Raw genomic sequence first — 144,179 nt, 5'->3', positions numbered from 1 at the left:
TCAGCCCGGGCATAGCCCCATAACGTGAAGGGTGGGTTCAGAGGGCACACACACACACTCAGAGGTATACCTGAGCGTGGCAATCATGGCTATCAGCAGGGAATATGCTACCATCAGGCCTTATAACATCAGAGCCCACCTTGGCGCTGACATCACATGACATGCATATGTGCAGAGGCAGCGTGAGGCGATGCTGGGCCGGGCAGCAGCAGGGGTTTGAAGGAGATTCCCACTGACAATGGTCCGGTGGGGGGAGAGGAGACCTCCGCTGCAAAGTGAAACAGCAGGCCTTCTTCACCACACACAGGGAGAGAAGCAGAGCCAAGAAGGAGAAAAAAAATTCAAGAATGAAAGAAAAGTCATGTTATGTTTGCTGACGTGTTTCATGTTCAGATGAGAACAGGAGTGTGGAATAGGAGTATGTGTACAATAAAGTATCACACATTAACTAACATTGTTATACAAAGACAGATACAGTATATGAATGCCCAGTTCTTATAATTTCTTAAAACATAGCACAGTATTAGATTGTGCTGGAGCTGCAAATTACTGTCTTCATTATCAATTAATCCACTATTAATCTACGGTGTATAAAAAGTCAGAAAATAGAGAAATATGATATATCACGTGTTCCCAAAACACCTCTCTTGAGATCATGTTTTTGTTGCTCAACAGTCCAAAACCCAAAGATATTTAACTCTTTCTGTCACCCATGACAAAGAAAAGCAGCAAATTCCAACCAATGAGAAGCTGAGAACAAAGGACAAAGCAGTTATTGCAGTTGGCGATTTACTTCTTTCCTCTCCAGAGCATCTTTATTTGAGAAATCTCAGCTCCGGGTGTCTTATCCAGTGTCATTTGTCTCTTACAAGGTTACATCTTCCTGTTTTGGCAGTATGATGCATGATCAGAGGTTTAAGGACAGTACAGTTGTCAGACAGCACTACCCCAATGAAAATGCACGTTAATAAATATTAGTTAATCTTATCAAAAAGCTTCTCTTCTCATTCAGCTCTCTCACCAAAACTAGTCAAAATTAATATGAGTCAAAGTGTGTTGTTCACACTTTGGAAGAGTTAGTTTTAAAATCTTAGATCTTAAAAGTAGAATTTCAGCCCAGTAACCTTTGACCACTTTGACTTCAAATTACATTCATAAGAGGTTGTAGAGCTTTGCTGTACGCACAGAGGTTTATAAAGTGCTCTGCACCGCTGGCGATGTAAAAACAAGAATTGTGATTTTTTTCTTCTTTTTTTTAAGTCTATAATTTGCAAAATAGGAAATGAGCCCTTTGGTCAGTTTTGCAGGTGTTACCTGTGCTAATAAAGATGCATGCCTTTGCTTACAGTGGTTTATTAAACTCTAAACCTCTGACAATGTATAGAAACTCTTCAATTTGCATTTCATTTAACTTAACTCCACATTTCAAAGGGGAAAGAAAGGGTAACAAAAAGTTTCTGGTCTGCCATCACAAGATGATAGAAGAGCAAACCTCCAACCATGTGACGCTCTGGAACAATTACATACAGTTGTTTAAATGCTACACTGGGAAACAATATCTCATTTAAAAACAATAGCAAAGCAGAAAGCAGTTGTTCTGGTATGGAGATTATAAAGAATAAATAATCCAGTTGTCTTCAGTGCCCAAACGCAAAGCAATTTAACGCATCAGTGGCAGCCACCTATTAATTTCCTGTAGAAGGAGAGAGGGGAGAGCCCGGGAGCGCTGATTGGAGGGACAACACAGCCGCATCATGTATCACTTTGTAGCCAAACAAAGACACACGCGAATAATTACATGAACGCGTGTGCACACCCACACACATCCACAAACACACGTTGGCGTCACAGAGCCGAGATCGTGCTCCGGTTTCCCACAAAGTCAGAGGCTGCACGGGAGAGATGCACAACTATATGCCTAATGATAGTGAATTAATAAGGAAACCCTACAGATAGAGGGGGCCCATATGTGACTCTTGTCCTTAGGGTGCGGCATCAATAATAGGTCCCTTAGGCAGACCGTCCTCACTTCTCCTATGCATTTGCTGGAAATCCCAGTCCTCTTTAATTAGGTACCCAGCTTCTGCAGCTCCTGACCCCCCCTTTCCTTCCCCTCCCTACTTCCCCAAATAAGTGACGAGGGCACAGAAACACCAACATTTCTGGCACTGATCCAAACGAGAACCGCTTTTGCCATGGGGTAGGAAAGGTGGGGGAGCTTATACACCACAGAGCTTATAAATCCAGGGGTATTTGGACATGGGTCACTGTCAGTCAGACAGCGGTGGCAATAAGCATGCAGGAGCAAAAAAGAAAAAGAAATCTGATCTTAAAACCATCACAACTCCTGAACTTCTTACAGCGTTTTAGCGTCAGAGTGTGAGAACGCGGCCTCTGTTCACATCCCACAAGTCGAATCGTTGCTTCCCTCTCAGTGACCAAGTGCCTTCAGCGTTATCTTTGATAAAAAAAAAAACGTCAAATATTTACCTACAAACAAATTCAGCCTACCAGTGACAGACCAATTCCCCTTGTCACGGACTCTCTGCCACTCTGCTGCAGCCATTCGTTTGACCTGTCTCCTGGAATCAGCGTGTTTTGTTTGATGCATGGTTTTTCATTATCGCTACGGCCCATCATTACTTTCCTCTTATTATAGTCTGGGGGACATTCGAGATAGTTCAGAGGAGCAGTGGATGAGGGACAACACACACACACACACACATATACACACACACACTCACATACATACACAGACTCTTCCTTTTTCCCCAAAAGAAATTTCTTTCTTTTGGGGAAAAAATGTGCCCCACAGACATAATGTCTGTGTTTTCCTACAATTAATTAATGGGTCCCCAGCTAGTTAGCAGTAGGCAGCACTTGTTTCACCGTGACGAGTGCGAGAGGGCGAAAGGGGTTGGAGCCAGGCTCGCCTCGGTAGCTGCAGGCTTGTAGTTGTGAGCCACTGGATTTGGACTATTTTTAACAAAATCTTTTTATGGATAGATAAATCTGATTTTATGCACGAAGAGTCTCCTGGGTTTCAATTAACTGGGGGTCATGCTGTAGATCTATCACAAAAAGAAAGAGGGAAGAAGAGAGAGGAAGAAAAAGAGAGGGGGAAAAGATAAAAAGACAGAGGAAGGGAAAAGGAAAGCCTTTAATTAATACAGTCTAATTAAACATTTGTGAAATGCATTATCTGCTGTGTTTTGTTTTGTTTTTTTGTTAGTTTTTTTTTCATGCTGAGGAGCAGAAGCCCACTTGTCTGTTGTTTATTTGTTTCTTTGGACAAATGGATGTTAATAATGGATTAAAAAAACAACGAGTTCTCTTTTAACTACAGTTTGTCTTTCCACAAATTGAGTCAAAGGAACTTCATAATTATGAGTTTTCTTGTACTTTTACTCCTCTAGACGCCTCTTGAAACATTTAAGTTCAAAGATTTGATGGTGGAGAAGGGAAGTAGACTTTTACAGGAGCCTCTGTAAACTAATTTGATTTCTAAAACATGTGAGATGACAGTTTACCTCTGCATGCAAGGAGGTAGATTTGGCTTTGAAAGCTGAAACAGTGTTTAATCACGAGCCACCAGGCAAGTTGTTACACCTGAGGAGACTCCCATAAAGAGTGTCAAGCATGCAGGGTGAGAGATAGACAGAGAGAGTGAGTGAGCGAGTGAGTGAGAAAGGGCAAGAAAATCCATAACAGATTAAACAGTGCTTGGTCAAAACGCACAGCATGATATGTGCGTCTATCACCTTCGCGCTCCCCCCCCGTCTCTCCGCGATGCATATTTCTTCCCAGCCAGCCTGCTCTCTCATCGTTAAACTACCCACAGGGCACTTCTTAATGTGAAGTTGATCTCAGGTTGTAGTCACTTACATTTGCACACACAGGCACACACACACACACACACACACCAGTTCCACCCTGCAAACTCCACCCCCCATTTCTGCCATGACATTTCTCTCTCCATTCAATTCCCAGCGTGTGCAGCAGTAGCAAAGTGTATTATATTCATCTGCTTTTTTTTTTCTCTCTTTCATGCAATGTAGAGGAATGATTCAGTTCATCAGAGCACAGATATATATATACGCCTGTATGCCTTTAGCTGAAACGCAAACACATGCTGGACCAGCACGGGTCCATTTAAGCCAAACACCTGAGCTAAGACATGGAGCTACAGTTATAATGATTTTATTCCTTTTACCATGTACATCTTATTGGTCAACATGTGCAACCTATCTATTTATTCACTCTATTCAACTATTGATCCTTGATGACACTGTATTCCTTAATTGGCATTCAATTTATTTACTCCACCTTATTCCCTATATGTATTTATTGTGTGTACTGTGTTTTTGTACTGTGCCAGTATGCAAGCTGCTGAAACCAATTGCCCCTGGTGGGATTAATGAAGTTGTCTGAGTCTGAGTCAATACAAATGCACAAGTTACACTGACTGAGCTTCCTGAATGGTGTCGTTACCTTTGATTATCTCGAGAACACAGTGCAATGAGTACTTATACAGCAGGATGCTACAGATATAAAGCACAATCTTTTTAGGTTCACAAGATTCTCAGTTAGCAGCTAAAGAGCAGGTACTGTTCTTCACCTACAATATCTTATTTAATTAGAATTGTCCCATTTCCAGTTTTATTTCGAAATGCTCACTTTTGTTAATCTTTTTGTTCCTGCAGGGACATCTCCTGCCTCGGCCTTCTGCACCCACACCAACTAACAGCCACTTACCTGCCCTTGGTTTTCCTGTCAGTCAACCCTGTGAGTACACTATTACGCTGTTTTCCCTGTTCTTTCTGCCTTGTTGTTTGTTGTTTGAATGTTTGCTTGAATTGGTCTGACTCTTTATAACAACCTGGTTTGTTCATCTTCATCTTCTGTAGAGTATAAATTCAGAAACATTTAACCTTCAGGAGGCAGATAAAAAAAAAAACTGTGTGGCTGTGTGACCAGAAACACATCCTCAAACGCTATTGTTTTAAACAGGCATCTGTTTCCTACCACATCTGCTGTGTTTTATTTAAATGGTGATAATATCAGTGTCGTGGTTGCAGCTTCTTTCCAACTGAAATTGGCCCAAAAAATGATTCAATAATTAGTGGTAGTAACAGTTGCAGACACTTCCGGTGATTAATGGTGGTTATTTGGGTCGTCTGTGGCTTCGCCCTGACCAATCGAAAGGTCAGCGATTCAATTCCCTGCTCCATGTAATCTGCATTTCAGAATGTCTTTGGGCAAGATACTGAACCAAAACCCAAACTGCCCCTGATGTATCATCTGTGTGTGAATAAGGTGCATGCAGAAGAGCTGCATTAATGTGAATGTGTGTGAGTGTGGCTTCCACTGAGCTGAACAAGTGCAGACTATTCAACAACGTATTCAGAGGTATTTTATTTATTATTTGGTTATGTACTAAACCACCAGACATCGTACATACTGTATATTACATTTGCAGCTTTTTATGGAAATATTTTGCATTGATATTTTTGAATTTCAGGTACAAAGATTACATTCTCTTAACAAAAACATCAAATCCTCTTTTTGCTTGTTAAGAAAACTGAATCTTCATCTTATTGTGATCTTTCCCTTGATGCTGATATTCCACCTCTCTCTCTCTTTTTTTTTTTTCTCTCCATCCGGTTCTTGCTCTCTACTCCTTCCGCCCCCCGTCTCTCTGCCGTGCTCTCCTCCTCCTCTACAGCGCTCTCTAATATTGAGCTTATCGTCTCTGGTTCCAAGGTGCTCTATGTGGCAGCGGTGCTCGCAGGGTCTGCACTGAGCATGCCCAGAGAGCCGACCTGACTAATTAGAGATCCAGCCTCGATGAGTGCTCTCTCTCTCTTTCTCTCTCCCTTTTGCTCTCCCTCATACACACACACACACACACATACACATACACACTCTCCCTCCATAAGCATGTGTATCTGGGCCCAGAAATTACTTAATATGATATATTAACATATTTCTGGCAGGAACGGCAGGAGGAGGGTGCTCGTTGGAGACAAATTATCCAAATTAATTTCTAATTTAAATCCTGTGGCTTTTATTATAAGCTGTGGGCGCCCTTGGTACCGGAGACACAGTGAAGAAGAGGGAATAAAGGCAGATAGAGGGAGAGGGAGAGAGAGAGGAGTGAAGTCAAGGATGGAAGGAGGAATAAGAGGATGCTTTAATAACCTAGGCTGGTTTATGCCCACAAACCAAATGAATAAACGGAGGGGGATATGAAGACACAGGAAGGATTTAACTGTACATGGCCGGCTGAACTCGGCCCAGCTTAATTCAGCCATGAGAGAGCATCCCCAGAGAGGAAGAAGAGAAAGAGGAAAATGAAAATGGGTCCAAAAGTTTGAGGCATACTTGTATCTCCCCTTTGCCCTAATTAGTGGCCTCGCATCCTCACTAAGCCTGAGAGGGAGGAGAAGCCGGCGGCGGCGACCATGGGTTAATCTTTGAGAAATTGTTGTGAATCTGCATGCAAGAGCCCCAGGTACTCATGGGAAATGTAGGCCCCGAAAGCGAGTCTGCGTGGAGCAGCACTGGAGATCTTCAGATGCTCAAAATGACCAATTAGGCCGCCTTAGTTTTTTGGTCAGGGATAATTCAGGGAGCGGACAACATCCTCTGTTGATTAATTCATGCCCGATTCTGAGGCTTATAGCTGCAAATCATCCTTTCAAGGGCTCAGAAGACAGACACAGGCATGAATTGTAATTTACGCATTTGTAAAGGAATTCTCTTTAACTCTGCTAAATGTGTATGTTGTGTTGTGCAACATGGGAAAACAGGCTGGTATTACACCTGTCTGGAAATCAAGTTAAAACTGACAACAGAGTGGCGTCGCCTCCACTGCAGGTTTTTATTAACCATATTGTTCCGAGTCTGCGTCCTTCACTTTCATATAAGTGCCACTATGAATTTGTTTAAGTGTGTTCATTCCTATTTTACATACAAACCTGAATCCTAAGTGAACAGTTACACAATATAAATCAAATTTAACAAACAAAATCGTGTTGTAGCATCATTTCAAGCTCATAAAACTCGTGTTTTCCGAAGACCAACTGTGAAAACACTTTCAACTTCAAAATGTTTCCTTTTTTTAAAGAAGAAATTAGACGACAGCTTTGTTTGCTACAGTACGGTACAAAACAGACACTTCTCCGGTGGTTACATCAGTATGTAAATAGCGAGTATATCAGTCATTATATTTCTTGTTAAGCTGTATTATCCACTGACGCACTGTGTGTCAGCCATGGTCTTGTAACTGCATGTTTAATCACCAATCTACCCAGCAGCCAACAACTTGTTTCATCTAATATCAAATAATAGCACAGCTCACCGTATAATGAACAAACACCCGCTTTCCCTTACACAATGACACACACACACACATACACACACCGCCTCAATGCTACACCCTGCAAACATGGCGCGGCGGAGCATCGGACATGGACACGCGGCTGCTGTTTTTCGGCTCTCGGGGACGAGGAGAGCCGTGGCGCTTGTGTTTCAGCCCCGGCTTTTTTCGCTGCAACTCTCAGCTCGGGGAGAGGCATGGCGCTGTAATTAAGGACAGAGGGAGGAGGATGTTCATTAGATGTAGTGTTCTCATTAGTGGAAGTTCCACCCGGAGGTGGTGCTGAGCAACGGACACCTAATGAGACGCATATTGTAATGAAAGCGGGGAACCAACAACTGCCCAAGTACAGACAAGGGCCCTTTAATTGGGATGTGAGGAAAAGACTTTTGGTACATAGGCTACTCTGCTCTTCTATAGGGTTTATAGTTGTATCAGTGCATGTATCTACTCATGGTGCATGCACAATGACAACTTCTCTGACTATCTTCACTTAGATTTGACAAAGTCTTGGGCCTGAACTGTGCAAAGGGGGATCCAGGTTGTGTTATTTGATGAGCTGTCAGAAATAAGTGTACACAAGAGACTACTCAATTCTACTTTGTCACGTTGTGTTTTGCTCTTCTCCGTAATCTATTCATTTAGTCCTCAGATGATAAGCCAGGCTACAAATCAGTGTTACATAGGCTACTGTAAGCGGCCAGCCATCCATACAGACACTGCAGGGCTCACCTGCCCTATGGCTAAAGACGACTACGGCTACTGTATCTCCCCCACTCCATCCCCACCCCCTCCGACACACACACACACACACATACATAGACAAACTGTCTCACAGCATGCTTCTCGCCACAAGTACTGTACAGGTAATCTCACTTAATCATCTCAGAGGTCACCGCGAAGCGAGGTGGGGTAATAATTGCTGTGCTGAGCAGCAAAAACTGAAGGAGGGGAGGGGAGAAGGAGAGGGAGGCAGAGATGAATAGAGGAAAGAAAAGAGAGGGAGGATAAGAGAACAGAGTGGAGATGGGGAGAGAGGGAGAGAAGTGTGTGTGCGTGCATGTATGTGAGCGTGTGTCTGTCTGTGTGTGTGTGTGTGTGTGTTTGCTAGAGGGCAGATTCAGAGACAAAGCATACCGGCGCTGCAAGGACAACTGTCAGCCCTGATGTTCAGACGGGGAATACACCACATGAAGTGAGTCCTCTCAGAAAGTCTTTCAGCGGAGAATATTATACACTTTAGAAAAATAAAGTTACAAAGTTGTCCTTTATCCAGCCGCCGCTCTGTTTACTCTGTGTGTTCCACAAGAAAGAGAGAAAAAAGAAAAGAAAAGAAAGAAAGATGGATGCAACAAGGGGGTAGAGTAATGTGGAGGAATAACAATAGAGGGGGGGAGAGTGACAGCCTCCCCTTCCCCCGGGGGCTGGAGGGGGCTCGCCTCCCTTGGCCTGTGACAGTCAACCAAACAGGTACGCACTGAGATGATTTAAGACGATAATATCCTCCAGTTTGGCAGATGGGTGATGTCTCTCCTGTGACTACTGATGCTTAATGAATGAAACATTAGTAAACATTACTAAAACCATGATTAGAGAACCCCCCCCCCCCTTTTTTTTTTTTTTCAAGCAGCAGGCGGAGAGAGGGGGGACAAAAAAAAAGGTGATCTTGCAAATGTGTCTTCAGCACCATCACCACACACACACACGCATGCAGACACACAGCCTCCCTCTTATCGCTCTGACTGGATTGTCCAATTCTTTTATTCCTGCTCAGCACTTGAATAAAAGATGAAAGGGAAAGGAGGGGACTCACGAGACAAATACGTTTCTGTGTTGTGATTTCTTTTGTCTTCTGGCTCTTTTTGCCAATAGATCAAATAGTATATGTACAGCAAGGTGTGCCGTGCCGCCCGCAGATATATGCACAATATCTATACAATGTGGTTATATACAGTACACAGAACATAGGCACTGAGATAAAGCTCTTCAGATGCCGGATGAAAAGAGGAACAGACTCAAAGAAATGCATGACACTGCCCTTTCTACTAGTCACATTTAAAGAGGACCTGTTATGTATTTATTTTTATTTTGTGTAATACACTGTACATATTATTAAAATGCCAGATACCTATGTCCAAGGTTTCACTGTTGAAAGTATATTCATCCATTCATCACAGCTTGCTCTCCAAAATGATATACTTGCCTAATACTATCAATTACTGAATTACAATCAGGCAATGGTGCAGGTTTACTTCACATCAGGCAGTGCTAGCGCAGTTAGAGCTAAAAATAGGCATCATTTAGGCAAAAAAGAAGTTCATTAGAACGAAGCAGTGCAGTGCAGTGAAAGCAATACCTCTCCTTATATCTCATGCAGCTTTTTGTCCCACACAATACTGCCTGTTTGCAGCCGTTATATAATTTACTGCCCTCTGGTGGTAGCAGTGCAACAGCAGTCCTTGACTCTTTAACCGCTCGTTTCTACAGTTCTCAGATCAGTTGTGATATTGCACTAATTATAAGCCATCTTCAGATGTGTGAGGAAACTAACTACCTAACTGTAAATTAGATAATTATATGCAAAGTCTTTCCTTACTAAGCGTTAAGACAAGAAAATCACATTATGATTTAGTCTGCAGTAAGTTTGGAAAGTTTGAGACACAGTGTTGTTACACAAGTAGCACAGCTCGTTTCAGGAATAGCTCAGTATGTAGGTTGTCTGTGCAGCAGGTGAAAGCAAGAGAGAGTTGTTCACCATAAAAATAACATAAAATAATGTATGTTTTTTTTTATATTATTATTATTTAACAGAATGACAGTGTGTTTTATGACGCTTTGCTGCATCTCTATTGGGCCGTCCCTCCATATTCGGTACATCATCTTCACTGTGCACAAAAACACAGCAGCCTCTGTGACTCCTCTATACACACACAGACACACAAACCACGGGAAAGCACATCCACAGAAGACCAGACTATAAACTGCAACCTGGCTGGGTGTGCAACAAGGTCGGCAGAAACAGCGGTTTACTGTCACCAAGGGGAAACGCCAGAGTGATGTTGTTGGCTAACAATAATAAATAGGACAAAAGCCAGTCAGAGGGGATACAACCAAAGGAAGTGCTCACTCACCTATTTCTAATCATGGACGTGTCTTTGGTGGAGACAGAGCGACACACAAGGACATGCAAACAGGCCAGTTTCTATCTTTGACTCTGGAGGGGTCGATAAAAACAAACAAGGGCAGAGAGAAGAGCTGAAAGTGAAAAACGTGTATCCTCATTTTAATATTAGAAGGTGTTCATGTTATATATTATATATTTTGATGAAACAAATGTCAGTGGTTTTGCAAAAGCCATCACTAATGAGTGACAAGTCTCAGCATACACCTAATATGTGACTATTTATGGATGTTCGGAGCTCACACTTCATGTCCAAAAATGTCAGGAGACACTTTTTTTTGTAATAAAGTCACTACACTAATATAAAAAGTCACAAGTAGAGATGAATTAGCATCAAATCCATTAATAACATCAAAGATTAAAGATAAATTTCAGCTGAACATTGATGGTTACCATAATGTTCACATGTATAACACAGTGTGACTTCAGAGTCATATTAAGTTCACTGGGCTAAATTATGCAAGGCTGAATTTACCCATTTATATGACTCTTTTTATGGCTGATTCAAAGCTGCCTAGCTAATCAACGCTCTATTACAAAGCTTCTCCATGGCGGCAGTTTGATTGGCTTCAATTTACATAATGGTGGAACGCTGAGAAAGTGAGGCCTCAACTGCTTTCCATTTCTCAGCCGAGCCGATTAGATAGGTTTATGGATTTGAAACATGTGCAGAGCGTCGATTTTATTTATTTCATTATTCATTCATTGGTCTATTGCACCCGGGAACAAGCAAGTTGTCGGTCTGTGACAATCATGAGGGGAACATTTCTGCCGTCCTGGACTACGCTCAGTGCCGGAATCCAATTTGTGTTGGAATGAGAAAATAGTTTAATCTGCAGGTGTAGACCTCTGGAAGTGACACAGATACACACACACATACACACACACATCTACAAAAGCAGGGACTTGTGCACACACAACATCAATATGGTAACTTATGTCACATATATTATTACTGTATTCAAATAACCATCCAAACACTATAACAAGTGAATGAACCCTCTACAATCCAGTAATGTTGCTTCCTACATTAAATCCATCAATCTTTATCCATCTACTCATCTTTCCATTATGGATTATACATAGTGATGTTATCATCTGCTACTGTGTCATTAATAAGAGTCCACAGCCATGCTAGCTGCTCCGTGAGGCTGCTAGCATGAGGTAAATGCTGATCTGAGCATGCTACATTAATAGGCTCATCATGACAATGCTACAATATTGATTTCAAGCAGCTGTGCTAACATTTGTAGTAGAGTTAATGGTGATGTCTCAGTTTTGTCAATAGTGCCAGACAAATTGAAGGCATTATATGAAATATTAAGAGATCTCCTAATTACTAAATTTCATCCTGGGGGGAATATAATTACTCTAAATTGAGTGCCATTTAGCACAGTAGATACTGATATATCTCACAGGGCAAGTGAAAAATGTGACCTGCTTGTGAGAATAGAGGAAAAGTCATATAAGTCATTAGGATGCATGCTCTGGGCACCACGTACGTACTGTATGTCTGTACCAGTCATCATGGCAATCCATCCAATAGCTGTCAAGATATTTCTGTCTGGACCAAACTAACTACCTTGGTGCTAGCGGCATGGCTAAATGACTATCTATCTATCTATCTATCTATCTATCTATCTATCTATCTATCTATCTATCTATCTATCTATCTATCTATCTATCTATCTATCTATCTATCTATCTATCTATCTATCTATCTATCTATCTATCTATCTATCTATCTATCTATCTATCTATACCTACCTACCTACCTACCTACCTACCTACCTACCTACCTACCTACCTACCTGTGGGGTCCTGTAATTTTGTGGGGACCAAAAATCCGGACCCCACAAATGTGAGCGACTTCTTCAGAACTGGTTTTAGGGTCATGATAACAGGCTGTGGAACGCATTATGTCAATGACAGGTCCCCACGAATACAGTATAATAAGTGTGTGTCTGTGTGTGTCTGCGTGTGTGTGTGTGTGACTAGCTGCCAGAGGCACCCCAGCAGGAATCTCTGCAGTCAAATGATTTCACATTCCCTTTTCTCCTTGGCAGTCTGTGCTGCCATTTACAAAGAGCTGCATCAGAGGACGGTCATACATGCCTAGAACACATGCACACACACACACACACACATTACATACACAAACCTAACTTGCACGCACATACAGTGTCATGGGCAGAAGATACACACACAGACACACACACAGACACACACACATTGGCACAGTTGTCTTTGATTGTTCTGTTCGAGGCCTTGTGGCAATTTCATGAATAAACAAATCAAATTAAGCAACGTCCAGACTCAGGTTTGAAACAAAATGACAGTAAATATGGAAACTTTGATCGTCTCTCAATAGTCATGGATGTCGATTTCCTCATTCAACGTGAGCATCCAATACGTGAGCCCATAAAGCTTTTTATCTCTTTGTAACACCTTTAGCTGTTTATTTAAATTGTTTAATCTCTGTCATTAGAATATCTGCAGTTCACCACAACATGCACACACATGCACATACAGGCGCACATGCACAGGCGGCATCAAAGAGCACCTCTCCTTTGGTCTCTGTCTCATGAGCAAGCCTGAAAGTCAAGTGGTGAAGGATATTAGAAGAGAAGAGGAAGAGCGAGAAGATCAAAATTACCAGAGCAGCAAAGCTGGGGGCGCAAAGCCTCAATGTGTTTCCCTCCTTCTCCCTCTCACTCTTCCTCTCTCATCTGATGCCACATGAAGCCTGGCCCAGGTAACTGCACTTTTTAATGATGCCATTAGCCTAATGCCTTCTTGTGGTTGTCAGTCTGTCTCACATTATCCCTCATCCTGCCTGTCTTACTGCATCACCCGCACCCCTTGACTCTAGCACACCAAAGAGCCTTGCCTGAAACGTCGCTGCAGCGGCCCATTAGGAGCATCCTCCAGACTCTAGATTGGTGGGAGACACCTCGTAAAAAAAAAAAAAAAGAAAGGGATGAAACAACAATGAGCAACAACAAAATCAGCGGAGAAGAGGACGGTGATGGGCATATCTTTTATCCTGCATGTTTCCCCATCCTCTCCTTTCTGCTGATCCAGGAGGTTCCACCAGGGCACAAATCGGGATGAGGGAGGAAGTCAAAGGGGAAACTCTGTTAAGCCCAAGTGTTGACAGCTCGTGTTCAAGCTCTTTCAGTTTTGCTTTCTCTGTCTCTTTTTCCTGTCAGTGGACTCTATCTGTCCTTGTCCATCCTCTCTTTCCCCTCACACTTTCTTTCCATCTATCTATTTTCTTAGGACTCAATTTGAATATGACTTCCTTTGTGCCAACTCTCAAACACCTTCTTTTCTGCCTCATCTCTTTTACTTGACGCAATGCTGAAACAGGTCAGATGAGGTAGCTTTCATCAAAAAAAGACAATGTTTGCTAATACATGGATTCTCTGCCTGCAAATGCGGTAATGTGACATCTTCATGTTCATGTTCTTTATTGCCACATTAACATCATATCGATCAAAACACCACCACCACCACAAAGGCCACAAAAGCTAATTGCGTCGTCCCTTAACAGGATAAATAGCGACACACCGACGTGCAAAATCATTTGTTTTCATCATAACCAAACAAACAACGGCAGCGTGCAACTGTGCAGACTTGGAAAACACGCACACTCGCTCATCTCTATACCACAAACACATACACACATACACACCTTTATCTGCACCACAAGCGCAAACACACACACACATCTGCAGCACACATATCCCAAAAGAGGCTTTTATGACAGGGCCGGGTGACATGAAGTCGGCTGGATGAATAGTTTGATAGCCTGAGGCGGGCAGGGGGATAGGATAGGCCATAAATAGGATTGAAGTTTAAATGGAATAATGCGGTCTGGAAAAGAGCTAGGGCCTGGAGTGGGGGCAAACCCAGAGGTAACATAGAGGTGACAAGTTCGCCTGGAGAGCAACTGAAGCAATAATAAGACTTATTTTTTTGGGCTGCATGAAAGAGAGAGGTGTTTGAGACAAAGTTAGAATATGATACAGTGGCTCGGGAAGGAGTGCAGATGAGGAGTGTTGTTTTAGTTCTGGCAAACAACAGAAACAAACACAGAGGCAGCTTTTCTGCTTAGTCAGTCACTTCAAGTTTACAGTGATGGGATCACTGTAAAACATGGAACTGAGAGAAGTGATGGATGGATAAGCTGGTGTGTATGTCCACAGTAAGAATACAGCACTGTCATTGGAGACTGGAGGGCCTCAAAACTGATGATATGAGTATGGAGAGGTGCAAATTTATAAAAGGATGCTTGTACATTATACTAAAATAAACACACAAGATCATACATGACTGTGCAAGGTCTAGTAAGTTATTCTTTGTTACATATTTTCTGTTATAGGCACAGACGATATTTGAAAAAGAGAAGAAAAATAAATGACTAATGACAGATGCAGTGTAGCTACATATGTCATAAAGACAGAATAGTGAGTAAATGTATTTATATGTAGCTGCTTCTCTAAAATCAGCATCTTTGCCTGATTATAACTTAATCTTCTTTGCATATGAGGTTAGCTGGCATTTAGCAATTCTTCTCTATTGTCTTTTCTATTCAGCAAAAAATGTATTTCCATTTTATTATGAGAAGAGCTGAGAATCAAAAAGAAAAATCCTGGACACTCTGACACAACATTTTGGTTCTTGACCTCTGTCATCATCACTTGTTCCTCTGCACCTGCTTCACTGAATAGTTTGAAACACCAACGAGAGGAACTCACATCTGACCTTCATATGGTGCAGCTTCACCATCACACTTCATATGGAGTTAGTTACTGTACCTCAATCATTCAATCAGAGGATAACAGTGATTGATTTGAATGATGATCACATTGAATTTACTCAAAGTGTCACTAGTCATTAAACAGCACTAAAAAAAGGATATAATAAATTCAATTTTCCCTGATTTATAGACAGGAACCTCTTTTTCATATAATCTCACTAATCTATCTTTTCCCTTTCTCTTCCCTTTGCTCTGTCGATAAATAACAAGCATAAAGACAATAATGGGTGCTCCCCCATCCACTGCTGCTTGGGATAAGCTTCACAGTAAATTAGTTGCAATTAGCACTGCAGCAGACATCGACAACACCCCCACCCCCACCCCCCCACCCCAAATGCTATTAAATGCCCACCCAGTCATATCTGAGTTAGTACGTTTCACTGTATCATTTCTCAAATCAATGATCTCAGTAAGTATTTGATAAAAAGGCCTCCTATGCCTGATCAGCTGGATGTGGACAATTAGATTGGAGTTAGGGGACAGCCTTGATTAGTACTTTGCTCCGGGGCGATGCAAGTCATTTATTATGCAGCGCTGCACCACAACCACCTCGGTACACAGTCAGTGACAGTAGCAACTTAAACGTCACGGCACGCAGAGAGGCGAATGTGTTTCATGTAAGCGATTACCTACCTTCAAAGACACTGCTGACATTTTTGGGGTTTTTTTTTCCCCCCATTAAGCTGCAATCATTTAGGATATACTGTATTTTCTTGTTTTCATCTTGTGGTGTTGTTGCGTTCATTGGTACACTTGGTTTTTTAACTTTAATGTGATTGTGACAGAGCTGTCGAAGGGATGCTCCAAAAACAAGCAAGAAAAAATGAAAGCTGAAATGTCTGGGTCATGCAACAGTTTCAGGCAATGTGGAGAGCAATGTAACATTTTCAATTTTGGCATCAATTATGACCAACTATGGCCTTTATTTTACCTTTGTTGTTGACACCCAGCCACATTTGTTTACCACTGACTCCCTGCTTTGTTAAAGCAATGTTGTCATGGCTGTTATTATTTGACTGTATCATCATCATCTCTTTAAGTTCACCATCAAAGTCGACAGAGCAGGATGCGCCGCTTTTTCACAGTAGTATGATTTCCTCGCTGTCGACATGTATTTAATTAATGCATTTATATGGTACATACACACATTAATAAACAGTTTTTATATCGCTCATTTTTAACGACGTCTCTACAGAATCATCACACTGTGCATTCAGGTTTCAACCTGCACTGTGCTCACTCACCCGTGTACCCAACGCCACCCACTGCTGCCAGGTAATAATTCTGGTGGCCAAGCAGCATCAGCGAGTCCTCACCTCCATGAAATTAAGCATAAAACATTAATAGGCAAATTAGGTTTTAAAACCAGACTAATGTAGCATGAAACGCTGCGGCCAAGCTCTAGCAGTCACAAAGCTCTGTGAACTGACCCACAGCCCGTTCAGAAAGTATTCAGACCCCCTCAGTTTTTCCACATTTTGCTATGTTACAGCCTTATGTTCACTTCATACTGTTCATGCACACTTACAGGGTGAAATATACACACACAATACAACATTACAACACTAGGTTTCTCTAATTTTGTGAATGTGACAGCAGATATTTCACACACACTCTCTCAGTTCTGTGTTAACACAGCAACTGGGATCAATTGGCCTACAACTAAAGATGCGGTGTCTCAATTCTAGTTTGTATTAGTGAAGCCTCAAGTCTCACAGCAGTCAGGTCTGTAAAAGGCTGATGACATGTACGTAGGCTGCAGAGGCAGATCCTGCAGTGCATTGTTTGGGTGAGGTAGAAACAGTTTAAATTGTCGAGGGGGTTATTCTGTAGGTGTCATGAAATCACAACCACAGATATTGAGAGACAGAGAGACAGGAGGTTGTGTTTTATCATGGAAAGTAATGCTGATTAATTAAATATAAGGATCTTTTTGGAGATTAAAGTTTCTAAAAACACAGTATATGACTCTAAACTGAAAGGACAAGAAGGTGTTGGACCACCAGGTGCCACCGCCACAGCTTTAATGCTCCTTGGCTGTGATTGGCTGATAGCGCCACCCACCATGTCAGTCTAAAATCGCCCATAGGTGTTGAAAATATGCTTGACATCATTTCCATACTCGTCAGATCTGTCACTGACCCCTGTGACCTAATGATGTCATCCTGTTTCTGCACATCTTCCATTAGAACAGAGCCAGTCTACATTATGGGATAAACTGCTTCATATGTTAGATACAGTATAGTACGTCTAAAAATATCAGAGTTATTGATTCTTGTGTCTTTATTTGTCAAGTGCATGTTTGCTATGTTTTCCTTCAGAGAGCGGAGTCTGTCTCATGGAGGGAAACTGAACAAACAGACAGTGAAGCGTGCAACAGCACCGTCGGATGTTGTAGTTTATGCTCCTCATCACACACACACACACACACATACACACACATACACTGCAAACACGCCAACTCAGACGTAAATTGAACGCACATCTTCTTGTGTGCGTTGACATAGATCCACACACACACCCTCAGCAGTAGTAGACAGCAGGGCCCTGTCTCCGTTCACAGTGGAGCATGAGTCTGCGGCGCAGTGAGAGCAAACGATTTGAGGCATATGACAAGTCCTTGTGGATTCAAAACAAAGCACTGTCAGGAACGCTCTGCCTTGGCCGAGCAGCCCTGCTCCCCGTTCTGCTGTGCTCGGCACGCGGCGGGCGATACAATCCTCGAAGTCCAAGACGAAACCCATCATCATCCTCGTTCTGTTCTCTTGCCTTGCCCCTACAGACTGCTGCTGCAGACTCTGCTGCTGTGTGTGTGCTTCTCCCATCTGAGTGGCTGCCGCAAATTTGCCTGCGAGGCTAGAGAGGGGGCCGCAACACCCAGGAGACTTGAGTCCATTCACATTACCCACTGTGGGAGAAGCTGTGTGGTGGTGGGCCAGGGACGCAGGAGAGGGAGGGAAGAGGAAGAAGATGAAGATGAAGAAGAAGAGGGGGAGGACAGGAGAAACAAAATAAAAAGAAAGTGTGTGCGTGTGCATATGTGTGAAAACAGACGTATAGAAGTTGCCTGGGGTGTTAAAGGTCTCTAGAAGAACTTAGGTCTGTAAAGAGAAAAGCTTTTCTGATGCATGTTCAATACACCACTGAGAGCTTTGATATTTTTTATCTTAATCAAACTGAACATTAACAAATATTTATTTTGAATTAGGCTGACACATTGAATAAGCCACCACTGGCAGATGTTTTATTGTTTAATCCATTCAGCGTAAAATCAACATAAACTGATATAAACTGGGTTTTCCTGTCATTGTTTTTAATGCCAAATTATGTTTCTTCAGTGTAAATGTAGGTTGTTTCGTATTTAGACATGACATTTTTTATCAATCTTCTCTAAATCTTAGCAATTTTTACTAAAAAATGTGAACAATTCCTTTACATATAACATAAATTCAAGTGTCAGGGTAAAAGGTGCCTCTTTTTCTGTTTTGCACCCCATCTTATGAATGCGATTTGTGGCCACTGAAAATAATAAGGATGAAGAGATCCAGGCTCCACTAATGGCATCCTCTCTCTGTTTGGATCCTAATGACAGTTGGCTGCTTAAATTAAAGAGCCCTCTGATAAAAGGGAATTAAATAATCTCTAATTGCGGTATCGTGATAGTCTTAAATATCTAATTCAATTATCAGCACAAGTGGTGTAAAAAAGTAGCGTAGAGGGGGTAAAGAAATGTTATTGAACATGCAGTGCCGTGCCAAATGAGTCTCTGCATTATTCAGTCAGAGAGTATGTATTACCAAACTGCCCCTGTGACAAAACCAAATGGCAAAAAAAGAGCTCCTCTTTGTCTCATTTGCTGCAGGGCAGTGTTAGACTCCGGAGTTTGGCTTGTATGCAGCTGCCTAACCTCAATAATTATAATCCAACATAAGCAAATAAGCAGCTTCTCGCAAAATATTAGTCCACATTATTTCCCTTAGAGTGTGTATTTGATCCTATTTGTCTTTCCATTTTCCACTGGTATGAACAGATAACAGAAAAATGTGGTTTCTGTCACAACTAGAAATAAGCTTAACATTCCTACTCTTTATTTTAAAGTATTCACATTACAGGACATTAAAAGTAACATTAGTATAATTATAAGATGAAACTAAATATATGAGAAAGACTGAGTGAAAATAGAGGGAATATTCAAGGACACTATTATGACCATTTCTCATTTCCCTCTTTCCCCCAAAACATGATGGATGGTTTTCCTTTACACCCCACAGTGAGATATATAATGGTGTTAAAACAGGGATTGTCGCGTCCCATGTAGACCTCTCCTCAAGACCCTGGAAAATGACTCTCATAATCCTTCACAGCAGGCAGGAAGGATCCACTCAGTGTGGACTTGTCACTCCCTGAACCGCTGCGACCGCCCAGTGCACAGTCTCCAGCAGACGTATAAATGACCTTCAAGTATGCGTGTTTGTCTGGCAGATGCATAAATGCAGATGCATAAACAGACGTGCAGACGCTTTCTGTCCACAATCCAAACACACTTGTGCATCCCCGCTCTCTAAACGCGTTGCTAATGATATTCCTCTTTCGTGGTCTTTAGCATGTAAAACTGATATGATAGATGATCGCAGGAGACACAGAAACACAGTGGTGGTGGTGGTAATACACTGCACTCGGTTTGCAACAGAGTCGACCCAAGGCCCAGGCTAACGACTCCGTGCCAAATAAATGATGATAAACATGAGCTCTCCTTCCACCAGTGAGTGCACATTACTTAATGATTTTCAATGGCAGTGGTGAGCGGTAAAGACAACAAATATATTATACCAATGCATCTTAAATGGGCATCCCTAAGGAAACCCATCTGAATTGTAAATTCATGTAAAGGCCTCATTTTTCATATGTGGCAAGGGTAAAATTCCATAAACTGTGTACTTAATGTGCAATGTTTTTTGCATATTTACATCTTTATGGGCCCTTACTGGGGTGTGTATGTATTTATTTATATGAAATGTGCAGTACTTACCCATTGTCAGAAATGGACTAGGCTTAGATTGATGTCTTTGTGCCGTAGCATGCCACAGGTCAAACTTCTAACAGCTGGTAACCACGCAGATGGAAGAAAACAAGACAAACTGGCATGTTTTGTTTATTTGTAATGACAAAATCTCAATTTATTCAGACTAAATGACTGTAACACTCTAAATCTCCCAGTGCATCAATTGCAGACTGTGCCTCCATTTGCACTTATTAAATTCTACCACATTATTACAAAGAAGTTTTTCACATGCCATGTTATTTTCAAAATCCAAACTTTAGTCTGAACCCATTTCAGGGTATTTTGGGGGATTTAAAACTCAACTTCTTCAGGTGGCCACAAAGACCCTTTATATACAAAGGCCAGTGATTAGCCGCAACCAGAGAAGTCCTTTAGCCTCCCAGTGAAAGAATAGCTGGCATCAGGTCCGTTACTTAGAAATCAAGCCGCCTTTTGAGAGACACAAATCGCAAGAGACTGGAGACCAAGCAGTGAATGAATGTTGGCCGGACTTAAAATGATTATGAGGTTGATACCTGGCAGTGGATTCTGTTGCTGAGATAGAGAGTAGAGCCTGTTGTTGGATGGGAAGGAGAGGGCAGTCGGGAGGACGAAAAAACAAGCGTCCCAAAAGAGGAACATGATCTGATAAGTCTGGGAAACACTCGGGCCGGGTGACACCGGTGCCAAGGGCCTTTCAGCAGGTCCAATTTAAACCGCCTGCACCAGCAGATCTCCTGGGAGGACTGGAATGGGGCGTATGCATGCACACACACTCACACAAACACAGACCACACACACACAGAGAGAGTGCACGCCTACATGGCAAGTGCACCACTGAGACCGACTATCCATTATTACACAGTGTTCCTAATAAAATGATCAATGCATGTACATGTGCTTATTAGTAAATAATAAGAATTTGAGGAAAGAGGAAACATTTAAAGCCAGACAGATTGCTGAGTTGCTGAACTCTGATCATTTTCCGATGCAGATCTTCAGTCATTCACCTCAGAAATGAAGAGAAGATAGAAAGAGAGCAAAAAAGAAAGAAAAAGAGAAATGGTTTGATTCCCTTTGGGCCCACACACACTCACAGCATCGTAGGGACTGTGGATAAAAGCGTCCGACAAAGGGCATGTACGTCTGCTTTGTGAGTCAAATTTGAAAGAAATTGAATCTATTCTATTTCTGAAAATGTGAACTGTGGGTTGTCTGGGTGGGTGTAGCACTGAGGGCTGCTAATGGGAAGGTTTAAGTGCATCTTATGTACACACACGCACACAAACACACTGCCTTACGCCTTAGCAGTCAAACACTTAAAAAATAGCTGGCAGAGCTACGCACCCTGTGTGTCTTTAAAACACTGAAATCAGCAACAGTCTGCACAAATGTTGCACACTTGAACCAAATTAGTGAAAATCAATGAGTGTGTGTCAGTTGAAAATCTGAAATTATACAACATAGCTTTAAATATAGCAAATGTCAAATGTTTGAGAGGAATTTGCACATACTGTCCAGGAGCTACGTGAGAACTGGTTTATCGTCTTATATTCGAGCGCTGCTACAGGGCTGCTGAGGCTTTCAGGCACTTTGACAGTGCTGAACATCGTGCTTCTGACACTTTAAATAACACATGAGCTCTCAAACACATGCACACACACACACACACACACACACACACACCTCATGCTTTTCATGATCCCCATAGTTGAAGGTATGTCACAGCATGACTGAGAGGCTAGCTGCTAGCAAGTCACCAGAGTGGACATAGGCTGTCACACAGACCCACCCACACATACACATACACAGAGACACAGAGAGACTGATGCTCAGGCTAATGCCTTCTCTGCTTCTGTCTGCAGGCTGTATAACAGACAAAGACGTCGACAAAAAAAAAAAAACAGAAACAGATTTGAATCTGTCTATCCCGGAGATCTGTGTAGCTTGGAGGGGAATCTGCTGAGGCAAAGAAACTGTCTCCTAGAGCAAAGAGACGTAGATTCATGAAGTGTTTGTGTCTGTGTGTGCTTTTGTGAGGATATCATTTATAAGTTGTGTTTGCTCTATAGAAAATTAGTCCTAACTATTTCACATAAATGAAAGATATCAATACAGAAAACAACTTCATAACCACTGCACAGGGATCTAATCCTCCAGTGCATAATTGTAATTATCCATGTCAAGATGTAACATGAAATAAAAGGCCTCCGATGTCAGAGGTCCCTGTTTCCAAAGATGCCTCAGGTAAAACTAATAAACAACATCACATGAAAGATAAACAGAGGGTTAATGAGAAGCCAGCCCCCTTACACACACACATACACATACACATACACATACCCATACACAGACACACACACACCCTGTGACCACCAGTATCCATGTCGACACTTTGCTTTCACCTCGTGAAACGTCCCCAGACGATGTCACGTTGCTCCGTACGTCTCCATCCATCTTTCTACAACTTCCTTTGTATTCTCATCCCAATCTCTTCCCTCATAATTTGGATGGCACCAGACCCGTGTCGCCTCGGCCCCCCCTTTTGCCCATGCAGCCCCCATGGCCCCTGGGTCTCCTCTACAGCCCTGCGCCGCCCCTGCCCACCAGTTAGCCAGCAGCCATCTGTTTGTTCATCCACCTCCTCGCCCGGCCCATTTGGCCGCTCAGTAGGACGACTGTCGATTCTACATCGCCGGTGAGCCCCTCTTATCAGTCCCATGCAGAGGGCCTAATTAGTCAGTGGGCTTTTGGAAGCGGCTGGCGGGTCCTGGAGCAGCCTGACGTACACCGGAGCTGGGGTTAAGAGGTGGCCAGCAGGGCCTTAGAGGTGGTCCACCCAATCCCCTCCAGCAAAGCAAAATGGGAGTCGAGCAGATTGATATGGGGAGCATGAATATTCCAGTGTTTGATAATGAAAGACTGTGGTGTCAAAACAGTTTACTCCTGTTGGTCCAATACTGTGTGTGTGTATATACTCGATGTTTATATACAGTATAAATTAAAGTTTAGCATTGTTTGAGTGAGTAGGTTTCAACAAGAACTGTAATTAGCATGAACATAATACCTCTCACAAAAAAGTTTGAGCCTGAAAACAGAGGAGAGGGTGGATGAAGTGTTTCTGAGGGAAAAAAAATAATTTGTTAGGCACTGTTGTATATTTTGAGTTCACGGTTGTCTTTCACAAAAAAAAAAAAAAATCCCCCCCTCGGGCAAAATTTATATTTAAAAAAAAAAAAATGTCATCCTCAGTGCCCTCTGTTTTGACATCTGAATGTTTCTTTCACACATTTTTATGTCAAAACTGACATTTCTGAATAAAAACCCACAGCTCTGAGGTCAAAGGTCATGAGCTCGGGTGGTTGTACACAAAGGAAAGAAAGATAGCTAACAAGGATGCTCTGGGTTTTACACTCCCTCTCTCTCTCACACACACACACACACACACACACACACACACACACACACACTCACACACTTTCTTACCCTGCTGCTTCGTTATTTTACTTTAGAACTTAGTCATTACACTTGATGCAGCCCATGTAAATACACATTATGTCTATCGGAGGATGACATGTTTAGCAAGTGTAAAATACAGAACACGATATGTTTAAATTTAGATCAATGAAAATGTCTGTGATCCAGTTCGAGCTCACCTCACCTCAGCTCTACTGTAACTCATGCATGTGGCTCCGTATTGTGCTGCAGACAAAGCAGACTGAGTGTCCTTAGGCGAGTTGTGCCTCCCTGGGTGTGTGTGTGTGTGTGTGTGTGTGAGCGTCTAAGTGGCACTGTGTGTATTGTTGGGCATACATTAAAAAGGCCATGTGAACCTTGACAAATTAGATACACACTCACACAGGTAAACAAACTTCCTCCTTCGTCTCAGCCGGTCAGAACTGTGTTTGGCTTCCCCGTGACATGGCCCGTGGTGAAATAGGCTACAACGCTGGTGAAGGTAAATTAAAGAGATGAATGCGTGCGCTTTGGTGACTTCCCCGTCTCGCCATCACCGTTCATGTGGCTTAAGGTGTGTTTGTTCATGCTATACCAGGTCATCCAATTAGCCCCTTGTCTCCTACTGTACTTCTTCCTCCTCTGTTCTCCTAAAAGCCCATGGGCAGGTGATTATCAGAGACCAGCTCTTAGTCCAATTCCAGAGATTTGAAGTGAAAGACAAACGGCTATCGCGCTATAAGTGATCCCTTCATCCTGCGTGGGAACAAGGGGGCGGCTGTTTTCTAGGGGACTTTATGCAATTTTGTTAGTGGCGATGGAATGATGTCACGGGAGATGGCGTACGGTAAAGGTTCCCATTGTTCTTTCTTAAAAGTTTCTTTTAAAATAGCACATGAGACTAAACAATTACAGTAGATTGCACTGGTTTATTTTTTCGGGTTGGAGCTTTGTTGTTGTGTTGTCAGATCAGCGACTGCGTACGTCTGCGCTCGGGGCGTTTTTCCTAGACTTTACTCATCCTCTACACCGTCTTTTCTCAAATCTTTTCCTTTGCACTGTGTAAAAGTTTGGTTCTTCTGATGTGTTAAAGATAAAAGAGTTACAGCGATAGTGAGCTTTAAAGATACTTGGTGGATTTTACCTGAGGAATAAAAAGATTTCTCACACCCCAGTTTTTTCGGAGCAGCGCAGCTATAAGAAGGACACGCCGGCACCATGCTGGCGAGGTGGGCATTGATTTTAAAGGAATGTCTCCCTTTCAAGCTTGCAAACACACACACACGCGCGCGCGATTTCTGCCTTCACACACACACACACACATACGCACACTTACAGTAATCATTCAGCGGGAGACGTGTGCAGGTGGCTCAGGAGAGGAGGCAGAGGAGAGAGTCAAAAGCCTGACTTAAATGAGAGAGAATGACCGCTGGCGCTGCTGTATGGTGTCAGGGTTTGACAGCAGCCTGAACAGAGGCCACTCTGACTAATTGGGCTAATTTGGCAGCAAGGGAAGAAAAGGAGTCTCAGAGGACCAAGTGGCTACTCTTTTCATCATCTCCCTCGCCTCATCTGAACCCACTCGCACTCACACCAACTTAACTTCACTCCTTCTTTTTCCTGCTCACTGGCTCATTCGCTCACTCTCCATTTCACTTGCTCTTTATCTCACTTTAATAATCGCTCTTCATCTTCCAATCAAGGGCTAGTCGAGCCATCTAAAGTTACCTGACTGTCAAAGCTGTCCCTCTCCATTTCATGGATGTGCAGTATATGGAAACACATACACACGGGCGCGTTAGAGATGCTGCTTGCTTGCAGTATATGAGTCTTCTAGCTCTTTGCTTATTTATCCTCCTCTGTCTTTTTTTCCTTCTCCTCTAGAACAAAGCTGCCAGCTTTGCCCTGCAAGCTTGATGTTGAGTGAAAGATTAGCATGGCCGTGCCATCTAGTGAAACATAATACAATAATGAAAAAAAAAAAAGATACAAACACACACATCCTCCTGGAAAGCAGCACCAAGTCAGTCATGCCAAGGAAAACATAATCTGCTTTGTGAAGGTTCCTCAAGGCAGCACGAAAAACTGTTCTCCTCCAATATCAATAAAACATACAGGCAATACATTACAGAGCCATGTTCAGTAGTGGTGGTACTCTGAATTTAATGCATTACGGCTCCTCTTGTGGGTTTTGATAGGGAGGATTCATATTATTTTGCTCCTCACTCTGGAGATGAATGATAGTCTATGTGACATGTTTCCAGAGCACTCTCTTCTTCCTCCTGCCTTCCCTCTTTGTCCTCAGCCCTTGGCACTGGCAGACTCACTGGTCATCTGCACCAGTGGGATAAGGGGAAGAAGGGTGAGTTTGAGACACAACATATGTTATTTGCTTTTCCAATAGTGTGATGCCTCGCGGGGAAATTTGTGCTATCGCATTATGACACAGAAAATGAAAGAGGCTCCATTGTGCCCCAAGATGGAGTATGGACAGCTAGAAATAATATCTCGAATGTAGACGTTGGGGGCTGGTTACACAGCCGGACTGCATGGAGACATCACAAAGAATCCATCTGACTTCAACTTCAGAAACAATCATTACAAAGATACAGAACGATTTAAAAGAACACATGAATATGCAGCATAAATATGTGTGTCTGTCTCCGGTCGAGGAAGGACGGAGAGAAAATGACAAATTGAATTCTCTCTCTTCGCTCCTCTGTGTCTGTTGTCTTGAATTTGTACATGGATAAAAAAAAATACATATCAGTATGAGCAGGAGAATAATATATAGATGACATAAGGCTTTGAGATGGAGCTGGAAAATGCCTGGAGCGTTTTCCCAGCCTCTGCCAATCACAGTTTTTGAGCCATATAGTCACTGTTTGCTGTTCTTAGTGGCTAAAGAAGATCAGTCCTACATTTAAAGCATCAATTAAAGCGTACATATATACAAAACATACATGTAATTATATACATAAAGCAATCACTGTCATGTTCTATTCCTGCCTTGGTCATACAAACAAGCATAATTCCTGCACAATTAAAATGTCGAAGGCCTATACTGTAGCACACATGGTGACTTGAGTCTGGCTCCAACGGCATGTCAGATCACATAGACACTGATGTCAACAGCAGAAATAAACATGTTATCAGCCTTTACTGAGGCGTAGGAACCTACTGACACACATATGGGCTCAGACACACATAGAAGTGATAGAAACATATAACTTTTTATATGTAAGAACTTATTTTATGTATTTTCCTGGTCCTTTATAGGCTACTGCAAAAACTCAAAATCTTTCCAAGAATATTTGTCCTTTTTCTTGTTAAAATGTCTAATTTCTAGTCAAAACTAATCTCTTTCCACTTAAAATAAGACTCATCACCTAAAAATGTACTTGTTTTAGATCATTTTCACTTGTTTCAAACAAATATACACTTGAAATAAGTAGAAAAATCTGCCAAGGAAGAAAAACTTGCTCCACTGTCAGATTTTTTCTACTCACTTCAAGTGAAAATATGCTTGAAAGAAGTAAAAAAAAAAACTGCCTAGAAACAAGCTACTTTTTATGTGATGTTTCTTATTTTAAGTACAATGAGATTTGTTTTGACTAGAAATAAGACAAATATTCTTGGTAAGATATTTGAGTTTTTTCAGTGTATGGGTCAATTTGGGGATTTGACAAATTATAATAACTGTAATTGTATCTTTCAACAGCTCGTAGGTAGATAGATGCATAAGGTAATAGGTGGAAAAAGTGGAATTAGATTGACTTTAGAGACTCTTTCCACCCCAACACTGAAATAACATGTTTGTACACTTGCGGCACAGAAGGTCAGGTAGGACTGAGAGAAACATGAGAGGCACAACAATGCAGGAGTGTGTGTGTGTGTGTGTGTGTGTGTGTGTGTGTGTGTGTGTGTGCACCCATATGCACACAAGCACAGGAGGCTCAGCAACAACGCAGGTCATCCGCAGTGATCTCCAAGCTGTGCGGCCATGGGTTCTCGCAGCAGGGGATCTACGGGGCCAGTCGGTCCTTCCCTAACAGTGCTGCTCTGCCAAAAGGCTTCGCACAGTGTCACAGTGCTGAATTTAGCAGAGAGCAAACAGGCAGGAGAGGAAGGAAGGCTAGAGGGAGATGGAGAACCAAAGTGAGAACAAACAGAGTGAAAGGAACAGGAGACGTGAAACAGATTGACTGTAATCTCATTGTGTCTAAGTGTGTGGCGATATCACATTTTCACTTGTTTTTGTTTCTCTTGTAAACTTTGAAGCCATGGTGGATGTTTCATGATGACAAAAAATATGTTTTCAAGGTGCTCAGAAAAGAAAATTGAATTTGATCCCACTATGGGTCTTAAAATTAGTGTTATCACTCTTCTATTAGACGATGTAGCCCAAACTTTGTGCAAAAATCTATTGACGAGTAAATCCAGGGTGAAAATGGGGTCGTTTTTTTTCCGCATGCATCACGTTGCTCACGATTCATCAGCCAATTATATCAGGATCCCTCATCCGTCAATCAAACGTCTGAGAAAAACGAGGGGTAGGCTACGATGGAGGAGACTCGTCCACCACCACCGACACAAAACTGTCCTCCGTCCTACTCCACTCTCCTCCTCCAAATCCCTGCGGTCCATCACTAGCTAACTGTTAGCTACGTTAGCTAAACACACTCGCACACATGCACACACACACCGAGCTGGACAACACTGTGTCCTGCCCGGTCTCACCCCCAAACATTGAATCTCCCGCCCGCTTTATAACGCCCAATCAAATTAGTTTTCCTTTCTCGTGTAAACTTGTGCGGAAACTCGTAGCAGGATGCGGGACAAACTAATCTGTTTAATAAATAGACACAGAAAAAGGTAGTTCTCTCATGTGATATATGTAAAATCAAGGTTTGGGTTTTTTTATTGTTTTGTTTTACATTTTTTTGTAAAATGTAATTCTAAAAAAAATAGCAATTTATGGTGAGTAATTCATAAGTTAGGACACCCCCATATTTATTCCCACTGGCTAAAATCACACAGCTGTATCACATCAGGTGCACATCATCTGAACATTTTTACTCAGCTGTTTGATGGAGGGAAGTTCACCCAGATGCTAAAGGAAGTCCCAAAAACCCTAAAATGTAAATTAAATCTTGCAACTGTTGATGTGAAACTGCATGTCTCTACAATTAGAAAGAGACTGCACAAGTGACTTGCATGGGAGGAAACCTTTTTTCTCTAAGAAACATGAAGGCCAGACTGAAGTTTGCCAGAGGGATGTAGACAAAGACCCTCTGGAATAACGTTCAATGGGCAGAAGAGTCTAAAATTGAATTATTTGGACACCAGAACAGAGGACATGTCTGGCATAAACCAAATGGGGTTTCACAAATATTTTAAGATATGACATTTGGCTCCAGAAAAGAAATCAAGGTTATGAGCAATGATACTATGATGTTATAATAGTGTTTTGTTATAGTATGTTGCTCCTATTGGAATTCAGTAACCCCCCCAAAAAACCTATAATAACAAACACAAATGTCTTCTTGTCACATATTTAAGTGCATGGATGCACACACATATACACACTGACACCCTGTCTCCACCCACGCTAACAACCCACCCAATCACCAACCATCCTTAGCAGCAACACTCCCACCTCTGCATTGGGAGTCATTATTAGAGGATAATGATCTGGGGTGTGTCATGGCATGGCAGGTCTGCACAACCCAATATCACTAGCAACACATAGGCTACACTCTCTCTCTCTCACACACACATACAGGAACACACACACACACACACACACACACACACACTGAGTGAGGGCTGCAGTCGGTCAGATGCAGGCAGGTCTGGGTCACCCCTTCGCCTGTCTCCGCTGAGACAAAAGGGGGCGGATGTGATCGGCCGTGACAGATCTTTGACAAGTAATTGCTCTAATCACTCGACGGCTCACAACCGAAACACCGCCGCCGCCGCCACCACCACCACCCTATATTCTCTTCCCGGCGTCTTCCCCACTTCCCCCATGTTCGCTTGCTCATCAGTGCGGTAACAACACCGGGGCGTAGGCGGACGGAGCAGCTCAGGGATAGCTCCTCTGAGATGTCCTCCTGCCATTATCAAGTCTTCATGGTTGACACATATACATAAACGTCTACAGTCGACGACGACGTGACCTCTCTCTCGGGGTGCGACGCTGAAAGTGCTCCCTCACTTCCGTCCCCTTTCCCCTGTCACTCACTTTTCTTCTTCGTCAATCCTCTGTTTTTTCTCTCGTTACATCCTTCCTCCTCCTCTCACTCAGTCCACATGTCAATTCTTGCTTTTTTCGCTGTCTCTCATTCTCTCTGTGGCTGCGATACGCTACTGTAGATCCCAAGTCTGCTTCTGCTTCTGACTGTCTAAGGATCTATATTGATATACAGCACACTGCTATTTTTAATGGACCCACAACATGAGGTCTCTGACTCTCTTTTCCAGCACATCAAGAGATCAGAGCAGGAGACAGAAGCAGTGAAACTGAGAGGAAGAGAGGCGCGCTCGATAGTAACTGTGCCAGACTTTTGCTATAGACGCAGCAGCTTAGGCCAGGCGAGGAGAGAACTACGAGGAAGAAGTGGGGTGATGGTGATGGGAAAAAAGGGGGACACTCGGATATCTAGCCATTCCCCAAGACAGCCACCCTCACGCCTCCTCACACACCCACCCAGACCCACCCTCCGCAGAATAAGAGACCGTCAATTAGGGCCAAGCGCGTCTGCGGCCGTCCCTCAGCCTCCCCGCTGCTCCGCTGAGCTGCTGCTCAACCAGTGCACAGGAGGAGGAGGGAAGCTATAGGTAGGCCTCTTGCTGTCAGCTCCACTTATAGGTAGCACTGCATTCATGGCCCTTAATTACATGTGGGTTGTCAGCACTGGTAGAAAACCCAGCCAGTGAATATGAGAGAGGGAGAGAAGGAGAGAGGGAGAGAAAGAGAGAGGGAGAAAGAGCCTGGGTCATGGGAGAGAGTAATAGTTAGTGAGATTGGCGAGCGTGGACGAGACAGAGATGACAGGCAGGGCTACCCGTTCTGCTACTGCGACGACTCCTCCATCCCATATCCCACCCTCCCTTCTCCGGTGCCATTGTCCCCGGCTTGACTGGATGGACACTTGATGGAGAAGGTGAGGTGGAGTCTCCCCGCTCCGTCTCGCTGGGTAATAACGGGGGCTGTCTGTCTCGCTCAGTTACCTCTAATAAGACAAAAGAGTTTAAAAAAAAGGAATGAAATCGATATAATGTTACCCCCCCATTTCATTTTTTTTTGTCTCAGATGATTTGTGTGTACTTAGTCACGGCCACTGCACACGTCATCTCGGCGTCTTCTAACAGGTTGCGTTGGGTAATAGTTGGATTTCCCTGGTCTGTCATCGCCTTATTGCCTATATAAACACATCAAAGTTATCATTATTCCTGTTTGCGTCTCTCTGCCTCATTACATACACACATAAAGCTCTTTATTTGGGACACCATACATTACTGGATAGAGCCAACCTTTGCTCTCAAAACAAATTCAGATCATTATGGTCTAGTTTGATCGGGACTATTCCTCTCTGTTGACATGTTTGCACTTGCTTCACATCATTTCTGCAGGTTTGTGCAGCTGCATGGTCATGCTGCAAATACCACATCATAACTGTAACATTCTGGAAAAAAATATGCCTTCCTCAGTTTTGATAACTTCATTCTGATTCATGTTTAAAACCATTTATAATCTTGCATCCCCTCACTATGCGTGGCCTATCCTGGCAGTGAAAAGACCAGTGGGATCAGAGCATCTACTTCCAAAAGGTGACTGCGCCTTTGGTCAATTTCATAGGTCATGCTGCTTTCTCACTTAAAGTAATGGGCAAGTGGAACTACACAAACAGTGGAAACTCAGGAAGCTTTGTGGAGTTTAAAATCCGCCTCAAGCTTTGGCTTAAGTTAGTAGAAATGTGTCACAACCAATGACTGGCTTGGATCAACTGCATATTATTTATCTCACACTGATGGATTATTATTTGCTATAACTGAGGTTGTATTTCATCTGCCTGCCCAGCGACAACAGATGCAAACTAGAGAAAATTTGAAAATGCCATTAGGACCATCAGGAGTCACACATTGCACAGACAGAGCCAATCAGACACATGATCTTTTCTCTCGCTCTATAAAAACTAACATGAAGGAGCTGTCAATATCTCTTTGTGCATTTGTGTGTATGTGTTGGATTTTGACAGTAAATAGGGCGATAAACACCACAAACATCCTGGATGTTCCCAATAGTCTGATTTAAAACACGTGTGTGGCCTCAGAGGTCGCATTTGTGATTTTACCTGCCAATTCTTTACTGAGTGAGAATCTGTTGAAATGTTTGACCCGGGAGGCCGGGGGTTCAAATCCCACTCTGTTGCAAAAGCAGCTTGCTTTCTTATTATGAATAGATGTGAAAAGTCTTTGCTGTAATCGGCAGCAGAACATTTCAGTTATATGACTGACATTATTAGTATTATTAGGAGGTATAATGTAAGTTGATAGAATGGTGGATGTGAGAATTTAACTCACCCAGCTGGATGGCTCGGTGGGTAATGGCTTTGGATTGGGAGGATTGGATTAAATTCCCAATCTGGGCTAGTAAATTGCTGGAGAAGAGTTTGTATTCTTATAATGAATAGATGTGAAACGCCTCTGCTGTAGCAGACGGTGGGGCCTTCGCTTGGCCCCAGTGTCCTATATTTGAACTTTGAGGTTTTGGCATTGATAAGATATATTTGTACAAATTAAGCACCAAAAACTTGTGTTAATACTAGAGGAAACATAAATGATGGAGATTTTGACAGTAGGAACCAGACTAAACCCAAGCAACTTTGTTGTACACTGGCCAAATAGAAAGTGGCTCGAAAATGTGAGTTCTCTCCCAAGAAATAGTAAGAAAAACATGAATGTGCGCAACATCAGTGTTTGGATTTGGTTCAGCAAATGGTTTGCCATGTTTTGCCTCAGGTGTGTTCAGTAAACACCACAAGATCCTATTGAGAGTAATGAGCGTAGTGATTCCTCCTCAGAATAAATCTCAGTGCTCAGCCCCCCAGCCCAAACAACAGGCCCCCACCACGGCCTTCAGGGGCTTGGCCCCAAAACAAGCAAGAGAGCACCTGAGACTGCACTCTGCACTTAAACAGCTTATAACATACACACACACACACACACACACACACACACACTGCACCAGGGTCAGCACTAATGGGCATGCAGGAAGATTGTGTTTCCAGAGTAGGTCACTTTATTTGTCAATGTGGCTGTTCATCATCATTTTCAGAAGTCAAATCATTTCATTTAACTGTTGCTCTCAAATTTGTGTTTTTCTTTTAAATCTGGCATTCATGGTGACAAACTGTTTCCTGTAATACTTTAAACATTTGCATGGCGGTGCAGCTGAAAGTATTCAGATATGTGAAGAAAACAGTGTTTTAAGCAGAACAGTGAATTAATACTAGATAATGAGAACAAATGTGATATAAAATGTAAAATAATTGAGATGTCAAACAATTTCAAAGAAATCTGTACAATATGGATGAACATTGCTCTTGCTTGAATATGTTTAGTTTACTGTCAGACCTTTAAGTTACTGTCAAACCCTCCCGGTGATGAATAAATTAACCCTTTATTTCTAATCTATTAATCTCCGTAAATGAAAGTTGTTAGTGCCGGGTCATTACACAGATAAACCGGGGTGTCACAAAGAGAGCTATAGGGAGGGTGACGTGGGTGAGCATCTCTTTTACACTTCTTGCCACATCCATATTATCTTGCTAAAAAAAAAAAAATATTGTACAGATTGTAAAAAACTATATAAATACACTAAATAAAAACATAAGACCACCATTTCCAGTGTGAAACACGGAGAAGCTTTGCTATGCTATGAGCCTGCTTTGCTGTGTGTGGGTACCTTGAACCATGCACAGCAGAATGATAAAGCATTATTAATATTGCACATACATGGTGTCACACAGCTCTGTCTGAGCTGCACGTCATGGCTCCTCCAATAGGATAATGACCCAAAAAAAAAAAAAAGAAACACATCTAAACACAGCCAAGAATGGGTGAGAAGAAAACATTGGCCTGCTTAGCAGAGGCCTGCTGTGAGTCCTGATCTTAATCCAATTGAACATATATGGAGGAAGCTGAAACTGGCATTTGGGAGATGGCACCCATGGGACCTGAGAAAACCGGAGTGCCAAACCACCAGCTGAGAAGTGTAGAAATCTCATTTAGATATTCAAAAAGAGCTCGATCGGGGTCCCTATATTTCCATCCATGTCATATCCATTAGTTGTATTATTTAAGATAATGTGTTACATTACAAAAACATGTTCTATTAAATATGTAAATAGAGAATTAGTGGATGTCAATCACTTTTATTATGTATGAGAAAATGGTGATTTTTCTTTTTTTTAATGCCATTTTGGACACATCTGTAGTTAACAGGTCATCTTATTTGTCTTAGCTAATAAGTTAGGTTGTCTGTTAATCGGTCTGGTTGGATCAGATACCATAGCATTTCCATCCATTTTACTTTATGTTTCTAATCATAGTTTAAGTTCATTGACACACTGTCGACACCAAGATACTTCCTCTTTAAAGTTCCTGTTGTGTGTATGGAAATGTTCAAGTCGAGTCAGTCAAGAGAACTTTGGTATCTTAAAGTCAGATGCCGAATCAATAAGTCAGACTGGCTCGACCTTATTGCAAGGTCAGTGGCACGACAGCGTTTCACTTTATTATATATTAGATTATACATTTCAGGCTATTATATAATGGACAACTCCCTCTCTGTTTGAAAAGCCTTGGAGTGCCGTGTGTTAAGAGAGAGAGCTCTGAAAGCAGGACACCAACTTTCTAAGGAGAACATATTCCCCCTCGTTCCCCTCTCGCCGTGGCTATCCCACTTTCAATTCCCTTTATTGCTGTTGTTAGTCTCTTTAGTTTGGTGGCCATCCCCGTAAGAGCCCTCAGCGTGTTGGCACTTCAAAGGCATCCCAGAATAAATCAAGACCACTCGAGATTAGAGGTGGCAAATTATTCAGGAACCCAAGGTCTCCTGGCTGGGAATAGCACCGAGTGGCCTGGGCAGCATGTCACAAAGCATCGGGGTTAAGGGAAACACACAAACACACACACATACAACACACACCACTGCTGCCACCAACACGGTCACCACAATGTGTTTTTGTAATGTATGTACATGTATACACATTTCATTCCTAACAGATGGGACGGAAGGAAGGAAGATAGGAATGAGTGACACTGGTGTCAACAACACCGAATGCAGTTATACTCACATTTTTACAAGCATTACATCTGCTCGCTGATAACCAATCTCTGTTTATGTATTCAATAAAGCAATGCAGTTTCAGCAACTCGATTACCGGGGCTGCCTAACTGTGGCTGACTTGAGCGGATGTGGGAACAGCAGCCCCAATAATGCAGTCAAGGCAGAGGGGGGGGGGGCAGCTCAGAGGGAGTATCCGTTTAGCAGTGACCAGCCTCGGTCTGCACTGATTCCCCCGTAATAGGCTTTGGGCTCGGCTCCCAACGGAGAGTTTGGTTGACAATCTGACAAAGTTATCTCAAGATAAATGGTTTACGGGTCGGAGGCGGCGGGAGGGGAGAGAGGGAGCGACTTGACTTCTCTGTCAGTGATGTTTTGATGGAGGATGTGTATAGCCGCGGGCGCTATAGTGCTAGCAGGTCCCCCCAGGTAGATGGGAAGATTGTCTTTGGCTGCATCTGCAAACAGAGCACTGCCATGTGTGTGTGTGTGTGTGTGTGTGTGTTTGTGTACATGTGTGTGTGTATTGGTAAATCTGATAGCTTTATTAAGAGGGAGATTTGCAAAGACAGAACACAGCACATGTGAAGCGCCACCAGCAAACCCACGAGAAACCTGAGGCAAAGGTTACAAGTTCAGCGTTTTAGATGGAAATGTTGATTGGCCCCAACAAGCGGACATTCTGTATCAGCCTATATCAAAAGCCATTTAAGTAATAACTGAGCCTGTCTCTCACGTACACACACACAGAAAAACACAGACACAAACCCAGGTTCACACACATACGACCACAAAAGTTCTCTCTTCACCCCCCCACCCCCCCACACACGTACCGTACAGGAGAGTACCTATCACCAAGGCCAGGCCTCTTTTTACCCTTTAATTTCCCAGATAAACAGACTTTTCTCTGATCCTGTCAGTCTGCCTTATCTGCAACGCCGGTCAGCCGGCTACTACTGTGGAGCAAATTAGGCCCCTAAATGTCAAAATTGCTACACTTTATTAAGTTAATTAGAGGCTGAGTGTACACTGGAGCTGCATGGGACAGGATGATAAACACAGACAGACAGAATGACAAACACTGAGGAGCGCTGACAGCCACTGCAGAGAATACAACACAATGCACAGGAGGTAATCACACAGAAATATATATAGATAGACATAAAATATACATGCATCATGGATCATGCACTAACACACCACACACAAAGGCACACAAACTGCACATATAGATGTATATAATGTATATGGAACTTAGATAGATCCAGATTATGTTATATGACTCAATACCTTATTACAGTGTAATGAAATTAAATACTTTAAGCCTGTGCACCTGCATGTCTGTCATTACTGCAAATGTGGAGGTGAAATCATTACTGATTGCATATTGGAATAGATCTGGCCAGTGCCAACACACACCACAAGGGCAAAAACATGTGCAACGTGTCAACAGTACAGTATGTCACTCAGATCTATCATTTATAATTTGTGCTCATTTGCATCATAACTTTTTTCTAATTTTGACAATTTGGCTAGTTTTATTTTATAGCCTAAAGGCTATAGCACTTCTTTATTTCACTCCAATATGACAATAGGCCGAATAATTATCACAATAACAGTAATAACAATATTTGTTTCCCTTTTAACTGGATTCCTTTATTTTCGAGTGATTTTTATCACCATATTAAAATAAAAAAAATATTGAGAGGTAAATCTTCACATTGCCACAAACTGAGCTTCAACATTTGATAAAAGTGGAAAAATATTACTATAAAGCATTGGTATTATACCAAACATGGAAATATTACAACTTTTATATGTTTAATTTGCAGATTAATTCCTTCTGTTTGCTAAGAAAATCACCCACACACAGAAATGTGCAGTAGTAGACTATGTCAACTGAACAGTGGCATTACTGTATGTTTGGGGTCAGCTAACCTCATTCATAAGTGACATATTGAAACAGGAAATACTCAAAATCATTATGTATCAAGGTGGTTAAGTATATCTTTTAAAGCTGTTAAAGGAAGATTGGACATTGGGGTTAAGGCGACACAATTTATAAAGGCACTAGATGACACCACAATCCTAATTCCTACCACTGTCAGAATCACAAGACTGCTCTTGTATTGTCACGCTCTTGGGTATGACTTTATACCAACCACAAATGGGGAGATTTTAGTTTTCTTCTCTCTAAACCTGTTCGGTGCTATTAAATCTGTATTTTCTAAACCGCTCCGCCACCATCCCGACACTTGAAAGCAAACCGCTGATCAATGCTTTGCAGACTGTACTAATCGATTTAGAGTGAACAGAGAGACACGGGTCTAATGGCTGGTCCTAACTGAACAGGCCTTCTCATATGAGAGCAGTTGTTCATTACAGGGCTATTTCATGGTGTTCGTCACTTTGCAAGCTTCTGTCTTTCATTCAGCAGCGCATTGGATGGAAAAATGGCCCCGGGATATATTGTCTGCTCAGAGCTTGAATGTTGTCATGCTAGTTCCCAGTGATTTGCCTCGTGCGATTCGAGACTTTGAAAAATGGGAAATGTGTTTCGCATACTTGGGAGAGAAGGGCTGAATGTGATATCAGTGTTACCCAGTGCAGGATGTTAGGAGAAGTCTGTGGGAGAATGGAGTTATGTTTCAGTTCAATCAGAATCTTAAAGCGATGTTTTAGTACTTATGGTGGCTTTAATGTTTTATTACAATCAGCGTTACATCAAGGTTTTTGAATGCTTTTTAATGTTTCTCAGCGCCGAGGCAGAACAATACTCAACTCATACAGTACAGACAGAGTTTTATATGGTTCACACGCAGTGCAGAAACTACGAGCTTTGTTATGGACGCACGTTCAACAGCCTTGTTACTCCGAAGAGGCCAAAAGCAATAAGTCTTGACTGTTGCTCTGAGTTGAATTATTTACCCTACATTCCAACAATATGTAAAGTAACCAAAGCATCGCGTTCGAAAATCTGCCTGCAACACAGCTCAGTGATTCTCCCCATACTAAACAGAGACCTCTGGGCATGACAGCAGCCATACATTATTTCTACCACACAGGCACACACACACATACAGTACTTATGGCTCAAACATCCACACACCACACACAGCACATATCTCCACATATAACCTCTGATGTATTATTTCTCTAGCCTTCAGTGCGAGAGTCACAGGTGAGTCCTGGGCACTTTCATCATAGTCTGGCTGTCCGGCTTGTTGGCTGCAGTCTCATCTGTCCCTTGGTTGAAATTGCCAATAAAGAGGGTCTCATATAGATCACTCCCGATGGGGGCTGGCGACCTGTCATGCAGACCATGATTCCTGGCTCTCGGAGAGGAGAAGAGGGACAAATAACCCTCTGAATCTCCCTATATCTATCTCGCCACTCACCCCCTCTTACTCTTCGTATTCTTTCTCGGGCCTCACACTCACATACATCTCCTTTCCAGCCCGCTCTAGCAGGCCATAAAGCGCCACATGAAAGGGGGCTATGGTGGACACAGTCATATGAGAGACAAGTGCCGGCCTGAGCATTCACTTTCCCACTCCAGAGGTAGTGAATCAAGTTAATGGGTTAAAGACATGAAGACGGATGAGCGAGGGAAGGATTAGGGCCGAGGCAGAGTTTTCCCAAGAGCGTTCTCATATACCTGAGATAGTTAAACATCACACACTCTGCAATCAGAGAGATCAAAAACAAGTTTTCAACATGAAAAGAAAAAGAAATATTTATAAATGTGAGAACGGCACATCTGAACCCGTTCTTCGCTGCACAGCTCAGATATTACTGCAAGTGTAGCACGCACTTTCTCTTGTCAACAGGTACTTTTAATCTTAAAAAATAATACCATAAAGTAATTTTCTTTGTTGAATTACACTGCTCTTAAAAGACAGTAAAAGTGGTTCATTCTCCTCTCAAAGAAAAACTTAACATATTGGTTTCATTATTTTTCAAGTTACACTTTCAGTGATTTCGGTGCTCCTATAAGTTCCCCATGATTCAATCTCTTTTTAATAATCACTTTCTTATTCAGATAGTGGGGGGAAAAAAGTTCATTTTTACAAGGGAGTTTTGTTAGACACAACTGGACTGTGCAGTTCACAGATGGACTTTATGATTTTTGAAAGATCCACAGTGCCCCCTGCTGGTGAGTGACAGAACAATAGCTCTGTGTGCAGCCTGCAGCCTGAGTTTAGCATGTGTGTGTGTGTGTGTGTGTGTGCGTGCGTGTGTGTATGTGTGTGTGCATGTGTCTGCATGCTTTAACTTCACATGAGTTGCGTGAGTTCAAACCTCCAACAACATGGGAGTCTCCCTCATCAACCTCGCGGCCACAGCAGAACAGTTTCCTCCAAGATTTCGCCTGAATCATGAACGAGAGACACGGAAAAAGAGAGTGAGACAGAGGGAGCTTAGAGAGAAAGAGAGAGGGAGAGAGAGAAAGAGAGATGGAGAGAAACCTGCAAGGCCAGTGGGCAACTTCAATAAAAGACAATCTGACTTTTCAGAAGCTATAATAATCAAGATCCTCCCACCGAGGTTGTTTATCTGAGGGGGACACGGATGACTACGGGTAAGGAGGAGGAAATTCAGAGCGGTAATTAATGGTCCTAAGTGACTTCTGCTGGATGGGAGGCAGGGACATGGTTTGTTGTGAGCTGGTACTGTGTCTCCCAGCATGTCCCACAGCCTTGTGGGTTGGCATGTAAGCAGAGGAGGAGGAAATGGAGAAACTGCCTTTATTACTCATTCGTTTGTCTCCGGGGCCTCTTCTGATCAGCCAGAGATGTAACCACCATCCCTACACACACACACACACACACACACACACACACGGAGTTGCCTTCCAATGCTAATCACGTGTATAGATGTTAAGGGAAAGACATAAAACACCACAATGTCAATGTCATCACTCCACCCCTGTCACTGGCTCATCCAACCCGTCACCCAACCCCCCTCATAAAAGAAATTCTATCATACGCTCATTTGCATGTGTGTGTGTGTGTGTTTGTATGTGTGTGATGATGGAGTTGAGGAGGGGTGGAGGGTTGGGTGGGGGGACTAGCTGTTGTTTTTAGCCTTTGGGTGCCTGTTTCTGCACGGAGCAGCAGAGTGGGTCCTATAATCCCATCACTATTGTCGTCATGGAGGCCCACAGGCCTCACCTGCAGCTGTGACATTTCTGGCATCCTCTGATTCTCCTCCACTACAAGAGCCAGCAGCTCCGGAGCCAAAAGAAACACTGCGCGGCGGACTACCACTAGTCACACACTACACTAGCTGAAAGTGACTCACTGTATAGTGGCGCCGAGATGGATGAGAAACATGTCGTGGAGATGTGTTGGAGTTCCTGAGCTTGTTGTTCTTTTTTTTTCCCTGAGTCTAAGTTTCAAAACAGAAGCATTGAAACTAAAGCTAAAGCAGGAGAAAGTAAATAGATACTATACTGACTGTTTTCCCTTTTTTTATATAATGGTAAACTGGTATGTTTTGGTTTTACTGACATCATCTTGGAATTTTTCAATTGTGAATAATGGAAAATTGTTTGTTGCAGCCTCCAGAAATTATTTTTCTGATGATTTTTTGGGACTTTTTTTCCTCCTTTGCTATTTTAGAATCAACCTCCAAAAGATTTTCTATTACATTTTATGTTTTTAAAGCAGCTGCAAAAGCTAATTCTGTCACAGTCACACTGCAATGACATGATCCATTTACCAAAATCTCTCGTTCTTTCTTTCTTTCTTTCTTTTTTTTGAAGTTAAATATGCATCAACCTCTTTGGACAAGATAAAATCAAAAATGAAGCCTGACAGGAGCTGAAGGTACACGCAGCACTCCAACCCACATCCATCTGTCTGTCATCATCTCACAACTCACAGCGTTTCTCCCAAACTGTCACCCAGCCTGCCCCGGCCCCCTCGCTCCTCGTTCCCTCCACACTGGGGATCCGACCTAGCACCAATATGCAATTTCACCAATCTGTGCTGACAGCGTTCATGTCGACTACTCACAACCGATCCTCCTCGTCTCTCCTTCTGCGAAGCATCTGTGTGGTTAAAAACGCAGTACTCAGTCAGCTTTCACAGGTCATGAAAGGTAGCGGAGGAGACAGGCGGGGCTGTGACCCTGCATCCCATAGCTAGACAAATCAGTGTAACAGCATATTGTAAGCTACAGACTAGGCAGAGGGGGAATATATCTACCAGGACTGAGGCTGTGTTTATGGCTGTGCCTGCCTTGGGAAGCCCCACGGCATTGTCAGTGACCCCCACTGTAGATTTCCTTACTAATGTGACCCCAGATTGTGTATCACAATCGGCATGAGAAAACTCCCACAGGCTACAGTTAGTCCTGGGCACTGGGGATCGTTGTCCTCAGCCCGCCTGAGTACAGACAGGATGTGGCAGCTTCGAGGCATTTAGTTAAAGGAGACACTCTTTAATGCTGCAGGCATGCATTTATAGAAGGCCTACTAGGGTAAAAGTGTATGACGTGCTAGGGCCTATAAACAAACAGCAAAAATGGAAGGTTGGATGAAAAAACAGAAAATTAGCTTTACCTTGTTTTGTGGCATCTAATCATTTGTGATAGTCCGTGTACTCATTCTTATAATTAATTTGTTTTCTGGGACAGCTTTTTCTCAACAAAGTGGGTTTAAAAATATCATCTGCTCTTTCGTATTAAGTGCATGCAATGAAAAGCGATGATGTGAACACAGTGGATGTGCAAGGCAATAAACATCAATAAAAGTAGTTCACATGAAGAGCAACTGCTGCCTATACGGGAATCAAGCAACTTCAAACTCGTTTATTAGGCCGAGCCGACCCAGGTATTCATCGTTAACTGATTATACTATCATATTCTGTCGGTTAGATATATTCACACATGACTAGCTCTGTGAAATGTGATGCTTTGTTAAAGTATGTCACACTGTGGCTCCACGTATGACAGCGCTGCAATGGCTCGGGGTCATCTGGAACACCATAGGACCGTGGAATATTTTGGTGATGACAACCGGGTAAAACATTTTCTGTGGCTTAATCATTTATAATGCAAGCCACACATAAGAGTCTAGGTTTTCATTCTGTAGCCTGAAAAAGCTACACTGACTTTCATAATTTATAATATGGACATTTTATTCACCATTTTCCTTCTTAAAATGAAAGAATATTAGGACTCCAAATAGGCAAAATCCTGGTAAAGGTTAAAAATTCTGATTGATTTTTCTAGCTGTAAATGATTTCTTTCAACTTAGTGGTTGGTGACTTCACCCTGAAGCAGGTTTTTTGATTTGTTTATTTGTTTTGACTGGCTTTCTTGTTCATTGCTTGCTCCTGAGTGCAACTGAGTGCATTTACTCAAGCACAGTACAGTACATGGGTCAAATTCTGACTTATGTTTTCTTTACTTGAGTATTTCCATTTCATGCTAATATGTGTTACTCCATGGGCATTGATGTAATGTATTGTGTAAATTTCCCAGAGAAATGCTTCATTAATAATAGTTCAATATAATATTTCCAATATAGCCTAACACTGACAACGGTAACTTTGCCAGTGTAACCTAGCCTAAATAATGTACTATTATGGGCTTACTTAAATTGGACAGATTGGATTGATTTTCAGTGCTAATTTAGCCTACATTATTGCATTGCTTCTTTTACTCAAGTAAAGTTGCTGCATAAAACTTTCCAGACACTTTAAGTAATTATAGTCCTTGAAAACTACAGTTAAAATGTGTCTCTCCTACTTGTCATCTCTTTATCTATTTGACTGTAGTTTGAATATAATTGTGTTTCGTTGTAGTTGCCAATATGCCCTTGAGGTTTCTCATTCAGGTGAGCTGTAACAAAGAGTTGGAAAGTGTGTAGCCTATGTGATATCTCAGCCAAGCTTTCACAGATATAAACAAGCTTGTACTAACACACACAATTGGACTGTAGGTATCAGACCCAGTTTTGACTGATAGGTGTCATATTCTCATGGGGAAATGGACAGAAAAAAAATCCAAACACTGGCACAAGACACCAGAGAAAGATACACAGAGCAGGAAAACTTTGATGAAGGACAAAATAGAGCTTAAACTTTAATTTTGTTTCACCATAAATACTCATGAGATGATTGTGAACCCACAGATCTGAAAAACGCTTATCTTTGATGGCCAACTTCATCCACTCCTCCTAGTTTTCATCATAATATATGATGTCTCATTCACTGATGCAACTTAAGAATTCCTGCCTTCTGATTGGCCGAAACTCCCGTCAGTGAACGTCCGGTGGGCGGGACTTGGCACTTTCACCCAATCACGTCACACGCACGCTACTCTCACGCTCCCCCTCCCTCGGACGGAGAGAAACATGGCGCTACGGGAGCTTTCATCGCTGGAGAAATATTTAGGACTTAAAAAGCCGAACAAGTACAGCACACAGGGGGATAAAAAGGTGATATAACTGTTCATTGATGTGGCGTCCGTTGTCGACATTAAACCGCTGTTTTATTAGAAAATAAGCCCGATAGCTGCCTAGCACTCGCTAGCATGGTATGCTAATGAGCTAGCCATGTGTGTTAGAAACCCAGCTTGTTCTCTGAGCATCTCTGCCTCTTATTACCACCTGAAACCGAGCGGGTTTATGCATTAATTGGCATTACATTTCAGAGTACATCCTGGCAACTACATGCGATGTCAGCCGGCTTATTGCACACGTTAGCACAATGGAAATAGCTCCATGCTCTGCGCATGCCCGTCAGTGAAGAAGAGGGTGGAGTGAGTGATCCGTCTGTCAGGGACCCACTGTACGGACTGGAGGTGTGCGTTTTGCACCAGGGATAATGATGGCTCAAGTAAAACTATAAATGCATTACCTTCAAGGCTTCTGTGGTGAAAGTAAACACAGCAGTTTTTCTTGTATTTCTATAATGAGCCTTCATCTGGGTGTTAATATACTCACATCATGCCATCATAATAGATCTGTCATATAGACTTTATTTGTTCATGAATGTGCATATATCAGTATTTCCTGATCACTTGAACACAGTAATTAAAGAGGAACTATGCAGGATTTTTAGCTTTACTATGCTGCATTTGTACCTTAAATAAACAGCTTCAGAGTAATAGTGCTGGTTAAATAAATGACTTGAAACTTGTTACAGGGAGAATGGAGACCTTCAGCCTTGTAAGATCAGAGCCTCCGACCCGGTGTCTCAGCTCTCGTCACGTCACGAATGCGCCCGTAACCTGTAATCTCTTGTTTAGGACAGATAAGACAACACAAATATACACATTGTAACATCCATGGATTGATTTCTAGCCGGCTTCGTTGTAAACAAATGCACATGGCCGAGAGGAGGGTTAGCAACACAGAGGAAAAGAGACCGGACTTCTTTAGTTCCCCTTTAAATTCTTTTTTTTTCCTCCTTCATCTTCTTCTTCTCTCTCCACCTCGCTGCTCTCTCTCTGTCTCACCTCTCCCCTGCAGGTCCCTGTGTTACAGAATAATAATGGACCTCCGCTGGTGGGGCTGGTGACGGTCGCCTGTCACCTGGTGAAAGAGGCCAATCGCCCCGAGCTGTTGGGCAACTCTGTGGAGAGCAGGGCCGTGGTGCAGCAGTGGCTGGAGTACAGAGTCACCAAGCTGAACAACTGCACAAAGGAAGACATCAAGACCATCCTCAAGGTATAGAGGCTGATATGAAAGGAAATCTGTGAGATCTTTTCTACTGCTCTGACAAAAAAATGCTTTAAAATATCTGCGTGTGTAATTATCCCAGATTTTTATAGAGTTCAGTTTCTGAGCATCTCTGTTTCTGTCACACTCCTTTTTCTCTGTCCACCAGCTAAACCACTGTGTGTGTGTGTGTGTGCATTGGTCTTGTTAAGGCACAAAAGACAGGAATACAGACTGATGTATTGCCCTTCAGTGACATGGCCCCACACGACAGAGAAAAATGTTTTAATATGCCTGACGCCAGTCAGCATGAAATAGATCATCAGCCATTGGTCTGCTGGACGCTAAGCGCCTCTTGGCACTGACCTGTCACCATGAAGTGTGTGTGTCTGCGTGTGTGTGTCTGTGTGTGTGGTATGGGTGAGGAGTCATGCTGTGTGGCAGCATGTTATCTGGACAGGCCTCTTAAATATTTTAATGGTGCCACTTACAGAAGGAAGTTGCCCTGAGCGGCTCAGCTCTGGTGCCCGTCGGCCCCCTGTCCCGTCCTGCTGCTCCAGCTCTGTCCGTAACGCTCTTCTTCTTCTGTCAAGCACTCGAGTCTTCTCCCATTAAATTGTCCAGAGATAAACACTGTCAAATGCATGAATTCTTAAACCCTCTCACCCCAGGATGTAAATAAGAAATTCAGATTTTTTTCAAGCTCAGACTTGTTTCAGAAGTCATCTTGTCATTCGCGTAATGTGACTGTAAACAAGCTCAACCTGAAGTTAGCTGAATAATTGGGAAAGCCTGTTACAACACTTAAAATCAGCTAATAGTGTGTGTGGACGGTCCTTTCTTAGTCTTAAGTCAGCACTCCCGGTTTTTTGATTGCTGTCTATATTTTACAGAAAAACTGCATCTCCAAAATGACAGAAACATAAGTTCAATTAAGACTTCGGGGGTTACACCAGGATCATTGTTGGAGACTTTCAGTACATCTGGAGCGTGTTCAGACCCTGAAGCCTTCTACCCAACAGATGTCCCTGATGAGGTTTCCAGCGGAGCCGCCCTGAATTCCTTGATACTTGTGCCCAGCGTGGTGGTCAACTCAGGCCGCCGTGCTGCTTGGCTTGGCGGAAAGCCTGGATTTTCTATAGTCTTTGTATCCAAGCCTTATATTTTTGAGAGACCTGAGATATCAAAGTAATGGGTACTGAAAGGTCCAGGGCCAGCAGAGAGTTGTGTGAGATCAAGAGGTCGCTGTGTTTGGAACAAATATATAGAAAGGCAGCAACAATGGAAATCGAATTGGACTGAGGGGTTACATTGAAACCATGGGTGTTTCTATGGTTCCAGTATACTGAAATGTATCTATAGAAAAATAGATGAGAAATAAATTGACACAGACATGCAATGAGCTGCAAATGTATTATAATTAGGGCCGAATTATATAATGTGATCATATCAGTATCAAATTTCTCCCACTCACCCTGCCCCCTCGTCACAGCTCGTACAGCATGCACAGAATAAAAAGGTCAACGTAAACTTGAAACCTCGTCAGGGCAGAGGGTGAGAGTCTGTATTAGCACAACTACTAACACTAACAAGCTAACAAACAACTCAAACATCTTGCATCTGTCTGAGGCTCAAACATGTGGCCGAGTCTCTCTAGTGATTTTCATTATTTATGTGTGGGAAAATAATGTTCAAACAAAATATTAACCAAAGCAGATGATTTTATATATTTTGAACATGTATGAAGATGAATTTTAAGCCACTTACAGAAGTTGTTTGTGTAATTTTCTTGTGCTGAAACAGAAATCAAGTTTCAAGGAAAATATCATTTATCTTATATTGGTGATAATTAGTGGGGGAGAAAAATAAATCATCCTCTTCTATATGGAAATTATTTACATTTTTTAATTTATTTATTGCAGCCTGAGGCACCGATCGGTCTGCTAGATCAAATATTTTTTATGAAGTATCTGAATTTACTACATACATTTGGTATGCTTAGTGCATAGTACATAGTTATTGAGACATTCAGCATTTAATTCAATATGAAAATGTGTCCATACTATGCAGCCATCAGTAATAGTAGATAATTAGTAGTTAAATGTCTGTGCTATTTTAATTTACACAGGGGCTCTTTGTACAAAAAACTCACACACATTTAGCCAGCATTATTTTAAATGAATTGAACAACAATTAAGAGACGATGCTCTGAGACTTGCAGCAATTTCCCTCACTGAAACAATGAGGTATATCTATATTATCTTATCTATGTATAGGATGAGGATCGCAGTTGAAAGAGTTGAGGTGGGGGCAGGTAGATAGGAAACCATGTGCTGGGTGGGTGTGGCATGAGAGCGGCCCCCTCATCTGATGCTTGACTGGGCTTCAGCTCCATGGCTGTAGGCTAAGAAAAGCAAGGATCTGATTGTGGAAGGGGAGGAAGTCTGCAGTCTTCATGCCTTGTTTGGCATCACCCACTCTTGCTGCACAATAACTCCATTTGCCCCCAAGATGTTCTGTATGCGTGGAGTGTTTCCTTCGCACAATGTACAAGTGCTAAAGATGGTCCCTTCCCCTGGGACCAGCACTTCTACACACACAACACGAGCTGGAAAAAAAACACACATCATGCTGTCCAAGTTTAGGACAGCTTCATTAGATTTAGTCATTTGGGTAGCGTAGTAAACAAATAGCCATTTTTGTACGCATCTGTACCAAGTCGCCAGTCATGGGGAGAGAAGCCATACCCCCTTAGGTTACAGATTATTCCCATTCACATAGCACAGCACACACACACACACAGACAGACACACACAAGCTTGGATCTAGGACAGTTCCCTAAAAGTCCACAAGTAGGTGCATCATCACAACACACAGAGAAGTGCAGGAACAGCAACAGCAGCCAAGTCTTTAAAACAACCAAACCATTAAACTAAGCGTGATAGAGGAAGAGACGGGTGATGAAAACAGAGGGCAGCGTGACGCAGGGCAGCCCGACTCGTTTCTGTCGGCCACCCCGCGACTCTCAGCTCGGGGTCGGGCTGACAGCAGCGTCAGCCGCCCGGCAGGAGAGACTCTCTTCTCCTTTGATAATAACAGCTGTGACCCAGACGCAAACTTTTACTTTCACATCCCAGATGATGAGCAGAGACGTTCGAAAGTGCATTTTTAACAGTAAAACAGCGGAGTCATGAGTGTTGTGTTGTGTGTGGTGTGGTGTGGTGTGGGCTGGCTGACCTCACACAACATGCGCCGTGGAGTGAATGGGCTTCTCTGTTTGGAAGGTGAAATGGTGAAAATGGGGATTGTGTACTGTATAAACAAAGAACATCGATAAGAGCGCGCACGAGGCGACCAACCACAAGCACCTGACCGATCAATACAGCGATTCATCCTCTGCATACCACATGCTCATCTTAATGCATTCTACTGAGATAATTTGCCTATCTGATTATGTTTTGGTTTTGGTTTTTATTCCAGGATCTCAACGTGTATCTACAAGACAAGGTCTACCTGGCAGAAAACCAGTTCACCTTAGCTGATATTCTCATGTATTATGGGACTCAACCGCTCATAGTAAGTTCAATATCTGAGTGTTTATTATCAGTTAAAATGTGATATGACCAGGGTTTTTTAACCAATTATCCTCTTAACCAACGATTATTATTGATCATTGGTTTATTAACGAGGTATTCATTCAACAGTTAAACTCAGACTGTGCACCAGACGAAACCTACAGCACACCCACATAGTTTTTGTTTGTTTGTTTTTTAAATGCATCAAAAGACACTTCTTTATTCAAAATAGTGGATTTTCATATTGTCAGTTAATAGTTAATGGTCGGTTAACAAGCATCGGTTAATTGTCACAGGGAAAACTGAAAATAATCATCCCCAAATGGGACAGTAAAAATACACAAGTAAAAACAACAAGGAAATGTAGAAATAGTTCAAAGCTGTGGATTAGAGATTTGGGTTAAAGTGAGAAACAGGGACAAGTTTAGACTCAGGGCTGAGTTTCTGGACACTGTTCTTCTTTATGTATCTTATTTCTGTTACTGTCATATGATTTTTACAGCTACCCATTTAGGCACATCACTAGGATACATGTAAATGTTTTTGTAAATAATCACTGACACTAGATTTTGAATAAGTATGTAAAAAAAAAAAAAAAAAACTTTCCCAAAGTCCTAAGAGTTTTTTGATCATAAATTGATTGATTTGTTGTGTCTCCATACGGTTCTCACCACCATTTAACAAGGAGTCGTCCATCCATCCATCCATCCATCCCTTCCTTCATGCATCCTTTTCCCTCCTATCAGTGCTCACTTCAGTCAAACCACAACTTTAATAAGCAATTTGTCACAGTGCATAACACACAATTAGACCAGTCACATGGCCAAAGGGCATCGGGAACAAGTTTGCAGTAAACACACAGATTACAAACACATTCTCACTTCTCTCCAAAGAAATAAAGTGATGTGGCACAAAGTGATGTCTTTAGCCTCAGACCAGGGACAAGTAAGTTTGTTATGCCTCGTAGGATTAAAAAAAAAGAAAAGTGAGTTCAGAAACGGGAGAAAAGCTGGACTGAGATGGAGAGAGAGGAGGGGGGAGTGGGGTGGGTGGGACATCACATGTTGAGCGATGCAGCGGTTGTGGCAGAGATGGAAGATCGCCTCACGCCAACAGGCAGAGCAGCGTCACTTTGGTTTGCAATCAGTGAGCTTTTTAACCTTGGGGACACGGGGTCAGCTGGCCCAGCCCTGAACCACCGCCTGTCCTGATGTTCAATTCATGGAAAACAACATGACACCAGCACTGAACCCAGACCACGCTCCAGCGGTTTTAAGCAGGATTTATTGTCTCTTTGACGCATACCAGTTAATTAGATAATTAAAAAGCAAAGCACCTAATAAGATTCATTTTCCAAAAACAATATCATGCTCTGCTTTTGTGAAGACTGCGGTTAGTTGCTACCAAAAAATCTCAGTTTGTAACTTGTTAAAATACATTTCAGTCATCAACAGCAACAGGCTGAGGAGTTTTTCCACTAAACTCTTGATTGATTGTTTATTTACGTCATTTCTAATCAAAGGTGTCTGAGCTGTTGTCAGATCGTCCCACGCTCCTCCTACGAAACTGCCTTCGAGCTCCCTCAAATTTTATCTGTTGCACTTATCTGTTCATTTTTTGATGGCTTTCATAACTTAAATGTAAAATTAGATGTATGCTGCTTATTGCTGTGAGTTCTTTCTGTTCCTGATAACTCATATTTGTCTGTAAATCTTAACAATCAGGGATGGAGCTGGAATGAAAATCATTCACCCGACCATCATCATTATTATTCCTGTAAAACTCATCTAAATTCCCCTCGACTCTGAGATCAAGAGCGTTTTTATAGAAGTTTTCATAGCCAACACACTGTTTTTTTTTTTAATAACCTCAAAGGTATTTACATTATATCCATAACACTAAAAATGTTTTTTAATGGTTGCCCATAAGTGTCATTGAATTGAGTCATCATCAGTGCAGAAGCCTCTGGGTTAGTCCTCATTTTGTCCATTGAGTCACTCAGGATAACAACATTGCCAATCATGTCACGGAAAGAGTTTATGTTTGCTGCTCTGGTTCTGTGCCATAACAAAGCCAGCTAAAATACTTTTTAATCAGAATTAAGACTAAATAATCATTATTTTTATTATAATAAACATTAAAACATACTGTCCACATGCTCTCCTGTGAACTCACCATCTTTAAATGTGTCTCCTCTCACCCAGGTGGACTTGGCCGTTCAGGAGAAGGAGCAGTATTTGAATGTGACGCGATGGTTCGACCACATCCAGCACTACCCCGGCCTCCGACGCCACCTCTCCCCCGTAGTTGTGCTCAGGAACAGAATTTACACGAGCAGGCATCACTGATCATCGGCACCGGACCGCACCGCAAAACTAGTAACTCGTGTTTCTGTTGCCGACCAACGAGGTGTTTCATGGTTTTAGTCGACTAATCAGACTCATCCTTAGTTTACACACGGTCATTTCTCTATTTCTCTCTCTCTCTCTTTCTGATTTTCTTCTATCAGTGTTTTTGTTTTTTGGGGATCATGATTCCTGCCTTTGTTTTGTTTTTTTCTGGTACCTCAATTGTGTTTTGCTATTTTTCTTTTTTTAAACATTTCTTAACAAAGGATAAAGTGAAGAACAAAAAGATAAAATGGAAGTAAACACTGAGGTGTTGAAGGTACAAAACCTCTATTAAGGGAATCTGCTTATGAAAATACAGCTCAGCTCATTATCTTTAAAGATGTCAGTCTGTTTAGTAATTTAACAATGGTTGGGAGTGGAGGTACAGTAAAGGTTCATCATCTTATTTAATTCTGCTGACACTAAAAAGGTTTGGAGTCTTAACCCTTCATGGGAATTGAGGGAGTAACGATGTCAGTGACAGGTATTTTTTTTTGTCTGCAAATTTTGGAGGCCTAAAGGTTGTGCAGGTCAGGTCTCGTCCCTATCAGGACTGTGGTGTCTTTTTTTTTTGTTGTTGTTATTGTTTTTTGTGCGTGTGTATTTTATGTCTTGTCATATCCAATCCCAGCCATTTCACCAGGACAGTTTAGTTTTTCTTCAGTCAGTGTGTGTGGTGGTGTGTGTGTGTCTGCTCCCGATTACATCCCCGCTCTCTGTCCCACTTCCTCGGCAGTCGTGTGGGCAGCAGTGAGCAGTTGAGCGTCAGCCGCAGAGTCACAGAGATCAGAGTGAGGCTCCAATCAGACCCACTACCACCACTGTTGATGCTGCAGGCCAGAGAGAGGGCAGCGGGCTCACCAGCTGCCACACAGATCCAGCCAGCCAAGGCCAGAACCCAGGCCCCTGGGCGACAGTCAGCCACTGTGTGTCATTTCAAACCTTACAATCCCACGGGCCTACTGGAGAGAGAAAGACGGAGAGAGGGAGGGAGGGAGGGAGGGCAGGAAAGGGAGGGAGGGAGGCCAAAGAGAGAGGAAAAAGAGCACCCAGAGGCCGAGGGATCTTTTTGTGACGTGAACAATGATCCGTGCCTCTGAAAGCCTTTGCTGTTGCTGGCTCCATGTTTTTTGCTATTAGCATCATTAACAGGCCAAGTCGTTGGCCGTGGCAGGAGAACCTGTAAATTAACATCATTAGGGCAGAGTTAGACAAAGAGCAGGAGGAAAATGAGTTTCAATTAGAGGAGCAACTCATCAAATTTTGGTTCGGTTTTCAATTACCGCTGCTTTTTGAAGGCGCATCAAACCATTAAGAGAACTAACTGAGCACAAAATTCGACAGATCTGCTCTACAGATAATTCTCCACGTTTTTGTGTCTTATTATTTGGTTTGTCTGCCATGTTTGTTTTTTTTTAAATCTCTCTCTCTATATCTGCTTAACAGGCTGTGCACATCTTTGTGTCTGTTGTTGCCCCACAGATGCAGTGATTTCATTATCTGTTGTGTGATGCTCATCCTGTGCCAATAAATCAAAGGGATACGCAGCTCATGACCCCTGACTCTGATGCCGTTTTCTTGTTTTTCCAGCGTTTCTCCATGAATTTGTTTTGTGTAAAAGAAACCAGCCAGAAGACAGAGCTATTGTTCAATGAACTTCCGTAAGACGTCCTTCTGTGCGTTTGTGGCAAGTGTTATGAAGATGTGACAGATAAAAAAAACAGCTTGCAGTCATTTGAGAGCGCCTTGTGACTAGTTGGGGCAGTTTATGGTTTGGTCTACCATTAAAGAAGCCCTTGTCCTCTCAATTATGCAAACATCCCGCTGGAATGTGCAGCATCAGACGGTTGCGCTCATTAGGTTTTGCCCACAAAAGTTGCAGCAGGACAAATTGTTCTAGATCCACTTGTGTTTGTGATGATACCTCAGTTAGAGACGAGGCAACATCACAAACAAACTGAACCGTAGAACAAAGATGCTTTCTATACTGAGCCCATGGAAAATGTCTGTCAGAAATTAGGTAAAGTAAGAATGGCATAGAGTGAAACCAAGGTCCTTCAGTTTAGAGCAAATACAAAGACATCAAGCAGATTATCTCTTAATCTTCTGGAAGGGTGGAGGTTAAGATTTAACATTTTGAAGACGGAGATGGTGGAAGCAAATTGTTCAAAATGTGAGAGCCTACTTGCCCCCATAAAGGCTGAACTGAACAAAAAAGTGCACATAATCCATATAAAAAATAATATAATATGATACATATTATCTGGCATGCATTATTTTTTTAAGATGAACTTAGATCCTCATAATTGGATATCCAAATAAAGAATTAGTAGGAACCATTATGGGTTCTTTGAGGAGTTTTCATACTGAGAAATCCCAAAGTTTCTTACAGGCTTCATTTAGGTTCTTCAAGCAACTGAGATGTTCTTCAAGGAGCTACTCCTTTTCTTTGACAGGAGTAGCCTACTGATAAATTTGCCTTTATCGTGATTAAATCTGAAATGTTTGATATCATTCTGCTTATCTCTTTGGACCAAAATTGGAAGAGTGATAGAAAAGTGAACTTTGAAGTTATCTGAATTAGAATAATGGGTGCTATTTTTTCCCGAGTTTTGTTACATGTTTTCTTTACTTCTCCAACTAATTTAATCAGTTTCTCTTTCATCATTTCAACCCTAATGTGTTATTTAGGTGATTTAAACTGGGGCTGATTTATTATATTTCAACAAGATTCTTCAAGGTGTTAAAATCTAACTCTTAAATACACAGTGATAATTAATTAGTCATTTTGAAAGGCTTCTTTTCTTGTGTGGCCCTGTGCTCACTGTTGGCAGCATCTCAAAAATGCTGCAGTGGTACAGAGTCACAGTCAGGTTCCTCCATCACAGTGATGAGGTCACAGCAGGAAACCGGTGCAGAGGTACCAATTAGAGACGACCTTCCCACCAACTTCTGAAAGCAAAAGGAACAACTCTCTGCAGGAGGGATGGCCCCGGATCGACACGCTCAAGACCCGCAATCTTCACGAGCCGTGCTCCCCCACCTCTCGGCAGCCAAACCAAGGTGCAATTTAGACCGTCGCCTGGTGAGGGAGAGGTCAGAGGTCGTTGAGGTTGGGTTATTATTATCAAGATTTAGTGATGACTTCATCTCTGTGGCAAAGAGAGGTGTGCTCCCTTTGTCTCTCTCTGGTACAAAAGAGCAAAAGGCGAAAAAATATGTAACAACTTGTTAAAGGAAACTGCAAATGTTGAAATGTCATGTTTCCATATGCATATTTATTATTCATACACCTTCACCTATGCAGCACTACTTTATCATAATATGTCATAATTAGCATCAAAAGCATTGATATCAGACAATCAGTAAAAAAAATAAGTAGATATTTGCTGCTGTTGGACTTCAAATTTTTTACTGTATGTGAAAATGCAGCAGGACTGTCATGCAAATCAGCAACAATGTAATCGCTAGAAAATGTAGCGAACGGCATAGCCTACTAGCAATTTTTGGAAAACCTTTCTGTTAAGAATGGCAATTTTACAATTGAACATATTTATAAGTATGTGCCTCTTTGGTTGCTTGTGCAGCCATGCAGCCAGTCTGTCAGGTGCATTCTGGGAAATTTTCCACACCCCATAAACTCTGTTTCCAGATTTATATCCTATGGTACGCTAATGCTAACTAACACTGATGTGAACATTCAAGGTGGCTAGGAAGAGAGGGCTGTGGGGTAGGAATGGGTTTGGGCCTCAAATCTAATGAACCAATAGTGCCTGTGTGGTCTTTAAAGGTCCCATATGTAGTGCAATATTGGCTTAAAATATCAGAAGATAAACAGTTTGACATAAAATATTGGGTCGTCAGTGTGATGTTGGACAGAGAATACAAATTGAGTTCATTTCTGGAGGTGAGACGTACTCTCCGTGTTCATCACATGATGAGTAACCAAAGAAAGTAGAGTCAGCGTCTTGCAGGAAGCTTAAAGCAGGATACATTACAGGCTGGTGCCAGTTTTTCTCTTAATGATGAGAGGTACGAGTGAAGCGTTTTACCGTATCACCTCATCGCCCAACACCTTTGTCACCTCAGCTTTACTAACCACATCAGATGGACAGCCCCCATCCCACCCACACCGCTACCCTTCATTAATTCTTAACATCAGGGATGAGGGGAGAGCGCATCTCCCGTGACATCCGCTAAGACAGGGCTTTGCCGTGTCTCGCTGACTGATTCAGTGGAACAATCAACACCATGCGGTGGTGAGGTGGGGGGGAAGCGTTAGCGCGTCGTAAGCTCTTTTGACAGGACTTATCGACCACGCTTTATCCGTGCCCTTACACATTGTGACAGTTGTACCATGCGACTATAAAGATGGCATCTGATTGTCTGTTGCAGTTACATGAGTGTATGAGCAAGGATGAGCGACAACAAGGATGAGCCACGAAGGGCACAAGGGAGTGCCCTTCACGGCTGCTTCTTGTAGTAAAGTTATTCCTATAGACATGAAGGGGGGAGATGTTTATTAACACTTCAGAGAGCATGGATGTTGTGCTCATATAGATACATGTTGATTAGTATGTATTACCTCCAATACCTTCTTTAAATTATAAACATGTATATAGTGTCTTATTGTTTCAAGTTTTATGTCTTCATCCCATTCTCATGCAGACGTTATCTCAGTAACACCTTGACAGAACTTCTTCATGTTTGGCACAAGTATGCACAAGGACTCGAGGATGATCTGATTAGATTTTGGGAGTCAAAGGTCAAAGGTCAAGGGTGTGGCGACCTCGCAAATCACAACTTTGCCCTATGTGAACGCAGTATATCCATAACACCCTGAGGGAATTTATTCAAGGTTGGAGAAACTCATTTGGACTCAAGGATCAAGGATCCCAACCTTCTCATTATAGTGTCTATACACAACCATAATAAAGTGTGATAATTAGGGAAACTCTTTTAAATAAATCAGCACATTTTATGTTGTTTGTGATTATTTTACACATATATAAACTGGGGTAAATGTCAATAAAGGGTTATTCTTCTACTGGTTAGTCTGGCATACACTGGTCAACACTGATGCATGTATCTCCATTAATTAAATATTCAGCCAAGCCGTCCTATAGAAGAGGAGTTTTACCTGGCTCATGGGTCAGGTAGGACCTTTAGCAGAACATTCGTGTTTCTTTATGCAAATACAAGAAGTTAACAAGTTGTTTTTCTTCTCTTTAGCTCCCTCTCCCTCTCTCTCTTCTGCAGCTCGGCCTCATCTCAGGTTGCGTAAGGATCCCAGGTGCGCAACGAGACAAGAGTTTTACGAGATGCAACCACTCGGCTCATCAATCAGAGAGATGGGTGGCTGATTTGGCACGTAGGTGCTCAAGTACATATGTGTGACCTGGGGCAAGGAGATTGCACAAGATTGCACCTTAAGTCTCTCACACACACACACACACAGACCCACATCCACACACACACACACACTCACACATACAGATGACTGTTGCATTAGCCGCCTCGATTGCTCCTCACCCGTTCTGTTGATCTACCTCAGCTGCATTTTTCTGTGTGTATGTATGTGTGTGCATGCGTGTGTCTGTGTGTGTGTGTGGTCATGCACCCATTCATGGGGTTATGGTTTTGGCCTGGGGGGGAAGAGGTGAATTAAGGGTGGAAAAAAAAAAATGAAGGAAAGGGTCGGCCCACTCAGGTGAATGATTAGAGAAAATGAGCCTGTAGCATTAGTTAAAAAATAAGAAAATCTTTTCTTTCCTTTTCTTTTTTTTGTTCCAAGTCACATAAACGCACACAGTTTTAACATTTTTTTTTACAAATTTCTAATTGAAGTCTTTGTTATAGTTCACTTGGACTTATTATTTGCCATGCTATCACATTGTGTGGTCCTGTCACGGTCCTCGTCTCTTTATTTAAATGTTCCCCAAATTAGTCGCCAACCCCTCCTCTCCCCCAGCCCATCGAACCCCCAGCCCACAGGTCATCATCCAGCCTTCCCCTCTGCTGTAATAGGTTCTGATGGGAAGGCCTCCAGGGGCGTTCACTTCTCACTGCTGAGACCTGGTGACAGGGGGATGTACACCAAAAAGAGAAAAAAAAGGGAAGAAAAAAATGGAGGGAGGATGGCGTTTGAAATAAGCATAGAGGATATTAGCAGGGGGAGAGTGGGTGAGGATAAGAGACAGACTCCTGGATGGGCAGGGAGCAGAGAGCAGTGCCCTCAGCCATTTTCTGTAATTTGACCTCCATGGGAAAAAAAAAAAAGAACAGCAACAGTCACCTCATTTACATATTTATCCAGCTCATCTGCATAAATCACAGGGCAGAATTTTTTATTCCCCGTCATTTTTTCGCTATAACAGGTTGGCTTTAATTTGAGATGACTAATTTATTTAAACCTGGAGTTAAATGCAGAGTACTTCCCCTTATGATTAAGAAAAAAAAACCAGGGGGGGCTGATGACAGTTTCATAGAACATAAACAAGGTTTCATATTGCGACGTGCATGTGGTGCCTGGTGGTTACGGCTGACACAGAGGAACGCTGTGCAGAAGAAATGACCTGATACAATACTTTCACCATGAAAACAAAAGATTTTTTCCCCCCAAAGAGAGAGGACGCCCATCTGCAGGCAATTTAAGAAAGTTAAATCATTTATACTGTATATAAACTCTTCCTTAAGAATCAGCGGTTTTCTCTGAACATGGATATAGAAAAACAATTGCTCCTCTGTTTACATTTAAAGCAGTAATAATCTAATCATCATAACTTGAGCTATTTCTTTTTTGACTTTTCACCTCCATCTATCAGATCTACTGCAGATTACAGTGATATGCAGGTGTTTTCTGATTGTTAAAACACAGGGGCATTAACATGCAGCTATTTTTTTTTCAATGTATATAATGCAAATCATTTTTAAATGTGCAAACTTAGACTTGTGGAAAGCTCAGAGGACTAAAAGACTGCCACTCTGTCTCTGCTCTCTTGGTGTTTCCTATCTGTTCCCAGTTAGTTTGTCTTTGGCTGTGTCTGAAATCACTATCAACTTCCACTATATGGAGTTTGCCATCCCATAGAGCTGTTTGAATGTATAGTGAGAATTGTTATACCCCGTATAGTGGACTTATAATGTCACATAATGCACCAAGCAGCATGCTATAACATCATGCATGTATATCTGGCTAGATTTACAGTTAAAGGGAAATCAAAATCTGTGATGTTTCATCGTCTATAGAAACAGTAAATAACCTTTTTTGTGTAAATCAGACACGTCAATGTGTAATATATATGAATGGCATCTGTGCGGTTCATTATTCAATGTGAGCTGGAGAGAGTGAAACACAGCGATGAATCAGAAACACACATTTCACTCTTCTCGTTGTGTGTGTGTGTGTCAGGAGGGTGGCTTCACTGCTGACTGGTTATATACTGGACTAAGGGCATGAAGCTGCAATCTGGCAGTGACAGTCCCCCACCATCACACACGCACACACACACACGCCCGCATTGCTTCTGACCAACAGTCTGCTCAAATGGCTGCTTCTTTGACATCCCTCTATCTCTCTGTCTCTGTCTCTGTCTTTGTCTCTCACTCCCTCTCACAAACAGAGAGAGAGACAATACATGTGCACATGACATGTAACAGACACAGGGCTGAGTCATTACGATGCACCACATGGAGGGAGAGGAAGATAAGAGAACCTGGCGCTCTGATTATTTAGTTATAAAGCTCAGACTTTGTGGAGATTTTTGAAGACTACGATTATATCATTAATTTTCAATAAGCAATCTAAAAAAGTCACTGTGAGAGACAAAGATCTTTGACTTGTTTCAGTAAATGTATTCAAAATTATCTCAAGACAAAGATTTTGGTGGAAAACGCTTGTTTTAAAATCATTTGCATTGACTTTCCTTATATTATTCTTCCTTATATGTGGTACGAATACTAGCCTATATCCAACTTGTATACATGTAAACATTGCTGCCTATAAGTCATCTTTATATATTTGGCTCCTGGGCAATTACTGTATGTCACACACTTAAGTCCAGTAATAAAAGAGGAATGAGCCAAAGTGAAGAAGTGATTTGTGAGGAATATTGGACATTAAATGAGCCATGACAGAGCTGGTAACATCGATGACACAAGATTTATGATTGACAGCTGATGACAAATGATGCTACTCTGGGTTAGGACTTGGACTTTTCCTTCTTTTTCTTGGCTGTTCCTCCCTCCTTCATGCGTCATGTGCTGTGTGGACACCTGTTTGTTTGACTCACCTGTCTGTCCCGTCTGTCTACAGCCCCTCGGCCCGTCACCATCACTAGCTCCACTCTTACACTCCAGTGGTTGAAATTCACTCAAAGCAGCTCTAAGCTATTTTCAGACGACTGTTACATTGATGAATAAATGATGTTGTGTTGCAAAAGAAAACATTTTCCTTCCACATTTTATCAGATTAACCTCTAACTCATTGTAAAAGAGTCAGACGTGTAATTTATACTCGTTTAAAATGTCATAATCCAAACCAGTGAAAGAGATGTGCTCCTGGACACGAAACTCCATGGTTAACAGTGACAGGCATTGATAAGCAGAAGACAAACAGATTGTTTTAAAAGGTTAAAGGCGAAATAATTCACCAATTTGCAGAGTGTGCCATTGAGGGACACTTTTATTTTCCCCATGAAATGAATTACAACCTCTGTGCACAACAATAGCCAGTGGGCCATGCACACAGTCAAAGTGGAGGGCCAGGGGCCTCCAGTCACATCCTCTAATCCAATCGCTGCTTGCATCTCAGAGGTGGTCAGTCAATAGCTTGATGGATAGATAAACATTATTGATTAAGTTCAAGTGTCATAAAAAGCATCTACATGTACGTCCTAAAAAATAAAATAAAAACTGAAGCTTTTGCCTGAAGTGACCCAGAGGAACAACGGCTGATTGTGTGTAGTGTGTTTTAGCGCAGTGTTAACAGCATTTTGAAGACCAAAAAAAAAAAAAGCCTTTCTTTATCCAGGCTAAATTTAACAGCACATGACACACAGCTGATCACTGGCCTCTTTGAAAAGCACCCGAAAAAGGAGGGTGGCGTGAAATCGACATCTGGGCAGGAAAAAACACAAAGTCATGTCTGTATCTGCTGATCCTTGGTATCGTGCTGCTGAGATTTACACACAGAGAGAACACACACACAGCGCGCTATCTATCCATCTTAAAGATGCCTCAGCATTTCACAAACTTTGACCCGACCCAAAACCACCAGTCTTTGAAGTGAGAGAGCTCCTGGGGACACAAAGGCACAGTCACACACACACATGCACACACATGCACACACACTTCCTGCCTCGGGGATGAAGGTGGGGTGGAGGGCGGGCCGGCAGTGAAGGATGGTGTGGATGAGGGACGGAGGATGTGGGCAGCTGATCGAGTGCTGATAGACCCCACAATAGATTCCAGTGTGTGGCATTTAGCTGCAGGGTGATCTGCATATACAGGCAAACAGACAGAGACGAACACAAAAGCATGTACATATATATATATATAACTGTTTTTTTAACCATTCATACACTATGACTATTATATCCCCTCACTTAAACATGTATGACCACACACACACACATTCAGGTCATAGCCAGAGGGAGGGAAACTTTGCCTTCTTTACGGCGATGCTGGACTCGCCTTGTGACTTTCACAGCTGTCATGCTCCTCTTTACAGCCTTCATTCATCCACTAACCTCAGGGACGGGAGCATGTGATGATGCCACATCACATGCATCTGTGTACATAGTTTATGTACAGAGATGCACAGATAGGAGGGGAGAAAGTTTAACACATACTCACCAAGTGCGGGCATGGTCCCTAACGTGGCGTGTTATTTGTTCTAATTTCATTTCATGCTGATCTGCAATTGCAATGCCAATGACATGCACTGTTGTCAATTAGGTATTATATGTTAGGGCTAATTATATGAACATTAGAGGTTCATTATAGTGTTGTTATTGTTATAAATAAGTATATTTTCTTAACTAATATAGAAAATAATGACCTGTATCAGTGAGTTGTGTGTTATAGTGTCAACAAAGCAAATCAAATTAATTTAATATGAACAAAATCAATTATTTATCACTGAAGAAATCATGTCAACTAATTATAGCTGTTTCAAAATTAGCACTTTCTTCATTATGACACAAAAATAAGATGATGCCACCTTTCCAAAATGCCATCTTCAGATAATGTGACACCCCAGTCTTTCAATGCTTCAACAATGAGTGTGACACAACAGGTCTCCCTCTACAACATTTCTTTTTTAAGTTTATAGAATAGGCGAACAGCTTATATGATTTTCTTTCTTTTTTTTTTTGCTTCATCCCTGTAGCCAGAAGTGTCTTACACCCTGCCAGTTGGTTGTTGTGCTTTTTATAGGTGACACAGTGTGATAGACCCTGCCCGCAAACCCTCCATTACAATCATATTGGTCTCCTCTCCTCAACTCCTATGGGGCACTGTCACTGTCAAGACTGGCTGAAGTTTAGTCAAAGACATTAAGGGAGCACCTTCAGGGACAAACATCAGCAGAGAGAAGAGGAGAGGAGAAGAGAGGAGGAGAGAAGAAAGGAGAAGAGAAGAGCGATGAAGGCAATGCAGAAGTGCCTTAAAGCTGCAGTCCATAATAATCCATAATTTCCAGCATGTTTGAAGATGACAGAGACTCTGGCGTTGCATTTGTGAGGTTGTCTCGATGTGTTTTTGTATATGCAACAAAAAAATATGAATACAGATGTTTTACTCACTGAGATGGACAGTTTTATTATTATTATGTGTGTGTGTGAGTGTGTGTGTGTGTAGTGCTGGTGGCACTTAGCCTACTGACTGTAGTGTGTAGCTGTTGTAGAGGGATTTCTCAGGTGTTTACATGTCTGGAGAGATTTAGTCCTTACAGGTGTGAAATGGCATCAAAATAAAAGTCCTTAATCTGCTCTTTATGCTGCTGTCTTACTCCAAACCACCTCTGCAGTAGTTCAGTATCACATTTTGCCATGATCTCGCTCTCTCACACACACACACACACACAGAGTAAAAACAATACCAGCCACGCTGTCATGGCTATTAAACAGTTGCATTGCCGCCCCTGAAGCCATGACAGCACATTTAAGAAAAAATCTCCAAGTCAACTAATTGTATTTTTCCAGGGCATTTTAATTGCATCTCATAGCCCTCATCAGTGGATGAAGGTTGTCATGGAGAAACCATGGAGATATGTCCTCATTGTATTATGTAATATGTCATAGGCTATTAAAGCAGTTGCCCTGTAGAGTTGTAATGCTCATTTCTGGTGTAAAACTAATGATGAGAGACGTCCAAGACATTTTCTATAAAGATGTAGCCTGTTAATTGTTAATTTCGAAAAGCACAGTTTTCAAACATGACGTTGTCGTGAGGTGAGGTGTGTTGTGTCGTTTTCCGCACACTTTTTTCCAGCCTGAAGAAGCTCAACAAGTGAGAACAATCGCACAGCCATGGTCAAACATAGAAGAGTGACAGTGTCTCCCTCCAGGAGGAGCGCTGCCATCTCTCACCAGGGTGGTCATCAGCGCTAAACTCCTGTCAACTTCCATCTTATACCCTAACGCACACACACACACACACACACACACACACACACACTGGTCTGTCTCAGGGCAGGATGGGTTCTCCGAAGAGGTCAACATGTTGTCACACACACCAGGGAGCAGTGTTGTTGTTGGCAGTCCTTACTTCTTAACTATTGTCAATGTCACCCCACCCACAGGAAACCCGCTGTGGCTATTAGCGTGCTAGCATGGCGGGGGACAGGGACGCAGGGGGCTAAAACATGGCAGCCATCTTTTATCTTTCCATTCATTATAGTCAGTACAAAGCAGTCTACTCTCTTGTTTAGCGTGCAGCTTTACACTGTAGCGGTAAATGACAAAAATCTATTATAGCACTACTGAAATTGTTAAAGAAAAGTTGAAGTTAAAGATTATTTTCCCTATGTGCATTTGCACATCATCATTTTGAATATTTAGTTGACTTGTGTTTAAGAAAATAATTTACATTATTTAAAAAAAGAAGAAATAACATTACAGCATGGACTGTACAAAGACTTTTGATTTAAAAGGGAACTGAAGCAATTCTTTGTGTGTTAATGCTGAAGTGGTTGAAATTCAACAGTTTTCTCTTCATTCATTTATTCTATGCTCCTCTCATGAGCTTTTTGAAAAAAATTCTTTTTTTAAAAGGTCATGTAAAATGTTTTCTTGTGAGCTCCACAGGTGATATTTGAGGATTCGTTGAGAAAAGATAAGATAAGATCTTTATTGTGCATTTACAATGAAATACTGTTGGAGCAAACTCTCCAGATGCCTAAAAAAAGAAGAGAGAGAGAAGAAAAAGAAAAGCAAAAATAATTTAAACGAGCATTTAAGTATTTAATGTGGTTACATCATCATAAATTCCTGATAGACTTTGAGTCATTGAGTTTTGTACGTTTTGAACTCAGCCTCTCTCCTCACACCAGTCAGTTTTGCACAGTCCCTTACTGTAACCTTTTCAGAGGTACATTATGACATCTAGTCAAGAAGGTGATGACAGCAACTCTTACTTGGAAAATTTGTTGTTTTTACAACTTAAAATGAATTCAGTGTGCGACGTCTTCCTACATGTCGCTGGACCACTTCCACACTAAATCAACTATATTTCCAGTTCTTCACAGCTATGATCTTATTTTGACTACACTGACAACTTAATCCTGAGAGCTTCCAGTCGCGCGCCTTTTTTTTTTACACATTCAGCCGTGGTTTACAAACCTCACTTTTCAAACTTTTCCTTTATAATTTCCTCAGATGGAAATGTTCGCCGAGGAAACACTCGCTGTTTTGTTTAATGTCATTTTAGATCATGTGCCTGACATTCACAGCTGTCTTACAACTGGGACAAGAGGAAGTAAAAAAAAAAAAAAAAAATCTTGGTGGAAATGCCTTTCCACTCAAACATGGTACATCTCTCCCAGGTGACTGCTTAGCACTGGCAGTAATTGAAAGTTTGCCCCTGGCACTGTGCATGTGTAAGTCCGTGTTTGTGTGTATGTGTGAATAAGCATGCACGGTGCATATAGGTGTATTATATGCATGCGGCGACGTTTTGTCTTTGTCTGATAATGTGCATCTGCTAGTATCAGCATGCATGTATTGTGCATGTGTGCATGTGTTCGTTGGTGCAGGAACAGTGTGTCTGTGTGTCTATACATGCGATGTGTGTGTCTTCATTAGGTGTCTCCCCCCACCTCCCCTCCTTCACACTAAAAAGTCTGCCCTTCCTTATTTACATTGTTGGGAGTTTAACCTTTTTTCCCAACAGGAAGATGAATTAATAACATTTTTTAATACCACCCGCCCCTCCCCCCACTTTTTTTTTTTTTTTTTTGCGATTCCACAACGAGGGGCCAAATCTCTTCAGCATTTCCAGCCCTATGAGCTAATTTGACAGCTCATAGGGGTGACGCTGATTCCCCTTCACAGAGACAGGTACCCTAGGGCTAGCCAGCTGGATCGCAGTGGACGCTTACAGATTTGGCTTTAGCTTCATGCTGGGTGTCATCTGTCTCTTTGGTCTGGCTCGGGATAATTTTTGTGTATGTGTGCATGTGTGTGTGTGTGTGTGTGTGTGTGTGTGTGTGTCCGCCCTAACATCATGTGCCTGACTAGTTTGTGCCTGGCAGGCCTTGTCTGTCCAGGTTGGCCATCAAACACAGCCAGCATGGCCCTAATCTGACAAGGCACTGCTCCAAACATGCCACAGCAGCCCAAGAAGTGTGTGCATGCGCGCGTGTGTTCGTATGACTGTGTGTTTGACTTTGTGTGCATGTGTGTGTGACCCCAGGGCAGACCCCCTTTTTTTCCTACTCCTTGTCTTTCTCTTCTGTTCCTGTCCCACGTCCAGTCACACCCGACACACACACATACACACACACATGCACAAACTGAAGGAAAACTTCAAAAACCATAAACAGGAGCTCGGTCGATGCTTCTCCTCCACTTCACAGTCTCAACATCTCCTCCATCCCAAGTTGTGCACATATGTTTCTGTGTTATATTTCAGTGCGTGTTTGAAAAAAGCCGCAGCCAGGACAGGAAACTCAGTCCTCCACAAACGGAGAGAGAGAGAGAGACATCCTCTGTCCACCCCACATCTGTCACTTTGATTGTGGACACTTTGCGAGACACTTTGCCTCAACAGGTTTGGAGTCTCCGCAGCCTGTTGCCTTCAGTCAACTTCGACACTGCCTCTTGGAGGTAAGATGTGATCCCTCCCCTGTGCCGGGGACCCAAGGAGAGGACAGGGGGACAGGACAGCCCCTTATGGGAGAAATGACAGCGCGGTTCCTGTTCATCTTCAGGACAGGAGCTCTGAAATGGCGGCAGGGGCCCGCCACCACAAACGCTAATCGTAGCCGACACAGTGGTCTCCTCCTCCTACACACGCACGCACACTCCCAAGTCCTCCCTTTAATGCCTTGAACGTCGATCTGGAGCTGGAAGGAAAACGAACGGGGTGGGGGGAGTTCACCGTCATCGCAAGAAAGCGACTGACAAGGTTTCGCTCTGGTTTGCAGCTAAAGAGAAAAAAATCTTTCCTTCTTCCCTGAAAAGCGCAGGATGATGAGTACATATGTTGATTCTCTGGCTGTGAGCCATGTAGCTACCGCCACTGTGTCTTCCCATCAGGCCTTGGGACAGAGTGACAGTGGGATAGTGTCATGCTACACAGTGACTTGTAAAGTCCCCGCCGCCTCGGGGCCTCAAGTATGTTTGGGTAAAAAAATTGGTCTTTACCCTCCTGCTACACACCTTTTTTTAACTGTGTGCACTTCATTCTATTATCTGTTCTCACCCCCGCCTCCTCTACGTGGCGGTCCGCTCTGAGCCATCCCATCTCCAGCGGGCGGAGGGACAACAGAGTGATGCCATCAGGACGAAACAACCTGCCTGCTGCCCAGGGTCTGACAGAGAGAGAGACAGTAAAATGAATAAGAAAATGGATTAACAGAGAGAGAAAGACAGAGAGAGAAGGGTAAAAGGCAGTAGGTAGGTGGGTTACTGGGCAGAAAGTCCTCTCCCACGACCCCCACCTCCCGTTCGGCCCAGAGGCATTGGCATCCAGTGAGTATCACCGCACCCCCCCCACACCTCACTTCTCTTTCCCCCCCCTCTCTTCCCATCGCCGACTTCCACTCGTTCAGAGCCACGGTGAAGTGAGTGGTGCTCAGGGTGTTGTGAACACAAAGCAACGCCCCTGCAGTTCTCCGTCTGGACCCCGGTGTCAAGACCCAGCCAAGCCGAGAGAGAGGGAGGGAGGAAGGGAGAGAGAGAGAGGATGGAGAGCAGCGAAATGCAGAATAATTATACCCAATGGGTAATACGATCACTATCCTTACAGGGGCCGCGGACGAGAGACACACAGAGGCAGGAGTGTCACCAGGCAGGGCGAGCTCGCAGGGCCATTGGGCATATTTAGTAAACCACACTCGCAGACCTCCCACTGCACCGCTGAAGCACCATTTGTGGAAGTGCTGCAGGACATCATCTGCATACTGGCGATCGTGTAGACTACACAGGAGCCGCCAGACTCTGCTGCTTCCTTCCTACAGACTTTATGTACAGAGCTGGTGTGGAAGTGTAAAGATGAGGGAGAGATGGTGAGCCTAAAGTGACAAGGAAAAACAAAGTACATGGTCAGATAACACACAGTAAAATGCATGAATAATTCTTTAGTGGAGAGTTGAATCAAAGCAAGAAACCCTATAATAATGATAAATAATATTTTTATTTAAAACACTTGTACTAAAACCAAGAGGTATATTTCTTGATTTCATTTGAATTTTCCAATACAAAGCCAAAGCAATACCTGACAACTATTTTACTTATAAAATAGTTGAATAGAGACTATTTAAGTCTATATGTACCCAAATCCGCTGTGTAAATTATCATTTTTTTAAGTTCACTTTGACTATACATACTATGCAGTTTCCACACATTGATGAATTGCACATACTGTATATCTATTTATCTTTATATATGGTATACGTATTGACACCTTTGCTTCTTTTTGCACTGATTGCAGGTACTGAATATTAACAATAAAGCCTCACCTTGTCAGAGTACAATCGAGTAAAGAAAGTAAGTAATAATTTATGTATTGTCTAATGAGTTCTGAGATATACTGAATATAAAGTCCAGTAGTATTATTATGGAAAATTTAGCATATACCCCGAATTAAAATGAGGACAACTACTGAAAAATCGTAGTGGGTTCAGACATATTTACTTAAAGTTTTACCAAGATTTGAACACTGGTTTTCTTTTTTAGTGACAACTTTGGAGAGTGTCCCAGAAAGGCTTCGCGCTCTGTGCAGGAGTGTCAAATAAAGAAGCAGGATTCACTTAATAGACCTGTGGGTCAGAAACACTGAGCAACACATTGCAGTATGTGCTCTCATGCAACAAGCACTCGCATGCACACCACTGCTCCAACTTCAAAAAAAAAAGCTTTTGCATGTGACGATACAAAAGGACAGATATTTTTCTCGTTATGTTGATGTTGGCTTGACTCGCCAAATTCTTTAATGTGGTGGAAATATCAACTTTGGATAAGTTTTATAATAGAGCAGATTTGATTTCTTTTCTTTTTTTTAACCACTCTTTATGGATAAACTCTTATTAAATCTACTACATCCACTCCCAACTCAAGGTCATTAGTGCTAAACATAAATTAAACTGCAATCAAAGGTTTCAGAGTAAAAACAAAAGAATAAATGGAAAAAATAAATAAAGCATAAACATTAAGACATTAATAATTAAATTTCATGCTTAACAAGAGATGAATAAGCTTATTTATACTGAGTCCAAACTGAATTGATTGTGTTTATAATTAATACATGTGTGTTTTGTTGGTCCACAAGCAAGATTACATATGTTTTTAAATGATCTTTGTGTGAAAAGTTGGCAGTAGCTTATATTATACATATATAGTGTTTTATTATTATTATTATTATTATTGGTTTACAGAATATCTAATAAAATATGAAGTGTGTAAAGTAATTACAAATTTTTTGTGTCTTTATCTTTTATATAAGCATCATCAAACAACAGAAAGCCTTTTATGTGACTCTACTTTGATTTCAATATGATAATAAATGGATATTGAAACTCAACTCTGTTCTCAGAGCTAATCCTCATGTTTATAATTTCACCCTGCAGAGTCATGAATAAACAGAATAACTCTGTGCACGTAACCGTCATAAAGACCTTCTGACAGCTTCTTGTGTTTGGTTTTTATCCTTCAGCATTTGATCAATCATTTAATCTCTCTAATAGGTCCAAATCAAAATTAATGGTGCGTGTAATAAGTGTTTAACTAAGCACTTGAGATTTTCACTGGTGCCTCGGTGACTTTCCCTGAACTGAACATGTCAGGCCCGATGAATTAAGGTTTCACAAATAAACTTTTGACAACTTATTGTTTGCCCCCAAACCGTGCCTCTTCCCAGTCTTGCTGAATATCTGTGTGCACTTTGCTCTTGCCACAAGGGCTGTGTTAATTAATACATTTATGCCAATATATTTGCATTTCATAAAGTGTAATAAAAGCTTTTGATAATCCAAGATTTTGCGAGCGTTGGGTTTTATAAATGAACCTGAGTGATTTGGTGCCATCTTGTGGCGACTAGTGAAGCCATGTCTCATCTAAACTTTCAGTAGGGGAGACCGGGGTTGGTTGGCTACAGGGGTTGGTTGGCACACCCCTGTTTTCTGGCCTCCTGTTGGTCACAGACTCACAAATGTGACATCAAAATGATCATCTTTTTGAGCTGCACTTATCTAGTTTGTTAAAACATCTAAAAATGACTTGCTTTTTTGCTGAGGGCAAAATATCAGTTTTTTAGTACCAAAAGTAAAAAATTGCCCCCCGCACTTAAAGTGTTATAAAATTGCTTTGGATAAAGATATTGGAAATGTGTTACTTCCAGTTTGTAGAGATAGGAGTCAGCTTCAATTTGATATGAAACTTGAAAGTCTTTGATGAGTGATGTTAACTGGGCAACATCATATATTCACAAAAGTGGGTTTGTTTTGGTCGGGGTTGGTTGGCACACTCATGTTGGGGTTGGTTGGCACACACAAACCAACCCCAAAATGCAGTATACATATATTAAATGTGATTAAACATAATTTCATACAATTCAGTGCACTGAGTGCAAGAAATGAGCACATGACTTATGCAGTGAAATGGGCCACAAAGCCTAACATATGCCAATACTGTAATTCCAATGATTCTATATAGGCCTTAATGTAAATAATCTGCATCCACCCCACACAGCAAATCTAAAACACAGTGAGATGGAAAGACATAAAAATACAAAGAGGTGATATGCTATATTTAAGAATAAATTATATGTTCATTGAATATTTTCTCTTTAAAAAAAAAAAAGCTCAAATCATTTACTTTTTGATGTTCTGTGTACGTGTTATTTTGTTCGTGGCCTTAAATGCCCTGTTTTAGTGTTATACATGCAAATATATGCATGCATATACATGCTATCTTCTTAAATTTGAATATATTAGAATTAAATTTCCAATTTATTATTATATTGGTTGCTTCATCCATTCATTTTTACATTGTGCCAACCAACCCCATGAAGTGTGCCAACCAACCCCGTGTTGGGGCTGGTTGGCACAAGTGCACAGTATGATTTTATTCATAAATTAATTAATTTTAGAATATAACTGTGGACATTGAAATGTGTTTAGTTAAAGCTGACACCTTAACCTTTCATTTAATGCTGGTTTGAATATTCTCACATAAATGATGCCAGAGTGCTATGGCAAAGAGTGAAAAGTGTGCCAACCAACCCCGGTCTCCCCTACTAACTATTGTAATATTTATATCTTTGTTAATGTGACCATCATATAGACTGAGAGTCAGAGATGCAGTAATAATTTACTTGCAGAGATTAAAGTGTATTTTTGTATAGTAGGATCATCATTCAAATGTAACTTTATTTATCTTCTGTTCAGTATATATACTGAAACATTTCTAGTGTCAGTGTGACAGATATTATCAACTTTATCATGCAATATTGTTTTTGAAAGAACCTTTAGAGAAGTTGAAACTGTCAAGCAGGTGCTAAAATGACTCATATTATGGAGTAAAAAGGAGAATATATGCCCTTTACCTTGTCCAAGGGGACATTGGAGACAGTTAGCGGCTTAAAATTCCTATGAAACCACATTTGTGAGGACCTCTGCTGGATTAACAGCGTCACTGCAGTAACAGACGGTGTACCTCCTCAGGACTCACCTGTCTGAGCAGCTGCTATAGTGTCTTTCTATCACTTTAATACTGAAAAGTGCTGATGCCTGCAACATCCTTTTTTCCTTGCATCTGTTTGTATTGCAAGTTACTTACATCTGTGCTGAATCTGTTAAACGATTCCAATTTAGTTTTATTTTCTAAGTTACTTTCATTGTTACTTTTGTTTTGCTGTTCTTTTTTTAGGAGGTTTATATTAGGCTATCATGCAAACTGTGTTATAAATTTTAAATGAAAGGAATTTGGTCCAGATAATCAGCAGGCTTAATCACCCCCTAATAAGTGATCCAATAGTTTCTATTATGAACTAAGAATATCAGTTGGCCTGCTGTGGGAGGATCAATACAGACCGCAGAGATTTTACACAACCTGGAAACCTCATTCTAAGCAATGCCTGATGATTCATGTACAAATCATTAGAAAATGAGTTATAAACCGTGAATAAGGCCATTCATTACATTTTAGCATCTACATTTAAAGAGAGACGTTGCTATGTCATTGTTTAATTGAGTGCATTTTAAACAGAATGTGTGGAAATTGGTTTTAAAAACTAGTTTCTGATGCTGCTTAGTTCTCACCACAGAGCAAGACTGACATCTGCTGTCCTCCATCAGGAAAAACTTCACAAGGTCTCTCTTTTGTCTGTCGCACACAAGACTGTCACAAAAAAAGCTTGCAGACATATTAGGCTACATCTGAGCCAGTTGACTTGTCAGAATAGGAGTATTGGGGGAAGAAGAACACAACAAGACAGTAAAGAGCCATCAACAGGAGCAAGTAGATTTGGATGTAGGTTATTGAACACAGGGGTTCAGTGTAAGAGGTTTTGTTCTTCAAATCAGCACTGAAGCACATGTTCAATACAAGAATGGGCAGCAGGGACGATGCTGTAATAACTAACTAGACTGTGCACTGCATCATGTGCTGGAAATAGTTTTGGCAGCAACAAGGTGGAAAAAATGCATCTGTGCAGAGAAAAAAGCTGTAAATCACACCTCAATGAAATGTGCCAATTATCAGAGAGAGAGCAGCAGAGTCACAGATCATTCACTGAAATCAAACTCAGCATGAAAAACTGTAAATAATAAATAGCTATTCTCCATCGTGCTGAGCTTTAAAGGTCCAGTGTGTAAAATGAGGGGAAAACTGTGACATCTAGCATTCCGATTATATTATTTATCTATTAAATAATTATATTGTCTATTTAATAACGTGGAACTCTTGAAACGTGCTCTCTGGTTGGCTGGATTTTCCATTCCGTACAAACATGGCGGCGCAAGAATGCGACACTCTCTAAGCAAGACCCCTGCTGTACTATAGCCTATATAAAAGAAGAATTATAGGGCTATGAAAACCAAACAGATTTTATTTTATAGCGATTATACTTAGGCTACTCAGATTTTGCCAATAAACCTTGACAAATATTACACACTGGACCTTTAAGATACAATGTAATTCTACTAAATGGCCTGTAGGGGGCAGCAAACTCCACTGCGTCCAAGCTGACGCAAATTTCACCAAAGGAGAAGAAGAAGCTCACATGACAACAATTAGCAACAGACCATGATGGACACCAACACTAACTAATATTTTCATCTCATAGCTGATATGCATTAATACTTAATAAGTCTACATTAGTGGTTGATTGCTTTTGCTTTGTTAGGTCGCGCTTTTGCTGTTAACAACCAGCAGCCGGTTAGTTTAGCGTTGGGAACATTTAGCAAAGTGTTTAGCAGCAGTTAGCCACCAGCTAGCAGCTAGCTAAACTCTAATTTTACTGCTCAAAACAACATAAACACGTAACGTTTGTGACAATGGACAAGATTTACAAAGGTGAGTGAAGTGAAAACCTCAGCGAAGAGATGGTTGTCACTTAGTGGCAGGTTAGCATGTTAGCCTCGCTGTTTGTTATTTACCTTGTTGTGAAAAGCTCCCAGACTGCAGCTGATCTGATAGATACAGATAGGAGGCTAATTAAAGTGGCTTTTAACTGTGTTTGTTGCTAGAATACATTGCAGTCTGTTACCATATCAAATCAGCAACTTGTAGACATGACATTTAAATGTTGACATGTAGCCTAAAACTTGATTGGAATTAATATACTATGAAATATAATTGGAAAGTATTTTTATTGCATGAAAGCTAGTCTTGTAGTCAAGACCACCAAACCCGAGACCAACAAGTCAAGACCAAGACCAAACCAATATGAGACCATTTTCAAGACCATTACTGTATTCAGTACCAGTACTCTTATAATCATGTGACCTGTATACATTATTCCCTAGCTAACAAGAAATGATCATTTTATATATCAATCAATCAAATCACTTCATTTCATTATGCAGTTTAGAAAACAAATGAAATTTACTTGTGCAACATAATATATACCATATTTCATTGAAATGATATATGGATTGAACAGAATAACACTCCCACTTTTGACACTAGTGCAACCAAGTTTTTCAGATGGTCACATACTTTTGTTGAACAATTTTTATGATTACATTACATAAACCAAAGTGAGCGTGTGGCAGAGAGAGACATTTCAGACACAAAAAAAAAGAAAAAGATGTCACTGCAGCTGCAGTCTTGACTGGTCTCGATTATTACAACACTACTGAAAGCTGTCACACACCTCAATAGATCAATAGATAGATATAGTCTCACTTTTGCACTAACTTTAACATTAACATTGATTGTGTGTAAGCATCTTTTGTGTTTTTCTTGTTTGAGCTCTCTTTAAGTTGATGTGTGTTGTTCGTGTGTTGCAGATGTGGGTGATATCCAGTCTCGCCTGTTACACCACAGACCCGTCATCAATGCAGAGGTCCGCTACTTTGTGAGAGAGTTTGAGGTATTTACACTCAGATACTGTTAATAATATATTCTAGTCTCAGCCTTATGGTAAAAGTTTTTCTTCCTTATTACAAGCACAAAAAAACTTGCTTTCACTGGCAGATTTTTATACTTATTTCAAGTGAAAATTATCTAAAAACAAGTACATTTTTAGGTGATGAGTCTTATGTAAGTGGAAAAAGATTAGTTTTGACTAGAAATTAGACATTTTGACAAGAAAGAAGACAAATATTCTTGGAAAGATTTTGAGTTTTTGCAGTGTAGGTATCGGAGGCAGAACTTCACCTAAAAGGACTGGGAACAAAATACTCTTGTCATTTCCATCATGTTCAATGTTATTATTTCATGTTTGTGTTTTTAATGGAGGCAACAATTAAAGATCCAGGACTTTATCAGCAAAGAATCATAAGTTCAATGCATAATGTGTAGTAATACTGTGACAACACTAAGCTCACCTGTTGTGCTGTTCAGGAGAAACGCGCTCACAGGGAGAGCCGGCTGCTGGAGAATCTCAATAAGATGGTGGTGGAAGCAAATGAGGAAATGCTGCCTGCAAATTTCGAGACTGTAAACCAAGATGTGATGACTAACATCATTAAACGTTGTAAGTCTTCTGTCTCTGATTTGCATAGATTTTCTTTCCCTTCAAGCTACAATTTAATTTCTTTAATCTAATTAATTTTTTAAGGCAGTATTTTTTGTTTTTGTTGGTTTTTTGGAGATTAAATATGAAATGTGGAAGTGACTGCTATGTGCTTGTTTGTTTTTTCCCCACAGTGGAGGCTGCAAATCACATGGCAGAGAGAGTCCAGCAGAGGGAGCTAGAGGCACAGCAGGTACAACACCATTGCCTCGTAAAACTGGATTTCACTGTATATATTTTATGGCTTTATTATGTACCTATCAAATGTATTATATCCAAATAAACCTACTGAGATGCATCATCCCAATTTGAAGGGCATCCTGTGTAAAGCTTGTTGAGGGCTGAGTGCATAAATGTGTAGTGTGTGAGTGCACGACAAGAGGGAAATAACAAACTTAGAGACATCTCAAATTAATTTATGGCAAATGAATTATATTATTATTATTATTATTAAACCCTCTGGTCAGGCTGTGAAATCAAAAACTTTCTGCCTCCCATTTTCTCATCTCCGTCTTCCCTCCAGAGCACCCAGCTCCAGACGAACATGGAGCATCTGAAGGAGGACTGGGCCGACTTCCTGAAGGAGCAGCAGAGGGCGAAGGAGCAGGTGGACGAGGAGCACGACAAGGCCGTGGGAGAGCTCAGCACCCGTTACAGCGAAATGAAGATGGAACTGACAAAGTTTCCACCCTTCTAATCTAGTCTGCGTTTGTGTGGGTACGAGTCAGTGAAGGCACCGTCGTTTATAACACGAACACTTTATTATGGAAATGAAGATTCGGGTTTTTGATTGATGAACTCCGAGAGAGGGGGGAAAAAAAGGAGGTTTTGCTCCTGCACAAGAGTCGACATTTTCCAAATCATGAGCGTATGTGTGATTAACAATGTGGCAATTTCACAGACCGTCAAACTCACAATTTTTTTGTCTGTGGGCCATTGAACTGGCGTCGCACGCTTAAAGGTGCAAAGTGTCTGGAATATGTCACTTTTAAACAAGCAATCATTGAAAGGCTGTGAAGCACTTCAGGATTTTTAATGGATGCCTGCCTGAAGGGTGCCGGTGATAAATTTGCGTCGCCCTCACGTTGAAAGGAACCACAGCACAGAGCAAGTGTTGTTGAAATGAGCTCGAACAGAACCGTTTCCAGTAGAAATCATCCCTCACCAGCTCTCCTGTGTTTAGACCGTTCACCCTCGGCCATTAACTTCAAGTAGCTGCGTATGAAGTGACTTTCATTATAAAAAGGTTACCGCCGAAGCCAGCTTGAATGTTCAGCAGCAGCTGTTCCTTGTTTGCTTTGCCACCTTAAATCTGATTTTAATGAGCCACAAATTCAATATTTTTATTGCTGGTTAAACAAAAAAAAGCATCAATCATATTGTTGCTTCGGTTTTCCTTCTGCTCTTGTACGCAGAAGTGTGTTTTCAAGTCGATAGTTGCTGTCGTGCTTTGTGCTTTTGACTGTTTCAAATGCACCAAACACAAACTTAACAGTTAATTTAATGTATTTCCTTGTGTGTTCATTTAATCAATTGGACACAGGGGATTCATGTCATAATTATGTAACCTCTCCACATTAAATTGTGTAAAAATAACTAAACCGCTGTGACCTGGACTGGGTTTTTGCTGGTTCACATCCACAGGAAAATGGCTTTCCAGTGACGAGGCCGAGCCAGGATGTGAAAGCTCAGAGGAGTAATGTCTGAGTCTTTGGTAATAGTCAGTGATTTGTGGTGTAACAGCCATTTAATTGTATAAAACAGGAAAAGTCCGTCTGCAACATTAAGATATCATTGCGTTTTTTGGTTTATGTGAGCAGATATCCATCCAACATGCAGAGGGATCTGTCAGGCTGCTGGCACAGAAACTTTCCCTCTTCACAGATGACAGCATACAATCCTGTAAAACGAACCCCATGTGCACAGAAAGATTTTGTGCAGAGGCTGAAATCTCCTCTTATCATTCTCCGCTGTCTGCTGCCTGATGTCTCTGGACTCTCAGCTGGCTTGTGTTTTGTCTCCTGTGTCCATCAGGGAGCAGTGTGTTCTTCCTGTTTTGCAGGCAGAGCAGTGCTCTTGGGCCGTGGAGCTGTGATTCCCCGTGCCAACATAAATGGTGAAGGAAACAGCAGCACCCAGCTGGAGCCCCACTGGGCGAAGAGATGGAGATAAGGGGAGTTGTTGGTTTATGCAATCTCATATTCTGTCTGAAAAAAAGCTCTCGACATCAACTGGCGCAGACTGAAGTATCACACACAGGTGAAATACACAGATAACATGTAATGAAGACATTTAATAAGAGCAGGATTTGATCTGAGTAAATCAATTTGCACAGCTTGACCAGTTCAGTGAAACGAGAGCCTGTAAAAACTGTTGAAGCTTTGCTTTGAATGATCAGTTCGGGCTCAGGCTCAGTTATAAGGAAAACCCAGAAGATGTTAAGTAAATATGAACTAGAGATCGTCTTGTGATGGGACCACACCAGACACAACACCCGTGTGTACTCAGTAGTTATTGATACAGCTTTTTTCTTTTCTTTTTTAAATGTCCTATTGTATGTTAGACTAAATTCACAAGTTTATAAAGGGGAGGTCACTGCAGGTCATCTTTTATTTGCAACCTGGTGTCCTTCAGAGATAGAAACCAAAGGAGAGACAGATAAGGACAATAAAACCTGCAGCTCTGTCAATGATACAGCTAAACAAAATGTACAAAACTTTAGGATCATGCATTGTTCCAGTGCAAAATCACGTCTATAAGACAAATATTCATATTGTCCGAGTTTTATAAGTTATAGGGTTGAATAAACAGCTGCACGATTATTACAAATATTTGCCTTTATAAAGTTGATTATCATTGAAGGATATTTTACTAGATGCATTGGAGTTCACAATGATTCCTTTATATGTGACCAATGATGTGTCAGTATTAGATTTAAAGGTGCATAAAGTTTCATACGTCCATACACTGTTGTACTTTTCAAAAACTAATGAAATGAAATAAAATACCAGTAAAGTTCATCCTTATTGTCATTAAAGAAAATAATTAACTGCCATGACATCATTGGCCTGCTGATGTTTCTTTGAGGCCGACAGCAAACTTGGCCTCACCAGCCATTTTCCTCTCGTCCTGATCAGCTCTCAGTTTAGTTGAGTGATGAGAAGAAAAAAAAGCCTCTCGAACACAGTTGCAGTGTTTTGTGTTGGAACATGAGAAAAGCTAGGAGGCATTCATTCAGCCGCGCTCTCCAGACGGTTTATATGAGAATTTTCGCCCTCTGCATGCTCACTCTCCGTCTTTTGTGCAACATGATGGGCCCCTGTTACTCAATTATTGAGGGGTCCAAAATGAAAATGCCAATGAACAATAGCACTTTGCTTCCAAGTTAATAACCTGGCTTAACAACACCCCGGGGGTGTTGGGTCGGTGATGGGTGCCGGGTGGAAGGTAATGCATGTGGTAATATGAATTCTTTGGCAATAGCAAACGTTCACCCAGTGGGTCGCTAAGTAAGAGGGGGGGTGGGGGCTCTAAAAGCTGCAGTAAAACAAATTAAGAAATGGATATTTCTTTCTGGGAAGGTTGCAAAGCATGCTGGATAGTCTCAGAGCCTGGCAGCTTTAGAAAATGAGCACTAGGTGGCATATAAAAGCAATCATTGAAAAGAAAAGAGTTGGAAATTAAACGTCCCACCTTTCACTATAACTGCCAGCACCCCCTCCATTAGCAGCCAGTGATGAGCTCCCTGGTGAAGGCTTATACATTGTAACATGTCAGTTTTTGTTCTGAGCTATGAACAGAGTTCGGTTTCTGAATCACTTTCACGTTGCCTCAGACCATTTTGATTTGCCATCTTTTGTGCAACACAGTTAGTAATAATCCGGGCTGTTCGTGATGTTTTGCATCTGTTCAGTTTCGTTTAAAAGCCTCGCTAATACAACACCTCCATGTTCCCGCCATGTCCAAGAAACACAGGTTAGAGTCCAGCAACAACAAACACCTTCCTCAGTCGATCCGAGGGCAAACAATAGCCGGACAGTACGCCGAGAACGGCTTGTCATCAGCCGGTGGCCACCAGCCGCAAGAAGGATTGTTGTCGTCTAGATTCCTGAGCTTTACAAGACTGTCTGGCCTCGCTACCAATCACATTCCTTCTGAATGGCCTTGGTTTCCCCTGTTTTTTTTGTACCAGGCAGGTATTTTGCTGATGTTATCTCCTATTGTGGTTTCAACGGCAACCGTGACACATTTTTTCCACATAAATGCCGCAGTTGAAGGAGCTTGATTCTTGCGTGAGGCTTTCTTCTGGCTTGGTTTCATTGTTTATAGCAAACGGTGGTGCAGAGAGGTGACACACACGGCATGATGACATGCTATTCTTATAGATTGACTTGGGCTGTGGCCTACGATTGGAGAGTCTCCATGCATCAATCTTTATTTCTTCTCCAAGTTTATTAGATCCATGTCTGGCAGAGTAGCCGGTAATAAATTCATAAGGCTGATGAAATCTCTGAAGGCGCCGTAAGGTGAATAGAATTGGTCCGAGTACAGAGCCTTGTGAAATCCCATGACTAACTTCTGGGGATAAAATCAGAGAGGAGAGAAACACAAAGAGACATAATAAACGACAGGAAAAAAGACATTTGAATGACAACTTGAAAGAGGAAATCAGAAGAGAAGGAGTCAAGATAAAAGAACAACGGATAAAGCAGAAGACAGCTGCAGAGAAGAAAAAAAAGATGGAGGAAGCGAATGGCAGCAGTGACGGCAGTAAGAAGATCTGGGAGAGAGGAAGAGAAAGAGAGGAACAAAAACAAGAAAGGAGGAAGACAAAGACGAGATTGGAAAGAAAGACGCAGAGAAAGGAAGAGTGGTCTCTGGCCTGTAGATCATAGCAGGCAGTGAACAGCAGCTCCAGGCCGGTCCTCCCAGCACCTGCTGCTGCTGCTGCTGCTGCTGCACAGCCAAGTCAAACACATTATTCCAGCAGACGCACTGCTTAATGGCTTCTGTGGAGAGACCTTTACCGAACCCTCGGCTGCTGTTGGAGACACACAGAGGTTTCCTGAAACCCCCTTTAAAGTCGGTGCTTACACAGGGTGACACCCAGGAGAGCGCGCCGCACATAGACACAACTTTCCTACGTGTGATCCATCAGATCATTTTATTACACACCTCCTTTAGTGCAGGACAAACCAGACACATGTCGGAGTCATAAACTCAAGTTAAAAGTGCTCATAGGCCGACGGAGCATGGATACAGTAAGGCCCACGTTTACAATAAAACACCTGGGTCACTCGTTGTGAGCCCGTCTGCCAACACGTCTCTGTTAAAGGGACCTGGGTTTAGGACCGGTGTTGAGCCGAGCACAAATCATCCTCAGAAAAACAGTAAACATCTGTTTTGTGACTTGGCCACCTCTTGGCCAGTGTCAGCCTGACCTCAACAAGGCTGGGCCTCTTTTACATTTTCCATGAGAGCCAGCAGGAGTGCCAGTAAGTGGGTGACAGCATCTGTCTATTTTTTTTTTAAGAAGAAGGAAAATAAAAACAAACCTTGACGCAATGAAGGCAGGTACCAGGGCGTTCTTAAAGTGCTTCAGGAAAAGTGAAGCCTCATTGGTTATTGATGACATTTATGGCTTGCTTCACATGAAATACTGTCTGCTGAAATATCACTTGAGAGCCCTACTTTCCTCACAGCTTCGGGCCTTTATGGCAGCTGTTTGATGTGTAGGTTGTCAATCATGTTTGGAGGCATGACGCATGTAAGCGAAAGCTTTTCTTGGACAAAAATAGTGTATGTCATCCTCTGTTGATCTTTGTTGGGAAATCCTGTTTTCTATTTCAGAGGCTGGGCTCGGGTACAAACAGGAACCCCATAAGAGTTGGTTGCATTTCAATGTCTTGCTCAAGGACACTCCAGCAGACTGCATGCTCTTTAATGTGTGGGCTTCAAGGATTTCTGTGTCATTATTTATACCACAATATTAATTAGCATCACATATACTGTTTTATAATGCTGCAGGTGATAGATTAATGTTTCTCTAAACCCCCTTTGAAAGCCGGATTGTGAAGGACATAAACGTCTCAAACACACTAAATATATACATGCATAATTTCTTTAAACGATGGTTAATTAAAAGATTACATATAATAAATATAACACGTAAAGGATCCAAAGGCCTTGGAGCAGAATGACTTATTTGCGATGCAGAGCCGTGTTGTGCAGGAGATTGAAGTGGCTGGCATACGATTTGGAAATAACAGGATATCCATGTCCAGGTCCTCTTTTCTCATCTTCTCTCACACTCCTGGTTCTCTACCTTCCTCTCCTTTATCTACAATATTCTCCCTCTCTCTTTCTTCCCCTCCTTCCCTCCTCCTCTCCGCCTCACCTCAAACCCCTCACACTCTGGACTGTATATCCTGATGGCTTTACCAGCAGGAAGTGGGGCTTTTACAGTGATGGCACGGGACCAAGAAGTGTCTGAGGAAGGCCGCCGCTAAGTCAAGTTGGGCCCTGTCACCACCTGTGATGTCTCGCCACCGCGGGCGACTTGTTTCAGCGTTCAACACAGTGCGGTACTGTGCTACTTTTAGAAAATAGACGAGAAAGTAAATGGCAGGTGAATCTTACAACTTGCACAGGCACCGTTCTCCATGTGTAAAGTGGATCAGAGAGTCAATTAAGACGTATTTTACATGTTCACATGCCAGTATTCCCTAATTAAGACCATATGAGCACAGCAGAGACTTATGGGAAAATCATTATGAACCATATTTTACGAGAATTTAAATATATTACCATAATGATGGTGCTGGATGGAGCGTTTGGGGGATCACCGAATTTCATTTAAAACAACAAAAGGACCACAGTGGTGGATGAAAAGATGGACAGACCAACACAATGCCTCTCCCAGAGCTGTGATGGGATGTCGCTCTGTAAAAGGAATTCAGCAAATAGTGTGGGACGTCAGTTAACTGTTTTGTTTATTTCCCCATCCCATCATTAAACCGTGTTAAGTTTACAAGGCGTTCTCCAGTGTGTCCTTGGGCTTTCGCAGTGAATTAATGTTTCTTTTAGCGCATAATCCTATTGAATCCCCCGGTGCTGTAATCCATGCACTGCTGCTTTTTATGATCTTTTTGTGATGATTGAATTTCATGATGCTTGAAAAAAAAAAAAACAGCCTCTGAATACTTTTATTTACATGGTTGTCCACTGAAAAAAAACAAATGCACCTAAGCGAGGTCATTTCCAATTGCTCCTGACATATGTAGCTTGTTTACAGCTTCTTTGTGGAGCTTCCAGCAGGAAGAGCAGAAATAACCCAGAGAGTGAATAAGCCTTGTAGGAAAATATGATTATTCCAATATTGTGGCTTCCTCAGGAGAATGGACTAGTCCTGAATCCTGAATCCGCCAGAAAGCATTCAACCATGTAACACTTGGGATACAGCAGGAGTCGTCAAGGTAATCCATATCCATTATTCCTCCCTCTATTGCATTTGTTATTTTGCAATTTCTTACAATTAACACGCAAATGATTTTTCCGCCCACTTGCAATGCCTTCCTGGCCCACCAGTAGGCCCAGGCCCACAGGTTGGGAACCCCTGGTCTCCCTCTTTTTAGCCACCCAGATGAAAAGACAAGGTGCTTACCGATTTCCATCATCTTAATGTTTTTTTTTTTTTTTTCTGGGATTGTTCCAAACATGTGGGAGAACCTTTTCTCTGCTGCCTTTTCCCAGCACGGGCGCCTGCTGAAGTGGCTCCAGTAAGCTGTCTGCAAATGACATTGGTTCCCCTCCGTTGGTCACATCCTGTGTCCCGGATACGATACTCATGACCATGAGTTGTCTCTGTATTCCTAATGGAAACACGTCTGGCTTTGCACGATGTCCAGTTTTGGGATAGACGGTGCTGAAATCATTACTACAGTTTCCAACAGGGTAATTCCCATATGTTTACATGACAGAATTGGATTTAGTCAGACAGAGCCCCCTGAAATATTCCTGAAAGTCTTCTTTAAAGGGGTTCTCAGTGTGTTCCCTGGCTGTGTTGAAAAGCAGACACCAATTTGAAATAGATACGATTTGTGATAGGTTGTCCACAGCTGCTAAGAGGAGGAGTGTTATTGTACACCCTCCGCTGAGAGCGCGCTGCTCTCAGAGCAGTAAGAGGGAGTGCAGCCCTGAAATAAGTTTGGGAACACACAAGATGAAACAGATGCAAAGCAGGTTTTCATAAAGCCGATTATATGCACTGATTCTAGTCTGGAGGAGGGTTTTCTCTCTCTCTATTGCCTTTTATGGTTCTAACCTGTCTGGGTTTGTGCTGTTTATAACAATTAATATTAATTAATAGGGTAAAGTTGTGGTTAATTAACAGTTTATGGTTGATTGGGTGGTGAGGATTAAGGTGCAGCATATACTGTATGGCCATGGCTGCAGAGACACATTTACAACTGAAAGGTCAAAGAGGTCATCTTGACACAACACATTACTAACTGTCCACTCAGCTCATCACAAACCCCAGTAGGATAAAATAATACTGCAAATACAGTAGCAGCTCTGTACTTCTTGGAACCGGTCAAACAGGTTGACGACACAAATTTGTTTTGGAACTGTGGAGAGCTACATGAAGTGCGTGACCTTGAGAGAGTTGTGCATACTGAATCCTCATCTTGTGGTTGTGATAGAACAAACTGGCCATGTTGGACTCGGCCCCGACTCCGCCATCATTTCATGAAGTTCTTCAAAGTAAAAAAAAACCAAAAAAAAAACGTACCCACAGGTTTTTACAGCCACGGGTTAAAGATCAGATTGTCTCTTGTCAGCCGTAGGGTCAGTGTAGCATCATCTCCCTCTGTGAGGGAGTCTCTTACAAGTATATTGCTTCTCCCCTGAATGCCTGTGCTCCCTGTGGGCAAAACAATGTGTGAGTGCGTGTGCATGTGTGTGTGCGTGCATGTGTGTATAACAGTGGAATTTTAATGGTTGTCTAGGGAACAGTGGGGCATAACCTGCACTAGCTGCCTCAAAAGCACTGACACACACACACACACAAAACTTCATAAACAACTCAGTCAGTTAGGCTACTTAGTGTATACATATAGAGAATACATATAATGTGTGTGTGCATATACATCAGTGTACATACATGACACTTCATACACTGTCTATGCATGATGGGTTCTGGTTTTATAAAAGGCCTTTGACGGTCTGGAGCGGTGTTATATACGTTACCATAGAGCTTGGCAGCATTTCTGTTTCCATTCTGTAACCTCTTCCTTTCCTCCTCCCACTCTTCCTGTTGTCCAGATGAAAAGAAAAAGGGGGGATGATTAAAGAGAAAGCAGGTACCTGCTTCTCTGGGAACAGACACACACGCACACTGCGTTGTGGGAATAGATAGACACATAATTTATATCCACCGTCGCCATTACACGAGCATACAGCCCCCACAAGAGGCACTATGTTGGGTTGATTGTATTTGCCTAAAAATGTTCTATAGTTATGATGAGGAGGTAACTCTGACTCATACCGTATTTAACTGTTAACCATCTGTCATCAGAGATGTGAGACCTAAACTTAGCGCCCATACTTTTGTTTTTTACCATTAAACCAAAATGATAACTTTGTGTTATCTTATTCCACAGTTTATGTTCATAATATCTCATCTCTTTAACAATAAAAGTTTTATTTCACATCTGAAGCTTCATTATGATCATATATATCATCCTAAGTAGGCCTATAATGTGTTAGCCTTGGGTAGTCTGCCTGTCTATGAATAGTTGGATTGGCATGATAACCAAACCAAACCAAAATGGTAACTTTTTGCTCTCTTAATCCACAGTCTATGTTCATAATATTTCATCTCTCAAACGTTTAAAGTTCACAAATAGTTCACATTTTGAGTTTTACTCTATGTTAAGTAGGCTACTATGTGTTAACCTATGTAGCTATGTAGGGATGTACCATGGTTATCTCCACTATGAACTCAGAATAATGCTTTGTTTTCACAGCATAATGATAATAAATTATATTCTGTCAGACTTTGGTATTGAAATGTTTTGAAACTCTAACTCAGTATTTGACATAGATGGATAAATGTTTGGTTCACATTAACGAAAGTGGAGTCAGGTTCCCAATTTTCTCTGATGTTATCATAACTTTATGATTTTGCTAATCAACTCTAAAGAAAAACAATGTAGTGAAACCTGTGACCTTTGGGTGAATGGCTATTTAGACTTTGGTTGACACATGGGATGCTGCAAATAATCAACAATCCACGAAGATGATTAGTATATAAACACCCTGCAACTGGGTCAAATACATGTATGCATCCAGTTGTGTGGGTTTAATTCACTGCATCTTCCCTAGTTTACAGTATAGAGTAGCCTATACAACACTAACAAAAGTGGAGTCAGGTTCACAGTTTTCGCTGGTGTTATAACTTTAGGATTTTACAAATCAACTTTAAAGAAAAACAATGTAGTGAAATTTGTTTGGGTGACTTTAGACTTTGATTGACACACTTAATGGGATGTTGCAAATATCCAACACAAAAAAACATCCATAAAGATGATTTAAGAGGGTCAAATATACATATCCATTATGTAGGCTAGGTTTAATTCACTGCATAACAGGAGTCAGATTCCCAGTTTTCTCTGGCATCTTCATAACTTTATGATTTTGCTAATCAACTTGTAGTGAAATGTAGTGAAATCTGTTATCGTCTTTGGAGGGCTGACTCTTTGACAGTTGATGGGATGATGCAAATGATCAACACAAAAATCCACAAAGATGATTAAATACATACCTTGCAACTAGGTCAGATAGGCCTACACATATGCATGTAGGTTTAATTCATTGCATCTTACCTACTTTACAGAGTATACACAAGTGGAGTCAGCTGGGTTCCCAATTTTTTTCTGGCTTGACCTTTTCTTTTCTTTTTTTTAAGGTGACTGACTCTTATGACTTTGATTGACACTTAATATGATGCAAAATAATCAACACAAAGATGGTTTAATTGGGTCAAAAACATAGCATCCATTAATGTTAGGTTTGATTCACTGCATCTTCTTAAATTTACAGTAGGCCTATACAGTAGGCTATACTATGTATGCATTATCTCCCATCCAGTGAGATTTAACCACACACAGGCTCAATATTTGATAACCATATTTGATCAAAGAGACTGACACTTGTTTGAACCGTCTGGTTGGATAGAGTTGCAAAGCGCCTGCATGCCTGCCTGCCTGCCTGCCTGCCTGCCTGCCTGCCTGCCTGCCTGCCTGCCACAGATCTACACAACATCCTGATTGCAAACCCAGGTGGATCTACGGGAATCTCCATATGTATGTGTCCCATCCAGAGTTCACATTCCGCTGAATGGAGCCTGCCAGAGGGGCGTGCACCGCTCACAGTCAAGTCTTTTTCACGGCTACACCAGCAGGGACACCTCAGCCACCGAGAGAGATTCACAATGGCTCCAGCACTGAATTGCACGCCCCGCATCTTCTTCTTAACTATTTATGTTTCCTCGCTGCTTTTCGCCAGTGTGTTCTGCGACGCGGACGCAGAGGAAGATGAGCATGCCAAGCACTCATACACGGTGGAGATGTTCAACGAGGCGGTGCCCACCGCTCCCCACTTTGTCATGTTTTACGCCCCATGGTAAGTGAACAGTTACCAAGTTTTTTCTTTTCCCCCAGACGACACTGAAATAAACTTAACCGGCAGTGACATTAGCCTTCACTTTAATACGTCCCAAATGCACAGTAAAAAAAATATATAAAGCTGCTCTTCCACGTAATAGTTACCGGTAAGCAAAGCGGTATGTTAGCCGGCAAGCTAGTTAGCATGCGAGCTAGTTGCGTGCACAGTCCCCCAATTGGTTAACCCGTACAGTTAGCATAGCGGCTAACTAGCGTAGCTGAGCAGTTTTCAAATCAACGGTAGCCCCCCAACGGTTTGGAACGTTTGCAGCGCACCGGGCCTCCGTCCGTCCGTGCTAACAGCTCGCTATCTCTAAATATCTGGGTTTTAAACTTTTTAGAGTCAATGCTCAGTGCGGTCTGAAACATTAAAACACAGTTTGTCGGCTTGGTTTGTGCTTCATCCCACTGCTAACGCCAAAAAAATCAATCAGTCACCGTGCCAAGTTGTAGTTTGGGAAGCTTACGTGGCACGCACTGATTGACCGGCGTGACGTCAGCGGTGCTAAAAGTGGGGTTCACGAACCTCCAAGGACCTTCAGGGGGGAGTCCCAGGATCTCACCAGAGGACACGATGTTACATTTGACTGTCATTTGAAGCAAAGGGAAAAAAAATAACATGAAAGTTCAGGGAAAAAAAGACAAGCTGTCATTATATAAAAAATGAATAAAATAAAACCCAGACTCTGCTCATTATCTGTGCTAAATCAACCCAACGCTGCAGCTTAGTGGTGGCAGCATCATGCTGTGTTGGGGGGCAAAGCTAAATAGCACAAAGTTACAGTTGGAGTTATCCCTCAGGAAAACCTGATCCAAAGTGCTTAGGAGGAGCTCAGACTGCGCTTGAGCTTCACCTCCCACAGGAAAGTGACTTTGCTCACAGTCAAAACAACACATGAGAGGCACTAAGAAGAGCTGTGTAAATGTCCCTGAGCGGTCCAACAAGAGTACTGACTTGAACTCTATCAAATCCCCTGTAAAAAAAAAATATATATATATTCTGCTGTCTATTGACTGTCCCTAATCAGTCCAGAACTAGTGGAGGAGAATGACAGAAAATCCTTATCTCCGTGTGCAGAAAACCCACCATTTATGAATTCAATGAAGCGCCTGAATACATAACATTTTGTCAGTGTGACATTTCAGGTTGTCCTTTTTAATAGATTTGCAGAAGGCTGCAATTTAACAGAATGATAAAGGTAACGCCATCTGAAAACTGTCTAAATCCACTGTGTGTTGTTGTGTTCAGGTGCGGCCACTGCCAGAGATTACAGCCGACATGGAATGAACTGGCAGACAAGTACAACAGCATGGACGAACCCCCTGCGTACGTGGTGAAAGTGGACTGCGTCCAGGACACCAAGTTCTGCTCCAATGTCCATGGGGTTCGAGGATACCCCACGTAAGTACAAGAGCCACGTCAGCTATTAAATAAATTAGCATGAATGAGGCTGAAACGGAAACTAACAGAAACGGAAACCACGGTGGAAAATGACAGAGCAGCTGTGATATTTGCAAATAAACACTAATATTCATCACTGATTGACAGAGAAGTGACACATTGACCTGCATTAAGTTGAATATTCTCAGAGCATCATCATTACATCCTCTTAAATCCTGCCTATTGCTTGCTATACCTGCAAACACAGCAGTTTCTGGGTAATGATTAACAGAGTTTGTATAGCAAAACATCACCAGGTCCTATAGTTTGAAATGACGAACTATAGACAGGAGTCATAACTCTGCCATAATACAATTCATTCAATTGAAAAATGTTTTTTTTTCTTTCTCTTTTGTGTGTTATGTCTAGGCTGAAATTGTTTAAGCCAGACCAGGAAGCAGTTAAGTATCAGGGACCCAGAGATCTGCAGTCCTTGGAGACGTGGATGCTGAAGACACTCCAGGAAGAGCCTTCGGTGAATTGCGCTCATTTAATTACGTGATAAACCAGTAACACTTGTGCTAAACAGTTAAGCTCATAGATGTTTGTTCGTGTGTGTCCCTCAGGAACCAGAGACTGAACAGGAGCCTCCCAAAGCCCCAGAGCCCAAACAGGGCATGTATGAGCTCACTGCTCTCAACTTCAAGAGCCATATATCCAAAGGTAAAGATTAAGTATGAAATATGCTTCTTTGAAAAGTTATGCAATTTTATCTTGTGTATTTAGACAGCTGTATCCTGCCTTAACAGAGAAATTATCTCTGTTTGTCTTCATTTTTGAACTTTTTAAGTTTTCAGACACACTGCGTACTGTTTCTCCATCCTTTGTTATAGAATGGAAACGCTCCATTGCCTTGATTAACATAACTGACAAGTACCTGAGTCACAATCCCAAGTGTCAAGTCGGCGCAATATGTTTCTGGACTTTCACACCACGGCTTCAAAAATAAACAGTGCTCATTATAATTGTCTCCGTGGAATTACATTTTATAAGCTCTGCCAAAGTTGAATGTTTTGTTTTTTGAAGAAAAATAAATTATTCGTGTTTGGAGATGGGGGAGAAAAAAAATGCAGGATGTGACACAGGCATTTTTTAAAACTGTTTATAGGTCCCACCTTCACATCTTGGCAACAGAGCTGCAATAAACATTGTGTAATTGGTTGCGTAAAACCTCAGGATAAGAGGTGTACAGTTTCATTTCCAGCAGCTGTGTGGAGTTCGTAGCGGATTTAGCTTTTGTCTTTGCTCCATCCGATGAAAATTATGAACCTATAAACTTCTTCAGCCTCCCTTTAGTACAGGATTTGCAATTGTGTTTTTATGTTCACATGGAAATGGATACACACACCTAACATTTACTTATTTGTATTGAATCGTCTTGTTACTTAGTTGCAGTTTCTTTTTCTTACATGACTTCTCTTCTGTTTTCAGGTGCGCACTTCGTCAAGTTCTTCGCCCCGTGGTGCGGTCACTGCAAAGCCATGGCCCCCACCTGGGAACAGCTGGCCACCACCTTTGAGCACTCTGATGATGTCAAGATCGGAAAGGTTTGGTCATTCAGATTGTGTGCAGATTCACAGGCTTCTTGCTGCAAATAAACATAATTACTACCACATAATGTGAGCGGGGTGAAATCAGGGCAACTCCCAACATAATTGTACTTTATAATATATTAATGCTGCCTTTTTAGACACAAGGCCTGTGCTCCATTTACTTTACATTGCACATAACTTTACAACACTCAAGGTATTGCATTCCAGTTATCTGTTGGTCAAATAAAAAGCCACCTCTTTATATCCTGCATTGTTAAACAAGCTCTTCCTAAGCAAATTTGCAGAGTGGGTGTTTGCATTTGTGATCATGGGTTTGATAACGTGTAACACATGTTCATTCATGTGTTGCCCAGGTGGACTGCACGCAGCACTACGAGGTGTGTTCTGACAACGGTGTACGAGGATATCCCACTCTGCTCTTCTTCCACAATGGACAGAAGGTATGAAGAAATGTTTGGACTGGTTGTAACTGTGCACTCTTAAATAAACTCTGCATGCTCAGTTATTTGAAACTTTCTCTTCTCTGCAATACCCAAGAGTTACTGCAAACTGCTTTTATGACATTACATCACATTGAGATGGCTAAAGATAAATATTTAGCAGAAAAAAGTGTTTATTACATTAGAATAAATCACCAATGCTTTGTTCTTCTTTTTATTAGTTTGCTCATATTAATTGCATGTGTGTGTGTCTTCTTACAGACAGAACAGTACAAAGGCAAAAGAGATCTGGACTCTTTCAAAGACTTTGTGGACAACCAGCTGAAGGCTGCCATCGCTGAGGAGCAGGAACCGAGCGAGGACCAAAAAGCAAACGAGATCCCCGAACCAGAGAAAGAGGAGGTTAAGGTGAGTGTGAGCAAGAACAACAACAAAAACAACATCATACGCAGATTTATTTCACGTTCTCTATGTGTATTTCTTCTGGGTTTTGTTGGAACATTTGCATAACATGTCTGAGCTGGTACCATGGATCCACAGATGGGCAATAGTAGCTGCACACAGTGGTGCTGTTTTATACAGATTATCCCTAATAATAGGTTTTTAAAACCACCCTTGTAAAATTAAGCTGATTCATTGCTAACAGACAGACTCTTTTAAGTGACAGTGCTTTTAGTGTGGTAAATGTAGCTCTGTACAAGTGAGTAGTTTTAATAACAAGTTTTTTTTTCCTGTCCTGTCCACAGTCCAGTGTGCTGGTCCTGACAGAGGACACCTTTGATGAGACGGTGGCCAAAGGCTTCACCTTCATCAAATTCTACGCCCCATGGTAAGCAGTATGTGGAATGAGTGACTTTAAATCGTACAGAATTATGTTCATGTATTTCAATGAGCCTGTTGTTCTAAGTTGAATTGATACACTTGTACGATTCATAAAGTGCCTGCATAAGAAATTGAATCAAATACTAAAAGACTGAATCTTAATCTGAGTCGAACCTTTCCCTGTCTCCTCTCTGCTCTGTAGGTGCGGCCACTGTAAGAACCTCGCTCCAACATGGGAGGATCTTTCCATGAAAGAGTTTCCCGGCCTCACTGATGTCAAGATAGCCAAAGTGGACTGCACGATTGAGCGCACACTCTGCAACAAGTACTCTGTAAGTGTGTGGATGGATCTGACTAAAATGACAGAGAGCAGTGACACCGATGTCCTTGTCCTAAAAAATGAAATTAAAAATCAGCAGTGATGTCCCAAAAAAAGGGGGGGAAATGCGCCAGATATTTGCCTTTTGTTCAAGGACACTATTCCTCTGCTCTAAATCAGTGTTAATCTTTATGATACATTGAAATGCTTCCACACAGCCTTCTGGTCTGAAGCTGGAAACCAGAATGAATTTGGTAAATGGCCAACTAACACAAGTCAGATCATATGTGTGGGCATCCAAAAAAAAAACACCCGTACATCTCTCGAGATAAACATGATCTTTAGTCATCTGTAGCCTCCAGCTCGCTCCTGTTGGTGCCACTTCTCCGTCTACCAGATATTGCCTTGGTGCTGATCCAAAATACAAAAAAAACCTGCCCCAGCTTGTTCCTTTTTCTCTTGTTTGTCTGAGTAAGCACATTGAATAATCCCCCGTTGTTGTTCTGTCCTCTGTTTCTCTTTCTCTCTAGGTGCGAGGTTACCCCACGTTGATCATGTTCAGAGCGGGCGAGCAGGGCGACGAGCATCACGGCGGCAGGGACCTGGAGAGCCTTCACGGCTTCGTGATGAGGCAGGCGAGAGACGAGCTGTAAAAAAAAACACCAATAGAGTCAGCGCCCACACTGCATATCTGGCCAGTAGGACACCACTCTCTCTCTCATACACTTGCCAGATCTTTCTTTATCTCTCTCCAATCAGGTTCTCTTCAGAAAGGAATCAGCCAATGGCAGACCGACGCAGTCTGTTCTTAATCCAGTGTTCAAGGATAGGATGATTCAGTAGAGTGTTAAGGTTGTCGGTGTATTTCTCATCGCTGCTGCCCCATCCCCAGATCTCCTTGTATGGCGATTACCATTGTACTGGTTGGGTCTGTAAATGAAGCAATATGTCTGACACCCACTTTGCAAGCACTTCTAAATGATCAGAACCTGACACAAGTAATGTTTATTATAAGAAAGAAAAAAAAAAAGTAGCACTGACGGCCAAATGTTCCACTTTAAAATAACTTGTTTGACTTTTTTAAATGCAAAATTTTATACATGGGATCTGTTTGTTAAATCATGAGCCATTAATGTTGCGGTGCGGTACTGTCATTCAAAGGGGCTGTGAAATTTGAGTGTTAAGTTGAGGGTACCTCATATCCATGCCAGTAATGGCCTATCTGACTTAACTCTCAGGGAAACGCGCGTGCAGGCTGGAGAGAGCGTTAACAGAGGCGTTATTGTCGTCACAGGAGTCTGACATGGCACGGGGAAATGACTTCATATTTTCTCTTGGTGACTCGGAGGAAACTAAAGATCAGGTCAAACCAACCTCTCATGCTCCATTGAAATGTAAAGAAACGTATTCATGCATCATCATCCTTCTCCAGTCCATTTCCGACCCCTGTGGTCTCAGTCACCTCCCTCTCTGCTCTCCAAGGATTCAGCGACTCAGGCCGGGACCATGTTCCTCCATTATCTCTTATTACTGAACTTCTAAAAACTCAGAAAAGGTCATCAGCAGGTCATTTCCCCAAAAGTGTCCTTTCATGACCCTCAAATGTAAAAAAAAAAATTAAAAAAAATCATAGTATAAAAAGGGTTTTTTCTTTTCTTTTCTGTATGTTGTTCACATTACAAAGGTGTTGGGAACCAAGAGGTGGAGCAGGAGAGGGCAGCAGGGTATCAAGGTTGATTTCATAAGACATAGGCATAGGAGTGTACTGCTTTGATTTGTGCTACAGCTCTTTACGAGGACACGTATGTTCTCCTAAGACTCAAGCTTAGGGTCCAGGTGGGCTGGCTAACATCATATCACCTGTTTTTAGACTGTGATTGTGATTTATGATTAGTTTTGTGTGTCCTGTATCATAACCATTTACCAAACTTAATACACACAGGGTGAATTGATTCAACAGTCAACAGCCAAGAAGAAATGTAAAGTGTGAGTCTTCTCAGCAGCGCACACTCTCAGTTATCCAAGTCGAACGCCCTTTGACCCAGGTGAAGTTTAAAGCACTGCATGATGCAGGGTACCACTCGTTGTCTAATCTGCGCACACAAACAGTCAGAGACACAGCAGTTATTTGTCAGTAAAAGTTTTTATGGATAGCACATGGTCTAAAGAACTCCAGCGACAAGTTTGTGTTTTTTTTTTTTTTCCTCGTGAGTCATGGGTTGTGCACCACCCATGGATTTTGTACAAAAAAAAAGAAAAAGAGTAAATAAATGGCAAGTTGTAACATGAGATTTCATAATAAAAACTTTTTTCAAAAATAAGTCTTAACGTTGTGTTTTTTTGCATTTGTCTTTATTAATAAGGTATGTGATTTCTTTTTAATAAAAGGTGCAATAAATAAACGGAGAATGTACAAGTATTTACAAAAAACAGTCTAAACATGATCACAAATGTAAACAGCAGCTCACCAGAGGTATATTTTGTAATTTATGATTGGTTAGGCATGTAAGGTATTTTGATTCTTACTGGTATTAGTTTTTCATTAAAATATGTTCAAAAAAAAAAAGTATATATATAGATATATATGTATATATAAAGCTCACAGTAACATGTTCAATTGGCAGGAACGTAGCCGCTGGACAGAAATCTCAACATAATTTTACCCTTGGGGTTGAAAAAGCAAAAGGGCTAATTTCAGAAAAGAAGCTGGCACAGGAACCGTTCTGCCGTCTGTTTTTGACTCGCTAAATGTTTTTCCACAATCTCTTCTTGATGAGTTGTCAGGGGTGGAAGCGTTTGTTAACTTTGTGAGTGCAGCAACATGGAAACGGCCGTATGCGGTATGTCGGAGGGATAAGGCCGTATTCTTCGGCTCTTTGCAGAAAAACATCAGTTTAGCCAGATTGTGCATCATGTTGAACCAGTCTGGTGAAAAGTAGCCCAGCGTGAGCCTGGCAAATATTGACTTGGAGGAGGAGGAAGGGGGGAGGTGGGGGTGATATTTGAAGGGTTGCGCTACTAAAATTGCATGCGGTCACTTTGGTTCAGTCCATATTATATTTTAGGAAGGCAAATATGGCTTGAGAAGAAAATACATCAGGAAATAGGAAGGAAATCTGAAACTACTGACTCCAATGCATCATTCATTCAGCGTTTAGATTGTTTGGTTTAACATTTGCACTGAAAAGGAAACGGGGCACTTGTGTTTTCCCATCGGACTCGAACCATTTATACACGTTTTTCTGTCATTTAACCAGGTGATGTCACCGACTACTGGTGCTGCGATAGCACCCGACCCGAGCCGAGCCAACTATCTTGTGGTCGTGCGCTGTAGAGAAGCTTGTTCATCATCCGTTAATTACGTGAGCCTCTTCTGAGAACTGATCCACTGTGGTCTATATATATATACACATATATACTGTATGTGTGTGTGTGTGTGTGTGTGTGTGTGTGTAGGAGAAGGGAAAGAAAGCAGCGCTCGGACTGGTCCCACAACAGTTCAGTTTTTTTGTTTTGCCCCTGCTCCTCTCGGTGAGGGAGAAGGTGCAGTAGCCTCTTAGGCGTTCATACACACACATATACAGACTTAAACACTCCCTCCCCTCCCAAACACACACACATACAGACACACACTCACCCACACACACATACACATACACATACACACACAGCACTCATTCAACTTGCAGACCCATGAAAGAAAAAGACTCCACTTTAAAGCCAGTAGAGAAGGTGATAGACCGCTCGGTGACTCGGCGTCGTCGTAGGGTGAAGTTGCCTCTGGATGACACCCATATGGTGTCATATTTTTTTTGCACCGGTCCCTACTTAGGGTGATGCCTCGATGACAAATTATGTAATCAGGTCAATTATTGAAACAGGATATGTAAATACTCTTTCAGGGCGGACATTCTTCGCAGGCTGAGGATTTTGGACAGAAAAGCCGGTGTCTACTTGAGGTCAACCTCACCCAGGAGTCACTGCTCCGGTTTGCGGCCCTTTGCCAACCCATTTGTCAGTCAAGCATTACTCGGTCCTGGATGTTGTCAGTGGCAGCCGCAGGCCCGCACCACCATGTTCTTGTATTTCTTCAGTATGACGTTGGAGTTGTCGTCGAAGTAGAGCACCGAGATGGCGTGGAGCTTGGTGGGGGCGCAGCACGGCTTCGGTACGTTCTCAGGGTTCATCAGGTGCACCTGGGAGACAGAGAGAGAGCGAGAAAAGAAAAAAAAAAGGAAAAGAAATACTTAGAAACTGCTGTCTGCATTTAGTCTACAGCACCAATCCCCATCAAACCACACAGTCCACATCCAGAATGAACTGTGTATGCTTTATTACATAAACAACGCTGCAGTCCATTTGTGGCCGAGCCAAGATATCCTGACGTCAAGAGTCGGTCAAGCTCCAAAACCACTACATTCCCCATAATGCACCTCAGTGGCATCATTTGTCAGGCCCTGAAACCTTGGTAAACGCTCACAGCTTTCAAACTCCACTCTTTTTTAACTCTTTAAAAGCCCAGACAGACTCTAAACGCACCACCAAAGAGTACTTATCATGCACTGTAGAAACACTGTAACGACTTGTAGTGTTAATTTCCTCACCAGTGTCTGTACAATGGCGTGGTTGGTGGCGTTCATGTGGGCGTTGAGGGGGAAGGAACACTCTCCATCACAGTAGTTGGCTGCGTAGCCTTCAGGAGCAATGATCCAGTCCTGAGAGAAACACAGCAAACAAAAAAAAAATCAATCAAATCAAAGTAAATAAAACTCCCTAATAAATTAATAAACTGCATATCTCTGTTTAGAAACAATAGAAAGACGTCTGGTGTCATAATTCCACTATAATAGAGTAATTATCTTTGCATCGTTGCTCCCTTTCCATGTGAGAAAAAGAGATTTATATGCCGTCTCCCTCTAGATGTCAGTGCTGTGTTAACATCTCACTGTTTGTGCTCTTCTGTTTCTTCACACAAATACACACAAGTCTTCAGTTGGATAGTTGGATGCCTTCAAGCTACTTTCTCTTCTTTTCTTTTTTTTTCATCCGTGCTTGGTTGTACCATTCACATAGAATTTATGATGTGTGTATAAATTATGTCATTAAACTGTATACAATGTATATAAATGTGTTTGCATCCAGAATGTAGCTTTGAGTAAACACTGATTACATTATCAGCCCTAAACAGCAGAGAGTGGGAGGATCAGTGGTTCTACACATGTTTGGGATAAGGAAACATTTCCTACCTGCCAGCCCAACTCTCTGAAGCTGACGTAGAGCTCATGCCGTCTGCATGCTGTTTTCTGATCGCTGCTGTTGTAATCTGCAAGAGAAACACAGAAATGATCAGGAAACTGTACAACTTTACAATGTGCACAGACTTCTTTTCATCCAGCGTGGATAACTGTAGCGCTACATGTACCAATCAGTGAGGGGACGTCAAGTAAAAGACATAAAACTGATGGAAAATGGAAAAAATGGTTTATACACCCCTATTTCATAAATCTAAAACAAACTTAAAACCTTTTATTGGATTCCTTCTAAGTCTTTACTGCACATATATGTCTGTAAAGTGAAATTTTACTGGTTGGCAGAGGCAGCACTTACTAAAAATGCAACGTTTGTTATAAAAAAGTTTAATATTTTGGTAGAAAATCTTATATTTACAGTATAACTGCTGCTTTTGACGGTTTTAACAAAGGTTTTTGATTCCAGGTTTAGCCTAGAAGAGTTATTGCTTAGTTGAAGTTAATTAAACTAAAAAAACATTACCCTAAAAACAAGAAAAGACTAAAAAAATATGGCTACAAAGCAACCAACCAGAATAGAGCTACAAATCCACTTCGGAATACGGTAACAAATCAACCAATCAGATTAAAGCTACTTATCAACCAACCAATCAGAATAGAGCTATGAAAGCTACGTCTACATCAATTCAGTAAGCGACAGGAAATGAAAAGGTGAAGCGGTCTGGACAGTCGGTGGCAGGATGAGGTCACGAGGTCGTCTGTAATCATCACATACAGTCAGGTGTTTCCCCAGTTTAAGATTCCTTCCTCTCCAAAAGGAAAGGCAGCTCGCTGGATGTGTGCTAATGTGGAAATGCAGAGTTTATATGCGCACGGCATGTGTGTGTGTATGTGTGTGTGTGTGTGTGTGTGTGTGTGTGTGCAAATGATACACACAAATACTAGGTCACATGTTTTCATCCTGGCTCCCTGTGGACTGACTGACCTGCCAGAGTCTTCAACAGCAAAGAGCATTTGGATTTAACAGATTTACTGTGCGGAGACCTTCACAAACGAGGAAACAGACTGGTCCCGAACCAGCTGCTGCAGCAGGACTGACTGCTGCTGCACTACTTTTTTCCCCCCTCCTATAATTATAACAACAATAAAAAATATGTTTGTTTTTTTCTTTCTTGCATTGTATAGCAGGCTTGCAGTGTGTGAAGTGCTGTGTATATAGGAGGAAACATCTGAGGACAAAGGAAAAGCGCCATAGAGAGAAACCGACTTGGCTGACCTGATCTAAACTTGAGGTGATGTTTATAGAGAGGGAAAATTACACATTACAGTCCTGCAGAATGATAGGGCTTCCATAGAGTTAATGTATAGAGATTTATGAGCTTGCACTGGAATATGAACCTTTGGGGTTTTTAATAACTTTGGCTTTAGCAACTGCGTCCCTGTGAACATTGTTTTCCATGCGTAACATTAAAGCGTCATCAGTACTTCCTCCGATCATCTCATGTGAATTCTCTCTCCAGCTCTTCAGTCTGAATAAACTCCTTTTTTGGTATGAACGAGATTCATATTACAAGTTCAAAGGAAACAGCTTATAGTGATTATTAAATATTAGCAGAGTTCATTTTGGGTCTAGAAGAAGACTTTCGACCTGTTGTACTACAACCAGCTGTCATGTACTGAGGCCTTTCTAATTTATTTGCACAAGGTGTTTTTTAGTCGGACAGTGTTTTTGCCAGTTCACTGTGTGTGTTGGTGTGCACACCCTCACACCCTGTGACATCTTTGGCCGTAATTATCGTCCCCACGCGCTCTCTCTCTCCCGGCAGCAGGTGTGTAAGGTCAGGTGGTGTGTCTATATTTTCCCTGCACCTCTCGGCCGTCCAAAACCACCAGCAGCACTGACAGTTGGTGGGACTCTTTCAAGAGGAATAAAGCTGATATTTACTACGGGCTTTCAGCCAGTGTAGTGTAAAGGCCCAGATTTGTGTTGCCCATAAACCACATCTCCCCTTCCTGCTTGTAAAAATTTAATGCCACACGGTTACTGCTGAGCCCCGGCCCCCGCGAGGCCTCCATTCATGTCTTTTTTGCGATCGCCCACAGACAGCGTGGGCCGGAAGGAACTTGAAATACTGAGACTACATATAATAACACATATAATACTAGTATTGACTATTATGTAATTTAGAGACGCAGTTCTTAAACTTCAGTGCACTGAAGTTTCATATTGTAACAGTAGATTTGCACAAATAAAATAACATAATTCAGGTGGCTTTTTCACTCTCATTCATTTTGAGAACAGTGAGACGACTCTGCAAAATACTCAATAGATTTCTAAGCCTGAATCTATCTTAGCATAGCACAGTATAGCATAAAGACAGGAAATAACCAGCCCTGCTCTATCCCCTCGAATCCCCACCACCATGTCTCCTAAAACAACAACACATTGTGGTTTTACATTAAGCTAACCAGCCTCATGTCTAAACAGACAGACATGAGAGTGATATCAAAGGCCAGACTTTAACTAAACCAATCACAAGTGGACTGCTCTAAGTTCAAGTCTTAATGCAGCTGAGAGTCGATCACTCAGACCACACTTGGGGGTGGTCTAAGTCTGGGTCTGGGCCACATAAGTGTGAGCACACATGCACCGTGGGCCACACCGAAGTGAAGGAGCGACTACTCTACTGACGTCCTCTGCCCACGGTCTAATTAGCCCCTAGAGTTTCAGAGAGAAATAAAAATATTTTACTCTTTCAAATGGATGAAAAGACGTGCATGCACACACAGGTAAGATTAGCTGTTTATTTGCATATACAGTTGGAAAGTTTAGATCCCGTGAGGCCAGAGCAGACCACCTGTGACTGGATCATGGAGGATGCACGTTGGTCTGACCTGGACCAAGTCGAGCAAGGAAACGAACACACATCTATTTCCGAAAACACTGAACATTTCCAGGTTTCACCTTTTTCCTATACGCAACTGAAAAAAAAAACAGATATTTGCAGCTCGATTAGGGTCCTTTAATGTGAATGGAGCTCTACTGCCACATGACAGCAGCTCTCCCCTAAGTGACAATGTTTAACCGGGAAACGTTTCCCCCGTGCACAGACAAACATGTAACACCGTAACGCTGCACTAAAGCAGATTCATGTTGGACACGTTGAGGTGGGACAGTGTCGGCCGGCTCCCACCCTGCCTATAATAGCAGGGGAAACACTGCTCATTACTGAATGTAAGCACTGTAGCTCTTTAACACTGAGACTTTTGATATACTCAACTGTATGAGTCTTGGCCTGATATTAACCCTTCGCTACACTAAACGCCATTCATTAAACCCTCCTCCCCACCTCCCCCCAGATGAAACACATTGACCAGCCTCTGTGTCAGGAGGAAAAAGCCTGGCTGGAAATGATATTTACCGTATGTCATTCTGAAAATACAAGAATCAAATGGCGCCGATTCAGTCGCCGCAGCCAAATGTGTGACGTTGTGCGTGCGTGTGTGCCACTCTGAAGGGACAATCCCAGTTTTTTAAAGTAGAAATCATCCAAATGCTGGTTCCATGTGGTAAATGTTTAGAATAAAATCTGATTGTACCCCTCTCCGTCAAAAAAAGCCAGAAGAAGCCGCCGGCTGTGGAAGACATGAAAGGAGAACGTCACAGTTATCTCTGACGTTTCCCCTCCCACCGACCACTACTACTGAAGTTTATCTTTCTTCCTGTCTTTCATCACAGAGGTTATTAAACCCTGCGAGGGAGCTCCACTATGTCTAATTACTCCAACAGTAAACAAAAGGAGGTCGGGGTGGGGAAGAAGGAGTGAGGAGAATGAGGAGGAGGAGAAGAGAGACAGATGAAAAAACACAGCTGGCCCGAGTGCTGTGTTATTATAATTCTTTAAGCGATACTGTTAGCGTGGTCAGTCTTTTAGCTGTGCAGCTAATGACTGGCTAGGCCTAATTACAGGCCGCCTGCGCTGTGCCGGGACGTGGTATTCCTTCCCTGGATGGTTGTTAACTTCCCCCACAGCCAAAAGCCCAACCCGACTCCCATTACCTCCAAAACCTGCTTTACCCACAAAACCCTAAATTACCCTTAAAGGTGTTGCATTGTTCTTTTGGCAAGGTGCAAAGGACCAGAGGTGCTGTAAGCGCCTGACAAAAAATAGTCATGCATTCTCCTCGTTATACTCCAAATGTGAAGTGAAAATGCATATTAAAAAAGATCAATTTGCCCACTAGACCAGTAAACAAGACATTAGACAGCAATTTGTCTGCACATTGTCTGCTTTATGAATGAAAAATGGGACACAAAGATGATTTATTGCTCATATAATCGCATTATTATTTCAAAACCAATGAGGCAGAAATTTTATTTGGCTGAATTTATCCTCCTTTTGTCATCTGGAAGACATTTAATCTCACGTGTCATATTAAAAATCCAGCTCGCTTAAAATTTGAGAAAACAGCAGGATCCAAAACGTTACAGAGAAGAACGCAGCTGGGAAAATTAAGTTTCCCAGTTAATGTGTTGTTTTATAGGAGGAAGGAATCTCTGAGTTATTGAAGCAAGAGCTCTGCAGTCGGATTCATCAAATCTACATGTAAATGAACGTTGCTCTGAGGACGAGATGAGGATGAAACGGCACCAAGCAGTGATACAGTAAGGTCAGTGCAGAGGTTTGACCACACAGGTCAGGAGGAGTGTGCAATTTGGTCAGAGGAAGGAAATTATTTTTGAAAACACACAGAGTCAAGTAACTCACACACTGAAAAAAAAATGTTGAAAAGCCTCTGTGTGGAAGGTAGTGCACGGTTCAGCGATTAAAAACAAACAGGTTGCTGCCTTCCGGGCCTTAGATCTCGTGTGTTTTCGGAGAAAGTTGAATTATCAGTGATTTCCCTCTGAATCCGCCTCTTTTTTTTTAGCGGCGACCTGAAGCGATGCACTGTGCTGTATAAACGCCAAACAGAAAAGCAAGGGGGGGGGACATCGTCCACATTTTTGTTTCACCCCATGAGCGCTCCACAAGACAGATGCTCTCCCCATCCATCCTGTCCTCCTCCCTGTCTCTGGAGTAAAGTGATGCGGTATTGAAACCATATGCCCTCCTGAATTCCTCATGGATCCTCCCATCCCCGTCCAATCCCAGCAGTCCTGCGCTCGCTGGCCGCGGACACTCGGCTGTCGCAAGGGGGGCAGGGGGGTGGGGGGGGGGGGGGGGCGGCCTCCCCGCTTCCTGTGTAGGATCTAAATATTTACACTCCCCATCATCCCGAGTGGCGAGGTGGAGAGGTCTTGATGTTTTGGGTTATGTAAAGGCCAGTCCTCCAGGACACATATTTAACAGATTGCCCTTGTTAGAGAAGTTTTTTTTTTTTTTTTTTTTTGATTCACAGTTTTTTCATCTTTTCTGAAACAGACTTGGACACAAAGCTGAGTGTAGTCAAGCTACCTGGTGGATTTACTTTGAATACCAGGCAGTAAACTATTCCTTTGAGCTTTTCATTATGAGTTTATTTACATTTGGCATAAATATTCCCTCTGTTACAGGAAGGCTAACCTACGTAGTGCGTACGGGATCACTAAATCTTAAAAACATCTTGACTTCAAGTGTTAAATCTTAGGATCTCTCGAGCCAGAGGTGACAGCTGGGTGGAGGAGAGAGCAGGTCTGGAGCCAGAGCTGAACCTGTGGTGTACTCTAACTGTCCTGCAGAGTAACAAATGATACGTCTTTGTTCTCTGTTATGTCAGCCAAAGCTTTTATCAAACACAAATTACTGAGAAGAATCCCTGCAGGAATTCAACTTACAATCTCTCGTGTTTGAGGCACCGAAAAAACCCCGTTCTGGACAAACAAGAAAACACAGCCAACGAATCCCAGCGAAAGGAGTAGAGTCGCAATAAGGACCAAAGAAAACCCAACTCGTCCTACAAATATGTGTGTGTGCCATACAGATGGTAGAGCCATTATACACAGTAGCAGAAGAAGCAACGCAGAGGTAAATCATTTCCCAGGTAGCCGGCCAAGTCGGGCCGTTTTTTTTGCGGCTGCGTGTCGGCGTACGTGCTTCGGTACCAGAGGACAGAAAAGGGGGAACGTGCTATGACCCAGATTTCGCTTTCAGTTTTTCGGGGGGTTTTGCTTTGCATGACTTAAGCCTCTTTTGGTGGAAGCATCAGCCTGAGTGAGTTCGCGGGGCGCCGTGGAGAGGAGAGGCGAGCGTGGAGAGAGTCTCATCCCTCCCTGGAAGCAGCACAAGTATACTTGGAATGACTCTGGCACTTCATTTATCACACGTCTGACACAAGTCCAGAAAACAGGTGTGTGTCGAACGTAGGCCGCCGCCGGGCCAAACTGTTTTTTGGCTACCTGAGGGTTTAGCAGACACACGAGCTTATGGGATGTTTAAAACAGCGCTAGAACCAAATGTTCTATGGAGACTATAGTATGATGTAAAATGAACTCACTGCGACCTGCCTTTCTATTTGTGGAATCAAGTTAACTAACAGATGTTTAGGCAGATGTTTCTGAAATAAAAGCATGCTAGTTTATACATGTATATTCTTTTAAACTATCAAACTTAAACTGATTAAGTTGATGTAGGTTATAAGTTATAGTGTTATGATCTGACAAATCAGCATCTGTATGAATTATGTCTGTGTTGTTTGATTCCACACCAGTGTTCACTTTCAGAACAGGATGTTGTGTGCAGTTTTTGTACAAACAAGACAAGTTTAACTTTTTATAAATAATATGATTTTTCATTTAACCTGTCTTACTGTAGCATTTTATTTGCCTTTTGCCATTTATAACAAGCAGAAACAGAAGCCTTGCCCTGACATTAACTGCAGAAATAGCCACATATTAATGAGAAAATGAGAAATGCTGGCAGTGGAATGAATAAAATTTAACTTATTCATTCTTGAACATATCACCAATATTAAAAATCTTAGATGGCTGACTGATGGGGGTCATGCATGGACGCTTAAGGCCAGGAGCAGACTGGATGGGTAGCAGCTGCAAAATGTGTTGATATTCATTTTGGAGCACGTTTTAACAGAATAAAGCATTTCTAATGTCATAGTTGAATGGTGTGATCTATTTTTCTCAGCAGAAACAGACAGAGAAAAAAACCTGCTGACACCTTCTTCAACAGTTGTTTATGTCCAGTCTGAATCTGAATATGAAACATGGGAAAAAATATATAAAAATATATTTCCAACCATTATAACAGCTGCAGGAGGAAACTGTTACAATTTAGGCCAAAAATAAGTCAGAATTAATAATGAAGAGAAATCTAAAATAATCTAAGTAATTATTAGCCTAAGGTAGAGCACCGGTAGCAGCAGAGGTTGGGTGTGTTTCCCACACACAACGCAGGCCGTGTGTGGTGAAATATTAACACGATGCTTCGTCTGTCAAATTAGCAGGGGATCAGGTGGATATTAACAGCCGGCTCCCTGAGCGCTGGCTGCTTTATGTTGTACTCAACAGCAACATGTGAGCTTTAAGAGCCATAAAGTCTGTGCAGAATGATGCAGCAGGTGAAAGGTAAATGGATTAGAGTTTGCTTTAATTTGAAAAGCTTGCAGAGCTCATAACATCAGGCTTATACCTGCTCATTACATCATCTGCTGGATAAGAAGAGAAGGGCTCTGTGTACTACTTCTCTTCCTGTTGTTCACATTTTTATTTTGTCTGACCCCAAATTCTTTCACCCTTCTCAGCTATTTACCACTGATCTGACTCATACTCAGGCTTTCCTGTCTTTACTTGAGTCTTTTCAGCTTCAGAACGAAGCCAAACCACAACCCAGCTCTCAATCTCTTCCATAAGTAACACATTTTATATGGTACCATGAAAAAAAAGAAATCTCCCTGCTCAAGATGCAGGTTTTGGGATTCGCTACACTACACTTAATCCATTTGGACAAACTACAGTAAAAACAGATTTAGGACATCATCCCTGAGCGAGGATTTATGTCTGATGGGGGCTGATTAGAGAGATCCAGCCGCAGCCAGGTCCAATTCATTGTCTCAAAGGCCAAGACTTCAAACAAACGCTGCCCGTCCGCCGATGTGCAGCGGCGAGGTCGGGGCTGATGTGATGAGGATGGATGACTGACCTGCTAGACCCAGCCCTCTGGACCCCTCCTGCGGTTGCGTGGACCGGTTGCGATTCTGCTGCCGACGTTTGCCGCCGCCGGCGGAGCGAGCGGTGCGGATGTACACTTCACTGATCTTGAAGAACGCCACCATGAAAGGCTGCTTCTCCTGGGCACCGTCACGTCCAACAAGGCCCGCCTCCTTGAAACTGATGCTCTGTCCTGTTTGAGAGGATTAAATTTAGTTTAGTTTAAGTTTAGGTTTAAAGGAATAGATCAACATTTTGGCAAACTGGCCCATTGCCATAATCCCTATAATTCATAGCGAGGCTATGGATTTCTTGGTTTCCTTACTCTCGTGGATAAGTTGTGACCTGCACATTCACCACGCTATGAGATAATAACTCAATGTTATGAGACAGAGTTGTTTTTGCGGCAAATGCAGAGACTGCTTGCTGAAAAACTGCCCCTTACAGGAACGCGCATCAGCGGTTTTGCATGAATTTACCTCGAAAACAACTCCAAAAACGCTCTGGTGGATCATAGCGTGGTGAATGTGCAGCTCACAACTTGTCTACGAGAGCGTTTTGGAGTTGTTGGATTGTGTATTTGATGAGTTTGATGAGGGAAACCAAGAAATCCCATGAGCCTCCGTAGCGTAGCTCTGAGCAGCTCACAGCTCTGCTCCGCTGTTCTAAAAATAGCTTGCACCGACAATTAAAGGTAACGAGCCTACTCCTAAAACTATTGGGATTATGGCAATGGGCCAATTTGCCAAAATGTTGAACTATCCCTTTAAACCTCACCTATAAAAAGTAATTACACAAATAACAAAGCAAAACAAACAAACAAATAAAAACATTAATATAGCTTGAATAGCATTACAAACAAAATAGAATAAAATAAACGAAACAACAATTAATTTTAAGTTAAAAATTTGAAACAAGGAATTAATTACAATGTGTTTTAAGGTTATTTTATTTAAAGGAAGCAAATTATCTAGACTTTTAAAGGGTAAAAAAGTCATGTTTTCTTTCAGCTGTGGATTTATGTTTAGGAAATTTTCAGATACTTCAGATACGGCATTTGTGGGGCTTGTGATATCTCCTCATATCTCTTACCGCTGCTCGTCTCCACGCTGACTTGCAGGCCCAAGTTGTGCACCGGACTCATCACCCACAGGTTACTGGTGGCTGTGATGTCAAACTCCAGCCAGCCCTCCTCAGCCGCCCACAGTCTGCGAGACTCCAGCAGGAACAGGTCTGCCTCTCTGGGAGGACATGGGATACACAAAAAAAATAATAATATTAGATAACCATGATAAGTTAAACATGTTTTTAGTGATATAGCATCATTATAAAAGTCAAACTGAGTAGAAACATCTGGCCAGGGAAATGTTTTGTGGGTAAATCGTGCAGGAAAGAAACATAATGGAAAATGTGAGAAGAGAAATGAGCAAATATGTCAAACCTAGTATCTCAGGGTTAACTGGAATTTTTATGTTTTCAACACCTAAATCATCCAAAATTCATCTTTATATTTTCTGGCTTCATAGTTTAATGTCTGGCAACCCAGATGCCAAAGAGGTATATCAAAATAATTTACATAATAATATTTTATGTGAGTAAAATAAGGTTTTTTTGAAAGATGTCGTGTCTGAAACAAGAAGGAAAAGCCCCACATCTCGTAACTGAAGACGCAGTCTGAACACGAAGTTGTGCCTCGTTTATGTGGTTTGCTAAAAAGTGACCTTTAAAGTTCAGACCTTTAATTCCAACAAAGCCGTTACAGTAGTAATAACACAGCATCAGGTCAGCGCGACCCTCCTCCGCGGCCGACATCAAAGCCAATCATCCAGGTGTTCGGAGAATGCCCCTGCAGCAGCGGCCTGTCTTTATTGGTCATTAATGAGAGTGTTTCTGATGGCTTCCGTATGAGCCTTCACACACACACACACACAGAGTCACAGATCAGCTGACGGAGGATGGCAGGGGCCCGTCAGAGAGAGGTTACTGTAAACTTCTTATTGACTGACTGCTTAAATGAACTGGAATAACAAGGTCAGGGGTCAAAGTTGAGTCTTTTTGCTCCAATAAATCTCCTTTATAAGTCCTTTCGGTGACTGTTGGTGGAGGTGTGGGACTGCAGCTCGCAGCAGACCTGATTATTGTGCCTCCTGCTTTCATCTTTGTGAGTGTTGAAAAGGCAGGATTGTGTAACAGATATGTAAGTCAAACATGTGCAGGGACAGGTTACAGATGTCCTGCAAAGAGATTATTACTTGACTTACTTATTACTTGATTATAAATGAATTTAAATACCTGTATACTTAAGTAGGCAAGACAAGGCAAGGCATCTTTATTTATATAACGCATTTCATACCTAGGCAACTCAATGTGCTTTACATAAAGACAAAGAGATTAAAAAAAAGAGTTAAAAGCAGGAACAAAGAAGAATAAAAAAGTAAAGTAAAAGAAAATAGATAAAATTTAAAGTAATTATAAAGAGCTCGAATAAGAACATGAAAAGAGAAATGTTTTTAACCTGGATTTAAAAGTGCTTACAGTTTCAGTTTTCAGATTTCAGTTCTAGTAGTGGTAAAGTAGTAAAAATAAGGGTGAAAAATGGGTGAAAAAGAAAAAAACATTTAAAAAAAGATTAAATCATCATGTTAGGTGCAGGATAATTGCTGGCAAAATGTTGCTGACTGGGCTTTGGTGCTGGCAGCAAACTGTTCTTTCTCATTACGATGTCAGGCCTGCCACATTTTTGGCATAGTGATCTCTCACATCTCCCGCCTGCTGTTGGCGGGACCACCACCAAACAAATGAAAAGCACACAGGGTGTCGGGCTAATTAAGTGCTCTATCATTGTGGCTTAGAGTCAAAACAGGAGTAGCAAGGTTTTTTTTTTTTTTTTTACAGGAAGGAGGGGCGCGAGAAAGTTAACGGGCTCCACGCTGAGCTGGTGATTACAAAAGATACAGATGTGCAAAAAGGCGGAAAATGGGAAAACAACAACAAAGGCTTTACACAGTGTTCCCTCGTATAAACCGTCAAACCTCCGATTTCACTGGGCTCAACCGTAACAATCATGGTGTCTTAGGTTTGATAATTTAAAGCCAATGAGGATAAGCATGTTAACGCAGCGTGAGCAACTTTTTTCCCCCCACATAATAGTGCGCCATCCCAGCTGTAATCAGCTTCAGGGCAAAAGATACAGAAACTGGAGCTCTGTGGGGCCTTTAATATCCAAATATCTCCAAAAATAAAAGGGTTTATCTCCAGGCTGGGAAACACAAACCGCCCATCGCTGGGATAAAGGAAAGTCTGAAAGTATTTTAATATTTTAAAGCTGTTTTTGTTGTTTGTAACCCGGTGCAGCAGCTTTCTATACATCAGCAGAGAGTTGCTTTAGCTGTATATCCATTCATAAACAAAATATACCCAGTTACATAAGCTGTGAGCTTAAAAAAAAATGTATATCCCGAATTCTCTCTGTGTGTTAGTGCTGCTCATATAGGTCAAGCTTGACAAAACACAAATATCATTAAGAAATCTTCCTGGGTGTTTATTTACCCCTGCAGATGTAATGTAAATGTTTGGTATGTATTAGCTGTGCTCATGTGTGTATGGGGGGGGTTTTGAAGCTGAGCTATTTCTGTAAAGACGTGGTTTTGCTTGATTTTACATCACAAACACTGCAGCAGCAAGGAGACGGTGGTAAAGAGGTGGAGGGTAACACACACACACACACACACACACAGAGGGCGAAGCAACTCAGACTTCACAATCCTGATGGTTCTTGTGTCTAATTTAAGATGATAGAGCGTTTTTCTTTTTCTTTTTTTTTTGCCCAGTGTAGATTCCCAGTGCAACCACAGTGCAACCTCTCAGCAGATCTACTGGTCCCACCCGAGGTTCGATTAACGCACACATGATGTAAAGTCCACGAAACTGTTGAAACACACAAACATCCCCAAACTTTCCCTGTTTCCAGTCATACAAAATGTACAGGGACATGTTGTGTATGAAGTGATGTACAAGAAAACAACAACTCAGTGTGTTTAGGATGAGCACATGAATGTTTTACTGTGGGAACCAGCACATATACTGATTTACTTTCAGCTTCTTGGAGCTTCTCTTTTCTTTTTCCCTACTTTTCATTATAAATTTTATTTGAACAATTGCACTTTATGTTATTTTAAACTATAAGGTTGAGATGCCTTGCTATATTTTATAGTGGAGTTTTATAGGGGACTGTAGGGCTGCAAAAAGTTTTAACAGAGAATATAAACTAGCATAACTACAGAAAAAGACGTCTAGAAAGTTTCCATTCGACTCAAGGGTTCAACCACAGAAATGATGATATCTTTGGTTTGCAGTAATTTCAGTATTGATTAGCTTCAGTGAAGTAGTGGAACAAGATTATAGTATATGCATAACAAGCAACGGAGGAAAAAAGATTTAAGGTCAAATAGAGTCTGAGTATGAATTTGACGTTGTGTGTGTGTTACCTGCCGGGGTGCTCCTTGACCACCTGGTAGACCTTGAGTAGGAAAGTGTCGTTGCGGAAGGTGCGGCTCACACACTCCTTGAAGAGGCGAAACTCAGCCGCCGTCACCGCTTCGCCCTTTGGGATCTGCGAGAGGTTGAACTTAAACTCCCTGTAGTGACGATGCTGCGGAGAGAGCTCGGTGTCGTACTCCACTGTGGAAACAAGAGGGAAAAAATAGTTTAGCAGAATGATATGCAAATTTATCTTACTATATATATACTATATTACTACATATATACTTTATAATGCTTTTTTTGTCTGATGTCCGTGATGTATTTTCTACAAATAGGATGAAACCACATATTTACAAACTGTATTTCAGTGTAAATACACAGCAGTGATTGATGGGTGGATAACATTTTCACAGAGTCGCAGCCTTTAAAGTGATCGCATGACTTATACGTGAGGTCTAAGATGTTGTTTTTTTTGGTTTAACGTTTTCCTAAATAAACCTGTTATCAACAGAACAACCCAAACCAAGAGCATTACAGTGGAAACAAGAGTAAAGATAAAGATAAAGACTGCTTCTGTCTGACACGAACAAAATCCACCCACAAGCAACCCTTAAACTCAATATATCACATTTTAAATATAAGGTTGTGGTTTTATACACAGTTATGTGCTGGATTGAGCTCACCAGATGAAGCTATAGCCTGGTGAGTTTACGAGTTCAGTATTTCTTAAGGTGTCTAACTAAATTTTGCTTTAAAAGGAGAAAAAAAATATACAAACGCAACTGTGAACCATTTTAGCATCTTTCAAAGACGAAACCCGACCAGAACCTAAAGGACCAACTTAAATAGTCACTAATCGCCACTGCTTCATGCATCAACTCATTGTAAAGTCTCATAATTGTTCATGTTCAGCAGTTTAAACTCCTACACGTTAGAGGAGGAATACGAAGCCGATACTTTTACTTCACTACCACAGATATTTTATTTTTATTTTGAAGATTCATTCGATACTTTCCCAGCCCAAACCTGAGGTAACAAGAATTTAGTTTTGTACCCGAGCCAGGCTTGTTAAAAAACCCTCTGGTAATTTTATGATTCGGGGACCAGCCCAAAATGGACCAATGACACATTTTATTCCCAGAGCCGAAGAGAAATTTGTGTTGATGTGGGAACACTGGAACCAATCAGACTCCCAAAAGTGGCAGCCCCGCCTCGTACCCACACCTAGGGACGGTCAAAGCTCCCCTTATCCCCAGACGTTCGCAAGCTGCATAAATGCTGAACCTAATTAACAAAGTGAGCCGAGAGGCAGGGAGGGAAGACATGACATTCTGGCTTCGCAGCATTTCTGAGGAAAATCTAAACTTGGTTGTTATAATTATGATTCTTGAAGGATCTCAGTTCTCAGCTTTAAAAATAAAAAAAACGCTTTCCACTGGAGCAGAAGAAACCTATGGAGAGTGAGATGTTATTCACATCAGCGTCACTGTGACTTCAATCACATGTGACAGTGACTGTTTCATCATCTTTCTCTCCACGAGCTGCCCACACACACAAGCGCACACACAGATGTGGCGGTAACTGTGTGTGATATCGGGTCTGGTCTTCTTGTGTTGAAGGGTAGATCAGCCAAGCGTCTGTGAGTGTGTATGTGTATGTGTATGTGTATGTGTGTGTGTGTGAGTGTGTGGAGGCCTTCAGCAGAGGTCATGGTACTCTCAATGACTTTACAACACTCCCTTAAACACCCCCGGACCTTAAGACCAACGGACTCAGATTTCATATTCCCCATTTAGAGATCAGAGGCACAAAAACTCACACAGTCAGGAGGAGGACTTCCACCACTGTATCTCAATTCAATCTTCAATATATTTTACGATATAAAATGTACAGTATATATATATATTTCTTTCATCAATCTACACTAAACATCCCATTATCAAAAGTGAATAATTAAAATTTTTAGACTTTTTGGCAAATTTTGGAGAAAGGAAAAACTGGAATTTCACATTGATGACACTTTAAACGAAGTTCAGGTGCTTCTCTCTTCTGTTGATGATCTTTGAGGTGTTTCTACACTTTGGCTGGAGAAGTCAAGTCAATTCATCACAGGTGGAAAAGATGCACTGTTGATTATATAAGATGTCATATTCGAAAATGTATATAAAAACAAAACCAAGCGATGAGGTCAAAGGAACTCCCTGCAGAGCTTTGTCAGCTCTGAGACCTCATATTGTTTCAAATCAAGTACCAATCAATGTGTAGAAACATCTCAGAGTTGATCAATAGATTTGAACGCTCATGTTGATGCTCCAAAAATTCTGTTTTCACTTTGTTATCGAGTAGTTTTGAGCTTAGATTATGCTTATTTGTTTTACATTTGCAAATAGCTGCAACATAACATGTGAAAACTGCTGAGTGCACTGTACATGTGTTGTTGTTCATTCATCGTGTTGTTTTAAAAAGTGAAACTACTGTAAATAGTGTTTTGTGTAAGATGCACACACATAAAAGGGTTTCTTTTAAATAAGCAACAAACTTTCAACATAAGTGTGTGACGCATTTTAGCCAAGTGGGAGATATTGTCGAGATAAGAAATGGAGTGGACCAACTTTCATACATGAGAGTGTTTCTCCCTCCAGGCTGCTCATTAAACTGTTGTCTGTATAATATCATATAGATGCAGGAAGTGCATTAACTGACTGTTTTGGAGCATTTTTTTATTTACGTTGTGTTGCATTGGCCTCCTCCAGTAACCAGCCAGCAGTAGCCTCAGATTCAACAGGATAAGCCTCGTTGAATTTGAATTTGAAGTTGAAGTTGAATAGGTTCCCAAAACCTGAAGAAAAAACCTTGTTAAGGCGCTCCAGACCGTTCATGCTGAAATCAATCATGTTTATTTTTTCTAATACCGGAGAAGGGAGTCCAGTTGTACAATATGTAACAAAGACAAACAATTAAAAACGATGAAATATGAAGACGGCTATCTCTCATTATCTTACACTTTATCACTGCAGCCCAACGTAAAGCAGCCTGAGAGCTACGAGCAGCAGCTGCAAAGCATTCCTGCCGCTCCTCCACTTTTCGCCGCACTGTGTGATTGATATACTGAGATTTCACATGTAAAATCTTCAGACAGGGGAACATAACCTACCATGACCTGCGCTTTGAGATGGGAACTCACAGATGGGAAAAGGGATTTATATTTGGGATGATTGAGGGAGGATTTCATTGAAAGTGATTCTACAGGTGGGAAGAGAGTGATTATATTATATTAGTGTATTGTGGTGCGAACTGTGTGTGCACAATGGAAACTGCAGAGAAAGAGTGTTTATGTGTTATATGTGTATGTGTGTGTCTGTGTGTGTGTGTGATGTGATGGCTTTGTTTCATGACCACAATCCCACATCGTTCAGAACAGAGTGGATATCACCACCAAGGCCAAACAATCCTACACATCCTGCTAATCGGATATTGCACTTGGCCATACTGGGATTTCAACTCCACCATCACCTCACAACCGTTTCCACAAGCAGCTGTTATTACTACTGCTGCTGCTGCTGCTGCTGCTGCTGTATTTAACACCAGTTCATCTCTGCAGCTTTCACCAGATCGCTCCGACTATGATGTAGGTAGCTACACTCTGGGTTTTCTGCCCCCTCTTGCTCCAGCTGTCTGCTGCTGCTGCTGCTACATCCAGCTTTGTTCCCCTCGTCTTTCAGATTTGAATCGCCGTCTCTCTGCCCGATCCGCTCAGTCTGTCCTCTCCAGCCTCACCTGTCCTGTCTCATCATCTCCACCCTCCTCCTCCTCCTCCACTCCGACCACCCAACTCCACATCATCCTCCCTCCGCTACGCTGTCTCCATTCGGCTCAGCCTGCCAGCTGCGTTTGAGCTCAAAGTGAAAAGAGAAACTGACACAGGTGAAAAAACAGAACTAAAAACACAAAATTTTCACTGAAACTTTCTACTATTTACTCTTTTATCCTCACAAACACACAGAAGCAGCTGAAATTAACCAAAAAAAACCTCTAAACGCCGAGAAAATATATGATGATCAACTATTACCAGCACAAGAGTGAGTCAGACGGTCGGTAAGAAGCAGAAGAAGGGAGTGAATGATGTCTGTTTGTGCTGATACAGGCAGAGAAACTAATAACATATGAATGAAAGTCTGGGAGGAGAAAGTAAGATGAAGAGAAAAGTAGGGTGTTGTGGTGAAGGAATTTCCCCTGTGGTGATTTAGGATGGTTTAACAGTGCGGTATGTGGTGTATGTAATATCTGTCAGGACGGAGCACTCAGGCTTAGAGAGCAGCAGCCTTCAGCACTCAGTCTAATACTGTATGTACACACGCTGTTGAAGATGAAATGTGCCGTCATGTGTGTGAGTGATCTTTGTTATTATCATTCCCGCAGACTGACGGTCAGAGAACTGTGAATATCTTGCAGTTTTTCTTTGTAAACAGTTGATTTATAGAATTGGATAGGTTCAATGAAACGGGAATACAGGAAGAGAGCATCATCGCTATGTTAATATATGTCGATAGATGTCAAAACAACAGCCCTCGACTCCGCCAACATTAAATTAAAGCTACTTTAACATGACAGACAGGCTTTCCATAAACACAGCTCAAATGTCCATTTCAGAGGAAAAAGGGAAAGGAAAAGAGTAAGGAAGGGTGGATGAGTCGACAACCAGGCAGACAAAACAGAGGAAGAGACGAAAGTGGATCTGACAGTGACCGATGATAACCACAACCTCTGGAGTAAAAGCAAAAGTCTGTGAGGATGCAGCAGCAAACTCTGGAAGTGTGATAGAAAAGTACTGTAAGAGTAAAAAAGAGCAAAGGAAGGAAGGAAGGAAGGAAGGAAGGAAGGAAGGAACCCAGACTAATTCAAATCTTGGGTGTGAGGCAGTAAAAAAGCAGGAGCAGAGGTCTGGAGGTGGTTGGACTCGTATGTGGTCTGTGGTCGGTGGTCACACTCCTGATGCCGTCCAGCCAGTCCAGACCAGAGAGAGAGACGGCTGATAAATGGTCGTCTACATCAAATCAACTATTACTCAACAACCACAGAGCAGCGCATCCAACAACCACCTCTCCTTTCTGGCCCCGTGCCATTTATCAAAACTCAAGTCTCACTAATTAAAGGGAACGTTATGGATCAGTCTCACCAAACTGAATGTCTCATCGGATTTTACTTTTGTCCTGGGCAGGAAAACACCATTGCATTGCAGCAACGATATCAAAACTTCCTGTTTTTTGACTGTATAATGTTGATAAGATGTTTTTTGTTTAGTATTACTGTTACTGTAGACTCCTGATGTTGTCAGCAGCCCACAGATCACAGATCACAGAGCACCTGTGATCCAGATAACAGAGTCTTAAGGGAGCTCTTATTAGATCTGTCACTAAGCCTTTGGTAAGTACCAGTCCGATGACTGATGGAGATCTGGTTCCTACTGAGAAGTTACAGGATTTATGTTTGAGTACAGCAAAAATCATGATTTTTTTGAGATTGATTATTTGACCAGATCAAAGCCACACTCATTTATTAAAACTTTTTAAACACTTTCTTGACTTTTTTGGAATTTCAGTTGGAAAAACAAATTGGATAGATGGATGTTTCTGTATTACCTAGTTTTCTCTGAGCATCCTTTTACCCAACATTTTAGAAAGCCTAGTGTGCAAGCAATATGGCAATCAAAAAAAAAAAGAAAAAACGTAAAATGAAAAAACAGATTGTGTTGTGTCTGTAGTTTTTCCAGTTCCAGTGAACACAGACTCAAAATAAATTTCAAAAACAAGCACAAATCAAAGTATCCCACATAGAAGCTCCAACACTTCTACAGGAGCTCCAACCATAAAGCTACGTCAATGTAAAGATACATGAAGCTGTATAAAGTTATATCTGCTCTGATGAAATCTGTTATGAACCAGGTAGAAACAAATCACAGGCAACTGATTTACCAGAGGGGAAATTTCCAGACCGCAGTGCATCTTAATTTGGCAAAAACCACATTTACAGTGATGCTTCTGCAGGAGCAATGGAAACGTACTACATGCAACATGTTGTTCAAGGAGTGGAGAAAGTCTTGCATAGTCAAATCGTTTTTTCAATGGTATAGTATAGTATGCCAGGGAAAGATGATGGTTTTGCGTCAATACTGAACGCTATCAGGCTCAAATCCGACATGGATGTAATTTTATTTTCTCCTCCGCTCTTCTTCTTCTTCTTCTTGATCCAAACAGGAAACATTTGGTTTGTGAGGCAGGTTAAATGATGATCTGGTTTACTGTCCTGGTAGCAGACATTTCATATTTTCCATCAATGTCTCCTGTAAGAAATCGGATGATGGCAGTACTTTTAAAGACAGGAACCACTGCCCTTGTTGAGCTGCTATGGAAACAAGAAGCTAGCGTAGCTGAAAAAACAAGAGCTGTACGGCAGCAACATTCCTGTATCTTCTCAATAACCCCTCTCTTTGTGGGGGTTTTTTAAACCTGCAGCGTGCCAAAAACTGAATCCCAAAGACGGAGAAGAATAAAATCTGTAATTTACTATTTCCCCTGACCAATAATGCCTCCCCGAGAGCGAGGAGCCTCAAGAGGGAGGCAAAATGAAAACAAATGAGGGAGAGGAAAGAGAATAAACAATCAGACGTTTTCACAAACACTGCTCAGTTCAGTTTTTGCACACCAAGAACCTGTCAACATTGTCAAGACTTTGCAGATGGTTAAACCAATAGAAAAATGTTACCGATATCCAAGGCATGAGAGGAATCCATCTGTGTTTATGTAATTCCAGTCCATAATCTGTCTGGTTTTCCTCTCAGACTTGATGGTTTCTGAGGACAGGTCAGATATATCAATGTCTTCCATTCATCTTTTAAAGTAACGTCTAATTAAGAGCAAGGACCCTCGTTGGAAACTTTAGCATTCGACACAATCACAACTTTTCACCGATTGTCACTGTTTTCCTTAAGAAAGAAAAACATCTGGAATTGTTCATGCTGTAAACAATAGTCTCTCTGAAGAGGCTCGAGCCAGATTTTATGTTTCAAACTCTTTGGCACTGAGGTAGTGTGGAAAGATTACATACGGGTACAGCTGTTGATTTAGGTTACAGTACTCACACACACACACACACACACACACACACGCATACACAGCAGTGGTGTGAGCTGTCTGTGGTGTTGTCACCATGCTTGGCTGCCACCAGGAGCCGTTTCTGTCTTCCGCTGGGCGTTTTGCCTCTTTGTAGTCGGGCAGCTGGCAGGGCTGGCTCCTGGGGTCGAGGTATGGACGGAGGGGCCTGAGGTCCGCCGGGATTTATCATTAGCACCGAGCGAGGGTGTGTGTGTGTGTGTGTGTGTGTGTGTGTGTGTCTTTGGAGACTCATCCTGTGCTCTGATCTCCTCCCCTGACCCGGCATCAAAGCCGACACACTGAGCGCCACAGGACCAGCCAAGGGCCACTGGCAAGAGCAACAGTTAATGTCTGATGAATGTAGGTGCACACACACACACACACACACACACACACACACACACACACACCTATTTCTCACATGCATACAGTTGTACTAGTTACACACTGATATACATGTTTGCACAGGTACAGATGTGATAAGCAAAGAAAAAATATAAAAGACACTTGAATTACATCATTTCAGAAAAGTAAGTTACACTCACATTCCCACACACACACTTGTGTGTTGCGCACACACACTCCCAGAGGTCAGTGGTGTGGTGTGAGAGGAAGCACCAGTCAGGACCAACAATATGAGACCGTGAGACCAGTCGATCTGTTAACCATCAGCGCCCGTTGGCAAAAGCAAAAAAAAAGCCGACAGCTCCGCTCTAGGTGACGAAGATAATATTTAAAATAGAAGCAAAGGAAAAATGTTGGTACAAGGACCTACAGATATTTCGGTACTCACAGGAAAAGAGGACAATATATAACACCAGTGCCTGTAATATACAGCAGATACAACAGTCAAACATTAGACATAAGTAACTAAATATGATTTCAGTCTTCCAGGTTTCCTCCCTCAGTCCAAAGACGTGCATGTTTGGGTTAATAATAGGTGAAATAACTCTAAAGCCCTGTTTACACTTGGCATTAACATCCATCTCAGGGGATCCCATCACAAACGGTCAGCTCTAAGTTCAGGTGTAAACACAAACCAAGACCAATCTGAGATCTGATCGCTCAGACCGCATCAGGAGCTGGTCTGAGCCAGACGTGACCACAATCTCTCAACACAGTGAAACCAAATCCAACTCAGTTGACGTCCTCTCGGGTTTCATAAAAAGCCAAAAACATTTCTCTATTTTGCTAAAAGACACAAACACACAGTTTGTTGGACTGACTGAAAACAAGACATGAGTTTATTTGCAGAAAGAAAGAAATTGAGATGTCAATAAGAAGAGGAACAGTCTCTATGCGTCAGTGCTGTGATAGACAAAGAAAAAATCAACACAAACTAACTAATACAAGACTTCCTTGGAGTGTATAATTGTCTATTTTCTCCTTCTCCACACAGAAACACAGAGTCAGAGTCATCAATGGCCTGGATATCCAGCCTGCTCTTCTTCCATTACCTCCCACAGGTTACGATACATAATGACTTCACTGGACAGGCATCCCCAGGAACAAAAGCCCCATTTGAACCATTTAATCACTTTTTTTTTTTTTCTACGGCCTCCAGAACCATTTGGGTTTTTCAAAAATACCTATCCAAGACCATGACACACAATGTCAGGCGTATTGTCCCAGACGCACAAGCACACGCACACACACAAACTCATACACATCCAAAGAGGCAGAGTATTTGACTTTTGTTCCCACCTCCCACAGCTCTTTCACCACTGAGCTGCATTCCAGACAAGATGATAAAAATGAGGTCTGGATACACATCTATCTTTTGTCATTTTCAGATTTTCAGCGAGCTTGCAAATGCGTGCATGTGTGTGTATGTGTGTGTGTCTAACATTGAGGACAGGAGGATAATGTGCTGTAATTGTGCCTTTGCTAACAGATAGATAACCCAGGTATGGCTGTTGGATTGTGCAGTATCAGTATTTTCCATCGATGGAGTGACAGCTGAGTGGGAGCAGTCATCAGCTCTCTGCTGAGGCTCTAGTTGGCCCCCAGGTGAGCGAGACATGTCATACCTGCGTGCCAAGAGAAGACTTTTCATTCTGTGGACCATCTAGGCTGCAGTATTATGTAGTAGCTATTGGCTTTTTTCACTAAGCGAAACAACATGAACCGTGCAGCGAAAAATTCAAATCATGCAGTGACACAAATGTGATTCATTTAACCTCTTAAAGGTCGGGTTGGAAATCCTGGAGAAACGGTTCGAGCAGGCCACATTTTGAGAGTTGCTTTGTGTGTGAGGAAAGGTTTTCACCCGAAACGTCACTCACAAAGGTGATAATAAACTATTACACATTTTGAAAATACACAATTTGCGGCTTGACCCAATGTAATCCCAATGTGAGCGACGTGGCTTTCCTCGATATTGTCGCGTTTTACTGCACAGCATCGCTAACTTTCCTCCAGTTTTTTCTCATTCAGGTGAAAGAAAACACCTGATATCATAATAAACCACCCAGCATCCAGCTTAGAGCTACATTACCACCTACCAGACTTCAGTGTGGTAAACTGGATTACTGGCGTTGTCTTTTCCGCGATGTAACTCATTGAAGACCCAATTAGTGCACGAAGAGCGATACACGCAGAGGGAGGGAGGGACAGAGACGGCAGCTTGATTGACTTATCATGATCCAATTGACTTGAACGTGGTGTTCAAGATGATTGGATGCTGTTTTTACAGGATTGTCTATGCCACAGGTGACTGACTTTTTTCATTTTTTTGTAAAAGCATTACGTTAATTGGTTGCAATCAAAATGTGAAGAGGATTTCAAACAATTTTGCAAAAAATGCTCCAGAATCAGATCTCCAACCCTACCTTTAACGCCCACTGGCCTGTGGGTTGTGTTGCTTCTAATTCATGCTCAGTCTGTTGGGTGCTGGATGGGCCAGTGGGTGTTATGGGGTTAAAGAAATACAAACAAGCCAGAGAAAAATGATAATAGGTGCAGCCAAATCTATTGGATACTTATAAAAACTCTTTTATGTCTTTTTTTAGAAGAGATTCCCCAACCATTTATCCATACTTTAGCTATACTGCTTATAATTGTCAGTCCATGAGGTCTGCAGATCACAGCAGTTCTACCTAAAGACTTTACTCCAAAAAAAATGCCTCTCAGTTCGTTCAGTTTTACATAAAGAGGGCAAAGATCTAAATTTATGTGAGGGCTACACACCTGTTAGCTTACTCTACTGGCATGGAGAACACAGAGATGTATAGTATAGACGGAGCAACAATAAAAACCATTTTCCAGCCAACCATAAAACTAACTTTGGATACACCAAAGGCATTTGAAGGGGTAATGGAGAAGTTCCTGTATGATGCATTGGTGGCTTATGAGTTTCTCTCAACTTTCATAGACCAGGGGTCAGTGTTAATGATGGCTCCTCTGATTTTTTATTACCAGAAAAGACGAGTCCACGAAGTAGTCGGCATATAAGACAAAATAAAGACTTGATGGGAATAAGGGACGAGCGGCAGAACTGCAAGGGGATGTTTATTTTAAATGGACTAATAAAGGGTTTAGATACTTGGGCATTATTATTACTTCCATCATATCTCTGTGAATTGGAGTAAATGATGGAAAATTGAAAAAGAAAGAGGATTAAGAAGGATTTGGACGGACGACCTCTGACTTCTAAAATAAAAAGACAAAAAATCATATTAAAATTCCTATGGCAAAACGAGACAGCTGGAATTAAACATGACACTTCCCTGCCCAAAGGAGAAGGGAGGGTTGAATTTACCCAATTTAAAAAAATTACTATCGGGCAGCACAACTTAGAGCTGTAATTATGTGGATAACTAAAGAGAAGGATGTGGTGTGGGTGGGAGCGGAGTGAAGATCATGTCAAAATGTATCATTGGAGTCGCTCCCATTCGCAACTGAAGCAGCACAGAGGAAACTGAACACGGGTAATGACTGGATCAGGGGACTGATGAAAGTACGGTCAGCAGTATGAAAGGAATGAAAACTGTCAAACTGCATTTGGAGCGTCAATAAAACAGCAACAAATAGATTTTTTTTTCTTAACCATCAAAATCTCCTCTCATCTCATGCTTGCGTTTTTTTTTTTTAAACATTTCCAACTTTGCTCTTGCACATTCGACCTTTACACTTGTGTCTGTTGGAACAATTACACATATAAAAGGACGTTAATGGCCTGTTGTAATTTCACCTAAAACCCCAATAAAGAAAAGGACACCGATTCAAGCCAACAAGCTGTCGACGATAGACGACGCGACATATTTTTCGCATTTATAAGGGCATTCCATAAAATAATGACTGGAAAATAAAATTTCTGTTTTCCACTTAACGGAAGGTTGATAAAAATGTCATTGGACGGTACGGCAGCTCTGTCTTTACACCACACTCCAACTTTAATCAGCGGCCATTGCATAAAAATTAGTTCTAAGGCTGCACAAATCAAAGATACAGACTCCACAATTGAAAATCGATTCAGTCATTTTGGTCACAGCAAAGGTGAAAACTGAATGAACTCTTGTGTGTGAGTCCATTTTGTTCCTTCTCCACCATCTTGTTCTCTTTGGGGGCCGATCTGGCAGATAAACTACTGGCTGTTTCATTAAGACACGGACAAGAAAATAAACACAACAAAACACTGCAGTCATAAACAAAACCAAGCGACACCAAACACTTTGCTGTGTAACGTACGTGACTAACATCAACAATCCCAAAACCCAGAACCATCAATCTCGTGACAGACCGTGCACTCAGAGATACGTTGTTTAGAGTTGGTCAGACTGTCAGGATTTGCTGTCCTTCGGTTGCCATATGATGGAGGGGAAAAACATTTGCATGGCCAGCGGAGGAGGGTTCGAGTGTGTGTATGACTCTGCTAAAAAAAAAATAAGAAAAAAAAGGGAAGAAGAAGGAGAAAAAATAAAGTTGAAGTGCAGCAAATCTATCAAAATAAAGTGGTTCTTGACTGTTGCTTGGTTACAAAATAAATTCACCAAATGTAGGCTAACAGATGGACCCAAAATACAAAATATCTAAAGTCAATATTTATTAGTTAAGTCAATGACCATGGCGCACGGTCTGATTTTATTTATGCTGTGTCAATACAGGGATGATGGTCATCAAGGAGCTCATGTTATTGGCCCGTCAGTTGGCTTGTTGGAAATTATCCGAGGACTAATTCCACAGGGATGTGTCTGCGTGCGTGCGTGTGTGTCTGTGTGTGTGATTGGTTACACAACATTGTTTGCTAATTCATCAGTTTTTGGGATGTTGTGTTTCTTGCCTGTGTCTTGATTTGCCTGTGTTTGCACATACCTTTGTGTGTCCATGTGCCTCCATAAACATGTGCACCAGTACAGCAAGCAGAGAGGTGTGCTATAGTGATCTGCTGTTAATGTCTGCTTTTGTGCAGCAGGTGTGCATGTGTGCGCATGTGTGTGTGTGTGTGTGTATGTGTGTATGCGTCTGGGATCGGCCGGTCTGGTCCCAGGTTTAGAGGAGGAAGCCAGTGTCAGGGCCAGGAGATGGATCTCTCCTGAGGGATCCAATAAATAAGGAAAAAATATCTTTGAAAAAGGAAACGCAGCTGTTTCCAAAGGAGAAGTCAAAATATTGGTGGTTTTGCATTCCACAGCCGCAACGTAGAGAAGGCCAGCTCGCTCTGCGACGCTGCCCGGGACTCGATCTAACCTCCCTCTGGCAATTAACGCCTCGCTCTCTGCATCTCCGCACACCTTTTCTATCGCTCTGTCTTCACGGACTCACCGCTCTGTCAGCTTTCCTTCCCCCTTCACTCGTTCTGTCATGTAGACAGTTGAGCCTCGGTGGGATTCCCTTTGGAAAGTCTGCGGTGACCACAATGCATTTCGCTGGCCTAGAACGAGAGCATACGATCCAGTGGAGCCCGGCTTCAATCTCCCCCCTGGGCTGACATACATGTTAGACCAACTGCTTGTTTTACACACAGGCGCAGCTCCAACAATAGTGGCAGAAACCAGATAGCTGGATATTCAAAAAGCAGGTGGTCCTTGAGGAAAATCAGAAGAAAAATAATTATTGTTCCTAATAATACATCTGTCCGTGATGTCAACACAGCACTGGCCAGATGAAAGTGGAGAGAAAGTCCGGGTTTGCCGCCTGACACGGTTCTGCTCAAGGTTTCAACCTGTTAAAAGCTGCTTTTCCTCCTTGCTACTGTCAAGTGGATGCTCTCTGGGAAATTCTGCGTCTCTGCAAATAACATTAAGATCGGAGACCGGCTGTATATGGAAAGTGCCCTGAGATAACCTCTGTTATGATCTGGTGCATATAAATAAAATTGATTTGACTCGACTCATCCAAAGTGCCTTTCAATATGGAGATCCTCAGAGAGAACTGTTCCCCAAACATTAGTGAGTAAATCCATTCAGATTTTATTGTTTTCTTCTATGTTACATACATTAGAAATATAATATAGTTTTTTCTTAAAATGGGATTTTTTGTCACTGTATGAAAAATGAACCAAATTCAAGAGACACTTGTTTGATGCCAACTCGTAACGCTTCTTATAAACTGGAAAGAGCTGGACAGCTGGTAATGCTAACATTAGCTAGCAAGATTTAAAAAGCATCTTTTAATGTCGTTTGCATCAAGTGGAGATTGCTTTCTGAAGAAGAAAATGCCTTATGTAGTCTATAAAAAAATGTAATTCATAATCTGTTGCACATTTATGAATGAGTAGCCTGCCACGAGTCCACGACTTCTCTCCTTTTCCCACACTCATAAAGTCATATAGTCATAAAGAGTGTCGTTTCATGGGGTTTCTAACAGTTGTTAAGATTATGATCAGGAGTTAATCACATGCACACGGATATTTTTGAGCACACATGGCCGTAATAGGCCATAATCACGTTCTACTGACCACACTTGTTAGCAAAACCTATGGCTAAAATTGGCGGCTCGCTTGATGGAGCAGGTACCACCAAGCACCAATGGGTTCAAGTCCAACTCATGGCCCTTTGCATCATGTCATCCTCTCCCTACTTGCCAAAAAATAAGACAAAATAGCATGTTTTCTCTTATCTTCAGCCTGCCAGTCACAATAACTTTACATTATTGAAGTCAGCATGCTAACCACTTTAGCCTTGGCCCATCATCTCATCACTCTCTCTGACATAGTCACTGTAGCATCCTAAAGACATAGTGCATATTATAATTTCATATATTTTAAATGCAACAACGGATGAAGCTCTGAGGAAACAACCATCACCGCAGAAACAAATTCTTAAGTGGCTTCTTTAGGCTTCATATCATGATTGCTTATTTAGTTTTGCGCAGCATTAGAGTTCGGATTGAGGTTGGAAAAATGTTTGGACGCATCCTGATCGCTGGAATGTAATTGTCTGGTTTTTCGGACATGATATTCTGAACATTCGGAGATGACACAGCAGAAAGAACGAGGACAAATTCTTCTCATAACCTGAATGAATAAATTCTGTATTATTCTGTTGATTAGTTAAATGTCAAGAGTGACATTCCTCTTCAGAGTGTATACAATCCCAGCTGGGCTTTGACAGCAGCTAATCTATGTATAACAAAGACACTGTAGATGTACACAAGAGAAAAATGGGAGGCTTCCTGTTGGAAAAGGATTCATACTGGACTTTTTAAACACTCAGATAAGGTATCCAGGAGACTGACTGGCTGCTTGGAGGTGTGGAAAGTGACTGTACAGGAGGAAGGACTGGGCGGAGTTTCCCCTGCACATCCTTAGTGATAAGATCCTTTTATCCAAAAAGCCTCATGGCACTTGAATTGGATGCATTTTTGTTTTGGGTGTTCTCATTGGCAGCCAACCCCCTGACCTCTGTTGTACCCACTGAGATATAATTACCACTATCTTTTTTTCCATCTTATTTTTTTTTTTATCTCTCCTGATTGTTCTTTGTCTTTTTCTCCATTTGCAGTTTTATTAGGACTTTATCTTCTATGACTCTGTTTTCCTTTCTTTGATAACACATTTGATTAGAGGTCTCAGCTCTTGTTCTTCTGTCCTTTGCATCTTTTTTACAAAAACTATCTATTTAAGTAGTAGGCGCTAGCTGAAAAACAGACAAATTTGTATTAAATTCTTCAGCTAAATACCGATTTCAGTTCCTACCATCCAGACCTTGACTCAGATACTTGTTGTGCACTTGCTAAAAGCTGGAAATGTGTTTTTTCAATACAGAAAATATGTAATAAACAGTGATGGAGCTGCATTTGTTTGATAAATCATTTTTTATGATTTTGAAATTAGATACACACTATTCTCTGATAAAGACACTGCATAGACACATCTTGCTTCTTCTCCTCCTCCTCCTCCTCCTATTCTTTTTCTCATCTCTCTCTTCCTCCCTGCCTCCCACCATCCCTCCCGTCTCCAACTGTTTTCCTGTCAGTATCATGTTTGGAAAGTCAACCCAGGGGCTGTAAATTTGTCAGCTGAAAGGGAGGCTACTTTGCTCGGGAGGGTCAGGAGCACTGGCGCTCACATGGGGCCTTTTTCTCACTGTGGACATGTGGTTGTTTCAGACACGTCCTCTTTGGAGACACGACCAGCCTGGGAACATTCGAGAGAGGGCCGAGGGCTGCAAGCTTTCTTTGTGTTTGATGGAGACTTCTCATAAAACGAGGTGAGAGTCTTTTCTGTCCGACACATCTACTCAAATACGCTCCAATTGTCCGTGCCGACACACGCAAGTCTGTGTTTGTCTACGTAAAGACTTTGAGCGAGCGAGCCGCTACATTCATTCTCTAACCCTTGACCATGACCTTAAAGGAAAACTCCACCCTCACACACTTACTGTTAAATAAACAGTAATTGTTGGTTATGGAAAATGAAACACAGTGCAGCCACAGGGCACGTCGCCTTCAACACCTACAGTAGATTCACACTCTCCTTTCTCTCCTTTTTCTCATTCACATCCACAACATCATCAAAGCAACGGCTTCAAATCTGTGCAACAAATAGTCAAAAGGCCTTTTTGAAAAATGGAGGAAATCATCGCATATACAGAAAAGCTAGGATTACCACCTCCCAGCTGGTCGCCTCCGCCGGCCAGACAAGTCACAGGAAATATGGTCACAATCTCCCCTTACTGAGTTACACCACTGAATAACAGCCAGAAGTGTTTTTACAGAACATTATGACGCCACAGTGTTCAAGTTACAAGGTTATTTTATCCTATTAGATATCTGTAATAAATTGTGTCAAAATAACAGCATGAATTTGTGAGGAATGACAAAAAAAAACATGTTTTGTGAGGTCACGACGACCGTTGACAAAAACGATCTAATCAATCATCATTTGAGTCCAAGTATTACAAATCATTGCTTTCCAAGTCAGTTCGGGTTGGTCACTACAAGAGTTGAAAACAAGCCTGTTCCACATGTTGCACAGATGTTGTCTAACAGCATCCACTGTTTACAGTTCCCTCTTATCAAATCTATTACATACAATATCTAACATGTGCACCTGTTTATTCGTGCAATTATCCAATGAGCCAATCATGCAGCAACAGCAACAGCACATAAAGTCCAGATCAGGACCTTTAATGTTCACATCAAATAACAGAATGGCGGGAAAAAAATCGATATCAGTGACTTTAATTAGCAATCTATGCTGACTCTCACACTCTGTGGGGGTCAGAATAAGCATCCTCTGGGTGTGCCTTTCTTCTTTCTTTTCCTCCCTCCTCCTCCTCCTCCTCCTCTGCTTCAGCAGTACCACAGATAAATCCCAGCAGGCTTTGTATCTGTGGTATTAGACAAGAATGTGACAGCAGGAATGTTTACTGTGACATTTACGCCATTCCTGTCGGGCTGCGGTCATCTCCATTACCAGATGGAGCTTCTCCAGCAGAGCAAATGACTGGGTCATTACAATAATTAATGGAGTTCACTGGGCACACAAGGACATGCCTTGAGTCTGAGTTCAGCAGTTCATAGGTTCACAACCTCTTTTAACACCGGGGCAGACCGTAAATTCCTAAGACATACCTACGGGTGTTTACAAAGAGCTCGGCCTCCCGTACGGTGCGGCCCCGCGTTAAATTCACGATCGCGAGAAGATCTGAGGAGGCCGCCGCATTAAACTGCACTTGCTGTTTCCACTGTATCCAAGGGTGACAAGAAATCACAGACTGTAATCATAAAGTTTATAACTCCGAGGTGCTAACGGTGTAACTGTGTAATAAAACATGACAAGCCGTTACGATGTGAAAACATATCATTCATACTGCTTCAGAAAACAGAAAACAGAGAATGAGATGTGATTTCCAGCTGTTCCACATCAGCATTAACAGCAACATGGTGACTCAATGTGCACCGATACCCTCTAAAACAGTCATCGCAGGCTTCACCACATAACAGCCCACCTGATACAAACACACAGAGAGAGAGAGAGAGACACACTTGTTTGTATCTCCGTCCTCTATTTGTGCGTCTTCACTTCACGCTTTTACACAAACAAACTGAAGATACACAAACAGAGCCACACACACACACACACACACACACACACACACACACACAGCAACACTTCAGCACTTCAAGTCCAGGTTGATGTCTCCACTGTGCGGCCTTCTCATGGACGTTAAGCACAAAACAAAGGCTGACAGTTTTACAGCACTTTTAGTGAGGCAGTCATGATGGAGTGGAAATACAGACACTCTCTCACCTCATTTTACACACACACACACACACACACACACACACACACGCGCACATGGTGAATCACATTTACGCATTTCCACGAATGCATAATAAACATCAAAACTTAAGTGCTATTGCTCGGACGGACACAACACCAGGTTTGCAAAAGTCTTTCTGTGCACTGCAATTACAATACAATGCGAAGGCCTCGTCCTCTGTGCTTATATATTTTTTATAACTGATTACTTTTCCATATATTTGGCATGAAATGTTATTTAATATCTATAAATTGTTCCATTTCATAGCAGAATTATTTTCGTTTCAGGGCTGGAAAAGCTTTTAAAACTGCATTTGAATCACCAGACACTTCAGTGAAGCCTATATTATAATAAATATATTCCTAATAGGAGTCATGGCCATGTGTGTGTTATGAGTTTGAAGGAGGCCATTGTTATCAGTGTGTGTCGGCTCATGCTGCTTCTCGCTGCACGGCCAGTAGTAGCTCTAGCTCCTCTGACGTTTTTCCCAGCTGGTGTTTGAAAATGAGTAAATCCACCAGGATGAAAAACAAGAAAAGACACACTGTCAGCAAAACAAAACAAAACAAAAAAAAAGTGTGAAGACGGAGTGGGAGAAAAAACAACAGATGTGAGAGAGGACGGTGAACCTCTGGCCCGTCCTCCTCGGTAGAGACACAACAGAGCAGCAAACACAGCAGAGGTGATGAATTGGAGCAGCGCGTCTTAATCAGATGCTGTGTCCGTTTGATGAATCGTTAACTGCCCATCACCTCCTAAACCTGTCACACTCCTCCATCCTGCAGAGGAATGTCCGATGAAGACGCGATGAAGACGGAGGAAGAAAAAATAAACACACACACACACACACAAACACACACACACACTACAAGTGTAATCTTTGTACTCAGGCCTAATCTCAGCTGCTATCTCGTCAAGTTATGGCTGGAGAGGGAGAGATATCATCAGTGGACGGGCTCGGGGGCAGGGGATGATATGTGAGTGTGTGTGTGTGTGTGTGCAGCAGGGAGGTGTTAAGAGTCGAGTGTATAACAGAGATTACTTCAAGTGTAAATGGAATGGTTTCTTATCGCCGGTTATCTGCTGACCCGGGGGTGTGTACATCTCCCTGTGTGGACACATCCACACTGTGTTTTCGTTTCAGGACACATCTCTCCTGCTACACTTTGGCCTCCAGCCCACGCTACACACAGGATGGAGAGGAGACCTTTGGAAAACGATGGCGTAGATGCGCACGGCCGCTCCCTGATCGGGTTTTACTGTACCTGCCTCGGCTTCCAGATGTGAAAGCAACACAGATAATGAAATGAAACTAGTGTTGTGTCTTTGCTAAAAAGCTGTCAAGGATTTGTTTGAGTATATTCAGACCTGTGGCTTGTTAGCTTTGTTATGATACAATTGCTGTATTTTTCTTTTAAGTCATTGTGTTCACAAGGTAACAATCCCAATCAGTCCAAAGTTGTAAACAAATGGCATTATGCGGGGCTGTTTAGCTACTTGGTAGAGCAGCCGCCCCATGCTGAGGCTACAGTCCTCACTGCAGCCTGGTTCGAATCCCGCATCGGGCGGCCCTTTCCTGCATGTCATTCCCCCCTCGCTGCCTCCCCATTTCCTGTCTCTCTCTCGACTGTGCTATCGGTTAAAGGCAATAAAAAGCTAAATATACTTAAAAAAAACCAAACAAATGGCATTATGCGAACTAACTTTTCACTCATTAAAATTATTCAACAACAATCCCAATCGGTCCAAAGTTGAAAACAAACGCCATTATGCCAACCAACTGTTCACTCATTGGTCAAAAATCTTATCCGAAAGGAGGAGGAGGTTACCTGGAAGAACAAAAACCATGAAATAGAGGTCTCAACGGGCCTGAAAATTAAAACCCAACCTGGCTTGAACCAATGTTGAAGCCCGGACCCAACCCGAGTCATCCTACATATTTTCGGCCTAAACCCGACCTGAACCAGCGAGTCCGGTCCGTTGAGAACCACGGAGCATCAGCAGCGTGTCTCGTGTTGTGTCGGCTGCTGAGAGTCGATTACGTTCTCACCAAATACAAACCACTCATGGGCTCAAATGGAAGTGAGCCGAGACCACCCCTTCTTTTGAGATCTCGGCCCGCTTGTTTTATCCCGCATTCGAGCACGATTGCTGTGTTCACATCTGTATGATTGTATGATCTGTATTGCTCTGGAGCTGTTGTTGGTGTGCGGACTTTCCTTTTTGCTATGATTTACTTGTTGTCCGGCACCCAGCGTTTAGACTTGGAGATGTGTTTGCTTTTTTAAATTTTTTCTATTTTCTTTGAGGTTAAACGCTCCCTGTTTCGGAACAACTGCTCCCAACGAGCCAGGTCTGAAAACACCCTTTCTGTTTTTTGCCACAAATACCCAACAATCTCCTTCCCCGTTCACACATGCCCAGTGTACGTGATTGCACAGGTATGTGTGCGTGTTCAGGTGTGATAGTCTGAATACAGATTGTGTCTGATACAAAGATAAAACACTCATCTAGATGGAGATCGTCTGAATATGAAAACACAGTGAGGGATGGAGTCTGTGTGTTTGTTGGGCCGACTGCTCGGTTCAGACATACACACATGGTCACAGACGTTGTAAAGTCTGTGGCCTGAGCTCAGATGGACAATAGAGTTGTCCTGAAACACCTCGTCTTTTATGACCGACATAAAGCTCGACTGGAAAAGACATAATCTGGTTAACCAGATATGTTTTCCCCATCAACCCTGTTTGTTTCTCGAGGCAGCTGTATGTTTTGCCAGGGAGCTTGACAACTAATACAATCCAAACATGAGAAAAAGGAAGCGCTTTAAAACACTGTAACTCAATAAGCAGGATTATTTGTATATCTTGGGCCGTTCTCGAACATCACTACAAGTTCAACTGAACTTGTAGCGGCAGTGAAACATCTGATCCCGTAAACAGATGAAAACACAGGGGGTTGTAGTTTGTTAATGTAATTTTTCTCACCGATTGCAGGAGGCGCTCGGCTGCCAAGCATCCGTCTCAGAGAAGATCCTCAGCTCCACTTCAGCATATCTTGAATTCCTTGACTTTAACTTCTGGCTAATGCTGTTTAATGGTAAACTCAAAGCTGAGGTGAAGTGACATGTGGTCTCTCTGTTCTGGCTCTCTGAGGATTTTCAGGAAATGTTTCAAGACAGTTTTGTGAAACCGGTCCAAAGCTCCCTTCTCCATCAAACAATTGACTCTTTGATTGAGGCCAATTAATTACTCGATCATGCCTGGGGCTTTGGGACACGTTTCGATGCAAAGGAAGTGGCTTATCGGGGCTTAGGCGCTGAGAAATGCAACCAGGCATCATAAGACACAGAAAACAGGCGTTTAAAGAGGACTTCAATTCAGAATAAGCCCAGCGCTGTCTGGACCCTGCTAATCTTCTAAAAAAAAACACTTCTTAAAGCTTTCTGGCTTGTTTGCCTTCAAAGTGTGGGAGGTGGGTTGGTGCAAAGCTTATGAAGTACGAGGCCTGAGGTAAACCATGCAGAGAAAGAGGCGGAGAAGAACGAAATAGAGGATTGTGTTGATGACAGGCAAGTAAGAAAGAATAAACAAAACATTATAATTGAACAAAGCCGAGAGGAGGATGTGTGTTTCGGCCTTAAACGACCTGCTGTAATTAATGTACACTGGTCTTCGCCACCGTTCTCCTGGTTCAGTCTAAATTGTTTCCTAATCCTCATCAGTCCAAACCACTGAATCATTTTGTGAAGACAAGGGAAACGTTTGTCTTGCTCATGGTCCCTCCAAGTAGAAGTAAACCGATTAATCAGTTTGGCAGACAAATCTACGTCAATTAGACATCGTTACCAGCGGAAGTATCAGCTCCAACAGCGGCTGATGACTGCGAATCCTCCACAAGGCATCATCTTATTGCACTGCAGAAGGATAACGCCACTCGACATTAAAGGGGAACTCTGCAAGTCCAGACGCTTTTCCTCTGTTTTGCTAACCCTCTTCCCGGCCATGTGCATTTGTTTTCAACAAAGCCGGCAAGAAAGCAATCCATGGAGCAGTGGATAATGTTATCATATATGCCTTATGATGTGTGTATTTGTGTAGTTCAGTCCGTCATAAACAAAAGATTACGGGTTACGAGGAGCGATTGTGTTGCGGTAGTTGGTTTTCAGCCAAGAGACACTAGGTGGAAGGCAGTGAGCCTCTATTCTCCCCACAACATGTTACGAGTCATTTATTCAACCATCAAAATTTCTCTAAAGGTGTTTAATCAATGTAAAGATGTAGCATAGTAAAGGTAAAAATCTTGCATAGTTCCTCTTTAAAGCATGTTCACCGAATACAAAATAAACTGCCTTTTATATCACTGACTCTGACTGCACTGACCTGACAGTCGATTTGTAATGTGTTTTTTTTATTAAGTTATCAGCTACCGTAGTTAATCAGTTATCATCCTCTTCCTGCTGTAAACTTTGGTAATCCACTGTCATTCAACTTCCAAGCCAATCCTAAGGGCTTCATGTGTGTTACAACCACCTGCTGGACTGGAGGAGCACATCCTGATTTCAGCTTTAGCCTCAGAAAAACAGAGACACAGGCACGTTGTGGACAGAGACAGATACAAGAAGCTTAATATAAACTAATGTGGACTAATCAAAACTCGTCTGCACAATGTCTAACTAGGCCTCTGAGGAGAAATCCATGCCGATTAGGCCGTGGGCCAGGTCAGGACCACCTGTTAATCACGTCAGGGAAAGTAAAACAAGAACGGCTCTAAAACCACAGATGTATTTTTGTGGATTATTATGGTACCTTCCCTCCTGTAAGAAAAAAAAAAGCCCAGCAAACAGACGCAAACAGACAGAAGAGCAAACAAGCGATGAGCCAAGCCAAAGCTCAGAGAGGGCCTCCACACCAGGCTGTCGGGCCTAGCTCGGCTACGGCGAAGCAAACTCATCGCAGTTTACGTGACGCAAGAACAACATTTGTAGTTCCTGCTCCGTGACCCGTGAAACCAAAAGCAATTTCTGTGCATCTGCAACTCGACCATAACCACAGGCTAACAGCTCGACCACCAAACAAAAACCCACACCTGATAGGAAAAAAATCAAGATTCCCTCTGCTGGTTATTAAAGCTCACACAGTGGCTTTGGGTGTTTATTCAGCATTATAATGATTCATTTAGTCAATGTTGACCTCATGTACCTCACTGGTGTTGGTCAGTGTCCCTCCATTACAGCTCATTAACTTGTCAGGGATTTATAGTGGGAAGTCTCTTCAAATACGAAACAGACTCTGAATTTCTTCACATTTATTTGATTTTTTCTTCAAAGTGTCTGTTTGAGCCACAAACAAAGAAAAATCTGTCCAAGTCCACATTCAACGTGTGTAAACTGGCCCTAAACTCCGGTTAAAAGCGGCCGCTGCTATTACCTGAGAGCAGCAGCACTGTGCATTAGGACATGTCCGGAGCTGCAGCGTGTCACACAGCATGAGTCATGCAGCACACAGTGTCACTTCACTAGACCTTCTGTGGAAAGCAAGACGTCTGCATATATGCTTCTGGTCCCACTTTTTTTTTTTTCCACCGTGGATTATTTTGAACAAGTGATGAAAGCAAAGGAGAGCAGATGACTGAACAAGAGGTCTATATGAATCATGCAGAGAGAAGGAGGAGGAGGAGGAGGAGGAGGAGGAGGGGGTGAAGAGGCACATGGTTTGCAGAGAGCACACTTGAGACTGGATGTAACGCAGGGGCTCTTAAATCTATCGCTGTCCCGAGAGAGTAGCCTCAGAAAATGAGCTCTCTATCTGTAGTACTGCCACAGCTGGCTGTTAAAGACATCAACTCGAGCCAAAGCTTAAATCACTGTCATCATTTTATTTGCCACGGGTCAGTGGAATCGACATGCAGGAGATTTTTCCTAATGAAAACAGGTGAGGCCGGTTTCAATTCAGATCATCGGCGTGAGTGGAAGTCCTCCCTCTCCCTCTCCCTCTGCTTTGATTTGACTCGGCGAACACAGATTACGCAGGGAAAGTGTCTTTCCATGAAAAGTCTGCTCCCGGCTCCTTGTCTGTTAATCCGAGCCCATATTTTTCAAATCGTTTCAGACAAATTGTTTGGCTTCCTCGTCTTTCTTCCTTTCATTTATCTTGATTCTAATTTGTAGTTTCATTTTGGCCACACATGATATCCAGATTTTTCGGCTGGTTTTTAAACAAAGAGAGGACCACCCAGAAGTGTCTCAGGCAACTTTCTACAGAAGTCACTCCTTTCAAAAAAACAAAAAAAAAAACTGCTCCAATCGAGAAAGAGACACATTAAAAACTAATCGGATGGCGATGACACACGGTAGACGCGCAAGGCCTTATTTGCAAAGCAGATGGAAAGCCTTGGCCTGTCCAACATTAATTACAATCACATTCGGGGAGGAAGCCGTCCCTCCTCCAGGGCGGTTAGGACTCTGTGTACAGCTGGAAGAGATGGCAACCTAATCCCCTGGTCACCGCAGAAATCTGAGGGAATCGTCAAAAGATGCACAGGACGTGATTAATCAAAGTGGAGAGCCAGATGTGCAACAGCACAGGAGTATAAACCCAAACTGACACAGCACAGGAATACCAAAAACCACAGACACACAAACACTAGAAGCCGTCACCATCACACTGCCCACCGAAGGGCCAACGGGAGGAGGAGAGGGAGGGAGGGAGGTTCGATATCTGAGAGCAAGAACTGTAACCACCTTCTGTTTGAATATCTGGTTTCCATCAACACAAATACTCAGAGGGCCAATAAGGCAGGAGGAGCATTTTTAACCTGCTGGAACTTCTTCATGTGGGGCGCTGAGTGACTTCAGCGGTTTACCAATAAGGTGATGAGGAGTGGAGGACTTGAGCTTCAAGAGCCGCTGAAAAGTCAGAGAGATGACAAAAGATGACACACTCCCACTGCTCTCGTGGCCTCATCATGATTAAAAAAGAAAGAAAGAAAAAGAAAACCCCTCAGTTCCCAAGAAGACTGACAATCAATCTGGATTTGAGCCTTCATGTCCACCAGCCTCTGACTCTGTGTTTATCCTCAGGCGCTCTGTTTAGAGTCTCCCAGTAAACACTGGAGCTGCTAATGGAAGGAAGGAGCTTTGGTGCTTTTATGTTCCCAAACTCGTTAAAGTGTCGCTCTTTATCGTCGCTGGAGCTAATTAAAGACAAATCTGCTTGGGTAACACAAACAATGCGACGCAAATTTACGCACGGAAACCGCAAACTCGCTGCGCTGGAGGTCAACGGCAGGAATAGTCCTTTATATACAAATACCAGCGGTGGTGGTTGATGGTTTGCTGAGAATATAGGTCTCTATTTTCCCCGCAAAGACATAAATCACGGAGGAGAGAGAGAGAGGGGGAGAGAAACTAACCACAGAATCTCGGAGCTATAAATGAGCCGAGGAGGGCCAATCAAGCCGAGGGGGAGAGAGGAGAGGACATGGAGCTACTGACAATAAATAACAACACCAACCATTGTGAGTTCCTCTGAGCCACTGAGGGACTCGTTTGTGCGGTTCACACACTGATCTGGATCAAGATCCAAGCCCCGCATGTGCACGGTGTTGGACCTGTTGTGCCAACGTCCTGTGCGTCAACTTGGATCCAATGAGGAAGGTTTTCATTTCACAAGATAATCCCAAAAGCCTTTATGTGTATTTTTTTCCTTTTAGAAATAACTTCCCCCCATAATAAAACTTCATTTTATCTAATGAGACTTTTCACATCAGCCAAAGTTTACGCAGGTTTCCACTTCATCCTTGTTCTCAACACCTGTTCACAGCTCAGCTCAGACTGAGTTTTCCCAACTTGATCCAACAGGGAAACGTCATTTTTATGACTTGTAGGAACATAAATATGTCATAATTTCATGTAACTTACCTAAATTAACGAAGCTCATCACCATATCTGCATCATTTAGAAAGGCACTCTCTTGATATGTGGCCAGAGGAGGGCTCTGGGTCGTCCGCGTGGACTGATATCCCTCCAGCATGCTTTGCACTTGGCTTTTGTCGTCGCTCGATATAGTGTTGTATAAGTCCAACATGAAAAGCGGAGCGGAGTTGTACTTTCCGTGCGACAGATGCGGTCTCGGTCTGTGCGGCAGTCCGAGGATGGACAGGATCTCCTTCTGCATCTCCCGCTTCTCGTGCGTCCGCAGCCGCCGCTGGATGAAACCCGGGTGCACTTCGTTGTTTCCATCCAGTGAATAATTACTCCCCGCGACCGGGAACATGCAGTAATAAGCGCTCCACCACAATACGACCAAGGCAAGCCAGCAGCTGGTCATGGTGTTGTCCCGCCTAGGTCAGCTCTCCGGAGTCCCAAGTGTGTCCGCCTTGGAGCTTCAGCCGCCTGTCCAAAGGCACGGAATAAAATAAAATAAAATAAAATAATAAAAAAAGACGACGAGCGTAATGGTAAACCGTTAGGTGCGTCCGAGGCTCTGTGTGTGTTATCTGTCCGCCACAGATCAGAAGCGAGGAAAGAGTCGCGTATCAAGCCATTTGAAATACTTCCTAAAGCAAAACGCGCTGGAAAGAGTCGGCGCTACTTTCATTTCTGATTTCCGTAGCGCGCTGCGGTGCCTCAGGATAAAGTGCAGCATGTGAAACTTTATTGTGAGCGCTCGGTCAAAAGTTGGTCAGAAGACACCGCTGGATGCGAAGTTCACAAGCAAAAGGAGCTCAACTTCTCTAAAACCAGCCATTTTTTAAAAATATAAACTGATGTATCTGCTCTCTGTAATATAAGATTTGTCCAAATTTGCGCTCTGGTTATAGAAATTAAAATTAAAAAAACACCTTTCTTAATACTGGCTGATCCGCTCTCTGTGACTGTCACCTTCTCCTCCGGGCTGAGCGCGAGAGTCTAACAGGAATCAGCAGGTTGCAGCCCATATGCGTGTGCGCGCGTGTACGTTTGTGTTTGCGTGTGTGTGTGTGTGTGTGTGTGTGTGTGTGTGTGTGTGTGTGTGTATGTGTGTGTGTGCTCAGAAACCGCCCACTCCGTGCGCATTTAGCCAGAGGTGGAGCTCTCAGGGCTACAAGGACAAGTCTAACATCATATTTCCATATTTTGTTCGCAGCAGAATAACAGTCCGTCTATTCTAATAAATGCATCCAGTTAAGTCTTTGCACGGCCTGATTAGTCCACACACCAGACTTTGCGCTACAGTCCCTGTGATCTGACTTATCCCATGTGTTATAAATACCTATTGTTGGGACATGCCAGTGACTCCACACTGCCAAGATGTGTGTTCAGTTTTCTGCAGCACATGATATATTTTTTTAAAGGGAGCTTGAATGGTTGTGCTTTTTACCCAAATGAATAATAAAAAAAAACACTCTATCCTTCCGAAGAGGTGCGCACTCACATGAACTTGTCAGATCTGCTGTGATGGCGCATACACGGGTCACATCTTTCCACATCCAGAGCTGAGGTGTGTCTGTCTGCTCGGCTGCTCCGCTGAGGCGCAGCAAATGTCCAGTTGAGGCACGACCCCTGACGATGGAGTGGGAAACAGCAAGCCCATGACACAGAGCCTGGACAGAGGAGGAGGAGGAGAGGGGAGGGTGATCAGACTTTAATTAAAACACCATGAAATAAGTTGTTCAATAAAATAAAAAACAGGTTAAAGTATTTACAAAGGGAAGCACCTCCATTAGTCTTTGTAAATCCAAACATTTGCAGAAAATTAAATATATTAGAAACATTAGATATACATTATGTGGTTCTGCTACTTTGAAAACATACCTCAAGGCTCAAGCTACCAGTTATTTAACACTGCAGGGTGTTGAATTACAGAAAAACAAAGGAGAAATCCTCTTTGGTTATTTGCTTAACTAAAGCCGCTGAGGAAAAATAAATAAATTATAAAAAGGAGTTCATACTATTTACAATGAAAATACATTGAAAAAACAAAGTAGTTTACTGTAAAAACATGGCAACTTGTTCACAGGTCATAAACAGAGCTGCACCAAAAATAGAACAGAGAATATCCACTATTCATGGGAAAGCTTTGGCTTGTATACAACCACTGGTGAAGTTATGACCAAAGGGGATGACGACGGTGACGACGATGATGCTGTCGCTGTGTGAGCACTGGGCTACACCCGTCTTTGGCTTCTGCACAGCACTAATATACACAAAGGTCAAGTGTGTGGTGGTGACTTATAACTATACTATAGTAGAAACGAACAGAGTGCAGCTTAACACGAGCCAGACACACGGACAGCAAAGGGAATTCTTTCTCATCCGTACTTCCCCACTCTGCTTCCTCTTCCTCCCAGCTTTCCTTTCATCCTAACCTGTGTTATGTCTTCATGTGTCCTATACAGACAGTGATGGTCCAGGTGATAAGGCCCCAAAGGTGTCCATATCTCCCCGCGTCTCTGCTACTGCTGCCGCTGCTGCTGCCAGAGCCATATCTTCTAAGTATGTGAAGAGTGAGGACCAGCATCAAAGACGCACATACCAACACCGAACACACACACACAACACAGGCTTCACACTCACATGCCTTTAACAAAGTGACATAAGTTACAAATCCTCTTGTTTAAGCAGCAGATTCCTTCAGTGATTGAGAAAAAAAAAAGGAATTTAAATACTTTTACATGTTTTGCCTGACATTAAGCAACTGTGAGCGAGTGTGTTGAGTGTGTGAGTGAGTGAGTGTGTGTGTGTATCCCTGGACGCCCGAGCAGGTGATGTGTGTGTGTGTGAGCTATGTGGATTGGAAGCAGAGGGAGGGGGAGGAAACATTAAACAGAGGTTCTGTATCCTGTCATCAAACTGTCTAGACAGGACACCTCCTAGACCTAATGAGGTCTTCGTCTGTTTGTATCTATCTCTTACTCACACACACACACACACACACACATTTTTCTCCAGCACTTTAAAAGATCACAGACCGGCACGCAGAAAGAACCGAGCCTCGCGTGTGTCTGTGTGTGCTCTGTGTAAGTGTTTTATGTGCTTAAATGGGATCCGTGCTCATCTCTGACGCACAAAATTAAGGGGGAAGCGCACCTGAAAGCCATTGCGATACCTACACACCTGGCACAGATCTGACAAGAAGTGCTGGATCTTCTGCAGAAATTATAATTGTACGGTTACAAAGTCGCACCGACACGCACATGAACACATGCACGCATCTTATTGAGTTAAGTCAAATGAACAATGGCAAGCTGCTGCAGGTTTAGATGCTTTTGATGCATATATCCAGTGCTTTGTGTTGAATTCCTGTGGTTGTCACAGTCTTCCTATAGCATACTGATCCTATACGCTGGGACATTTTAACATGTCTCAAAGGAAGAACTAAAGTCAAGATGCAAAGTTAAAAGTTAAAGGGATAGTTCAACATTTTGGCAAATTGGCCCATTGCCATATAGTTTTAAGAGTAGGTTCGTTACCTTTAGTTGTCGGTGCAAGCTGTTATTAGAACGGCGGAGCAGAGCCGCGAGCTGCTCAGAGCTACGCCACGAAAGCTCATGGGATTTCTTGGTTTCCCTCATCAAACTCATCAAATACACAATCCAACAACTCCAAAATGCTCTGGTGGACAAGTTGTGACCTGCACATTCACCACGCTATGAGATGATAACAGAACGTTACGAGACGGAGTTGTTTTCGAGATAAATGCAGAGACTTCTTGCCGAAATCTGCCCTCGATGGGAACGCGCATCAGCGGTTTTGCATGTATTTACCTCGATGATAACGGAACGTTACGAGACAGAGTTGTTTTAGAGGTAAATACATGCAAAACCGCTGATGCGCGTTCCCATCGAGGGCAGATTTCGGCAAGAAGTCTCTGCATTTATCTCGAAAACAACTCCGTCTCGTAACGTTCTGTTATCATCTCATAGCGTGGTGAATGTGCAGGTCACAATTTGTCTACGAGAGCGTTTTGGAGTTGTTGGATTGTGTATTTGATGAGTTTGATGAGGGAAACCAAGAAATCCCATGAGCCTCCGTAGCGTAGCTCTGAGCAGCTCACGGCTCTGCTCCGCCGTTCTAAAAATAGCTTGCACCGACAATTAAAGGTAACGAACCTACTCCTAAAACTATAGGGATTATGGCAATGGGCCAATTTGCCAAAATGTTGAACTATCCCTTTAAGTTAAAGTCATATGTGGAGCTTTCCCAACATAAGCAGGGTGCATTATAGTAAACTATAAATAATATGTTCCTTATTGGACAGCAAATAGTCATTCCCTAATTACAATGGGTTATATGTCCAAAATATACTTGGACACTATTAAAACAAATTATACTCAAATAAGAAACCAAATTGGAGATCCTAATACACTACTAAGAGCTCTGACCCTGACCCTAGCCCTCTGACCCTAACCCACTTTCTTCTGCTGCACATACATTAATATCTGTTAATGAATGCTCCTGTGTGGGTAAGTGTGTGTAGTTACATGGAGTGCAAGACAAAGCTCCACGGAGCAGAGCCCCGGCCGAGACGGCCTCCGCTGTTGTTTCAGTCAATATTGAAAAGACCTTGAATCAGACGCACATGTGTACACACCTGCGCTACAAGAATCTGCACTATTATTATAACTGAATTGCAGCAAAAAGGAATTAAGGTGTCATTACATTTTACATTTCATCAGCTCAGTGCGCTCGGCCGTGCCAGCGCTCGGCCGTGCATGTTATTTCCATTTCAGCGGGACGCACTCCTTGCAACGTGGGGATGACTGAAAAACAGAGAGTGAAATCTAGTGTTTGAATGCAGCCGAACGTGCATTAACACTTCCCTACCGATATGATTTATTGGAACGCCGTGGAGAAAGAGAGGAGCTTGCAAAGTATGAATAGAATCACAGTATTTCCTCGACTCCCCAGTAAAAAAAGAAAAAAAAGCTGAAAGCCAGCATGATGATTTGGGGTTATGAAAACATGTCTGACACATGTGCTCTCAATAAGGAGCGGTCAAACAGAAACAGCGACTTTAGAGGAAGTAGAGGGATCGGGATTGTGTGAGTGGAACCTGGGAGCGCTGCACAGTGGAGTATGCCAGTTGCAGCTGGTCCTCTTTAGAAATTAGGACAGATGCCAGAAGTTTACCATACTCTGCAGTATACTCTCTTTCCTCTTGCTCCCTTCCTTCCCTCCTCTCTCCTCCCGCTCCCCTCCCTTCCCTCCTTCTCACTGGCAAACACAATAATAATGCAAATGTTTCCAGTGAGACTCAGAGTAAGGAGGAGTTCTGAGTTTTCACTCACTGACGGAAAGAAAGCAGAGTTGGAGTTCAGGAGCGAAGCTGCTTCAAAACTTTGTTCCCCTGACAGCTGTAACCTACATTAGTGCCAGCAGTTTATATATTATGTACATCTAAGTGTTTCTTTAGCTGTTTTCACACGGCTTAAGTGACTTTAACCCAGCGCCGCTCACTGGCACACTGGCCTACATTTCCTTTGACCTTGCACTGTTGAGTAAGTTAAGTAAAACACCCACACCCATAGTCGGGTTGTATTTTTCACTGGCATGGGAATTTCCAAATGTGGCAGGGAAATAGCAAAGCGGGACAGTGTAGAAGTGTTCAATGAAGCTGTAACACAAACTGCTAATGTGTGTCAGATGTGGCTGCAAAGGAAAATGACTTTCATTTAAAAAGATGCCACAACAAGAAGAGAAATCTGTCCATCAGCATTTCCCAAATCTCCAGAGGACATCTTTTAATTCCTTGTTTCCAAAATCCAAAATCACAGTCTAAAACTCAAGGGTATCATAAAGTGTTTGGTATTTAAGTCAATTAATGAGTCACTTCAACATAATTGTTGAAGTCAACTGACTAATCACTAATTTCAGGTTCAGGAAAATGCATTAGCTCTCACCACGGGAAGGCAATTTCACTATTGCTCAGTTGCCGATATCACACAGGTATAATAATGTCACTGTGCAGCAATAACACAATAATAATGAAGGGTGAGGGTCTCAATTGTGTGATTGCTCACGGTTGAGGAAGTGCCCCCCCCCCCCCCCCCCCCCCCCTTTGGATCCATCTACCTCTGGTTTCTCAGCAGCAGAGGGTTGAAAGGTGCAAACAGCTCCTCCATGTTGTGTCCACCACCATCACCTTTGAGCACAGCTAAAGACAGAAAGAAGGATGAAACACAAAAGAGGCACAAAGAGCTGGAATGAGGTGAGAAAGACACCGTCTTCCTCAAAGAAAAAAAAAGATAAGGAGTTGGTCTGACCTCCAGTCAATCTGTCTTTGGTGCAGCAGCGGCAGCAGCAGGCACCACCACTATCAGCAAACGGAAGGATCTCCCCGTCTTATCCGCAGCACTCGTCTCCAGTGCCTCCACCTCTTTCACCCCCCGAGAGAAAGGCTGAGGCAGATCCTCTATTCTGAAAACATTTGTGATCTAATGATAAAACTGATATAAAACAAAAGTGGGTTTGTCATCTTTGCTTTTCTGTAATCAGTGTAACATTTGGGAAGGAACGCTGCCTCCTTGTTCAAAGCAGATAAGCCCATTGTCTAGACTGAGGCTGGTTATACATGACTCAGCAAAGCCTATTGTTTAATAACTAGACATAAGCATCCGACTTCCTGCATCATCGCAGCTTAAGACTGATGTGTAAGAGAAAACTCTAATCAAACAGACGATTTTACATTTATGTACAGTAAATCTGTGACAGCAGCACAGTTCAGACGCTGTGAAAACCAACTTTGCATTAAACCTGATTCTGATTGTGAACTTCAGTGATGTTGCTTGAAGATTCAGGTGTTTTTTTATATATATAAGAGCAGCTCACTATTTTGCAAACTTGTTCATGAGCAGATATCTAACGTTATCAAATAATAAAGAAGGAAATTGAGTTGACTTGATAAAGAAAAGTTTCTTTCCTGCAACACCAAATGATGCAGTGAGTGCAGAGATTACCAGAGCAAACTGACTGTTTCTTAAAAATATAAATATAGTGAGGCAAAAGAGATTCTAGAAATAAACCAGCTTAGGTTTAATCCCCCTTGTCAGATAAAATTTAGCCCTTTTAAGTGTTAAGACTGCTGATTCCTGACCTCCAACAGCAAACCTACAACAGAGAAGTTATTATTTTTGTACCTTCCTCCCAGGAGACGAGACAACACTCCTCAGGATACCACATCTACTATCTCCAACTGCTGATAACCTGAGCGCAGAGTGTGAAACACGACACACTGATGTGTTCTGGTTTGCTGCTGGTGCTGCTGGCGTCCAAACCACATCAAAGCGAAACCCACTACAATGGCCCCCCATGGGGGTAATGTGATTTAGTCTGATGTGGATTAACGATTTCAGGATAACTGCGGACTCAATGGACGGAGGGAAAAAGAGCAAACCTGCAATCGGAAGCTCACCCTGAAACTGGGAATAGCTCAGCTGGGTTGGGTCAGAGATGAATGCCACATCATGCATTTAGCCCACTGAGTTAATAATAGGGCTGTGTATGCTATAGTCTGCAGAGCGCCATCAAATGAGACCCCCAAGGTTGCACATGGGGCCTTAAATGTATATGAAAAGTGCCAGAGGAGGTGAGGAAGTGAGTAAAAAAGAAAAAAAAAGGAGGAATATCATAGCATGAAAGTTTCAACATGATCAGATCCTTTTTGGCACAAAATGTTCCCCAGAGTCACTAAACTTGAGGTCCCACAGAAGAGGTCCAGACAGGAAGCCACAGGTTCAGCGGCCAATCACATGTCAGAAAGCTGTCAGATCCTTGTGGTCGCCGCTGGCCCACATCAGAGCGCTGCAGCGAGCCTCTGAGGGTTTTTCGACTCCACAGCCACCAGGCATTCCCTCCGCCTGCTGCAATCTGCGCCCGACCCAAGAAACGGTTACAGAATTCAACCATTAAAAGGAAGTAATCTGTAAGAAACACATAATCTTTAAATAAACTATGCATCCCACAGAGCAGCATTACTTTTGATGTAAATGGGAAGGGAAGCTGGCTTTCCAGGAGTTCAATAATGGAAAAAATTAAGCGCATTTAAATTCACGTCATGGCCTCTGCTGTTTCTAAACTTCAGGTCTTAAGAGAAATGTGTCGTTCTAGTTAAACAAATATAAGCAAATATTTCCTCACCTACAGCAGAATTAGGATTAAGAAAGTGAAGATGGTTGTGCACATATATAGAGAACGGGTAAAAGAAGAAAAAAGAAAGCTCAAAAGCCAAAAAAAAAAAAAAAAGTCAAAGTAATAATCACTCTGCTAAATGCATCCAAATAAAAAAAGAAAAAAAAAAGAAAGAAAACCACAGCGATTCAAACTAAGCTGAGGGAAATGACTTAAATGTGTTGACAAATCAGCCTTGAAGATGTGAGGCAATGAAGAGGCTGAGAATTAATTGCAGGGAGGAAATGTGCAAATTAAATGTGGTGAAACCAAAGCATTGCACATTTCTCTCTCCTAAACAGAGCTGCAGACAAAAGGGAAGCCTCGGGACTTCACTTCAAGCACATTCGCAACAAATCAAGGATGCACTGACGAAGAGGCCTGGCATACAATGAATGTAACACAAAAAGGCAAATGTTGACCAGCTCCAATCCACATTCACACATTCCCTAACTCCTTAAATTCACCTGTTTACAACTTCATAACCATGAGAATCCTGTAATCCTCTTGTCCATATAGTTTTAAGTTGATGGTTTGAGTGCGAGAGCTCAGATTTAATGATGGGATGTGCGGCGTTCAGGCTGAGGTGTTTTAATCTGTAGCAATAACTTGGTCAGTTTGGGTCCACGGATGCATGAAGGTTGTTAAAATCATAATCCTGGCATCATGTCTTGGTTGTATCTCCTTGTCATCTGGGTTTTTGCACAAATACATGACGACGTTAAGGTGCGAGATTGATCGAAATGGACATAAACGTCTAGAAAACTCACGGTAAAACTTTGCAGAGAGCCTGGAGTTGTGTCGACTTGGCACCAGACAGTTGGCGAGAAACGGACAGATGGACACGCTAGGGCACGGCCAGGATGCTCTCCTGCTAAATTACAGGCCCGGGATGATAAGTCTTACATGTTTACACTCAAAATCGTGTACTTCCAGTAAATTATAATACAACAGTCGTATTTATAAACAACGTGGTCTTATTTTAAGCCTTTCCAAGCAGCAGTGACAGCTGTATGAGAGATGCTGCGAAAGGTCCAACACAAGCCACTTTTTACATAGTGAAGCCAACCGTGACTCGCTGGGATCAGGATTAGCTTAAAAATGTTTACAGAAAAAGATCCAAAGTACTACTTGTTCTCCTGAAACGATAGCTGAGTCAGCGGGGCAAACCATGCCAGTGAGCTCCGAAAACGCCAAAAAAGAAAAATGTTGTTTATGAGGAAATTGGGTGACATAAATAATATGTAAGCCGTGTTAGGCCCCGCAGTGGAAACCTGGCAGTTGGCTGCTTCCTCTTTTTACTTATCAAGACTACCCAGCAGACTCTGGCCGCGATGCCAAAAGGTCACGGTCACTGGTGTTATCGCGCTACGACTCTGTCCTCACTCACAAACAGGAGGAGGCTGTGGAGATAACAGAGGACAGAGTAACAAAGTTGAAAAATAGAAACAGCGTTGACTTCCTGGCATTAGGAGACAGATGATCTATGCTGGGATGCAGAGAAAAACACAAGGATACTTTCATGGACAGATATAATTAGCCGGGCAAATACGGACGGACAGAAGTTGCAGGAAAACAGAAAATGAGGTGGAAAAGAGATGGTCGGCTAAAATGAGTCTTCCTCTCACCGCTGCCAGGAGCTGTATTAGCAATATTAACAATGTGACTGTTTCTTAAATAAGAAACTGTCGTTGGCCTCTTAGCATCACTAGCATGGGAGGAGGCAATGACAAATATAAGTAGCCAAAATAGCCTCAGCAGCGAGTAGCAGCAGGATAAATATTGGCAGAGGCCTGAAATGGAAGCCGTGACATCAGCAGTAATTTGGAGATGGAGCTTCCTCCTAAACCCCTGTGTCCTCAGAGGAAGAGAGAGGACGAGCTGAGACTATGATGGGCTGTTCATGCAGGATCATAAAGCAACACTTGGACACAGAGAGAGTTTGTTGAATGCAAAAGTTGGAAAAAAAAAGACAATGAGGTTAAATCGGAGACTTCTGTGAGAGAGGAGGCGCTGTTTGAACAGTAATTTCATCCACATTATTAAAAGAAAACGTTTTGAACAGGATTAAACAGTTATGGAGACTATTTCTTCTGTAGAGAGTATCTGATATATCTTTAGTTCTGTGCATGGGCAAGTGCGCCCTCTAGGGGTCACATGATAAACCTGAGCTGGATCATCCTATTAGTAAGTCTACTGGAAGTAGTTGAGGTA

At 42.2% G+C, this 144,179-nt stretch overlaps 4 protein-coding genes across 6 annotated transcripts; 3 read left to right on the top strand and 1 right to left on the bottom strand.

Annotated features, from left to right (window-relative positions):
• Positions 1-43,575: 43,575 nt before the first annotated feature.
• eef1e1 (eukaryotic translation elongation factor 1 epsilon 1) lies at positions 43,576-52,433 on the top strand. Its single transcript, XM_085763214.1, has 4 exons — positions 43,576-43,689; positions 44,725-44,922; positions 48,394-48,489; positions 50,693-52,433. The coding sequence occupies exons 1-4, from the start codon at positions 43,606-43,608 to the stop codon at positions 50,834-50,836; spliced, it is 522 nt and encodes a 173-aa protein (XP_085619340.1). The 5' UTR covers positions 43,576-43,605; the 3' UTR covers positions 50,837-52,433.
• Positions 52,434-71,806: 19,373 nt separating this feature from the next.
• Positions 71,807-75,380, top strand: bloc1s5 (biogenesis of lysosomal organelles complex-1, subunit 5, muted). Its single transcript, XM_085763436.1, has 5 exons — positions 71,807-72,114; positions 73,053-73,135; positions 73,609-73,741; positions 73,915-73,973; positions 74,304-75,380. The coding sequence occupies exons 1-5, from the start codon at positions 72,096-72,098 to the stop codon at positions 74,475-74,477; spliced, it is 468 nt and encodes a 155-aa protein (XP_085619562.1). The 5' UTR covers positions 71,807-72,095; the 3' UTR covers positions 74,478-75,380.
• Positions 75,381-85,236: 9,856 nt separating this feature from the next.
• Positions 85,237-92,647, top strand: txndc5 (thioredoxin domain containing 5). 2 transcript variants are annotated; one of them, XM_085763750.1, is made up of 10 exons: positions 85,237-85,465; positions 86,756-86,908; positions 87,317-87,422; positions 87,514-87,610; positions 88,379-88,494; positions 88,854-88,940; positions 89,202-89,348; positions 89,687-89,769; positions 89,965-90,094; positions 90,612-92,647. In XM_085763750.1, exons 1-10 carry the CDS (start codon positions 85,275-85,277, stop codon positions 90,732-90,734), a joined length of 1,233 nt encoding a protein of 410 aa, XP_085619876.1. In that variant the 5' UTR covers positions 85,237-85,274; the 3' UTR covers positions 90,735-92,647. The 2 variants fall into 2 exon arrangements, with proteins under 2 accessions (XP_085619876.1, XP_085619875.1); XM_085763749.1 differs by having other exon boundaries at positions 89,202-89,354.
• Positions 92,648-92,659: 12 nt separating this feature from the next.
• bmp6 (bone morphogenetic protein 6) lies at positions 92,660-140,140 on the bottom strand. 2 transcript variants are annotated; one of them, XM_085763752.1, is made up of 10 exons: positions 140,063-140,140; positions 139,872-139,953; positions 136,166-136,288; positions 135,232-135,400; positions 107,961-108,153; positions 104,566-104,714; positions 103,466-103,666; positions 95,328-95,404; positions 94,686-94,796; positions 92,660-94,277 (listed from the first exon to the last, which is right to left on the bottom strand). In XM_085763752.1, exons 4-10 carry the CDS (start codon positions 135,284-135,286, stop codon positions 94,128-94,130), a joined length of 936 nt encoding a protein of 311 aa, XP_085619878.1. In that variant the 5' UTR covers positions 135,287-135,400; positions 136,166-136,288; positions 139,872-139,953; positions 140,063-140,140; the 3' UTR covers positions 92,660-94,127. The 2 variants fall into 2 exon arrangements, with proteins under 2 accessions (XP_085619878.1, XP_085619877.1); XM_085763751.1 differs by lacking the exons at positions 136,166-136,288; positions 139,872-139,953; positions 140,063-140,140 and adding an exon at positions 133,737-134,210 and having other exon boundaries at positions 135,232-135,344.
• Between the last annotated feature and the right edge of the window lie 4,039 nt (positions 140,141-144,179).

This window comes from Trachurus japonicus, chromosome 20, assembly GCF_045865225.1.
Source record: "Trachurus japonicus isolate A0001 chromosome 20, Traja_1.0".
Classification (NCBI taxonomy): domain Eukaryota; kingdom Metazoa; phylum Chordata; class Actinopteri; order Carangiformes; family Carangidae; genus Trachurus; species Trachurus japonicus.
The sequence above is the reverse complement of the archived record's forward strand: the minus strand, read 5'-3'. Positions and strand labels throughout refer to the sequence as shown.

What these genes read in the sequence shown, in the direction of transcription:
- bloc1s5 (XM_085763436.1), top strand. An exon ending in ACTTTGTGAGAGAGTTTGAG is followed by an intron (nt 73,136 to 73,608) that starts GTATTTACACTC and finishes TGTGCTGTTCAG; the next exon opens with GAGAAACGCGCTCACAGGGA. An exon ending in GGGAGCTAGAGGCACAGCAG is followed by an intron (nt 73,974 to 74,303) that starts GTACAACACCAT and finishes TCTTCCCTCCAG; the next exon opens with AGCACCCAGCTCCAGACGAA.
- eef1e1 (XM_085763214.1), top strand. Translation starts at nt 43,606, where the DNA reads ATGGCGCTACGGGAGCTTTCATCGCTGGAGAAATATTTAGGACTTAAA. An exon ending in GCACACAGGGGGATAAAAAG is followed by an intron (nt 43,690 to 44,724) that starts GTGATATAACTG and finishes TCTCCCCTGCAG; the next exon opens with GTCCCTGTGTTACAGAATAA. An exon ending in ACATCAAGACCATCCTCAAG is followed by an intron (nt 44,923 to 48,393) that starts GTATAGAGGCTG and finishes TTTTTATTCCAG; the next exon opens with GATCTCAACGTGTATCTACA.
- txndc5 (XM_085763749.1), top strand. Translation starts at nt 85,275, where the DNA reads ATGGCTCCAGCACTGAATTGCACGCCCCGCATCTTCTTCTTAACTATT. An exon ending in GTCATGTTTTACGCCCCATG is followed by an intron (nt 85,466 to 86,755) that starts GTAAGTGAACAG and finishes TGTTGTGTTCAG; the next exon opens with GTGCGGCCACTGCCAGAGAT. An exon ending in CAAGAGCCATATATCCAAAG is followed by an intron (nt 87,611 to 88,378) that starts GTAAAGATTAAG and finishes TTCTGTTTTCAG; the next exon opens with GTGCGCACTTCGTCAAGTTC.
- bmp6 (XM_085763751.1), bottom strand. Translation starts at nt 134,145, where the DNA reads ATGACCAGCTGCTGGCTTGCCTTGGTCGTATTGTGGTGGAGCGCTTAT. An exon ending in CAGCGTGGAGACGAGCAGCG is followed by an intron (nt 103,667 to 104,565) that starts GTAAGAGATATG and finishes CCTCTCAAACAG; the next exon opens with GACAGAGCATCAGTTTCAAG. An exon ending in TCAGAGAGTTGGGCTGGCAG is followed by an intron (nt 94,797 to 95,327) that starts GTAGGAAATGTT and finishes TGTTTCTCTCAG; the next exon opens with GACTGGATCATTGCTCCTGA.